This window comes from Ostrinia furnacalis, unplaced genomic scaffold, assembly GCF_004193835.3.
Source record: "Ostrinia furnacalis isolate ACB-3 unplaced genomic scaffold, ASM419383v2 OfSCF3355, whole genome shotgun sequence".
Classification (NCBI taxonomy): Eukaryota; Metazoa; Arthropoda; class Insecta; order Lepidoptera; family Crambidae; genus Ostrinia; species Ostrinia furnacalis.
The window spans coordinates 804-144,982 of record NW_021133594.1 but is presented as its reverse complement, the minus strand read 5'-3'; the positions used below and the strand labels follow the sequence as shown (position 1 = coordinate 144,982).

The following is a 144,179-nucleotide window of genomic DNA, read 5'->3' as shown; positions in this document are numbered from 1 at the left end:
TTTTGACGTTTGTTAAAGTCAAAATAAGATGGTGCAACTCAGCATTAGTGTCTGCTTGTCANATAAATAAAAGCTTGTAATAAAGTCGGGTTTGTTCAAATTTCGAGAACGACTGAACCGACAAAAGCATTAGAAAATTTACGAAAAATAAAATAAAATTTTATCCCGTACAAAATGTTCATGGATTTTGTTATTTTTATTAAATACCTTTACGCCTGAGTTAAATGAAACCGACATCAAGGTTCATCAATTTAAGTTTAAAATAATAGGCAGTAATGTATGACGAAAGAGCTTCTATTCTGTATCTACCTATGCCCGTGTATTTTTGATCGGTGTCAAATCGGAGTTTTTGGTGCGGGGTACGCGGGTGTTGCTCGCGGCGTGAAGGTCAAACGCCCAAGGTCATTGAGGACTCTAATCGCCTTAATCGCGCTGAAATCAGTCATAATTGAAACTAAAACAAATCATTCATCTGCTTATTTTGCAGCGAGTTCACGCCAAACAAATCGTAACGGCATCGATTCTCCAATCAACATAATGACGAATAAAACCCGATTGCTCTCTATGTGATTTCAGTATCAGCTATTTGTTAAACATGGCGCTCTCTAACTAAATGTACCTAAATGAAACTTTAACTGATGATGTTTTAGCTAATTTTAATATTTAAACAAACGAAGCACAATTTCATATTACACGTAGGCTGGGTTGCACCACCTTACTTTAACTTTGACAAACGTCAAAAATCTGTTAAACTCTATACAAAAAGCACCGGTTATCGTTATAGTTACCGTCAAAGTTAGGTAGTGCAACTCAGCCTTAGTTTTTCTCCTATTGATAAAACTGCGGTATAACTCTGGTGGACTTGATGAGTAGGTACATGAACCGTAATTCTTTGCGAGGTTTAGCTTGCAACGTCGTTTTAATCACAGAACTCGAAGTGAATTTTTAATTTATACCTCGACCCAGAACTTCTAGATTAAGGACTAAAAAGTTGAATGGGACTTTTTGAACCCGTTTAGGTACAAGTAAAATTAAATCTATACCTACTTATAATAAATCTGTAGAGGTCAATAATTCTGTACATGAAATATATTTTCAAAGTAACTATCAGGGGGTGATTAGTGATCGATACTGATGCCAAAAATGCAATCAGTAAATTTTTTGTCTGTCTGTCCGTCTGTCTGTCTGTCTGTATGTTCTTTATAGAAACAAAAACTACTTAACGGATTTTAACGAAACTTGGTACAATTATTCTTCATACTCCTGGGCAGGTTATAGTATACTTAGGAATTCCCACGGGAACGGGAATCAGCGGGATAATCCTTTTGTATGAAAAATCTAAACCGCCTAAGTTAGACGCTTGAAATTTGGCATGCAGGTACCTTAGTAAACTTAAAGCTTAATTACAACAGAATATTGAAAAATTCCCACGGGAACGCGTATATCTTACGCATCTATCGATGAAGGGGGTAAAACGGGATCCACGCGTACGAAGTCGCGGACGGCCGTTAGTACATAATAATATCTCTCATTCCATCCAATGTTCTATGATATGTAGGTACGTATTGTTGTTCATTTTACTTACTCCGAGTGACGAAATTCCAACGTCACATTCGTCGGATTTTTAATTTAACCTACTTGGACCTCGCTGGCAGCTATTAACATGCGATGCCCGCTTTAATAGCGCCTACTTCGACTTTTCACTAATGGAAAAATTATTGTGCACGTTATATTGGAAAATTCCAGAAATTTCGTCATTCCAACGGATGGCCCGATGGCTTAAATGTGGGTGATTTTGTCATTAAAAGATTTGACGAAGGGATGAACGATTGGATACCAATGAAACTCGTGACATAAAACATTAGGAAATAAGTCTCACACTCACAACATAAGAATGATACAATCATGGTATGATAAACTTAATAAGTGACTTAACTAAATGCAGTGGTAGAGCCAGTTGTGATGTGCAGTTATACTCGTAGTAAGCAGATTACGCAAGATCATCTTAGGCTGAGTTACACCCACTTACTTTGGCCGTAAGTTTAACAATAACCGGTGCTTTTTGTATGGACTTTGACAGATTTTTGACGTTTGTTAAACTCAGCCTTAGTGTCTGCTTTCAATTACTATTAGGATCGGCTACAACTTAGCCATGATAGCAAAGGGAAGAGGCAAAAGCGCCAAGTTGCTTGTTTCACTACGTTGCTTTATAAATTCGGCCTCGTAAACACCGCTAACGGCCAGATCCCATCTAAAATCTTCAATTACAAGGGAATTATTTATACAATTTTACATATTCAGCTCGAACCGTACCTTAAAAACCGAAACGTAGGCGCAAACATAATTTCCTGCTTAGCGTTATCCACCTCAAACGCCGTCCCATGTAGTCTAAGAGCTAGTGAACGCCAGACCTACGTTATTTTATAAAAACTGAAACTTTGTTTGGCACTTACCGGAAAACACCAGACCCACAAGGTGGACCGACGACCTGATAAAGGTAGCAGGAAGGCGCTGGATGCAGGCCGCTACCAATCGTGCAATGTGGAAGTAATTGGGGGAGGCCTACGTTCAGCAGTGAACGTCCTATGGCTGAAATGATGATGACGATGATAAAACTTTGCCAGCGCATGCTCCCAACATAGGTAAAATATTGGTGCATCATAAAGATTGGGTCACCGTGGCTTTGGCAGCTACCAAAGATTGTCTGTCAAGGAGTTGGAACGGTCAAAACTATCTGGCTTATGAGAAAATAGCTTCATCGCCCAAATATTACATAAAAACCAGCTTTCATGGTATTACTGCCAAAGCCACGATGACCCAAACTTCATGGCTCCCCAATATTCTTAACTAATGTTGGGAACATACGCTGACAAAGTTTTAGCTTTTGTAAAATGACGTAGGTCTGGCGTTCACTAGCTCTTAGTCTAATTGAGTTGGGAGACGGCGGGATATTTTATTCATTTCCTCGGCAGCGCCCGATTGGTTAACGGTATCAATGGTACACGGACAAACCTCGAAAAGCTTTGGATTCCACATCAAAGCAGTGGCAGTGTGAGCACTCCGAAATTGATTCGTATAGGCAATCCGGATATTTTTTCAGTCTGATACAGGAATCAGTTAAATTAGAATCGATTGGGTTTTTGTATGTATTGTTGATGCTAGTGGTTTGATTTCATAAAAAAAACTATTTACTTATCGGTCCTTTATTAAGCATTAAGTAGCTACCTTCGTATGTAGCTTTGACTATGTTGATTTCGGTGTGTTACAAATTTTGTTAACCCATTAATGACTTAAAACATTTTTGCACTGAAACTAAATGGGTCTTACATTGACTAATGTTATTAAATGTTTAAATATAACTTAGGCTACTTAAATACCAAATTAGGTTTGCACAAAAACATGAAATTCTTGGAAAATTCCATGAAAGACATAATTTCACGTTGTTGAAAATGCGAGCTTTTTAAAAGCTCGTATCGATATGTATATGAACAGACGTACTTTTAAACGGTAAACTGAAGGCTCAGACCAATTTTCCTCTCACGAGCCATTATGTCGTATCGGATAGGAAAAGAAGCGGAGTATAAAGGCAATGGATAAACAATGGGTGATGCTGGTAAAATGATCCGTAATAGCAGAGCCGAGCAATCATTAGAGGAAAGACAATACCTTTGTTTTGTTACAACACATAAACGTCTTATCGGGGAGTTGTTACAGAAAAACGTACTGATTGCTTTCGAACGTCCTCGTTATTTTGAAACTTAATTCAATGCATGTTTTTTCTACTTTTTTCTGTCAGAAACAAAATACTTAGGCCTTTATGCTCTTGACAGTGGACAGTAAAAATATTATTGGGTTTTAGGTAATATTAGCTATACAGGGTGGAAACGATAAGTGATCTCACTCGATTATTTCTAAACTATGCAAGATATTACTTATTAAACTATACAACATTGAATTTTCGGACAGTTCTAGTTTATTCTGTAACCTATTATTGGTACCGTTTGAAAGAGCTTGTGAAGTACTTTCAGGATCAGTAACCAGTTTTTCGATATCTTTTATAGTCTAGAAATAATCGAGTGAGATGAATTATCGACCTCTTAAGATGTTTTAATGCACACCATACAAACTATCAAAATCGTAATGACACTATTTACGCGGTTTTATCGCTAGGACGCAATCTCTTCCAACGATTCTGGGAAAGAACACCATGTTTCAACGTATAAGTATCCCAAATCTAAAACCAATTACAGATTTCATTCAATTTTTGAGATTAGATTCATATTCGCAGCTCAAAACTCGATTCACAACTAAGCGTCGATCTCTAGATAATATGTTATCCTTCGTAATAATTCGTGTATCTCTACAGTATAGTATTTATATCTCTTTTTGTAGTGTACAATAAATTATTTATAATTTATTGGAGCTTGCTGCTAGCTAGCAAAATCGGGTCTCATTTTTATTCAGTTTTTTCCCGTCCAAAGTGTCACTTACAGCCTTCCGAGCTTTTAATGTCACCCGATAAAAATGCAGTTAATCCCTAAAACAATTACTACAATGTTGAAAGTCTTAAAAATATTATGGTTGAAGTTACTCCAAGGAGAATGTGGTGGAAGAACGTAAAATTTTTCTGTGTAAACTTTTATGCACTACGTTTATATTTGTGCTGTTTTATTGCTTTCATCTTATTTCATAGTTGATACAAAGATAAGAGTTTGAATATTTAGATGTAACCTCACGTTAATGAAATAATTTTAATTGCCAATGTCGTAAAAGGCGACAAATATCTGAACAACATGCAACCCTGACCGTCTGGAATAATTGTTTTCAAATTGCATAGTTTATAAAGGTAAATTACTTGAATACTATAACAGTAAAATGAAAATTATAACATTAAAATCAATGTGAAAATCAGCAAATGAAATGATAACCATAGAAAACACTGTCTCGTTCCTGAAAAGCATTAATTGATACGAAAAATATTTCCACTTAGAGCGCTCAAGTAATTTCCTGACTCTATAATTTCAATTATTCTAAAGAAATCACATTTTCCTGGTTCCGTTCCGATATCGTAATTTCAAATTTTCTTGCTCTCCGCTAAACTTTACATAATGGTAAAAGCTATGAAATTTTATATTGCCAATATCTGAGCTTTTTCTTTAAGATTGTAACAGGTGGTAGGTTTGTTTGAATTCGTTTGGAAATTTTAGTCAAATATTTGAAAATTACGGGGAACTGTGACGTAAACATAGATATAAGTTACTTTCTTTATATATTATTTGTGATTGTTACTTGTTGTGTATGCCTAATAATAAATAAATAAATAAATAATATCTGTTTCATAAAGGATAGCCTAGTTAAACATGTAAGGTGTGATTAGATTTGCTATAAATTAAACAATTTATAATTTTAGCAAGAACTAGATATAAGTACCTTATCAGTTACAAAAATAAAAAATACAAGCAGTCGAACACAGAACCTCCTCCATTTTTGAAGTCGATTAATTACAACAAATGGGGTTAGGTTTTACCTACTTTAATATAAAGGTAGACTTTTATTACACTACAACAGTGCTTATTTAGTTATTTATAAGTCTATTTTATTTAAAAAAGAAATACTCTTATAACAAAGATTTTTTTGCATTTTGCGAGCTTATAGGAAAAAAATAATCAAACTCACAGTCGAAGAACCACCAAAGTGTAATTGAAAGGAAATGATCACAGAACAAACTTGGTAAGGAATAATTTATATAAATATTAAACTTTGAAAACATAGACAAAACAACAAAGTTCTAAGTCAACAAAAATTTCAGCTCCAAAAATGTTTATGATGAATTAAAGTGGATCCACTGTTGTCTTAAATTTGAGACGACCTCTTGGGGTTCCTTTGGGTTAAAAGGTTTTGCTGACCCTCCTGAGAGGGTAAGATGAAGTGACGTACGGTCAACAAAAAAGTGAAGGAAATCGTTGAAGATAAACAAAGGTCTACAGTGATCGGAAATTAACCTTTCTCATGTTTGACGAGGCGCGACAGCTCATTCAAGTGTCCCATATCTTTATAAGATTTGAGAACAGATACTTGTGTACCATCGTTACCACATTCAGCTACCGAAGAATGAAGTTTAACCGTTATGTTCAGAGTAGTTCCTAAGATATTTATGTAGGTAGACGTGTGTGATTATCCACTAGGTATAGTATATCTTTCGGTGGCTACATAATAACTGTTTATTATCTTGCGTGAAACTAAAATGTAGCTGCTAAATCAAAAGGTATTGCATTCAATGCCCGAGGTAGGCAAATTTTTGTTCATTTGGGCATCGAACAAATCTCTGAAAGCTTTGCTTTAGTTACTTTTGGGTGCAGTAGTTGTTTGCAGTGATTTTTTGTAGTAGACTCTACGTCGTGTGATCATAAAATATCCAACAGCATCAAAATCCTTTTTAATAATTTTACTCCATACATTTATAGATAGATTACTTGTAATCTCATTTAGTAACTAATTATCCCACCAATTCAGCTACTTTAAGAAGGCATCAGAAAGGTATTAACAGCCTTAATTACTACTTGTACCTGACAAGTATCGACTATGAACAGTAAGCTCTTAGCTCGTATTTCTCATTTGGCGAAGCTCGCGTAGTCTCAATTTTGGGGGCTTAAGTCTAAAAGCCCAACAAATTGGTCCCATAAGTAATTGATTAATCACCCTCTGGTCTCTATTTAGTACCGGCTTGTCTTCTCAGAACGCGTCTTAATGGGAATTGTCTTCTATCGACTACACAAGCCCCTAAATAATTCCGACCTTGTCATGACATACTTGTAGTCTTGGAGATCAGCTGTTGCCAAAGTTTGTTATACGTATTTACATAATGTTATTGCTTTTATTCCTTTTGGAAAGATAAGTCAGCTAGAAATAAGAAAAGATGTGTTTCGATACATTTTTGATGGAACTGAAAGGAATATTAAATGTTATGGCACAAGTATGGAATATGTCAAGGACTTATTCAAATTCAAATTCAAATTGTTTATTACATGAAACACGGTACATAGGATGGAACACAAAATTGATGATACAGTTCAACATGTCTCGCCAAATTATGGCGTGTAACAATTAATCCAGTTATAATAATATAAGTCACACATAATAATAAAGTAGGTAAACAAAGTAGGTAATATTACAGTTCAATATAGGTAATTTAAACATTTATTTTGACTTGTATTGATTTGGTAAAGTTATCACAGTTTCATACTAAAAATATAGGTTAATCTTTGTTTCTTTTAATGGTGTAGCTTGACCTCTTTTACATGGCAATTTAGGCGCGAACATCAAGCCTCCCTAATCTGTCTGGGTAGCTTCAGGAGTGAGGATGTGGACCAAACATGCTTCTTATTAATTAGAGTAGGTAGTGCTTCTGCAGTGCGAATTACTTGATAAATGATTATTATCAATATCTCCTTACCTACTTAGCGCACTCTTTCGCATTGATGTAAGAATTAACAAAACTAGGCTGTTTAACTCTTTCACGTTGGGTGCAATAAGTTGCGTCTCATAAATATTATTTTTTATGTTAACCAGTGCACCGCCGTTTGAGCCCATGTTCCAAAACATTCGCAAATATTGTTTACCCACACACGCGCCTTTCATTAACCTCTCATCACTCCTTTTGAATAAAATATCGTCGGGACCCGGTCCCCTGACCCACTGTTGTTACAAGCCTCAGCCGGGACAGAATAGGAACACACGGAATTATGACCCGGGGGAGCACTGTTGGTATAGCATTATGTTCATAATTTTGTTATAAGAGTTTGTTTGACTGTAAACATGGCATGACAATGTCTCGCAAATTAAGAGAACGACGCAGTAGACTTTTTTATTTGAGAGCTGCGTTTTAGCTGGTTTTGTAACGATTTGTTTCTTTATAGGTACATGGCTACCTGTGCATATTATATTAAAAATACTATTTACATAGATGATTGTCAAAAGTACTAAAGTAGTAAAGCCTTCAGATTCCAATCTCCGGTATCCACCCACAGATTCTCTCATCTTTAATAAGTTTAGCATTGGGAAAAACAATTTAAAGCACTAATCACATCGTCTACTTTAAAACCAAGCTATGACTCAAAAAAACCTCATTTATAATTATTAAAAACTGTTGGATTTAACCTTCACAACTGCAGTCCCCAACTTGACGTTAGCGAATGGTGACACTTAATTTGGCGGAGTACACTCGGGCCTAATGAGAGTCCTACATTTTGGGCGAGATAGCGTGCAGCAGTGGACGGGTTAAGCCTGCCTTGTTGCGAGGCTTATACTATAATAACAGGGTGCTATTAGGGTATGAGTCAACAGCAAAATTACCAGGTATTAGCACCTTGACTAACGGTCGTATTCACAAACTATGCTTGCTTAAGTGAAGCAGCAAATGGAACGCAGAGCATAGAATAGAGCTCTGTGATTGGTTCGTGTGTGAACGAGAGTACATTGGGCGAGATAGCGTACAGCAGTGGACAGGTTAAGCCTGCCCTGTTGCGAGGCTAATACTAATAAAGGTTCGGCCAAACCAACGCGATCAACCGGCGTGCAGCGATGGCGATCAATGCATTTAGGTCTGGTCGCCATCGCTGCACGCCGGCTGATCGCGGTGTGATCGCGTTGGTTTGTCCGAACCCTAACAGGGTGCTATGAGCATACGTCCTTCGCTGCCCGCATCCAGGCTGTTCCCGCGACCTTTACCAGATCGTCGGTCCACCTAGTAGGAGGCCTGCCCACGCTACGTCTTCCAGCCCGTGGTCGCCACTCGAGAACTTTCCTGCCCTAACGGCCATCGTCTCTACGAGCTATGTGCCCCGCCCACTGCCACTTGATTTTAACAATTCTGCGAGCTATGTCGGTTACTTTGGTTCCGTTCATTATGGAAAACCTTGGGGGAGGCCTTTGTCCAGCAGTGGACGTCATTTGGCTGAAACGAACGAACGATGAGCCTACGTGGAAAGTCACCAGATTAGCATTTTGACTAAAAAAGTTTGTGGTTATCGTCAGGAGGGCGAGGATTCTTTTAGGAAAGTGTTCTTAAGTTTGTGTCATAATAAACTGTGGTTGTAAGAATTTACCAAAGTAAATATGCCAAATGAAAACAATTTGAAGCTCGTTAGAAGGCTGACGAGTTAACAACGCATGAAGTCTTTGTAATATTCGCATCTTAAAAAGCTTATGGATAGACTTCTGAGTAATTCGCATTTTCAGTAAAAATAAAACTACTATCTTTATTCCAAAAATATCTTAATGCAGAGTTTTGTGTCAGAAACAAACGCGACGTCACGATACGAGACGCTAAAAAACGCTACACGAAGCATCTAATGAACACGTCAGTTCATATAATTTTGCAAAATAAGGCTGAGTTGCACCATCTAATTTGACCGTAATTTTGACGATAACTGGTGTTTTTTGTATGGTGTTTGACAGATTTTTGGCGATTGTTAAAGTTAAAATATGATGGTGCAACCCAGCCTTACACTTAAGCCGTAACAATGCTGATGGTTGTTTAATTACTCGCAGCTTGTGTCCTATGTTACGGTTGTAGAGTATCATTTTTAAAGAAGTTTTTGAACTGCATCTACCATTTCTGACATTAATGCATGGTGACATTTAATTCAGCACAGTAGGTGCGGTCGTGTTTAGCGAGAGCATGTGGCAGTAGAAGGGTTAATCCGTTACGAGCTAATCACAGGTAACAATAAGCCAACTAGATGTGGAGATACCGCATAACAGCTCGACAAGATTATCTATTAATTGCTAATTAATCCGATAATTGTTCCTAGTTAATCTTACGCTTCTCCTAAATAACTATTTGTCGAGTAAACTAAGCTATTTGACACAGCCTTTGTGTGGATGCATCTGTTTAACAATAATATCACCAGAGGGTTTAGTGTGAGTTTACATCAAATGTCCTCACTAGTAAGCGCGTTAAAAAAATAGTATAAGAAAATTTTAGTTCCTGAAAGTTTCGGCTAGAGGCGCTGTACAAGCCGTCATACATTTAATGTCATTTTTTTACGCGCTCACTACTGACGACGTTTCATGTAAACTCACACTAAGCCCTCAGTACAGTCTTGTCACTAACTGAAAGGTAGAATCTAAAGATAAAACTGTCAACGATCTAATATGATTTCTTAAGGAGAATGTACAGACGACAGTACTTCAAGGTAAACCCATTGTGATTCTATACAGTTGTGATAAGGGCGAGTTTGCCACAAAAATAGTCTGATGTGATATCTGTACATGCTTACTTTTATCAATTCTATATTCCATCTATTTGTTTAATGCCACATTCACTTTGCTAAAGGACGGCTTTCAATTTGCCTCCATTCATCGCAATCGCGAATCGCAATTTCCAGACGCTGATAGCCTAAAAACGGAGTACCTATTACATTCCGTACATTGACTCGATTATAATTATATTCGTATCATCGTATCTACGGCATCCCAAAACCGAGCGGCATCCCGCAGGCAGTGTTCCCATAATAGGTGAAGATTCAGTAGGTATTTTTTATAGTTCTTGTTCAATAGATGTAGATTCAGTTAGATTTTTTGATGAGGTCTTTTTCCTTTAGTCGATGGCGCTGTGTATTTGCGGACACAGTAGTGCCCCCGCCAAGCCAAGCAAAAAAGCGGCTCCACGGTACTAATAATTTATCATTTTCTCGACACGATTATCATCATCATCATTTCAGCCATAGGACGTCCACTGCTGAACATAGGCCTCCCCCAATGCTTTCCATGTTGATCGATTGGTAGCGGCCTGCGTCCAGCGCTTCCCTGCTACCTTTATCAGTCCACCTTGTAAGTGGATGTCTCACGCTGCGTTTTCCGGTACGCGGCCTCCATTCCAGAACCTTGCTGCCCCATCTGCCGTCAGTTCTGCGTACTATGTGCCCTGTATTTTTGTTTCAATTTTATGGTAATAGCGAATACAGTGCCAGAGTCCTATTAGAGATGATAAATAAGATTTTTAGTCGTTCCAATTTGTACTCGTAATGGTTGCTGGTGGACGTCCAGCGCTTAGGAAATATGTTGAAACGGTCACGCTAAATCGCCTTTTTGTTTGGCCCTATTTTCTGGAGAAAAAAACCTTCATAACTCATAACCGAAAGATAGAATGTAATGATTTTTCACCCAAGAAAAACAGCTTCAAACTTAGGCATCAATAAGTGTAATTTTTTGGTGTCAGTCTACCGTTTTGAATTTTATTGTATGTATCGTAACTCAATAACTCCAATCACACAACATCTCCGAAATATTGCTTACAAATACGAGTCGAATTACGGTGGCATGAAAATTAGGTGATATCAATTTACCTGCTGATTTTCGTGGTTTTTGTTGCTAGGATCATATTAAGTGTATGATGAGAAATAGAGGGATAAATTAATATAACTACCTACATAACTACATATTCCAAGTTCATAAATCTTTACCACTTTTACGATATGCTCTATTTCTTCATGTCTTTTGTTCGTCTTATTACGTAACTTATTGACATTTCACTAAAACGTAATTTGTCATGATTATAATTACTCATACCTATTATTAAAGTCTACACATAGGTATAAGAATACACTCTGGTAATTAATCTCGGATTATTTAAAGAAACGTCATAGTGTATACAACTTTCTTAAAAAAATAGCACAATTTGTATACAGATTCGTTTACTTGACAGTGTCTGTAAACATGTTAAGTCTCTAAACATTTAATTTTGCTTTGCACACTTACAAGACTGACCACTGAAACATGAAAGCCATTTTGCAAACTGCCTTAAGTGTGGCCTGAAAGACCCAGCGCTTCGGTTATCTGCCGGCCAAGCGCAGAACATGCATCGGACTTCGGATGACAAGACCATTTAATCCAAGGCTTTGCTATTTTTTATCTTCGTCTATAAAGATAGAACTTTATGAATTAGTTGACAGCAAATCAGACTAAACATTTTAATTGCCAAAATTTTTACCTTCAAGTGCTGTGATACACCTTTTATAATAGGTTATACAAGGATGTTTCGGAATGATAGGTAAACTCGTACCTACACAAATTCCACAAATAATTTTGACTAACAACGGCATTCACAAACGATGCTTGCGTAAGTGAAGCAGCAAATCGAACGCACAACGTTGAATAGAGCTTTGTGATTGGTTCGTGTGTGACCCTGTGCGTCTACACGCACTGTGAGACCTCATAGTAATGTTTGTGAATACGGGCGTGAGTCCTTAAAAAGGTATCATAAAAGAAATTATGAAACTTGATACGTCATAGTTATTTTAAACCAGGTAATTATGCTCACGGCGTATTGTACGGAATATTACCTACGTTTGTTCTGTGTTGTATACGCCTCATCTAGACTCCCCAAATAATTCTGTTTAAAATTACATCATTCAATCAGAACCATTTCAACTTAATTATGAAATTATAATTCCATTCTCACATAATTTTTAACCGTAACCACAAAAAGGTTAATTGAATCCCAAGACAACACGGTCCAAACGTTTAAAATAGACTCAATCAACCGAGTTGAGAATTAATTAATTTCCCTTTCATTAATTAAATTTTCTTTATCTCACAGCTACAATCACAATTCGTTATCCCGGGAACGGATCCCGCGATAATCTTTTGCGACAAACGCAATTATTGCTTTATGAATATGAATTGTTTTAAAGAGTTTTTAAGCCTGTGGTAGAGTTTTAAAAAGTTCAAATATCAAAAAAGGAAGATACGGAACTAGCAGCGTAGTGTTTTGTTTTTATTAAAATGTCAAAGGAATTTCTTCTAAAGAGGTTTTAGGCCTGTGGTGGATTTTTCAAAAGTTAAAATTTCAAAAAAGGAAGATTGTAACTCGCCTCGTTAGTGTTTTGTTTTGTGTCATAAGTTTAGATAGTTCTATTACTGAACTCTTTGGAGATTTGTTTTTTTACCTACAACGAAATGTTCATGGCCTGCATCTCATCTGATGGTAAGTGATGATCAGGCCAAATGTGGAAGCGATCTTTACTCGGAATCCATAATAGAGGAACTGACTGACCTAACTTCAACTACTAAATACAACGATGCTGTTAACATGATGTTGCTTTTTTATGAGTTTTATGTTTTTTTCTGAAAGGAATATAGTGTTAATGAAATTTCTTTATCTTCCGTTAAATTCCAAATACCCTAAAGCCTTGTTTCGCCAAACTCTTAGCCACAATAGCGATGCAAATTTACTCGCGGGCGGATGACGTAAGAAGATGCGGCATTTGTGATGGATGGAACTGAAATTTGCAAATGGAGTGTGCTTGACCGAAATACAAAATAAAAATAATTAAATATATTGAATACAAAGTTTCGTTTTGTAAGTAATGCTAATATATCTGTATCCCGGTGCAGTATAGTGACGTAAAAAGTCTCTCTTGCCTTAGATTCTGATGTAGTAAGAGATAATGCAAAGCGAAATTAGGCCTTCTCGATCAGACGAATTAGGAGAGGAGTGTAGACTAAATCCTTCATTTTGTTTCTGGTGAATTAAAGAGACTCTTCCTTTTGCAAAGGAGACAAATGATCTGATAGTTATGAAAGAGAAGCGATGTGTCAATCGAATAAAAAACACGATTTTGAGAGAAAAAAATTTATTTTTGTATTACTATTCTAGTAAAGAAATAAATTAAAGTCAGAGACAAAACTGCAAAGTTTTCCGTGCATATCAAATCTTTCAGGAAACTGAAGAGTTTCGAAAAGAAATTGATACTATTGCAATGATAAAATATCTTGGATGCAACTTATATGTATAAAAAAGTGGCTACGCTAGGCGTTAATACATTGTTGTTATAAAGTTAGGTTTCATATAAATAGGTAAGTATACTAATCTCGAAGACGAAGCACGTGTATAATTGATGATTAAATCTTGGATGCACTTTAATTATTGCTGCATTTGAAATTAATTATGTTTGGGGCCAGATTGTTTCGTACAAGAGAACGAACGAAGCGAAAAATCTTGGACTAAAATTTTCAAGGCACGCCCGTGTTTTTGCAAGATATTTCGAAGAGATATATCGGAGTGTTCTTAACTGTGATTTATGTACTTAGGACGTGTTGAGTTCCTTGCCACTTATTTTAGAAAGTGTTTGGAGGTATATTTGGGTTGGGCCATTGACTTACTTTGTGTCCAAACAATGTAAAGGGACTCAGACTGTTGTACTGTCTAATATGTAAAGCAGTTGAAAAAATATTATGCCATTATAATTAAGTTATACTCGATAAAGATGCCCGTTTATTCATATTTGGTAGTTTTTAAGTGTACAATATAAAATACCCAACACATTCACCCACAAGATGGACAGACGACCGCGTAAAGGTGGCAGAAAGGCGCTCGGTGCAGGCCGTTGCTAACCGGCCAATCTAAAAAATCACTGGTTTGAGGCCTATGGTCATCATCTCATCATGATTATGTAAGGCCCTAAACATAAACATTAAATAAACTTCATCTATTTTAATCTTAGAAACATTAACAGACTTAATCATCTCATGTTTTCTCCTTTTAACAACGTAGAAAATGTTCAACCATAATTGTAACTAAGTGAATACAAAATGCTGCCATTACAATTTCAGCGAGAACTAATTCAAAACACTGAAAGGACAGTCTCCAATAAATTGCCATTTTTGAAGTGTAAGATTTTAATTCTACGGCTCATTGGTATTCATACTGAGCACTGAGTCGGAACTTTTTCTCGCACATGCGAAAGTCGACCTTTTTTCAGGGGTGTAGAGTTCTGAATAGTTCTATGAATAGTTAATAAGATGGGGGGAATTTCATAATCGCTCAACTCTCTCGATTCCGTAGAGGCGCGTATGGTGGCACTTATTGTGGTTGAACGAGTTAATAGGGCCATTAGAAGTATGATGCTCGCATAATTATGCTTAGACGTGAATAGTTTAAGGCAATAAGAATTTTAATCCACTTTATTAAGCCTCTTCAAGATAAGAGTGAATAAGCACTTACAGGGTAGGTTTGTAGCATCCTAGTCAGCATTTCACTTACATCAGGTGTGATTGCGGACAAATACCTGTCTTGATCTGCATTAAAAAATAAATGGAAAGACTATTTAAAAAAAACCTAAGGTTCGAACAACAAACAGTTGAAAATAAATGGAATTTTACTCATTCTTAACTTAGAAAAGATTCGGGTACCTTCGGAAATAAAGAGTTATTTGTAAACTCAAGAGAGTAGAAACAGAGATAAATTACCTTATTTTCTATTTTTTTATGCAGAAAAAGGCAGAAATTTGTCTACAATCGCACCTGATGCAGTCTAGAATATTACATTATCTAACCTGTAAGTGCCTATTCACTGCCATTATCATTATTTGTTTGCTAAAAGACATTAAATTACACATTTATTTATGCAGCTCGCAAACCGAGGCGTCCAACCTGACCAAATCGATTAACAATTTCGTTAATGACGATTAATTATGCCGCATCGATTAACATGTCGGCCGAGATGACTATCGATTTGTTTGACGCGATTGCAACGGCTCATTACCTTTGGCGATATTATGAGAGTCTCGGTCCATTAACTGAGGCATCTAAACTTTGAATATGAAAAAGGTTTTTATCAGATCACAAGATTTAGGTTTTGGAAAATGGAGTTTAATATCTATAAAACAGTAGGTATTTACTTGCCATTATCACATCAAGTATAAGCATGAGTTTCAATTAATTTTGCCTATAATGACTCAAGAAAATGAAAACTTATACTCAGAGATTAAAAAAAATATTCCTTTTGTTTTTTTTAATGTACTATTTGCGCTGTATGAATTTTCTTGCATTCGATCCCTTTAACCTAAGAAAAAAGTCATTATGTGGACGCGAACATTAACGCGCGAAGTGTCAATGTAAAAATGTACCTGTTTTTTTATATTAAAAAAAAGATTTCAGGTAAAACTTGTAATATTGCACTGTAAAGTAGGTACAAGGCACCTTTATAAGCTCAACATTATTTACCAAATTAATAAATTGCGAAACGGGCTTCTAAAGTTAAATTTACCTTTGTGTTACCAGTGCATTCATATAATAATTTATTACAAAAGATAATAATAGTTTGTGCAAACTGGTATTGCTTACTTTTCACAGCTCCAAATGTAGGGTTACAAACCGTTTGAATTTTTCAGGATAGTCTCAGGATACTTATAAGTATCAGAATAAAATATTATTATGCATAGGTAGATACTAAAACTTTATGTTTATTCTTGCTAAACCTGCCCCGTATTACAGCCAAATTTCAATTTTTTTTGCATGTGAAACTGGATTTCAAAGCTGTTCTAACCAGTGTTCAACGCGCGTTGAACTTTTTTTGTAATAACGCCCGTAATGTTTAAAGAGGTGCTTTAGGTCAAGATTTCCTCGCCGTGGAATCTTTAATTATTGTCAATAGATGAAGCAATACCCCAGATAATTTTTAAACATGGCTACCCTACTCCAGAAGGGCGGTGAAATTGTGAAATTAATAGTATTCCGTATTGTTACGGTACTGAATGCGATTCATTAATTTTGCACAAAACAAGCCCAGTTTTTGCTCTGTGGTCAGAATATTAATAAATTGCGGTTAGTGCTCTCGGAATAACGGCAGGTGAACAAATGAGGTGTAATATTCATAGCTAAATTAAAAGTTACTTTGACTTTCATTATAATAAAAGTGTGCCTAAAATAATCTACGACGAAATTGAGATAACTATGGAATACTTAATGCTTACACCATGATCTCTAGCCCTCTTAAATAAAATGAAATTGGTATTCCATTGACAGTTTTGCTGCAAACCTTATTTCATATTAAAATTGGGACATTTCTAGATAGGGCTATACTCGTAGAAATAAAGAAATTTGATTTTGATTTTTGATTTTGATTTGAAAGTTTCTCATGTAAAATCAGTTCATTAGCTCACTTCTTCATAGTATTCATGGGTTACCCTAACGAAAATCGAGTTCAATATAAATTCAGGGAGCGTATTGCGAGTTTAAATGAAACGTATTCGATATCAAGTGCGTAAAAAATGACATTAAAAGTATGACAGATTGTACAGCGTCCCGAGAGGATACTTTCAAGAACTAAAATCTTCATAGATTTTTTGACGCACTCAATATCGGGGTCTAAATATTGAAATTATCTTATCATAATTTAATTTATTAGCACGGATTGTTTTATTACTCTCTCCATTAGCAACAATTTATGTTTTAAATATAATTTAAATACGGCTGAAATACGAGTACCCTCAAAGTACTTCCATTTCAACCGCAACTCTGGAATCCGGACAAGAAACAAAGTACTATAGCCCAACATTTAATTTTAATTTGCGCACTCTTTGTAATCCAAAGTACAACATTTTGTAATCCAATGTGTTATTTAACCTTTACCGACCCCGACCTTTGGACGATGCATGTCCAGCCCAGTGGGCAGGATAATACACTGCCGAGCTGGTAAAGTTTTTTATTTGTTACAACATTATCGTGTTATCAAGTTCTGATGGGGCGAGTTTTTTGAAAGGAGTGTATCGGCGGTCCATTTTCTGCTCAGTTTCTATGCAAAGCCTGTGAAACAAGTTGTCGTTTATCTGTATTGTCTCTATGGTCTAAGGTCTCTACTACAAATAGTTGTCGTTATGTGACGAAACTGGGTCCTACCGTAATGTTGTAAAAGTTTAAAGTTTCTTACCCCCAACGCAAAAAGCGAGGTGTTTTATCCCAACTTCCCAATTAATATTATAAATGCGAAAGTAACTCTGTCTGTCTGTCTGTCTGTTACGCTTTCCCGCTTAAACCTCGCAACCGATTTTGATGAAATTTGGCATAGAGATAGTTTGAGTCCCGGGAAAGAACATAGGATAGTTTTTATCCCGGTTTTTGAAACAGGGACGCGCGCGATAAAGTTTTTCTGTGACAGACAAAATTCCACGCGGGCGAAGCCGCGGGCGGAAAGCTAGTGTATAATAAGCTTGACGTATAATAATCTGTTTTTGGTTATGTACAGGACCTATACAACGTGTCCACCANAGCCCCTATTTTTTTATACTAGTGTGTCAGTACATATTATAATGCAAACATGGGTCCGGAAGGCATCTCATGAAAATATGTGCACCGAACACTATAGCAATTTCGGTTCTAATAGTTTTTAATTCTTTATCGATTTAACGCATGTAGTGCAAGTTTGTACACCTAGCCATCTCTTTGTAAAATGTGTCATCAAAATAATCAATTGAGATACTCAGTTGGAGTACGAATTCAATTTGTTTGAATTTTCTTCCAAATTGACCTGTATTTTGTAGCGGACGTGGCTTTTGTTTCAGCTTTTGCTTGCCACATAGTATTTTTAAAATGTCTGACCAGCCTTGCTGATTCATGTTCAGGGTGTACTTCGTCTCCTGAGCTTTCATATTTGGTATTCTACTCTTCAAAGTCCGTAAAAACCCGAAATTGTGTTTCCTGGTCTTTTTAGTCATGAAAATCTTTAATTTCATATTCAGTTGCGTTTCCAAATAATGCTACGACACATCCTTCATATTTAGGATGCACTAAAATAGAAAAACAACTAAAAATTAAGCCATAATATCAAATAACAAATAAAATAGTTTTCAATCAACTACTGGAGGTTTGACCGACCAGCTACGATCGTGCGACTTAATTTTGTGGTAGTAATAATTATTAATTTATGCAATGAAATACCAATAAAAGTATTCCATTCGGATAATCACTGTTTTCGTAATAAAATAAAACTATAACACTTATCCGAAAACAACAATAACCACATAAAATCAATATTTACACTGGCCGCCTCTCGTTCCAAAAAATGCAGCAAACTTTAAGTCCGAGTAAACGAGCACTGACAGGTCCCAACACTAAATGAGCGGCACTGTGTGCGAGTAAATATCTCTCACGAGCGATCGCTGCCGATTGCGGCCGCAAAAACAAGTTTACATGGGCATGAGATTTTTTCAAAGTTACTCTCACGTACGTGTATCGTCGTGTGTAAAGGGCTATGTTGGGAGCATACGCTGACAAAGTTTCAGCTTTTATAAAATGACGTAGGTCTGGCGTTCACTATCTCTTAGTCTAATTGAGTTGGGAGACGGCGGGATATTTTATTCATTTCCTCGGCAGCGCCCGATTGGTTAACGGTATCAATGGCACACGGACAAACCTCGAAAAGCTTTGGATTCCACATCAAAGCAGTGGCAGTGTGAGCACTCCGAAATTGATTCGTATAAGCAATCCGGATATTTTTTCAGTCTAATACAGGAATCAGTTAAATTAGAATCGATTGGGTTTTTGTATGTATTGTTGATGCTAGTGGTTTGATTTCATCAAAAAAACTATTTACTTATCGGTCCTTTATTAAGCATTAGCTACCTTCGTGTGTAGCTTTGACTATGTTGATTTCGGTGTGTTACAAATTTTGTTAACCCAATAATGACAGAAAATATTTTTTGTACTGAAACTAAATGGGTCTTACATTGACTAATGTTATTAAAAGTTTAAATATAACTTAGGCTACTTAAATACCAAATTAAGTTTGCATAAAAAATCCTGAAATTCTTGGAAAATTCCATGAAAGACATAAATGCACGTAGTTGAAAATGCGAGCTTTTTAAAAGCTCGTATCGATATGTATATGAACAGACGTACTTTCAAACGGTAAACTGAAAGCTCAGACCAATTTTCCTCTCACGAGCCATTATGTCGTATCGGATAGGAAAAGAAGCGGAGTATAAAGGCAATGGATAAACAATGGGTGATGCTGTTAAAATGATCCGTAATAGCAGAGCCGAGCAATCATTAGAGGAAAGACAATAGCTTTGTTTTGTTACAACACATAAACGTCTTATCGGGGAGTTGTTACAGAAAAACGTACTGATTGCTTTCGAACGTCCTTGTTATTTTGAAACTTAATTCAATGCATGTTTTTTCTACTTTTTTCTATCAGAAACAAAATACTTTAGGCCTTTATGCTCTTGACAGTGGACAGAAAAAAATATGATTGGGTTTTAGGTAATATTAGCTATACAGGGTGGAAACGATAAGTGATCTCACTCGATTATTTCTAAACTATACAAGATATTACTTATTAAACTATACAACATTGAATTTTCGGATAGTTCTAGTTTATTCTGTAACCTATTATTGGTACCGTTTGAAAGAGCTTGTGAAGTACTTTCAGGATCATTAACCAGTTTTTCGATATCTTGTATAGTCTAGAAATAATCGAGTGAGATGAATTATCGTTTTCACCCTCTATAGTAAGATGTTTTAATGCACACCATACAAACTGTCAAAATCGTAATGATACCTACTATTTACGCGGTTTTATCGCTAGGACGCAATCTCTTCCAACAATTCTGGGAAAGAACACCATGTTTCAACGTATAAGTATCCCAAATCTAAAACCAATCACAGATTTCTTTAAATTTTTGAGATTAGATTTATATTCGCAGGTTCAAAACTAGATTCATAATTAAGGCTGAGTTGCACCACCTAACTTTGACCGCAACTTTAACGATAGCCGTTGTTTTTTGTATGGAGTTTGACAGACTTTTGACGTTTGTTACAGTTAAAGTAAGATGTTGCAACTCAGCCTTAGATTCATCATAGGCCCAAGACTCGATTTAAAATTATTAAGCATCGATACTCTAGCTAGAATGTGATTAAATAGTTCGTATTTTAGACTTTGTATTTTTATCTAAGTGCCTACATTTCTACATTTTTTGTAGTTTACAATAAAGACAGTGTTTATCTAATTTATTGGAGCTTGCTGCTAGCTTGTAAAAGCGGGTCTCATTTTTATTCAGCTTTTCCCCGTCCAAAGTGTCACTTACAGCCTTCCGAGCTTTTAATGTCACCCGATAAAAATGCAGTTAATCCTTAAAACAATTGCTACAATGTTAAAAGTCTTAAAAATATTATGGTTGGAGTTACTCCAAGGAGAATGTGGTGGAAGAACGTAATATTTTTCTGTGTAAACTTTTAATGCACTACGTTTATATTTGTGCTGTTTTATTGCTTTCATCTTATATCATAGTTGATACAAAGATATGAGTTTAGATATTTAAATGTAACCTCGCGTAAATGAAATAATTTTAATTGCCAATGTCGTAAAAGGCGACAAATATCCGAACAACATGCAACCCTGACCGTCTGGAATAATTGTTTCCAAATTGCATAGTTTATAGAGCTAAATTACTTGAATAATTATAACAGTAAAATGAAAATCAAAATATTAAAATCAATGTGAAAATCAGTAAATGAAAATATCGTAGCCACAAAATAAAAAACACTGTCTTCTTCCTGAAAAGCATTTAGTGATACGAAAAATATTTCCTCTTAGAGTGCTCAAAGAAATTTCCTGACTCTATAATTTCAATTATTCTAAAGAAATCACATTTTCCTGGTCCCGTTCCGATATCGTAATTTCAAATTTTCTTGCTCTCCGCTAAACTTTACATAATGGTAAAAGCTATGAAATTTTATATTGCCAATATCTGAGCTTTTTCTTTAAGATTGTAACAGGTGGTAGGTTTGTTTGAATTCGTTTGGAAATTTTAGTCAAATATTTGAAAATTACGGGAAACTGTGACGTAAACATAGATATAATGTCTTTTTCATAAAGGATGGCCTAGTTAAATATTATGTAAGGTGTGATTAGATTTGCTATAAATTAAACAATTTATATTTTTGGCAAGAACTAGATATAAGTACCTTATCAGTTACAAAAATAAAAAATACAAACAGTCGAACATAGAACCTCCTCCATTTTTTAAGTCGGTTAATTAGAACCAATGGGGTTAGGCTTTGGCTATTTTAATTTAAAGGTAGACTTTTATTACACTACAACAGTACTACGTACGTACGTTATTTATAAGTCTATTTTATTTCAAAAAGAAAATTAAATACTCTGATAACAAAGATTTTTTTGCATTTTGCGAGCTTATAGAAAAAAATGATCAAACTCACAGTCGAAGAACCACCAAAGTGTAATTGAAAGGAAATGATCACAGAACAAACTTCGTAAGGAATAATTTATATAAATATTAAACTTTGAAAACATAGACAAAACAACAAAGTTCTAAGTCAACAAAAATTTCAGCTCCAAAAATTTTTATGATGAATTAAAGTGGTTCCACTGTTGTCTTAAATTTGAGACGACCTCTTGGGGTTCCTTTGGGTTAAAAGGTTTTGCTGACCCTCCTGAGAGGGTAAGATGAAGTGACGTACGGTCAACAAAAAAGTGAAGGAAATCGTTGAAGATAAACAAAGGTCTACAGTGATCGGAAATTAACCTTTTTCATGTTTGACGAGACGCGACAGCTCATTCAAGTGTCCCATATCTTTATAAGATTTGAGAACAGATACTTGTGTACCATCGTTACCACATTCAGCTACCGAACAATGAAGTTTAACCGTTATGTTCAGTAGTAGTTCCTAAGAAATTTAAGTAGGTGGACGTGCGAGATTATCCACTGTAGTATCTCTTTCCGTGGCTACATAATAACTGTTTATTATCTTGCGTGAAACTAAAACGCAGCTGCTAAATCAAAAGGTATTGCATTCAATGCCCGAGGTAGGCAAAAGTTTGTTCATTTGGGCATCGAACAAATCTCTGAAAGCTTTCCTTTAGTTAGTTTTGGGTGCAGTAGTTGTTTGCAGTGATTTTTTGTAGTAGACTCTACGTCGTGTGATCATAAAATATCCAACAGCATCGAAATGCAGCCTATCCTTTTGCTTCATAAATTTATAGATAGATTACTTGTAATCTCATTTAGTAACTAATTATCCCACCAATTCAGTTACTTTAAGAAGGCATCAGAAAGGTATTAACGGCCTTAATTACTACTTGTACCTGACAAGTATCGACAATGAACAGTAAGCTCTTAGCTCGTATTTCTCATTTGGCGAAGCTCGCGTAGTCTCAATTTTGGGGGCTTAAGTCTAAAAGCCCAACAAATTGGTCCCATAAGTAATTGATTAATCACCCTCTGGTATCTATTTAGTACCGGCTTGTCTTCTCAGAACGCGTCTTAATGGGAATTGTCTTCTATCGACTACACAAGCCCCTAAATAATTCCGACCTTGTCATGACATACTTGTAGTCTTGGAGATCAGCTGTTGCCAAAGTTTGTTATACGTATTTACATAATGTTATTGCTTTTATTCCTTTTGGAAAGATAAGTCAGCTAGAAATAAGAAAAGATGTGTTTCGATACATTTTTGATAGAACTGAAAGGAATATTAAGAGAAGGCGCACACCGTTGATTTTTAGTTGGCCGATAGTTGTGCCCGATTTTAATTTGTAAGAAGAATCGGCCAAATCGAATCGGCGTAGTGTGCGCACTCCCATACATGCCCATACTGATCAACAGCCCGACTAAACTATCGGCCGACGAAAAATCAACGGTGTGCGCCTATTCTAAGTGTTATGGCACGAGTATGGAATGTGCCAAGGACTTGTATTGATTTGGTAAAGTTACCACAGTTTCATACCAAAACATGGGTTAATCTTTGTGTCTTTTAATGGTGTAGCTTGACCTCTTTTACATGACAATTTAGGCGCGAACATCAAGCCTCCCTAATCTGTCTGGGTAGCTTCAGGAGTGTGGTTATGGCCCACAAATCCTCAATTTGCTTCTGATTAATTAGAGAAGGTAGTGTTTCTGCAGTGCGAATTATATTATTTATTAATTATTATTTGATAAATTATTATTATCATTATCTCTATACTTAGCGCACTCTTTCGCATTCATGTAAAAATGAACAAAACTTGACTGTTTACCCCTTTACGTTGAGTGCAATAAGTTGCGTCTCATAAATATTATTTTTATGTTAACCAGTGCACCGCCGTTTGAGCCCATGTTCCAAAACATTCGCAAATATTGTTTACCCCCACACGCGCCTTTCATTAACCTCTCATCACTCCTTTTGAATAAAATATCGTCGGGACCCGGTCCCCTGACCCGCTGTTGTTACAAGCCTCAGCCGGGACAGAATAGGAACACACGGAATTATGACCCGGGGGAGCACTGTTGGTATATCATTATGTTCATAATTTTGTTATAAGAGTTTGTTTGACTGTAAACATGACATGACAAAGTCTCGCAAATTAAGAGAACGACGCAGTAGACTTTTTATTTGAGAGCTGCGTTTTAGCTGGTTTTGTAACGATTTGTTTCTTTATAGGTACATGGCTACCTGTGCAAAAATAAAAAATACTATTTACATAGGTGATTGTCAAAAGTATTAAGATGTTTATTTAATACCAGTCTCCGGTATCCACCCACAGATTCTCTCATCTTTGATTAGTATAGCACTAAGCACTAATCACAAAGTCTATTTTAAAACCAAACTACGAGTATGATTCAAAAGGCCTAGTTTATTACTAAAAACTGTTGGATTTAACCTTCACCACTGCAGTTCCCAACTTGACGTTAGCGAATGGTGACACTTAATTTGGCGGAGTACACTCGGGCCTAATGAGAGTCCTACATTTTGGGCGAGATAGCGTGCAGCAGTGGACGGGTTAAGCCTGCCGAGGCTTATACTATAATAACAGGGTGCTATGAGGCTATGAGCCAACAGCAAAATTACCAGGTATTAGCAACTTGACTAATACTCACAAACGATGCTTGCTTAAGTGAAGCAGCAAATGGAACGCAGAGCATAGAATACGGCTCTGTGATTGGTTCGTGTGTGACCCTGTGCGTCCACGTGCACTGTGAGACCTCATAGTAATGTTTGCGAATACGGGCGTTAAAAACTTGTTTGTGGTTTAAACGCAGTCAAAGGATACTATAGGAGGGTATACGAGTGGTAGCAAACAAATGTTCCAAGGCCTAATGAGAGTCCTACATTTTGGGCGAGATAGCGTGCAGCAGTGGACGAGTTAAGCTTGCCTTGTTGCGAGGCTAACACTATAATAACAGGGTGCTATGAGGCTATGAGCCAACAGCAACATTAGCAGGTAACTTGGCACCTTGACTAATACTCACAAACGATGCTTGCTTAAGTGGAACGCAGAGCATAGAATAGAGCTCTGTGATTGGTTCGTGTGTGACTCTGTGCATCCACGCGCACTGTGAAACCTTAAAGTGATGTTTGCGAATACGGGCGTTAAAAGCTTGTTTGTGGTTAAAACGCAGGCAAGGGAGTTTTCTGTAAGGATATAGTCCTACTATTATCATAAATGCGAAAGTTTGGATATCTGGATGTTTGTTACTCTTTCACGCAAAAATTACTGAACGGATTTTGATGAAACTTTACAGTATTATTGTTTATAACCCAGAATAACACATAGGCTATAATTTATGATGATCTGTGATAAACGAAATTTCACGCGGGTGAAGCCGTGGGCAAAAGCTGGTAGCAAATAAATGTTCCAAGACCTAATGAGTGTCCTACATTTTGGGCGAGATAGCGCGAGGCAGTGGATAGGTTAAGCCTGCCCTGTTGCGAGGTTAATACTATCATAACAGGGGCTATGAGCCAACATGAAAAGTCACCAGATATTAGCATTTTTACTAAAAAAGTTTGTGGTTATCGTAAGGAGGGCGAGAATTCTTTTAGGAGAATTCCTAAGTTTGTGTTATAAACTGTGGTTGTAAGAATTTACCAAAATAAATTTTGACGATAACCGGTGTTTTTTGTATGGCGTTTGACAGATTTTTGACGTTTGTTAAAGTAAGATGGTGCAACCCAGCCTTACACTTAAGCCGTAGGTAACAATGCTGATGGTTGTTTAATTACTCGCAGCTCGTGTCCCATGTTACGGTTGTAGAGTAGCATGGTTTTTTAAACAAATAAAGTTTTAAAATCTCATATGCAAGTAAGCGTTTAAAAAGCAGTTTTACACATTCCAGTAATAACCCTACCACTACATCCACTATTTGGACTACATCCACTATTTCTGACATTAATGCATGGTGACATTTAATTCAGCACAGTAGGTGCGGTCGGGTTTAGCGAGAGAGCATGTGGCAGTAGAAGGGTTAATCCGTTACGAGCTAATCACAGGTTATAAGCCAACGAGATGTGGAGATACCGTATAACAGCTCGAGAAGATTATCTATTAATTGCTAATTAATCCGATAATTGTTCCTAGTTAATCTTACGCTTCTCCTAATTAACTATTTGTCGAGTAAACTAAGCTATTTGACACAGCCTTTGTGTGGATGTATCTGTTTGACTACAATTATGTATGTAATTACTTTGTATGTAATATTGTTGGTATACCGTAATAAATAAAATAAAATAAATAATAAAATAAAATACAATATCACCAGAGGGCTTAGTGTGAGTTTACATCAAACGTACTCACTAGTAAGCGCGTTAAAAATATATGAAAATTTTAGTTCTTGAAAGTTTCGGCTAGGGGCGATGTACAGTCGCGGAATGAAAAGGTTCGTCAGTTTTTAAATTGATTCCTTCAACGAATCGCGAGCACATATTACGTTTTGAAACTATGTTACAGAATAATCTCAAGTTAGAGAAAATAATCTTTAACTGTTCGTCAGTAAAGTTCAAAATTATTCAGATCAAAGTTGTTTGACGATTTATCTTGTCAAGATTATTATGATTGATAAACTAAAACCTTCTTGTTGGTTCAACCTGCCATTATTATTTCTATTAAATAAAAAAAAAACTACATTTTGTAACATTGCATAGGATAGAAAATTAAACAATCAAAACCTTATCGTTAGCAAACGTCATATTTATTTAAATGTTAGCAGCACTGTTTCTTGAACTGTTATGTTGGCAGGTTTGACTCTTACAGTACCTAGTGCAAGCAAAAACCGACACTAAGGTGACGAACCTTTTCATACATTTAATGTCATTTTCACTGACGACGTTTCATGTAAACTCACACTAAGCCCTCAGTACAGTCTTGTCACTAACTGAAAGGTAGAATCTAAAGATGAAACTGTCAACGATATAACGATGCCTCCTAAGTAAACTATCGTAGGTATGTCTTAAAACCAAACTTTACAGTAAAGCCATTTAAAGATATTTATGTGTGCAGTTTTCCCATCTTTTGAGCTAGGGGTACGATTTTTTCAAAACATATAGTCGATACAAGGTGTATTCTCATACAATAACATTTATTTGTAAATATATTGTAGTTTTGGAGATATTGTTGTTACGGTGTTTTACGGCGGATAAAATTAGTCATAGAAATCGTAACATAACTATACAATTATTTACTTTGTCTAGCTGTAGGTAAAATATATAGTAAGAGCCACATACTCCATTGTACGGGAACATAATCATTTATACTGTCGAAGGTATGTTACATATTTATTAATTTTTATTCGCTTTAATTTTATAAAAAGTTAGATGAAGCCGAGTACCAGGTACTCCTAAAGTTCTACAGCACGAGCGTGCATGTCGGGACGATGTTTGAATTTTTGGTAATGTAAGTAATGGAAACCTTTCAAATCTTTTAAAGGCCTGAACATCAGATTTACTCTAGAATTAACTCAAGAATGTCTCCGAGACACATAACCACCAAATAGTACAAATCCGCTGTAGAAAATACAGCCACCAGTGAAAATATCGAGAGGATACCAGGATTCTAGTACCAATAGATGAACCAAAATGATCTCTTTTATGAAAATATCTAACCCCATGTGTTATTGAATAATAGCCTCGACATCTGGGATTAAAAAAAAAAAAGTTATTATTAAAAACGAAGGCTCATGTTCAATTTTAAGATGCTACTACCCCCAAAATTCAGGTTTTGACAGAGTTCTAGGTTAGGGCCATGAGCTATTTTTGAATTTTTTTGCAGAAATTAGTATCTAATTACGATATCATGTCTTTATGAAGAATAATAAAACTCGTTATATCTAAAATGTCTTTTTTAATTAGTTTAAATTGTAATTGTAATGAAATAGCTATTCATAGGTTCATGACGGATTGATACGATCGTGCGGGGGGGTTTAGGGGGGTTAAAGTCACCCCCTGATTTTTTTCGCTATTTTTCTCTATTTACTAAGATCCTAAAGACCCCAGAAACCAACGCGATTTTTTAGAAATCGTCAAATGTTTCTCTCGTGCTGAAAGGGATATGCTCTATTTCTTCATGTCTTTTGTTCGTCTTATTAGGTACGTCACTCATTGACATTTCACTAAAACGTAATTTGACATGATTATAATTATTAATTACTCATATTATTAAAGTCTACACATACACTCTGGTAAATAATCTCTGATTATTATTAGAAACGTCACAGTGTATACAACTTTCTTAAAAAAAATAGCACAATTGTATACAGATTCGTTTACAAAAATTGTGTTTTATTAACACGGGCCAAAATTGACAGTTTCTGTAAACGTGTTAAGTCTCTAAACATTTGTTTTGCACACTTACGAGACTGACCACTGACACATGAAAGCCATTTTGCAATCTGCCTTAGGTGTGGCCTGAAAGACCCAGGCACTTCAGTTGGCTGCCGGCCAAGCGCAGAACATACCGGAGTTCAGATGACAAGACCATTTAATCCGAGGCTTTGTCATTTTTTATCTTCGTCTAAAAATATAGAACTTTATGAATTAGTTGACAGCACATCAGACTAAACATTTTAATTGCCAAAATCTTTACTTTCAAGTGCTGTGATACACCTTTTATAATAAGTTATACAAGGATGTTTCGGAATGATAGGTAAACTCGTACCTACACAAATTCCACAAATAATTTTGACTAACAACGGCATTCACAAACGATGCAGCAAATGGAACGCACAGCTTTGAATAGAGCTCTGAGATTAGTTCGTAAGTCAACCTGTGCGTCCACGCGCATACCTCATAGTAATGTTTGTGAATACGGGCGTGAGTCCTTCTAGTTCGTGGTCTCATAAAAGAAATTATGAAACTTGATACGTCATAGTTATTTTAAACCAGGTAATTATGCTCACGGCGTATTGTACGGATTATTACCTACGTTTATTCTGTATTGTATACGCCTCATCTAGACTCCCCAATTAATTCTGTTTAAAATTACATCATTCAATCAGAACCATTTCAACTTAATTATGAAATTATAATTCCATTCTCACATAATTTTTAACCGTAAACCACAAAAAGGTTAATTGAATCCCAAGACAACACGGTCCAAACGTTTAAAATAGACTCAATCAACCGAGTTTAGAATTAATTAATTTCCCTTTCATTAATTAAATTTTCTTTATCTCACAGCTACAATCACAATTCGTTATCCCGGGAACGGATCCCGCGATAATCTTTTGCGACAAACGCAATTATTGCTTTATGAATATGAATTGTTTTAAAGAGTTTTTAAGCCTGTGGTAGAGTTTTAAAAAGTTCAAATTACAAAAAAGGAAGATACGGAACTGGCAGCGTAGTGTTTTATTTTTATTAAAATGTCAAAGGAATTTCTTCTAAAGAGGTTTTAGGCCTGTGGTGGATTTTTCAAAAGTTTAAATTTAAAAAAAGGAAGAATTGGAACTCGCCTCATTAGTGTTTTGTTTTGTGTCATAAGGTTAAATAGTTCTATTACTGAACTCTTTGGATAGGTTTTTTACTCACAACGGGAATGTTCATGGCCTGCATCTCATCTGATGGTAAGTGATGATCAGGCCAAATGTGGAACTGACTGACCTAACTTCAACTACTACAACAATGCTGTTAACATAATGTTGGTTTTTATATGAGTTTTATGAGTTTCTCTGAAAGGAATATAGTATTTACTGGAATTTCTTTATCTTCCGTTAAATTCCAAATACCCTAAAGCCTTGTTTCGCCAAACTCTTAGCCACAATAGCGATGCAAATTCACTCGCGGGCGGATGACGTAAGAAGATGCGGCATTTGTGATGGATGGAACCGAAATTTGCAAATGGAGTGTGCTTGACCGAAATACAAAATAAAAATAACGATAGATATTGATATAAAGTTTCGTTAAGTTTTCGTTTTGTGAGATTCTTTATCTTTATTAGATAATATTATTTACGAACAGTAAAAAAAAATGAAAACAGGTCTGTTTCCGTGGATGTCGTAAGAGTCAAAAGACATAGGTATGCGAAGCGAACATCAGGCCTGCCCAATCACGTATTTGGTGAGGAGTGCAGACCAAATCCTCCTTTTTGACTCTAGTGAATTATGTGGATACGGTTGGCCTCCTGCTATGGAGACAGGCTGGGTTGTACCATCTTACTTACATCAAAAATCTGTCAAACTCCATACAAAAACACCGGTTATCGAGAAAAGCAAATACAGGTAATATTTCAATGTTACCTATCGGCGTATCGCGTTAAAACCTGTTTAAATTAATTCAATTCTGCAACGCGAAAGTTTAAACTTTATTATTGCAAAGTTTTACATGGATAACAATTTTTTGAACACTGTTGTGTTCAAAATTTTGTTATCCATGTAATACTTTGTTTTTACATGTTTCAAACGTACAATCTTTCAGTTGTTACTGAAGAGATACAAAAAGAAATTGATACTGGCTTGTTGCAATAATAACCAGAACGCACGAAAAAAATATTGCTGCATTTTAAATTAATTATGTTTGGGGCCAGATTGTTTCGTACAAGAGAACGAACGAAACGAAAAATCTTCGACTAAAATTTTCAAGGCACGCCCGTATTTTTGCAAGATATTTCGAAGAGATATATCGGAGTGTTCTTAACTGTGATTTATGTACTTAGGACGTGTTGAGTTCCTTGCCACTTATTTTAGAAAGTTTTTGGAGGTATATTTGGGTTGGGTCATTGACTTACTTTGTGTCCAAACAATGTAAAGGGACTCAGACTGGGTTCNCCGAATTACCGAGGGTACCTAATTCTATAAAATAATAAAACAACATTTTTATATCAACGACCTTTTATCAGGAGCGGACTGGTCAATTGAAGCTATAATGCTATAATTTAATGAGAACTTACAGAGCAGATAATAATACATCTGATATGACCATCCACCAGGTTACACTTCAATACTATAATGCGAACAGGTCGCTGCCTGCTGCTCTCTTCTGAACACTATAATCCAGACCTTATAGGCACTTACAGGTAGATATCTACCATCTTATACTGCATCTCACTTTACATCATATGCAACTGCGGTCAAATATGTACCTTTTGCTACCTAGTTCTGCGTTGAGTTTATGAAGTCAAAAAAAAAATCAGCTAGTGCTAAAGTAGTTTCATGAACCTTGATGGAACAGTCCAAGCATTGGGTATTGAACGGAATTTGAGAACATATTTAAATACAATGTGAATATACCATCATCAACAGCCCTTTACAGTCCACTGCTGGACTATGAGCCTCCTCCACTATAGTGGAGGGTTTTGCCATAATCTCCACGCTTGGCAGGCGGGTTGGAGATCGCAGTTGATGTTTTTCAGAGAGCGCTGCTGCCCATTCTCTGTTTAATGTGTAGTCCCTAAGTCGCCTCTTACGACACCCACGGGAAGAGTAGGGGTTGGTGACAAATGTATTCTACTCTGCCGTCACCACACGGCTTATATACCTAATATATACCACAAATATAAGATTATACCACAAATTGCAAAACCAATCATGAAACGTAATATTTTATCTGATACATCTGATCAAACTTTTTGATCCCCTTGGCTGGAGCTTAGCTCCAAGTACAGTCATGGCTAAGATTCTAATGGAAATAGAATAGAAAGTATTTATTTGTTACAAAACAAAAACTTTGGCTGATAAAAAAATAATAAGGATAGAAAGATAAGTAACTCATTAAAAAAAGATTGGATTAAGATACGGCAGGATTTGATTCATATTGACAAAATACAGATATAGATTGGTATAGGTAGAGAGAAAAAATACGTCAGCATCATCATTTCAGCTACAGGACGTCCACTGCTGAACATAGGCCTCCCCCAATGACTTTCACATCGCACGGTTGGAAGCACATAGTACGCAGAACTGACGGCCGATGGGCCAGCAAGGTTATGAAGCGGAGGCCAGGTATCGTAAAACGCAGCGTTGGGANTTATGTAAGAAAATGCGCTACCCTCAGACTGTTATACTGTCTAAAATGTAAAGCAGTTAAAAAAATATTATGCCATTATAATTAAGTTATACTCGATAAAGATGCCCGTTTATTCATATTTGGTAGTTTTTAACACTACAATATAAAATACCCAACACATTCACCCACAAGATGGACAGACGACCCTGTAAAGGTAGCAGGAAAGCGCTCTATGCAGGCCGATGCTAACCGGCCAATCTAGAAATCACTGGGAGAGGCCTATGGTCATCATCTCATCATGATTATGTAAGACCCTAAACATAAACATTAAATAAACTTCATCTATTTTAATCTTAGAAACATTAACAGACTTAATCATCTCATGTTTTCTACTTTTAACAACGTAGAAAATGTTCAACCATAATTGTAACTAAGTGAATACAAAATTGCTACCATTAAATTTTTAGCGAGAAGGCTAATTCAAAACACTGAAAGGACAGTCTCCAATAAATTGCCATTTTTGAAGTGTAAGATTTTAATTCTACGGCTCATTGGTATTCATTCTGAGCACTGAGTCGGAACGTTTTATCGCACACGCGAAAGTCGACCTTTTTTCAGGGATGTAGAGTTCTGAATAGTTCTTTAAATAGTTAATAAGATGGGGGGAATTTCATAATCGCTCAACTCTCTCGATTCCGTAGAGGCGCGTATGGTGGCACTTATTGTGGTTGAACGAGTTAATAGGGCCATTAGAAGTATGATGCTCGCATAATTATGCTTAGACGTGAATAGTTTAAGGCAATAAGAATTTTAATCCACTTTATTAAGCCTCTTCAAGATAAGAGTGAATAAGCACTTACAGGGTAGGTTTGTAGCATCCTAGTCAGCATTTCACTTACATCAGGTGTGATTGCGGACAAATACCTGTCTTGTTCTGCATTAAAAAATAAATGGAAAGACTATTTTAAAAAACCTAAGGTTCGAACAACAAACAGTTGAAAATAAATGGAATTTTACTCATTCTTAACTTAGAAAAGATTCGGATACCTTCGGAAATAAAGAGTTATTTGTAAACTCAAGAGAGTAGAAACAGAGATAAAATTACCTTATTTTCTATTTTTTTATGCAGAAAAAGGCAGATTTTGTCTACAATCGCACCTGATGCAGTCTAGAATATTACATTATCTAAACGACACTAAATTACACATTTATTTATGCAGCTCGCAAACCGAAGCGTCCGACCTGACCGAATCGATTAACAATTTCGTTAATGACGATTAATTATGCCGCATCGATTAACATGTCAGCCGAGATGACTATATCGATTTGTTTGACGCGATTGCAACGGCTCATTACCTTTGGCGATATTCTCGAGTCTCGGTCCATTAACTGAGGCATCTAAACGATGCTTTGAATATGAAAAAGGTTTTTATCAGATCACAAGATATACCTATGTTTTGGAAAATGGAGTTTAATAATTATCTAAAACAGTCTTTACTTGCCATTATAGCATCAACTACAATATTGAGTTTAATTGAAATGAAATCAAATGCCTTACATAGACCTACTTTTAAGTAAATTGATTAACACTAGAGTACACGCGTGGCCTACTAGAGTAGACCAGGGTAACATTTTACGCTATAACTTTTTAAGAACTTGCGCCAGAGAGCTGGCATTCCAGGAAAGCCTCGTTGACTAAATTGTCAATAAGCCAGTAAAGTTTGAGTCGCTAGGCGTCTACGCACTTTTCTAAAATTGTCCGTCAAAACTGCGGGTCTACTCAAAAGCCCGAAATCACTCACGAAAAAAATTATGGAAGACTTGCAAAAAATGGATTTACCCCATGTACCAGGCAGTAGAAAGTCTTGAATACTATGACAGATAAAAAACAAATCATATTTTTTCAGTAATTTTTTTTTTGCTAACATGGATCTCAGAGTGCAATTTTGGTCCAAAAAATTTACAACTTTTTAATCTGTTTATAATGTTTTATCCCAAATAGTTATACAAAGAAACTTTGATTATAAAAGAACTATAATAAACACTTTTATCATTTACATAATAATTTTATTCATAAATTGTTTACAAACTGATATACAGTGATTTTTAATTGGCTTACCAGAGTAGGCCGCGCGTGTATTGGTGTAAAAAAAGGGGCGCGTGTACTGCAGTGTTAAAGATAAAACTTATTTTTATTTTTAAAGTAGCGAGTTTTCTCGACAGCTTAGCCTCATTAAACTTATTCTCTTGCATTCGCTAACTTAACCTAAAAGCCATACACTATATTATTATAATCTGTTGACGTGCACGGCGCGCGAAAATCTTCGTGCGCCATTTTTTAGCGAAGAAAGTGAGATTCAATTGTTTTCAGCTACCTTTTATGCTCCACATTATTTACCAAATAAATAAATTGCAAAACGGGCTTGTAAAGTTAAATCTACCTTTTTGTTTAAAATGTTTGCGAAAGCTTTTATGATAACCAGTGCATTTAAAATAAATGTATTACAAAAGATAATAATAGTTTGTGCAAACTGGTATTGCTTACTTTTCACTGCTCAAAGTGTAGGGTTTCAAAGCGTTTGATATTTTCAGGATAGTCTCAGGATACTTATAAGTATCATAATAAAATATTATTATTCATAGGTAGATACTAAAACCACAGAATAAGTAATAGTACAGGTACAGAAGGATTACTCCGCAAGACGATTTAAATAAATGCGAGTCTTGCTACGACGCGATACAGTGGAATTCAGCTCGCACAGCACTACGTACCTACAATTTTATTCACCTACAAGTTTTGTCTCTTTCTATTGCGTGCCTCTGAACTCTTCTTACGCTGTTAGGGTTGCTGTCTAGTGAAAAAATAATTAATCTACTTATATGTCATGAGGTACGTATGTAGGTTTACGTACGTATTTACGTATGTAGTGTAACGCATTCATTATGGAAAACCTTGGGAGAGGCCTTTGTCCAGCAGTGGACATCATTTGGCTGAAACGAACGAACGCATTCTGAGCAGTAGTCATGGTAGGTTAGGTTCCTATACTATCCTAAGAATTATTGATTACCTACATGGCCAACATACCTGTCAGCATCTTTGGGAATCGAAAAAAAAGATAAATAAAATCCGGTAGATTTCTTTTCGAATTTAAACACCCGAACGCCGCACAATATTTCTTTCTCTTTATGTAAATTTTTAAATAATACTTCGATCGTAGAATTAGGTACTACAACTCACGCCAGCGTCCTGACAGGCGCGCGCGTGACACTCGACTGATATAATACCCGCCGGCGGGGCGCTTCGCTGTAGGTAATTATCGGATGTACCGCGCGGAGTGAGCCAGGCCTACTAAATGTTTATTCTTGCTAAACCTGCCCCGTATTACAGCCAAATGCCTAATCATTTTGCATGTGAAACTGTATTTCAAAGCAGTACCAGTGTTCAACGCGCGTTTAACTTTTTCGTTATAAGGTCCATAATGTTTAAGGTTTTCAAATCTCTCCATAATATTCTTCATTACTTTAGGTCAAGATTTGTATGTCTGCTGTCAATAGATGAAGCAGTGCCCCAAATATTTTTTAAATTATGGCTACCCTACTCCAGAAGGGCGGTGAAATTAATAGTATTCCGTATTGTTACGGTACTGAATGCGATTCATTAATTTTGCACAAAACAAGCCCAGTTTTTGCTCTGTGGTCAGAATATTAATAAATTGCGGTTAGTGCTCTCGGAATAACGGCCGGTGAACAAATGAGGTGTAATATTCATAGCTAAATTAAAAGTTACTTTGACCTTCATTATAATAAAAGTGTGCCTAAAATAATCTACAGCAAAAATGAGGTAACTATGGAATACTTAATGCTTCCACCATGATCTCTAGCCCTTACATAAAATGAAATTGGTATTCCATTTACAGTTTTGCTGCGAACCTTAATATTAAAATTGTGTCATAAGTTCTAGATAGGGCTATACCCGTAGAAAGTTTCTCATGTAAAATCAGCTCATTAGCTCACTTCTTCGTATTCATGGGTTACCCTAACGAAAATCGAGTTCAATATTAATTCAGGGAGCGTAGTGCGAGTTTAAATGAAACGTATTCGATATCAAGTGCGTAAAAAAATGACATTAAATGTATGACGGATTGTACGTACAGCATCTCTAGCGGATACTTTCAAAAACTAAAATCTTCATAGATTTTTTGACGCACTCGATATCGAATACGTTTGATGTAAACTCACACTAATCCCCCAGATCTGTGATTGGTCTAAATATGTAATATTGTCGGCCGTTTGGTGTAGTGGTTCAGAACGGACTACTATGCCGAGAGGTCCCGGGTTCGATTCCCGGCCGGGCAGAAATTGAAATGATGAATTTTAATTTCTGTGACGGGTCTGGGTGTGACTATGTATAATATTTATGTATTTAAAAAAAAAAAAAAANTACTATGCCGAGAGGTCCCGGGTTCGATTCCCGGCCGGGCAGAAATTGAAATGATGAATTTTAATTTCTGTGACGGGTCTGGGTGTGACTATGTATAATATTTATGTATTTAAAAAAAAAAAAAAAGTATATAAGTAGTATATCCGTTAAGCTAGCACCCATAACACAAGCATTAAGTTGCTTACTTTGGGGCTAGCTGGCGCTGTGTGAAATTGTCCAAAGATTTATTATTTATTATATTAGCACGGATTGTTTTATTACTCTCTCCATTAGCAACAATTTATGTTTTAAATGTAATTTAAATACGGCTCAAATACGAATAACCCTCAAAGTACTTCCATTCCAACCGCAACTCTGGAATCCGGACAAGAAACAAAGTACTATAGCCCAACATTTAATTTGCGCACTCTTTGTAATCCAAAGTACAACAGTTTGTAATCCAAAGTGTTATTTAACCTTTACCGACCCCGACCTTTGGACGATGCATGTCCAGCCCAGTGGGCAGGATAATACACTGCCGAGCTGGTAAAGTTTTTTATTTGTTACAACATTATCGTGTTATCAAGTTCTGATGGGGCGAGTTTTTTGAAAGGAGTGTATCGGCGGTCCATTTTCTGCTCTGTTTCTATCCAAAGCCTGTGAAACAAGGTTGTCGTTTATCTGTCATAATACTCTACTATAATAGATGTTGATAAGTGACGAAATTGGGTGAAACCCATTTATTGTTACCATTTTTACCCATTGTTGTAAAGTTAAGTTTCGTTTTTAACCCCCAACGCAAAAAGCAAGGTGTTTTATGTATAATAATCTTGACGTATCTATTAATCTGTTTTTGGTTATTATAGATTGTATGCACGAAAATACTTACATAAGTTTTTCTTTTATTTCAGGTAATGTTTCATATTTTAGCAGCATGAAAATATTACAGGTAAGTTAATTATATTTACTATATTTAGGAATTAATAATAATGCTCTCATTCGTCGCGTTTAAAATAATACATTGGTGCTTATTTATAACACAAATGATCAATAATTAATTTATTCTACAAATAATTCCAAAACTTACGCGTTTTGAAGTACCCTCAGCAAAGAGTCCAATAAATTGGTTCTAAAGGTTGTGACGCACTCAGGGTCTGTTTAGTTAGGCACCACGACGTCTGTGATTTCAAATTAATTAGGAATCTACCCATTTATTGTTATTGCATATACCTACCTACTTATTGTAACGTAGTGCAGACACGTGGAATATCTGCTTTGTCAATGATCCAAAATATCATGAAATTTATTTTCTGCAAATAGGCTTTTAACAAGCATTTTTAGTCTATCATACAATATGGTAACTTTTAAATACTATTATATGAACTATTTTGGTAATTAAACACGTTGCACGCCACGCTTATTTACAAATAATATGTTGGCATTAAAATCTTTGAAATTTTAGAATATCAAAAATAATAATTTTGTTTTTCTCTACATAACAAAAAGGAGAACTTTCAATTAACAATAATGAAAGCGACTTAATAACCAAATTAATACCCCACTAGAGTCAATTCTAACACCATAAATTGTAATAACAGAGAGAGAAAAAAGGCCTAAAACAATAAGAAAGTCGGAAACCATTACGGAATATGGGTCGTTGGATGAAATTTGTTGGATGATGTCTAATATTACGTAAACTGATAGCATCTAATTGCTATGAAATGCAAGGCAACTTGACACAGTTGTGTTTTTCCTAGGATCAATTACCTACTTAGAATACTCGCCTCGCCTCGTACCAGCAAGATCATCGTCTACATAGCGTAAGACGTCCACCCACTAAGTGGACAGATGACCTCATAAATCTACTAACTAAGACTACCAACAGGTAGTGGATGTCTTATGGCTAAAACGATGAGATGGAGAAATAGACGTAGACATCTACCTGCCTTAATATTTTATCACAGATTTATTTGCTGTAAATAATACTTACTTTATAGTATTATTTAATAAGTAGTTATTTCATCCCCCCCTCATCTTTGGTATGTTAAAGAGAGGGTACTCTTACAGTAGAGACTTTTACCTAATGATATACGATAATAATACCATCTTCACATGTCACATGACCAATCTCTATACACCTATGTAATAACTACCCAGTCCTCCCTTTTGTACGATTGTCACGAGCAGACCCGCCATTTCAGGCCGTTCACTGATAATACTCGCACATACCCGCTTAATTTGCGCCTTTGCGTGTGATAAGAACATTCTTTTAAATGTTGCCAGGAACGAAAAATGGAAATATCGTGTCTTATACGCCTGGTACGACAAAATAAGACAAATTCCACCGATGTTCGTGTGGAATTAGAGATATTTTTATCTCTGAATTTTGATATTATGACAGTAAAATTAGAAATCTTCGATAGATACATACTTACTCGTAATAGGCTTTACATTTTTATCAAAATTCGTCCAGAGAAATATTTGGATGAGGGTTGGATGAGCTATTGACTAAAAGTCATAGAAGTCTTAGACTTTAGGTAAGTATCATCATTATCATCATCATTTCAGCCACAGGACTTTAACTGCTGAACAAACCTGCCTCTCCCAATAATTTCCATACTGACCGATTGGTACCAGCAGTTTGAATCCAGCGCCTTCCTGCTAACTTTATGAGGTACGTATAATAATTTTAATTACAGTTTAGACTTTAACCCTAGATAAGTATAAATTGTGCTTATTAAATTAACAATTACCCCGTAACCATACTGACGTGGTCAAATACGCGACCTACCAGCAAAGGCCTTCAATTATTCCATGATCTTAAACAATCATCAAAAGCACTCCGTGATTGGAATCCTAACAAAAGTAAACATTGATGATTCTTAAACAAAATTCAATTACAATCTGATCCCAAAGTCGCTTTGGTCCGTCGTACGCAAACGTTCATAATTTTATTTTGAAACCACGTTATTTGAATGGAACTTAATTGAAATTTTACCTCTGAAGCCAAAGGATTCGCTGTTTATTCAAATGTACAAAGAAACAGACACATGTATTTTCGTTTAAATGTATTAAAATCAAAACGAAATGTAGATACTGGGGTTTATTCTGTAACAGTTTAATTTGCGTCTGTGTGTGATTTTGTGCTTCGAATATATTTTTAATGAACTTTGGCATCTAGCTGTTTGAATTTTGAAAAGATGCTTGCAATTATTTGTGTTTTATTATATTAGTATCGAATATAAGTATGTTATCGCTTAGTTACTCCTGAACCAAAAAATATGTAAGTCATAGAAATAGATAGCTACAAAATTGCATAAACAGCTGAAACTGCAGCAACACGTAAAATTAAAGTTTTCTATTTGTAGGCTTTCTACCGAATAATCTTGAAACCATTTGCAAGTAGTCACGCCATCTAGTGGAAAATTACGGAAACCATCCACTATGTGTTTTTCCCCTTACCCGAGGACTCCGCTTTTCAGCGCATGAAAATGGACAGCGCCATCTATCTGAAACACATAATAATACATCGTTAGACCTTTGAGTTCCACTTTAGAATGGTTCATTCTTTGCAAAAAACTACAGTATAAATAGGTACTTGGTAATATAATTTACATTTACTTTCAGTATAAACAAATCAAGGAAGATCGTATTTTACTGGTCCAATTTGTAGCAAGAGTACTTTGGTAGCTAGTCCGTAAACAAAAAGTACAGTAAGCGGTCGCCAGATGGCGCTGACCACAAAATTTTAGAACCATGACAAAATGTTCGATTACACTGCATTTTCATATTCCTTAAAACAATATAAGATTATAAGCACTATCGTCATGAATTAAAACTCATAAAAAAATACTTATTATTTTTATTTTTGTTTAGACCATATCCGTATACCTACAGATCGCAGTTAAGTAGGGGCACCAACTGCGCATGTGCAAATATTTCTCAGGCTCCACCCCCTAAACACATTCGCCCTCCCGCTCTAATCCTAAGTCACCCTTCCAAACCCTCTCGCGTTTATGCGCTCCTGGTACCAAGTAGACATTTTCCGCTCTAATCGGGATTTCCAGAAATCTATTAGCCGACAGGTGCGAATTAGATTCCGGATTATCCCCTTTTCCCCACTTCCCCACTTCCCGGGAGAATTCCGACTCGTCAAGTTTCCATGGCCGGGAAATGTTTAACGCCTTCACGCTTATGCCGCCCTGGTACTTTTTCCCGTAGCGTTGAAGCCTTCCGCTACGAATCTTGCTACGAAACGGCGCTGTGCGCTACGGACTACGACGACACAGTGCTGCCATCTTATCCGCGATCTAGGAAACTTTTGTATGGCCATTCAGATACTCATAGTAGAAAGTTCATAGGAGTTTTTTATTTATTGCAATTTACTTATTTTAATTGATCAATTGAAAATGTAAATACTTTTATTTATCCGTACATTTTTCAATTAGTAAATTCTGTAAACGTTTTTTATTATGTTCTTGCTCTCTATGAAGGAAAATTGAATGTTATACAATTTCTAAAAGCGTATTTTTAGTTCCAGACTATTGTTAGGCCTTAAGAAGTAGAGAAAACATTGTAATAGCCGTTATGATTAAACTTTTGTTCTGGCTAAATAGCGGTTATTGTTCTTGGCTGGATGCCACGCCCGCATCTTAAAAGTAACTTAAGTTTTTTGTAATAGTTTACAATATTGAGGTTATTATGAGATTTATAATATGTACTCGTATCTTATAACTATGATCAATTTTGGTGTCGCCATTTACTTTAATACCAATACGTCGCAACTTCTTCCAAAATGTAACTACTAAAAAAGGTTTCTTTTTCGGTATTTTTGTGTCCTCGCAAACTTTCGTTTGGAAAATTTGTAGGATTTCAGACACTTCAGATATTTGTATATCTATAAGTTTATTTTAGATATGTTGTGGTAGTATTGGGGTACAGTGATGATCATAAATATTGTGCACTTCTTCTATGTGCTTCGAAAAAATACATAAAACATTTTTTAAACTTAGTTTCACCTTCTTTACCAATATTTGTTATCAATTTTTAAATTAAAAGTTCTAAAATATTGCGCCTTGTTACTTATTGTGTTACTTATTGTAGCAATACATTTGATACAAAAATTAGGTAGTTATTTAATTTTTAGCGTTAAGAGTCGCATCTCAAACTAATTTGAAAATTATAAATAACTTGAAAAAATCGAACTGCCTAAAGCGGCAAGCGGAAGATCGTGATGTCGTTTTTTCAAGTTATTTATTTAAAAAAAATTAGGTACCTACCAAAGAAAACCGTCCCAGATGTTTTTTTCAGTAAAGTCTCAGCCCAGGTTCAACGAAGATATCGTCACGTAAAATTGGTCCGATTGAGAAGGTCCAACACATTTTCACGACAATTTATTGCATCTCTTTTCTTCATTCTTTGAAGCCTTAAAGCATTCTTCTTCTTGTCGTGTCGACAACATACCTACACAGGTGTCAGCCCCTAATCTCTGATACAAGAGTGACGTTGTCAGTTTTAATTAAATCTTCCTGCGTGCAGGTCTTTATTTGTTTTTATTTCTATGACAGACAACTTATTCAATCTATGCTTATGTAGTTGACTGTATCACAAATAGTTCCCCCAGGCGCTGGGAACAAATCGGCGATCCCTGGAAGTTCGTGACTTGACTTCATCAGTCACCAAACTCATGTTTTTGTCATAGACCTTTTTAACCCTTCTGCGCTACCAATGACAACGATGAACCAGATTTGTCACGAAGCTGGTTTTATTTTATTTTCAGACTTTTTGGATTATTACTTAACTCTATGTACATTTTCATCTATGATTGGTTATGAGAGTAGTTGACTCTATCAGTTAATTGAGGTAATTTATAATTTCTCCGTAGGTACATTTGAAACGCATTAGGAACCTACAAATTGTTATGAAAATTTGTTAATCAGTCCATTTGATATTTAATGGATATTCATGCCTAAAATAAGATGTTTTGTCTACCGAATATTGCTAAACTGTTTACAGTTACTGTGTTATCAATTTTGTTTCCAAACTTCATCGCTTAACCAAGCTATCACATGAGAGTTGCGTCAACACAACTTCCTTCATTCATGACGTAAAATCAATAACAAATGTTGGTTTACTGTTGCAGATGGAGTATCTTTTAAATTAAAAACAACACTACAATCCTGATGAAAAAAAAAACTATTGTACGAGATAGCTAAAAATAATGATAATTTTGGCAGTCGCGCTTATTTATTACGATATTCAGTGATTAAAATTAAATGACGTCAAAGCTACCGGAAGTCAAACTGTCAACTGAAGTTGAAATAGATGGCGCCACGGGCTTTGGAGCTAACATAACTAGCCACTCATTTATAGTTTCATCCACAACGAGGAAGTTAATGTCTGCGTATCAGATGCAGAAATGTTATCCAACACCGTTTTAAGATAGATTTTGCAATAGTTGTACTTACTCGTATATTGGGTAAGTAAACTATCTCACACACTGACACTCACGCTGTAATGCAGGTAAGTAGATATGCCATTTGAGTAAGAATAAAGCGTGTATGAATTTCACTCTAGTGCTGTGCTTACTAACTATTCAGAGTATTATTTAGGTATTTCAATATGTGCGATCCACTCGAATTATTTGTAGCCTCAGCGGCATTACAAAAAGTACATCACATTTACATCTATCTACCTACATATTAAACCCCAGTTTTACCTTGCTTTGGCATTTCATCCGTGATAAACACAAACTTCGCCGCCGATCGGGGAGTAATCCGCTATCATCCCTCCAATACATTATGAGACGCGCAACATTTTAAATCTACCCACCCTCGGGAGCTTTCGCAAAGCTGCTAATTCTCAACGTATAAAAACAACATAATATCTTGTTAGGCTGGAGAAAATTTGTTTGTGTAAAGCTGATTTTTCACTATAGTAAAAAAATCTGCTCTAGAGCAATATTATTCAAATGTTTCCAGATTTCGTAAGACATTTCATTATCTATCCTACAGTAAAACATGGCTTTCCAAGATATACCAAGAATTTCCAGTTGAGGTGAAAAATACACTCAAAAATAAAGGATTTAACATAACTGTTAACTGTCAGCTGTTGGTCTAATTGAGCCGTGACCTCAGTTATCATGACTGAATGAGAGAGAAGCTTCATTTGATGTCATATTTTTCATGAAAGTGATCATCAACTAGGTACCTTCGAAACATTCTAAGAACTAAGGGAATCAAACTGTCTATAATAAGCTAAAATAAATAAGCTTTACCGTATTATGAGTCTAGACGAAGCTTCTGAGTTTAAAACCTTTATTAACATTGTCACTATTGAGAAGAGAACCCGTGACCACTTGCTCTATAGTCTATAGAGCACTAGACCATAAACCGGGATCAATCTAAGATGAAATTTGGAATCCGCTGTTTATGTTGGACCCCACATACTCGGCAGCCATTCAATTTCACCGAAGATAGAGTCTTTGTTTGCTGAACAACTGGGAGAACACGCTTTTTCTGTAAACTTAGTTTTAAAAAAATTGATTTGATAAAACATTTTCGATGTTTCAATATTATCTTTCATGAAATACTAAGTACAAAATTTTAGTTTAATATTTAGAAAGTTAAAATAATCATGACGTAATAGACTATCGTATACTCGTATAAAAGACTTGAAGCTTTTGACCAAAATGACGAACATAGTAAAAGTTAACATAGTAAAAAACAACTGAACTAATTGCTTACTACGAGTACGTCTACGTAAAAACATAAACCACAATACTAGAAAAGTTTCGCAATATAAAGTTGCTACATACATACACGTTGGGACATTACACCTGCGGGCACTTAGAGCCAAAGCACACGATGCGTTGCGGTGCCGCAAAGCAAATGTTTCTACGCCGCACTGCTCGTGTCCCGCCATGGATATTTCTATGGGGCTCGTTTTTTTTCTTATTCTTTATCTATTTGCGATCAGCCAGATCATGGGGCTCATACACATAAACACGATAAGTACGACGTCGCATAGTGCTACGACGCGGCATTGTTTCACGATGCGACGTCGTATGGTGGAGGTACGCGCCACGATTTCGTTGTGTGTGTAATCTCGAAAAAATGGACTGCACTAGACGTGTTCTTCTCATGCTAATATTAAAAAGATGAAAAGAAATAGATACACAGAAGAGTAATTTTAAACGTCGACACGACATTGGTGTCGCTTGCTCGTCGTAGATTCCCACGATACGAAGTCGCAACGTGAAACAGTACAGCGTCATGATGCGACCCCGTATTTTTGTGTACGAGCCCCAAGACGACGCAGCAACACCGCTCCAGCGCCGCACCGCCGCGGCGCCGCCGCGACGCATCGTGTGCTTGGGCTCTTATTTGGTGGAAATACGCGGAAATAGGGCGAGTTCAACGATACGGGTACAATACTGTCATTGTTTAAACTTCAATTAAGTTCAGGGTGTTACAATAGGCAAATGCTCGCAATAAGACGACGAAGTGCGGTGAATCGAAGATCATAACTGTTTACCTGNAGAAATTTTGACTTTGACTTTGACTTTGATACGATCTCGTATCGTGGGAATACGTGCCACGAATTCGTCGTGTATACATGTGTAATCTTGAAAAATGGACCGCACTAGACGTGTTCTTCTCATGTTAATAATATTAAAATGCTGAATAAAGAAGAACTCTGTGTACCTAAACTCAGAAAAGCCATTTTAAAAGTCAATGTCGTATCGCTTGCTAGTCGTCACACGATACGTCGCAACGTGAAACGATGCAGCGTCGTAGCACGATGCGACGCCGTATCGTGTTTTTGTGTATGAGCCCTAAGACGACCGCAGCAACACCGCTCCAGCGTCGCACCGCCGCGGCGCCGCCGCAACGCATCGTGTGCTTGGGCTCTTATTTGGTGGAAATACGCGGAAATTGGGCGAGTTCAACGATACGGTTACAATACTGTCATTGTTTAAACTTAAATTAAGTTCAAGGTGTTACAATAGGCACATGCTCGCAATAAGACGACGAAGTGCGGTGAATCGAAATCATAACTAATTGTTTACCTATGAATTTTCGTTTCAAAATATCACTTTTACTTTACTTCTTCTTTTATTGTTGTACCAACATGGGTTGAGGATGTGTGAGAGTATAATCTGTAGGTACTCTTCTTTACTGGAAAGAAAGAAAAAACAAATAATCAACATGCAAACTATCATAAAAATCCAAACCGAGAACGATCTCCAAGTCGTCCTGAATACAAGTTTGTAAATCCGTACTAATCTCATTTCTCAACTCGCAACATCTAGGGCGCTGCAAACTTACTTTAACTTTGAGCTGAAGTTTAATTTGCACTAAATTGTGATCTATTTAAGATCTGCTTTTTTAACGTGAACTACATTTTTTGATTCACTTGGGGTTAAAGTCAATCTAAGACTGAGTTGCATCATCTTACTTTGACTTTAACGAACGTTAAAATCTGTCAAATTCCGTACAAAAAACACTGGTTATTGTTAAAGTTACGGTTACAGTTAGGTAGGTTACAACTCAGCTTAAGATTTATTGGTTGTATTTCCAAAATTGGAGCATAGGCATATGGTAATAGAGAGGTTCTATTTATTTATTTTATTTTTGTTGCACACAAAAAAAAATACAAAAGGTGAAAATATTGCCGCGCCTATGTCGCCCGTTTGTGCTTGCCCACTACTAAAGAATTTGTATTATTATGATTATTCACACAATAAAAGGTATACCTTACAAGAGTTACTCTCGTACGTCCAATGCATTAAAACATCAGAATTTTATTTATTAATTGCCTTCGTGGTCAGTCTACCCACTAAGGTTCAGCTTAGCAACTTCAAAAGCTATTTATAGTAGAAAATTAACACCACATCGCGAAGTTAAATGAATGCTGAGTCTACCAACAATATTTCATAGCTGATGCAGACCCAAGTCACGTCCCTGAGTAATTGCGAATGTCAAGGATGTCATATAAATTGCATATTTATGATGAGAAATAACAAGATTCCATAAGTTCACGCTGAAGATAAAACGGCAGAATGCTTTAATTTTGGTCTTAAACAAAACAAATGAATTGATAGAATATTTTTTGTTAGTTGTTGGCGGTGAATTGTGTGGTGGATATGAATTCCACTGAGGCTAAATGTTGGTGTGATGAGTACCTACTGGATTTCAGACCCACATTACTGGCAGCAAAAAATCTGGTTAAATAAAACGTTCGTACAATTAATGTGGGCGAGGCACATAGCTTGTAGAGACGATGGCCGTTGGGGCAGAAAAGTTCTCTAGTGCCGACCACGGGCTGGAAGCCGTAACGTGGGCAGGCCTCCTACTAGGTGGACCGACGATCTGGTAAAGGTCGTGGGAGACGGGCAGCGCTGGACCGTTCATTGTGGAAAACCTTGGGGGTGGCCTTTGTCCAGGCTTGAACTTCATTTGACTGAAACGAACAAACGAACAATTAATGAAAGAAGTTTATTTTATTATTTTCTGTAGACTTTTATGACCGTCATTTAAATAATATTCCTGTATTATTAAAATTCCACAATCTTGAAAAAAAATACAATAGTCATGCTATTTTTGTTTTCGTAAGAATTATATTGTTTTTATCTTTTTATGTTACATAAATTATGGAAAACATAAAAAAGATAACTTTTACTCCTATCCAGCACATAGCTCGAAGAGACGATGGCCGTTGGGGCAGAAAAGTTCTCGAGTGGCGACCACGGGCTGGAAGACGTAGCGTGGGCAGGCCTCCTACTAGGTGGACCGACGATCTCGTAAAGGTCGCGGGAAGAGCCTGGATGCGGGCAGCGCAGGACCGTGCATTGTGGAAAGCCTTGGAGGAGGCCTTTGTCCAGCAGTGGACGTCATTTGGCTGAAACGAACGAACTCCTATCCAGAAAGCTGGACTTGATTTTTTTAAAATGTTACTTTAAAAAAAAATCAAAAATGACAAAACAGCAAAACTCACTGGAATCAAGTAAACTAGCTGTCTTTGACGATTACCATCCTCCAGAAATGTCAAAGAGAGTTAACCTAAAATCTTCCAAGAGAATTAAGTGAACTTTCAGTTCAAGTTAAAACACGGCATAGTTGCAAAAACATAAGTCCAAATAAACGAAATCTTGCAAATGGAAGCTCGAGTTATCCACACGCTTCGGGTATCGGTAATGAGTTGTGATATGCGTGTCACTGTCACGAGGTTTGTGAAATGCGTGTCACACTCGGCTCGGGTTGGATGTATTGTGACAAACACACGGATATTGCATGATCTAATCAGTACCTAAATAATGTAGATAAATATTGAATTAATATTAATATATTTTGGGTGGGGTCATTTCAATTTACTCGTATATTTTGTCAATACCATAAGTAGTTATATCGTAAATCTTACCTGCAACCGCAGTGGGAAATAAATAGACTTTATTTGGATCGATATTTAATGAGTTTTAATTTTACTGCAACATAATGTGACTATTTATAAACCTCCTTAAAAACACGTCAAAACCCTGTATTTTCCAAAAAACTTACTTTCCAAGAGAATACTTTTCTACTGTAAAGCTCTTCCGACTTTATACCTAGTTGGGCGCTGATTTGCAGTTTTACGACATCTTTGCCCAAACTGGGGCACTAAATTTTTTGCCTGTCTTCCTTACTTTCCTCCCTCTCGCACTTCTTCTTTACTTTTGCCCTTAGTTCTGATGAACGGGAAAAAACATAGAAATGAAAACCCAGCCGACAATATCAAACTTCGTATTTCCGCTAAACCAGAAATCGTTTTCCGTTTTGTAATATAGATAATATATTTTACACATTATGAGAATTTATCATATGCTTAAAATTTTGCGATGGCTTGTTTTTACAGGGATTATTTATGGACAAGCGGCCGACTTCGTACGCGTAGATCCCGTTTTACCCCCTTAGGGGTGGAGTTTCGAAAAATCCTTTCTTAGCAGATGCCTAAGTCATAACATCTACCTGCATGCCAAATTTCAGCACTATCCGTCGAGTGGTTCGGGCTGTGCGTTGATAGATCACTATGTCAGTCAGTCAGTCAGTCACCTTTTTAGACTAGCGACAACTTATCCCTCCACAGCAAGCAATTTCTTGAACATTGGATTGGCATATTATATGAAATATGCCTCTATGTCTTTTTAGTGTGTCAGATTGCCCTTTTCAAACAACCCCTTCAATTGTGTGGATAATTCGATGAATCACTTCTCGGGAAGACGCGAGAATGTAATGTATTAGAAGTGACCGAGAAAATCTTTTTTAACAGATCTATGAGAAAATTCAAGACATAGATTTTCCTAAGCTTTCGTTTTGAATCAGACTTTTTATCTATTGAAGACCCAGATTTTAATAAAACCGCATTAAAATCCGTAGCTTATTAGATCTGCTTACAGATAGGTAGAGCTACTTTGTTTCATACTTTGTAGAGATTTGTAATTATCTTTAGATTAAAGCTGAATTGCACCACCAAACTTTGTAACTATAACGATAACCGGTCATTTTTGTACGGAGTTGGACAGATTTTTGACGGTTGTTACAGTCAAAGCAAGATGGTGCAACCCAGCCTAAGAGTACCAGACTCATCTCTTAAATAGCTTGAGTAATCTTCCTAAAAATCTCATCTACAAAATACATTACCAGATCGTATTCCCCTATTGATATATTATTATGTGGTACAATAAAACAGAGCAGTTAACCTTAACATTGGTTCCCTATCATAAATCTAGCTCGGACTTTGTCGTGGCCAAAATCTCTTGGCTCCAGCACACTGCGGGTATATAAACAAAAGAAAGTAAATTACGCTTCTTCGCCACTGAAAAAGATGTCTGCAGATGTTGAGGTTTTTATCTGTAATAAAGTTTTTATTGGTGCTTAGTTAAGTTCTACGACTACTTTTATTTACTGACGTAAAAGAGATATTTGAATGCAAATTTTGGATAGACTTACTTAACTGGTACCAAAGAATCGATTGGTCTATTTATAAGTAGCCATTTTATGACGTTACATCAAGCTATAATCATACAAGTTTTTGGCTGGGTTGCACCATCTTACTCTAACTTTGACAAACATCAAAAATAATAATATGTCAAACTTCATGCAAAAACACCGATTATCGTTATTATGTAGTTAGGGTCAAATTTAGGTGGTGCAACTCAGCCTGACACTTATTTATTCTATTAGTATCTAGTTTTCTAACCTTAAATGCAAAGTAGAGGATGCTACATAAAGTTATTATTTTTTTAATCATAATTATGTCCACGAAATTTACAAGTTTCTATTGACACAATTTAGCTTCTTAGTAATAAGTGCGATTTTGTTACAAAAAAAAATCTAATTTTCTATCTATTGTACAATCAGATGGCCAGAAATTTCATCCTAACAAGACGTTAAGAAGTTAGTCTACTTTATTTAAGCTTCGAAGTGCATAAGTGTGAGTTGCACCGCCTTACTTCAACCGTAATTATAATCATAGAATGTATTTTTATATGTAGTTTGACAGACTTGACATTGTTAATAGTTGAAGTAAGATGGTGCAACCAAGTCTTATTGTTAGTTATGTAGTAGGTACCCGTATCAGAACCCTTACAAAGTGGTTTCTGTATAGATTGTGGAGTATAACTCAACTGCGGGCCTCTCCTTTGTCTCGGGTGAATTCGGAGCAGCCTACTAGGTATATAGGTTAAGAATATTGCATTCAACCTATTGTGCTAACTAGAACATCAAGTCAAGCTGTAGTGCCTTAAGTAGTTGCTATAGAAGCTATTATAGCATTGTAGTACTCGTATGGTGTTGTAAACTTTAGAATGAACAAACGTATGTATTTGACATTTCATTTTGTTCACAAATTACAATGAGGTCTCACAGTGCTCGTGGACGCACAGGATCACACACAAACCAACCATAGAGCTCTATTCAACTGTGCGTTCGATTTGCTGCTTCACTTAAGCAAGTATCGTTTGTGAATACGGGTGTGAATCTACGAAACGGACACACTTCGTAAACGAAATCGTTAGGGTCCTTTTTCACAGAAATCCAGTTCTGTGGGATCCAGTAATGTAGGATCCCGCAGAACTGGACTATCGTGTGAATACTCAAGACAAATGTGTGTTTGAAATTCGAACGGATCGGTTTTTTACGGGACATTAAAAACGTGATGTTCGTGTGAATGTTAATTAAAATACGTATTCTACTAAACTGGATCCTGCATTAAACGGGATGTCTTGGTGGGAAAGAGCCCGGGTGAACAACTGAACTTTAGAATTTTTTTTCTGATCATAATAACAATACATTAGTCTAGCCCAAAAGCTCATACTTAGCTGCAATATAATTGTTTAATAAAGTAGATAATAGGTATTTATCAATGTTTGGTAGATACTTACCAACAAGATGATTGAATTTTCCTGGTGCAAGACGCGGAAAAGTATGTTGAAAAGAAAATTAATATTCAAAAGCTTTTAAAATGATCCGACCGCACATTTAGAGACTGGATCCTGAACAGTTACATTTTAATTTGTTAATGAATTATTCAATATTCGTTGAATAAATGTTCTTACCAGAATCTTTATTGAACACGTAAATAGAAGAGTTTTTTTTTTGTCACGGAAAGGCGTATAGGAAATTTATTCCAAGCATATTTTCGCTGAAGAGATTCTGTTATTTTTTTCTGTACTACGTTTTACATTCTGCACATTCAGTCGTATGAAATTAGAAATCATAATAAATTAAATCATATTCCCTTATACTATACTATAATAGTCACTCAAACAGACCTTTTTACACTTATTTGACGTAACATTTTCAAAATTAACGTCATTAGGTACTGCTTCAGTAAGAAATGGCTTTGAAACAAGCCATTTCTTGGATCTATTAGCAGTTTACTCGATGATATCTACGATATTCTCTATTAGCAATGAATAATGTTGTAAATTGTACACGAATGAGAATATATTGTTATAATTCTCTCTGTTAATCCCGGTATGTAATTGCATTCGTACGAGGCATACCTACTTAATTATGAGCTTAATAATTAATTGATATTATTGGCCATGATCACAGAAACTAAAGGGAGATGTCACAAGGGGGCGGAGCCGGTGTCGCAGCAATATGCCCAAAAACAGAACACAATGCTCGTGAAAGCAATAATGACAGTAGCGACGTCATAATGTAAACAGTTTATTCGTTATACGAACGTTGAATACTGATACTGCAGTGGATAATGAGCACATATATCTATATATCTTATTTTCTTTGTGTGTGTGAATTTCTAATGCGACACGGAGTTTCGAATTCACTCATAACACAAAAAGAAGAGTTCCCCAAAATATTATGGAACACAGATCCAACGTTTAAACGTCATTTCAATACACAAAGGTACGTAATTCGCTGCTTTTATCACAAAAAACAGTAATAACATTACAAGACTAATGACGTATACGCGCGTATCTCATGAGGGCATAACGTAATACTTTCATTATTGAATCTGCGACACGTGACACGCTGTCATGGGATGATGTATTTTGGAGTACTGGGAATCTTATCTTAATTCCTTAGTCATAAACACCAAATTCGTGTTATGACACAGCTTTTGCTAAATAGCTATCTCATTTTGTTTTTATCACGGTTAAATTACACATTGAAGTTAAGCAGTCACCAGTCAAAACGGCGCACATCTATCTTCCAAGTTTTAATTAATTATAAGGACTGAATATTAATTTGACTAATATTGATTTTAAATGCATTTGAAAAGGATTTTATTTTGATTGCATTCACCACCATCACATCCTTCCTTCCACCTTCATAAAGTATATTAAAATACTTGAATACCTACCCAAATTCTATCTTCCCAGTCCAGCCAAGTTAAAAAGTTCAGTTCTTTGGACGCGATTTTGTCTCAAGTCGCCAACAAACAAAATGCTGCAAAACCATATTCACAATAAGAAAATGAAGTTATGACTTGAGCATTTTAACTATTCGGGTATTTCTCAGTAAACTGCTTAAAACTCCGCAAGCATTTCAGTCTGCAGTCCTAGATGCCCGAACGCAGAATGTGACCTTACTCGAGAAAAATGTTTCGGATCGCTGCTGGACATTTATTTTGCTTGCCAAATATGATATGGTTTGGTTTTTATAGCGTGATAAAGTAAATTGAAAAATTATCCAATATTTTTTGACGCATTATATCGCGCCAAATTTATATCTTTAAAAAAATATGACTTATCATTTCAGCCACTGGACGTCCACTGTTCTGAACATATAGACCTCTCCCAGTGATTTCCATATTGTTGGTAGCGGCCTGCATCCAGCGCCTTTCCTTCTACTTTTATGAGGTCGTCGCGTCCGCGTCTACTTACCTTATGAAAATAAATATGTCTACATCTTATCGAATAAACAAATAAATTACCTATAAAATAACAGTGTAATCACAGAATAATAATAAGTACTTGGTGTAATGCAAAATAATGAAGCTCGGATCAAGATATCTGAGGTTGATATCTGTCATTTCTTATAATCATTATATACTTAGTGCATTCTTGCATTGTATTAAACTTGATTTTATTCATGAATTTTACTTTGTTTAATATCTAAAGTTCTAAACTAAATTCTACCAAACTACAGTCAATTTGTGTCTGTGGTATGAGGCTTGTCCACTCAGTAAGCCAAGTGGAATGAACTAACCTTATCTTGGCAACGCAGAGGCACTAGGTGTTAGGACGCTGTTGTCATAACTGGATGTAGCTTAAATTCTAGACCAAATTAAACCAAACCAAATGAAGAGTCCGGGCAAAACGTTTTTTACGAAATTTGCCTTTGGGTAAAGAAGTTTGGAGCTAAGAATGTAAGTAAATTATGCTTATATTGTGCCATGATGACACTTTCAACGCACCGTGACAGAAAAATAAGTCGTTCGTCGACTTGGAAGTGGTTAATGATTTGTTACTTATTGCACGTAATTGTGCACTTTGCTCGGTAAAGATTATCATAGGTAAATTAACAAAGCGACTCTAAAATGAATCAAACTCTAATAAGTAGAAACAACGAGACTGTAATAATATAGAATTTAATTATAGAAGTCTGTAAAAATTACCCAAAAGCTTAAAAGGCTGAGTTGCACCATCTTATTTTAACTTTGACAAACGCCAAAAATCTGTCAAACAACATACAAAAATCACCGGTTAATCTGATAGTTACGGTTAAACTTGTGGTGAAACTCAGCCTAAGTATTTCATTCCGCCCCATTCGTTCAACGTGCGGTCGCCCATAAAAAACAGCCTGTAAAATTACCAAAATTATAACCCCAAAAGCCTAAATATTACCTAAAAGCTTATGAAAACTAAAAGTAAGCTACTAAGTATTTCATTCCGCCCATTCGCAAGCTATCGCAGCGTTTCGCGTGCGGCCGCCCGTAAAATTACAGTTCATTAAGTGCGCCGCCCGCCCTAACTGCATTTCGCGATTGAAATCAAACGTGCGGATTTATACTGCAAATGAACTCGCTGCGAGCTTTTTGCTTAATTTCCGGTTCCTTGCACTAACTGTTACTGCGTTTTAGTTTTGTGGAAATTATTTTTGGACTTAATTGGTGACTGTCTTCAGTGGAATAAATAGTTGTAACCATAAAAACCTGTTTCTTTCTCCAATGACTGTTTTGAACATCAGTAAACTAAGTACATTTGAGTTCAACATAGGTACACAATGTGGTATTAATAAGTCTAATCTTTCTTCCAGCAAGATTTAAAACAATAAAATCTTTTATTTAAGACCATAGTTTATTTGGAAGTAAAAAACTCTACTCTCTCTAGTTTGGAGAAAATGCGTTATTTCGAAAAGCAGAAATTGACTACTCAATTTTGTCATTTGAGTTTACTTTAAGGGAAAGATAACATTCAATCATTTCGAAGAAATCGTCTATCAAACCACTAACAACATTGGACATATTTTTTTCTCAGAACGCAATTTATCCTACCACCCTTCTATCAAAGGAAAATATTAATAGGAAATGAAACTGTCAGTCGGCCATTTTGTCGTAACAGGATATCTGAAACTCGACCCAATAAAAAGAGAGGTAGCTCAAACTTGGAAAATGAGCCGATGGTGATATTTTCCGTTTACGATGTCTTGACGCCAAACAAGCACTAAATTCTATTCCATTTTTTTTATTTGCAAAAAATATTTTTGAATAAAACAACATTTTTAGAGCCATTTAAATGCCAGGCTTGTTTGAGAAAGTCCTTTCATTTCTTGGAAGATGTTAGTTACTTAATAATTGCTGTTTACAACAAAATAGTAAAATAACAAAACGTAGATAATTCATTAGGATCTCATCTCATTAGCTTTTATTCAGGCACTACAATAACTACTAATTTTATCAAATTATTTTAGCATCTTAGTGGTGCTAACAGAAAGATAAAACTATTTGCATCTTAATTGCTATTTTGTTGTAAAAAGCAGTTTTCAACTAATTTCTTCTAAACAGTATGCAGAATAAGAACTTTCAGAATGTTACACAACCGTTTCCGAGCACTTCAGGCCGTCGACGACCACAAGTAGCGCCACTTAAAGTCAAGTCCAAAGAGTTTTATATTAAACGCGACCCTCTTTCTATGCCATAATTTCGCATCAGACTTTTATTAAATCTAACAAAAGCATACGTAATCTCGTCTCACAATAATAATACCGCGCCGTTCAAAAGGCATTACTTTCCTTATTTAATAAGCAGTGTCCAAAAATTTATTGCTCGGATTTTCATGCGATACGATGACGTGAGTCGATGATTCGTTTTATTGCTTCTAGCCATAAAAAGGTAGTAAAATAAGCTATTAAAGAGCCGGTACACGCCTCTGGGAATGTGGTTGGTGTCGACATTTGAGGCTTTTATAGATTAAAGGGGTAAAAGGTTAGATGGATCGGCAACTTGATACCTCCGATTCGATTCGTAACACCTTGATTTAGTGTATCTTTTTTACAACTGGGTGCTGAATACGAAAACTTGGTGCTGTTTCTAAAATGATATTATGGTCTTAGTAGTTAGCCTCTATTAAAGTTATACAGGGTGTTTCTTGTAAGTTGTCAAGCCGAAAGCAGGTAATAGGTGAGGGCTAGACCTATCGATTTCACCCCCATATATGTTCTACGATTTTTCGTAGTTTAGAAGTTATCGTTAATTTTGTGATTTTTTCAAATTTTATGACCAAGTAGGCTTTAAATTTTTTTATCATTTTTTTGGGTTGACTTTTCTCAGATTTCTTTTTTTTTTACAGTTTCCCTATTAATTGCAGATGTTTGAAAAAAATAATCACCTTCCTATCCTTGATGCAAGATACAAAATTTTTGCTAGAAACATAAAAAATATGCTTTTAGCAAAACATTCTAAAATTTTCAACTTAAAAATTTGAAAAAAAAAAAAGAACTTCCATAGGTCCAAAATAATTTTAAAAACTGCGCAGTTTTCTGAACTTTCATAATAACACAAAAAAACATGTACTTAATAGGCCATTTTTTTCTGTAATCGCTCTACTAAAGTGGTAAGTCGGAAATTCCGTTACATGTTTTTGACTTTCTTAGGACTAACTAATGTTTACAATCCCCTAAGTTTACGTTACGTAGAACACATTTAGAGACAATAACTGAACAGAACATTTTTTTATCCACAACGAGGAAGCTCTTGCCCTTCATCTGACCTGATGGAAACTGATGGATGATCAGCGAGCTTCACNATTAAACTCTGTGATTCGCCCTTCGAAATTACATTATATTTACTTGTAGTAGCACGAGTTGGTGCTGCCATCTACACACGTTCAAAGTAAACTAAAACAAAAAACTGCCTGCGAACCCCGCTCCTGCGCTGGCCTTCATATACACGTTTTGTGTCGCCGCCATCGCACACATATTTTATTCGTTTATTTGAATCTTCGAATAAAAGTGATAAATATGGGTAAAAGACGTCACCACGACAGTGAAGAAGATCATTTGGCTTATAAAATAAGAAAACTTGAAAGGAAAATGGCCAAAGTGCGCCGTAGACGACGTAAATCTTACAGTTCAAGTGAAAATTCCTCACCTCATTCTCGGAATTCATACCAAATTCCTGAGTTGGATGACCATTCAGTGTTGCTGGAGGCTTCAAATATTGGAGGTATTAATTTGGATTTATATTTGGTGCTAAAATGCAGTGTTATGATTATTTTCGCGCTCGGTCACGTACGCACGTCGTCCCCGTGACCTTGACCTACTTTCTCGAGCGCATTTCTCCGGTGTTCTATTTTTAAATAGTGCAATGAATATATTCTGCAAGGATATATCTACCCATAGTATACTTCAGTTCTATCTGTAAGGTAGATCGCTGTATAGAGGGAGCACATACTAATAATGAGTCCAATCCGTGAGATTGTACCTTTATTAATTTTTTGGAATACGTTGGTATATCAGATTGGTCTGTAAGGTCAATCGTTTACCTTTTACCTGCCAATATTGAGGGCGTTTTTTGAACGCAGTTACAACTACCCACCTCCTACATCTTAATTTCCTTTGCAACAAACCTGTTGTTTTTTCAGAAGCCCCGCCTGAAATTATTTCTACGGACGAGTCAAGGGAGCCTGAAGTAGTTGAGTTAGATCCAGAGGCAAGTACATCGGTAGAACTCGCTCCAGAGGTACTATGCTTATTAGGCGATGCGCCTGAACAAGAAGACGTATTTGGCCCCAACATTCACAAGGACATCGCCAGCCGCTGGACTGAAATCCTGATGAATGGACTTAAGGATGAGTCCAAAAAGGAAATCTTGAAGGTACATAAAACACCTGATAACTTAAAACAAGTTCGCGCTCCAAAGCTCAACCCCGAGATTAAGGCAGCAGTTAACGAAAATGTTATCAAGAGGGATTGCATTATATCCGAGAAGCAAGATCTATTATCTTGCACTATTACTCATATCGCCAATATATTGACATCTGTTCTGACGGATTTGAAATCTTCCAGCTACAGTAAGGACTTATTACAGTCTCTTAGTAACACAGGAAAATTACTTTGTCATATACACTATTTAGAAACAATGACACGCAAAAGATTCTTGTTGGCTTGCCTTAACAAGGATGTAAAAGACAACATCAAAGAGGCCAAGCATGATCATATGTTGTTTGGTGATGGCCTGCAAGATACGTTGAAGAGCATTAAGGCCATTTCTAAAGCAGGTGCAGAATTACGACCTGTCACTTCAAAGCCAAAACCGGCTCCTAAATCTAACCAGCGACCAGGTGAACCAGCTACGAGATCTTTAAACTGGAGGGGCCCGCCACCGCCACCACCTCCCCCTCGCCGCGCAGCAGCGAGGCAGAGCTCGACGGCTGGTGGGCGCAGGCAGCAGCAGCAGACAGCACGGCGGCCGAGCGACAAGCGGAATGCTCGCTCCGACAACAAGAATTCGTATCGCGACCGCCGCTAACTGACAACATGCACGCTGCTCCGGAACCTTCACAGGCTGGTAGATTGAAATACTTTTATAATAATTGGTCTCAGATTACTAATGATCCTGTTGTTTTATCGTGGGTTTCTGGCTTGCGCTTACCAATCTCAAATGAGATTACACAGGTAAACAATATACCTCAAAATAAGCCGGAGAACGATGAACATAGGTTAAATATGACATCTGAAATTAATAATTTAATTAAAATAGGCGCCGTTAAGGAATGTACACCATGCGAGGGTCAGTTTCTGTCAAGCATTTTTCTCGTCGCAAAAAGTAATGGCCAAAATAGATTCATACTTAATCTTAAAAATTTGAATCGTTACATACATGCTCCACATTTTAAACTGGAGGACTATAGGACTGCAATGAAGCTCATCAATAAGAATACTTACATGTGTTCTATCGACCTCAAAGACGCGTACTTTTCCATTTCCATCCACGAAGCTTACCGAAAGTACCTACGTTTTCAATGGTTAGGAAAATATTACGAGTTTCAAGTACTTCCATTTGGTCTTAACATCGCACCATATATTTTTACAAAATTGATGCGTCCTGTCATGCAGTACCTACGTAGTATCGAAGGCTTACTATCTGTTATATATCTAGATGACCTTCTTTTACTGCATAATTATTATTCTGGCTGTAAGAAAAACTTTAACACCACAAAATGCCTGTTGGAATGGTTAGGTTTTACTATTAATACTGAAAAAAGCGTAAGCACGCCCAGTAGAATTGCAACTTTCCTGGGTTTTCAATTTAATTCTATTAATCAAACTATCAATATACCGGTTGATAAACGAAAGAAAATAAAAGCAGAACTTAACCATTTCCAAGGCTTGCAGAGATGTAGACTTCGTTCTTTTGCACATCTCATAGGTTTACTAGTATCTGTGTGTCCAGCAGTTCAGTACGGTTGGCTGTACATCAAAAGTTTCGAAAGAACAAAGTTCCTTTGCCTACAAAAGAATGAAGACTACGATCAAGTTGTTCACTTACCTGATTCTTTATCTGAAGACTTCAAATGGTGGTTACGTAATATAGACACATGTACAAGTCCTATTCGGGTTAGTGATTACAAAATAGAAATTTTCTCGGATGCCTCTCGTACCGGTTGGGGAGCTACTTGTTCTGGTCAAAGAGCTAGTGGTCAATGGACTCTCGATGAACTAAATCATCACATTAACTATCTAGAACTCACTGCTGCTTTCTTCGCTTTAAAAGTATTCGCAAAACATCTCAAAAATTGCGAAGTTTTGTTACGTGTTGATAACTCCACAGCCATATCCTATATAAATAGAATGGGAGGTATTCAATACCCTCATCTGAATAACATTAGCAGGAAAATTTGGCAGTGGTGTGAAGAAAGGGGCTTATTTGTGTTTGCGTCTTACATAAGTTCACGTGACAATTATATTGCAGACTACGAATCACGCCGAATTCATGCTGATGTTGAATGGGAGATTGCGGATTCCGCGTATAAGCTCATTTGTAGGACTTTTGGTAGGCCGGATATAGACTTGTTTGCCAGTCGCCTTAATAACAAATGTCAGAGGTTTGTTTCATGGCATCGGGACCCAGAAGCTTACGCGGTAGACGCTTTTACATTATCCTGGTCCCCGTTCTATTTCTACGCATTTCCCCCGTTTTGCTTAGTCGTCAAGGTTTTGCAGAAGATTATCCACGATAAAGCGAAGGGAATTGTGGTGGTTCCACTTTGGCCCACCCAACCTTGGTATCCCTTATTTAAGAGCATGCTGGTGTACGAGCCCAAAGAATTTTCTCCAAATTTACACTTATTATCATCTCCTTACAGTGTGGAACACAAGTTACACCGGAGCCTTACCCTGGTTGCCGGCGTTTTATCAGGGAGGCCATGTTAAGGCAGGGTACACCACCGGAAGCTATTGACGTGATGCTGGCATCACTTACAAACAATACCTTAAAACAGTATAATACTTGTCTTAAACAATGGTACTATTATTGCCAAGATAAACATGTCAATGCATTTTCTGCATCTGTTACTTTTGTTTTGCAATTTTTTGTTGTTTTGTTCGATAAAGGTAGCAAATACGGAACATTAAATTCTACTAAAGCCGCGTTGTCCCTTATTCTAGGCTCGGAAATAATGAATTGTAATCAAATAAAAAGATTTATGAAAGGTACATCAAGGCTGAGGCCATCTCTTCCTAAGTATGATTTCACATGGGATCCGGCTCCAGTATTGGACCATTTAGGCAGTCTTTATCCAAATGAAAATTTGTCTTTTGAATGCTTAACTAAAAAATTATGCACATTACTAGCTTTAATAACTGCTCACCGTGTCCAAACGCTATCGTTGATTAGGCTTTGTAATATTAGAAAATTTGAATCTATCAAATTTGTAATTAACATCCCAGATCAAATCAAAACCTCTGGAATTAATAGGCTTCAACCAACACTCACCATTCCTTATTATAATGAAAGACCTTCTATATGTCCAGCTAGAGTTTTAGATTGTTATTTGTCTGTGACAGCTGATAAAAGACCGTTGAGTTGTGAATTTTTATTTATTAGTTTGAAAAAACCTTACAAAAGCATAAGTTCCCAATCTTTAAGCCGCTGGATTAAGACTACTCTGGGAGAGAGCGGAGTTGATATAAATCAGTTCAGTGCTCATAGCACAAGACATGCGTCAACTTCAGCTGCCAAAAGACTTGGTGTAAATATAGATTTAATTAAGAAAACTGCGGGCTGGACATCTGGTTCCAGTGCATTCGCTAGATTTTATAATAGAGAAATATCGAACGATGGTACAGAAGTATTTGCGCGTTCTCTTTGTGGTATAGCCTCAACAATATCATAAATTTAATGATTTATAATTAATGTAGATTGACNTAGAGAAATATCAAACGGTACAGAAGTATTTGGCATTTGCGCGTTCTCTTTGTGGTATAGCCTCAACAATATCATTTTAATTATTTAATTAATGTGGATTGATACATAACATTGATTTATAAGTCCTGGTCTAGATCATTATAATTCATTGTAATCATACCTAAGAGTGTAATTTATTGTTATTTTTTGCTGAAATTTTTATAATTTGAAAAAACATCAGATTGACAAGAAAATGGATGGTAATATAACCATTCCATTTCCATTTGGATGCTATTTTGTGCACTTTAAACATCTACAAGTAAATATAATGTAATTTCGAAGGGCGAATCACAGAGTTTAATAGAAAATCAAACGAACTTACCTAAGTGACGTTCGATGATTATTAAACGATGTGATTCGCCCGAAGAAATTACATCCCTCCCTATCCCTGACACAATCGTGTCTTGCCCAGGAAGCACAAAATAGATGTGGATGGGCCGACAGGTCTCAACGTGTATGAAGGCCAGCGCAGGAGCGGGGTTCGCAGGCAGTTTTTTGTTTTAGTTTACTTTGAACGTGTGTAGATGGCAGCACCAACTCGTGCTACTACAAGTAAATATAATGTAATTTCTTCGGGCGAATCACATCGTTTAATAATCATCGAACGTCACTTAGGTAAGTTCGTTTGATTTTCTATTAGTGCGCTTGTTTTTATTACATTGAATTTGAAGTAACATTGACCACAAAATAGTAATATTTTGTGCATCGGGTCAGTTGTGTAGGAACTAATAATAACTGTAAATTACAAGAACTTGACTCAGCTCTATCTTCGGTATTGAAAACAGTCGACGAGTTAAATTCAAGTAGTTATCAAACATACATTTGAGCTTACGTTTTAGTTGTAAAATCGCTTGATTTGACGTAGAGTCATCCGAAATTTGGACACCCTAGCCAAAGGGATGGGATGTGGGGATGAATGGAGAAGGGTCCAGGAACCTTGACCCTTTAGTTTCGATTAGGTCATGTTTTGACGGCCATGTTGCATGAACCAACATGTTTGTGTCTTAAAATCTTTGCTTATGCTATTCCAAAATGCTTAATTTTGCATATTAAAAGAAGGGGGAAAATAGATGATAGTGGGTTAGATCTTAAATATCATACATAGTTCAATTTCTAGTAGGTTTTACTTTTTTATTATCCTTCACAAATCTAAATGGCTTCTACAATGTAAGGGTTTTCAGAGTTTTCCAAGTTTTTCACTAGCATGAGCAGGATTTTTTGGTTCAATTGCAACGCCTTCCTCTTAATTTCGAATCGCTGTTTCAAGAATATAAAATCTGACTCACATTGCATTGTCTTTAATTGAGTATTTGTTTGCCGCCTACGTTATAGCACGTTACAAAGCTCCGTCTGCCCTTGTACAGACCATCTCGGACTCCATTTTGTGTCCAACTTGCGTAAATTACAGTAATGAGGAAGATGTAAATCAAAATTTATTCCCCTTTTTCAGCCCTAACAAAAACTTTAAGCTAAAATAAGACTAACTGTGAAAAAATTTTGTTGATATCACGAAAATTGAATATTTTATAAGCAAATCAATATGGGAACGCGCGAAAACTGATAGCACCCCTGGAATACGGGCGGTGACGTCACACCGCTCGTTGGGCAACGACGGACGGGCGGCGCGGGTGCTAGCTGCGCTCTGTAAACTTATTTTCGTTCATTTCGATACATTTTTTATTTTTATTAACCATATCTGATGCCAATCAAATAATCTTCCGAAATTAGATTTACTTATGGTTGCGGGTACTTTCAGAAAACATGCAAAGTACCTATATTATTGCAGAAATCCAAGTGCTAAAACTTGCAAGGTAAGTGAACCTATTATTATGGATGCAATAAATAATTAAGTATTTAGTATTTACGCTTTTTGTAGTATTTGAGGTAGATTATAAAAGATCGATCTAGTTTAAAAGTAAAAGTATTAGTGCTGTCAGTCAGATTGCTGTGGGTTATCGATAAAAAATAATACCCATCAATAATTTAGCAACGTTATGTCTTAATATGTCAACAATCTCGAGAATCAAGCTCCGAAACGAAACTGAGTAGGGCGCAGTTCGACATAAGCTTCATTTTGTTCGTATTCATCCGAATGCCTACCTGTTCCGATATATTCGATTAAGGACTTTGAGCATTGTGCCGAGGTCTTCCAGCAACTCTGCCATGACTTCGATCGAATAGAAGGCCTTCTTCTCATATTCCACGAACGTCAAGCATAGTGGCAAGTTATACTCCTTCCATAGTTTTCTGTATAACCTGCCGCAGCTCTGCCCCAGGCAGAAAGGTTCTGGAGTGGAGACCACGTACCGGAAAACACAGCGTGGGACGTCCACCCACAAGGTGGACCGACGACCTGATAAAGATAGCAGGGAGGCGCTGGATGCAGGCCTCTACCAACTGTGCGATATTATGTGGAAGTTATTGAAGGAGGCTATGTTCAGCAGTGGACGTCCTGTGGCTGAGATGACGATGATGATGACGATAACTCTATTCTAGAGTATTATTATCTCTTTGACTTCTTTAGGTAGGTACTCGCATTAAAATGATCTTTGCAATAATATCGACTGGTTTTTGTAGATAACGCTTTCTCCCTTTTCGTTAACTTACACTATTTATGTATTTATCAGTTTTTCTTAGCTTTAAAAGTAATTTTCTGGGGCACAAACCATTGTATTAGTATAAAAGGGTTACTATACAATATCTGCATGGTATTTTTTACTCCATAATTCTATTAAACTCGAAATGACTGTACGAGTCTATGAGCGCGCGAAGGAGCAATGCCATCCCGGCGGAGGTAACGGGCGGTGTGACGTCACGCGCTAAACGGTCAAGTGCGAGTTGATTTTTAAAACATCCAACTTTGAATGCCCATAGAAAATTCAGTTTTTGAGATATCGAAAAAATTCTTTCACTAATATTTTTTATATTTTATGTTTCATCTTTTTACATTATAAAATAATTACACTCATCTTCCTCATTAAACGATTAACTTGCGTGTTTGTATTTGTCGCATGTTAATAGCAATATTAAGCCAGTTCAAGAGTAGAGTCCTATTTAACACTCTACCGGCTGTAGAGTAGGTGCGAATACGAATACGTATTTGTTTATCAAAGTACATCTATATTCAAACTTCTGCATATTATGTTGGATTTGTGATAAGTTACTTAGAATTTTCTTGGTTTGGACTGCTAATTACCTAAGTAGTGTAGTTACATAAGTAATAATACACGTTTTCTTGAATATTAAACTACCTAGGTACTCGAAGAAATTTAGTTTGATTTGGGATTTCCCAAGTTATGTACAGACGCGGGATATCAAGTTCGAATCTTGACATCTTAACTACCTATACTACTTGTACTCGTATCATGCAAATGGTTGACGAGTTCGGATGAAAAAATGAGCATTTTGTACCAATATTTTTTCATGTGTAAACGTAATTTTACCAAAGAATATAGGTAGGAAATAAATCAGTGCTTCGGCAATGTTTAAGGTTTGACCTAGCGACTAACGCCTAGTATAAATTTAACAGCACGCTCCCAGACTGTGCCGCGCCCGCTCGCTCGCGCGTGTCATAGCTCACGTGGCGGCCAATCCCATGGATATTATATTCCTGCTACAGTTATCTATCCAGAGAGGTGACTTCAGTAGGTAGGACCTAGTATTTATATGATTTGTTGATGGACTATGTCAGGAGGAGATCACAAAAGTCCCTTACACCCTTCGAAGCAAATAGTAAATCTTGTTTTAGCTTTATTGACGTCAAATTCTGAACTTAGCCTTTCCCATTGCCTGCTACCTACTGTTTGCAATATAGTCCTGATTGATTGATCATTAATAGGTACACGATTCGAGACGTGTAGATACGATACGATAAGCTATAATTTACTGCTACATATTCAACTAAAATAAATATTTAGGTAGGTAAGTTAAGTACGTAATGCCAACACTACCTATTTACCTCCTCACACAAACCATCGCCTTATCTATTCGAACTACACATTCAAATAATATGATGAATATTGCTTTTTACATAACAAATGCGTAGTAATTTGTATCCTAGTCTTTAAATGTATTTTATTATCGTGCCTCCACGTCGCGTGATGCGCAGCCTGAAATTATTTTTACATATTCATGTGGAAAACAAATGCTTTTGCCGATAGTTTTCGAGCAGGCGGTATTAACAGTGAAACGTAATTGTCACACACAACTACTATAAATAACTATTATTATGTAATAAAGGACTATGAAATTAAACGAGTTTACCATATTCAATTTCATTTAATGAAAATTTCCTAATGTACGCTCATGTAGCATTCATCCACTTACAAAATATTCATTTGGTATCGAACAACATAAAAAATGGCACATTTAACACCACAAGTTTCATTTATACAATAAAACATTCAATTCATAGACTAAATTTCTGTCTCTAAGTAAGATTCATTTATTTATCTCCACGCAAGCAGCTCTACTTTTAAGAAAAACAATATGATTTAGGTTAGTAGTAGGTAGGTAGTCAAGTTGTGAAATCTAGATGATTTTGTAACACTTACAGATGAATTTTGGTTTAAAAACAATATAAAATTCAGTTTTAATATTAACATTTTCATAATCAATCATAAATTTCTAAATTATAAACTGAATGAGAGAACTAAGTAAATATAAATGCTGTGAATTTAAATGCCTAATATGTTACAATTTTGAGTTAATTATGGTTTTAATTTATTTAGGTATAGATTTTGTAGGTGATTTTTTTCTCAGTTGGCTTGAAAGTGTTTTTCAATATAAGTGGTAATAGCAACCGCTTAAAAATAATTTACACTGGCCATTCAAAGATTTCCTTGTTAGTATTTTATCACACACATCGCAGTTCTTACTTAAATGTTTTGCACTTTCATTGAATAAAGCATCTATTTCAGAATTTCCAAAATATCACTAGATATTCTACTAAATTAATTAAACTTTTCATTCTTCCACAATCCTTTCGTTCTTTTGTTTTATCAAAATAATCTTTACCTGTACACCATTAGGTCTACTTAAGTTTAACAAAATCTTCATTCATTTATTTATGTTACTTTGGTAGTCAATTTAATTGGAACTAACTGCTGCCCAGGGTCATAAGTCGTAGGCTCCTTCTTGCACTCCTGTCTCGAGGTAGGACTGTGAGTTCTTGTGGGTGAAGATGAAGGGTGCTTCTGGAGAAGGACACCTGAATGAATTCATCAGGACCGGGGGAGAGTCATCGGATTTGAAGCCTATTGGCTCTAGGAGGTTGTTCCATAGAAGGTTGGCAGCTGGAAAATAGAAAAAAAAAGTGGTTTAGGGAAAAAAAATCCTGCACTTTGTGACCAATATTTTGTGGAGTCTACGGAAACACTACGTTACATGAATATTGTAATCAAAGATTTCACTTGCTGACTACGATGAAAAGGAGCTATGTTGGGTATGACTTTAGCTAAGTTGATAAGAATAGTTTCCTAGGACCGCTTAAATGGTACCTTTCTCCAGTTCAGCGCATTTGTGAACTGGCGCGCGACCTGGTTCCCTCAACTTTTCCCTAAACGACCAGTCCCTCATGGAGAAGCCGGAGTAACACTTACGATGGACCACTCACCTAACCCGTGGCCCGTCTGCGGGTAGTGAAAAAAGTCGTGCGTGATGTAAGACTGGTGGATGACGGTGGACAGTGGCAGGCGCGTTGAAGACCTGCAACTTACTGTCACATGAAGCCCTGAATCGTACTGGTACCAAAGAGGGAACTCTCACCCAACGCGTGGCCCTTCTGCGAGAAGTGAAAGCAGTCGTGTGTGATGTAGGACTGGTGGATTGTAGACAGAGACGCGTTGAACAGCCGCATGAAGGGCAGCTGAATCTAAAGTCCTGCGGAATCTTGCTAGTACTAAAGATTGTCTGATTGTACTAAGGATTGACCACTTACCCAGCGCATGGCCTTTCTGCGAGAAGTGGAAGCAGTCGTGCGTGATGTAGGACTGGTGGATGACGGTGGACAGCGGCAGGCGGATGGGCAGCGGCGCATTGAATGTTCGCATGAAAGGCTGCACCACTACCGTGAAGTCTTCCCGCGTGTCGTAGCGCCCGCTATCCACCTGTGATAGAAGTAGGTACATAGAAGCTAAATACTGGGGTATAAGATAATATCAAACATGTACAGTCTGATTGATGTGCTTTCGACGGTACAAAGACATTTTGCACTCAGCCTAAGATTCATCTGTGCTCAAGTTTGAATGAATCATATTTTTTGGCAATAATGAACCAAGGTTTGAAAAAGGTCAAAGGTTGACTGGGAGAGAATGCCATACTAAACTATTATGGCCAGTAGGTACACAAGCACTATATGTACAATTACAGTTTTCAAATATTTAAGTATTACCTCTATAATACAAATAAACTGAAGGTTTCACCACAACAGTCAAGAGCCCGCAAGAGTCGGCTTCACCTTGGGAGAACTCCAACTCTCTCACTACTGCTGAACCCTGAAGCCATTGGTACTTGACCGCTATACCCACCAGCATAGCTTCAGCCTTCTGGTACATTCTGGTCATGCGCACGAGGAAGTCCAGTTCGCCGCCGCTGCGGTGGAAGCACGTGCAGAACAGCGGGTGCATCAGCCGGCACATCAGCGGCCGCGAGACACGGATTGACACGGACACGTCTGCAAGAGGAGTTGAACTTTATTAGAGGAGACTGAGAACTAACTTGGCTCCTGTTTTCATAAAATGGGACGGAAGCAACGCAAAAAAGAATGAGACAGCAACAGCAATAACCCTAACAGCTGCACCTTTCTAGTTTAATAAATACATAAAGCAATTTATAAAATTTCATTACGATTTCTTCATGATCATCATTTCAGCCACAGGACCTTTACTGTTCACTACTGTTAATATAGGCCTCCTCCAAATTTCTTTGTCGATACCAAAAAAATAATTAATCCGTGTTGTCTAAAACTTAGTAGTATTTTCAGTGGCCTAGTTGCACTCATATAATCCGTTACATTCACAGACGTTAGTAATTGGGCAAGAGTTCACATTATCACACGGTTTTGTATCTTCGTCTAACGTATACGTGCACCAGATGCTGAGGCTAGCTAGAATGCCTTTCATAACAGACACATCGATGAAAGTACCTAAAGTACCGAAAATCACATCAACTTTTCTAGACCTCTACCAAACATACCTAAAACGGGAACTAAATTGACTATCGTCCTCGGCAGATGCGCCTGGAGGTAGTCCAGGGCCTTGGCCAGTTTCCTGGCATGTGCCGTGGGCGACCAGGCCACGGGCGACAGGCACGAGGCGGAGCACAGGTCGTTGGCGCCCATGAAGATCGTGATCATCTTCCAGTCTCTGGAGATGTCGATGTCTGGAGATGCTCGCATTCGCGCCACCACTATCTGGAATTCAATTCAAATTATTTAATAATGTGCCCTTTTCTGGGCAGAAAGGGCAGGAGGCAGGCCCCCCACTAGGTGGACCGACAATCTGGTGAATGTCACGGGAAGTACCTGGATGCGGGCAGCGCAGGATCGATCGATCGTCATTTGACTGAAACGAAACGAAATTCACGACATTTATTACCATCATCATCATCATTTCAGCCACAGGACGTCCACTGCTGAACATAGCCCTTCCCCAACAATTTAGGTTGGCCGATTGGTAGCAGCCTGCAACCAGCGCGCCTTCCTGCTTCCTCTATGGAGTCGTCGGTCCACCTTGTGGGTGGACGTGCCACGCTGCCTTTTCAGAACCTCTAAGAAACACATTCCAAATAGCGGGCCCTACTAGTAACCACTTCGAGACATTTCACGTGAAAATCGTCTGAGTATTTTTTCCCGTTTTCGCTACATTTTTCATAGATGCTCCGATCCTCTTGGTCGTAGCATTCTATTTTAAAGCTTAAAGCCTTCCTCGATAATAGGTATAATTGGATTATCCAACACTAAATAACTTTTCAAAATGAACCAGTAGTTCCGGTCGTTCGTTCAACCAACCAAACAAACTCTAAGAAGAGTAATGTTTCAGGTAATTCGTGTTTATTATTGGGATTTATTATTGCTTCGCACGAACCGTTTGATTGATAAGTAAGTTCTGATTCATTATTATTTATTTAAAGTAAATAGTTATACATATTACAAGTACCATACAGGCTGAACAATTAAATGGAAAAGTGTACATAAAAGTTACAGCAGTATTTCGAATGAAAATAACACAAATGCAAATTCCAAATCAGCATCAAAAAGTTTAATTCTTTGATGAGAAATAAGATGGTGCAACCCAGCTTTAATGAAGAGCAACACAGAATTAACTTGACAAAAAAATTGTCATCCTTCACAATTTCCTAAACAAGTTCCCACCAATTTCCTATAAAATATGTTTATTCTATTATATTGTAAACTGTTCAAATTCATGAGAAATATTAGTTACACAATGGTTCAGGTTTGAACCACAACAATCCGTTTCGTATGCTCACGCGCATCCACGCTGGGCTCACGGTCACTTTCTTTAGTTTCACAAGCGCAGCCCGGTGCACTATATTTGGTTTAATTGCAGTTTCAACATGATAATTGTGCTGTTATTAGTACTAAGTAGGTACTTTGATCGTAAATTCTGATCGACCAGCATATCAAGCGCCGCAAGTGGAGCTGGATAGGCCACACTCTCCGAAGGGATCCCGATCATATCCCCAAGCAGGCTCTGGATTGGAACCCCTAGGAAAACGCAAATGTAGTCACCCCAAACAAACTTGGCGCGCGGCGCACTGTAGCAGACGAGGCGGAGAAAATCGGCAAGGCTTGGAGCGAGATCAAACGCGAAGTTCAAGACCAAAACAATGGAGGACTGTTGTGGACGCCCTCTGCCTCATCTAGGACATAGGACCTTAAGTCAAGTCAAGTCACTTTGATCGTATTAGCTTCACATTAATTGGCATCGAAGAAGGCAGCTCTTAAATCATTACTAGAATCCTGCCACAATACTAAGTAGTTATTTATAATGACTGAAATCAAGTAAATGCATGCAAAGTTCGTTCGTTCGTTCGTTCGTTTCAGCCAAATGACGTCCACTGCTGGACAAAGGCCTCCTCCAAGGCTTTCCACAATGCACGGTCCTGCGCTGCCCGCATCCAGGCTCTTCCCGCGACCTTTACGAGATCGTCGGTCCACCTAGTAGGAGGCCTGCCCACGCTACGTCTTCCAGCCCGTGGTCGCCACTCGAGAACTTTTCTGCCCCAACGGCCATCGTCTCTACGAGCTATGTGCCCCGCCCACTGCCACTTGGTTTTAGCAATTCTGCGAGCTATGTCGGTCACTTTGGTTCTCCTGCGGATCTCCTCATTTCTGATTCGATCACGCAGGGAAACTCCAAGCATGGCCCGCTCCATCGCCCTTTGGGTGTCCTTGAGCCTTCTTATGAGGCCCATAGTAAGCGTCCACGTTTCGGATCCATAAATCAACACTGGCAGCACACACTGCTCGAAGACTTTTGTCTTGAGACACTGCGGTATTTCGGACGTGAGTATATTGCGTAGCTTCCCGAACGCTGCCCAGCCGAGTTGGATTCGACGATTGACCTCTTTCTCGAAGTTGGCCCTACCTAACTGGACTGTTTGTCCCAGGTATACATAATTGTCAACAACTTCGAGTGTAGAGTCTCCAACCTTCAAAGGAGTGGGTGCGACACGGACATTAGACATGCAAAGTAAAGATATTAAAATAGCGTGATTACTTAAAACAACATTATTAATTTAACTTGTATTTTAATTAGTGTTTTGCGTGTTTAACAACAGCATTAAATAATTACATAGTAGAGTAAAGTATAGTTACTGGACTCATCATTCATATTTCAAAAGCGACCGCTGAGGAAGCCGACATCGTCGATGTGTTGCACATACTCGATGAACCGACGATTAGAATAATAAAGGATAACACAGTAACGAGGCTCGGAAGGAACTTGTGTGGCAAGCAATAATGTCTATGTTACAAAATAAGCCTTTAAGTTTGTGAGGGAATTTTGTGTACAAACGTACAACAGTGATGTGGAAGTCATTGAGGGAGGCGCATTTTCAGCAGTGGACGTCCTGGTGGTTGAAAAGATGATGATGAGAAGCGTACAACACTTGAAGAAATAATAATAAGTATTTGCCCATCGATTATCTGCTGAAAATATTTCAGGAGACACTAGAGTTTCATAAGGAGAAAAAGGACAACATCAATGACGACTTTGACGAAGTTTTAGTATAGGTAGTTTTGTAAAATACACAGATTTGACTTATTGGCCTTGGTGCTGAGCCATCATGTTAAGTCTAGGACTATTACTTATTCTGTGGTCTAGGTCCTGGGCCATCTATCATGGAAGGCACAATAATCGAAGTTCTTCGTCTACACAATACATATTATTATTAAGTAGGGGTTACGAACGTGGGGTTAATGGAACAAATAAATAATAAAAAATGCCGGTACCTTAGCCTGCTTAAAGGCATCCTGGTCAGAGGCGACCGGGAAGGCGACGTTGAACCTCGCGTTCTTGGCCAGCCATTCGCCGGTTCCGGTGGAGTACCCTCGCAGGTTCGGGTTGAACTCCTTCAGGATGTTGGGCAGCGTCAGGTATTCCCGCCAGGTCCCATCGCCGCCTGGAAATGTAGAGCATACGCCATATCAACAAAAAAAAAACAAAGAAAAAATGATATTTGGTAAAAAAACAACATCATTCCTCGTATTTAAGATAAGTGAGAGAGGATCACCTAAAACAACACGGAGTCATCTTGCTAGTTGTATATATTTATTTGCATTAGATACTTGCTACAACGAAAGCGTGGCAGGTCACCAATGCGCTGGACCGACCAAGTGAAAGCAGTAGTGGGAGACGGCGTATGTGACTGCACCAGACAGTCTGCCAATAGAGAGAGATGGAGGGAGATCGTGCGGAGAGTTGTATCCGCCTCTACAACCGATGTGAACAACGCATCAACGTGACCGCTCTGCCAAGAGCGTAACGAATAAGAAGAAGAAGACAACGAAAGCTGGAAATGTAGATCTAATAGGATCGTTTCAAAAAATAGACAAGACTATTCCAAGTTCTTTTTGAGGTTGATTGAGGAATTCGGGTGAAGGTCGCTTTTACCTTCGGGCTTGATCGTCATTTTCCATCAGGTGTAATGCTGGCTAAGAGATTCTTCGTTGTGGACAGACTCCGACTGAATGTAGGTCCATAAAAAACACTCTGTTTTATCATACCTGCGCACCAAGACACGCCTCTGTACTCCACAAACGCGCCAAGCGCGAACTCCTCCATCGCACCATTGCCCGCTACCAAGGAGTCCCCGATCGCAGCAACGACGTCGATGTCGCCGGGCCGCAGCCTGTGCACCGAGGTAGGGGGGCTGCGGCTGCGGCCCGTGCGTGTTGCGTTCGCGCAGGGAAATGGCGTCGATGCCGGGATCGCGCGCTGACGACGCACGTGCGATCTGCGGGACGGGTAGCGAAGAGGGATCTGGAAATTAAGAAAATAACATATACAAATATATTTCGGAAGCTGTTGTGTTTTAAGATTAGGATGCAACATGAACTTTTTTGTTCTCTTCTTCACTGAAAAAAATGTTTGGTAACTGCTTACACAACAAAAGAGACCACCGAACTAAGTGTTAACTATAACCAAACTAATTCTAGCTCACTACAGAATTATTTGTTTTAGGGCTGATTTTTCAATCGTCAGATAATTTTTAACTGAAGAATAAGTTGACACATTGACAGTTTCAGTATGGGAAATATGTCAAAATGACAAGTTTATTCTTCAGATAAAAGATATCTGCCGATTGAAAAAGCAGCCCTAATTTACCCAACATTTTGTTCCTCATAACCAAAGTGTTCGGTGGTCACTTTTGTTGTGTAAGCAAGCAGTAACCAATTATTTTTTTCAGTGTTGTTTTAAAGGCTCTAGTACAATTTTCAAGAATTTTTCGGGTAAGGCAACCCATAACCTGCACCTATATTCAGAATCATTACGCATTTTCTCGACCCTCAGCTTCTTTAACAAGATTTGGCACATCACATTGTTCCACACCTTCTCTACACCTATTTGCCTTTCCATCCACTTCTTTAGTAGAATCGTGATCTTCGCCTAGAACCCTAACATTTGATACGTGCCACTGCGTATGCGACTGCGTGGCATGAACATGACCACATTTGCAAATAAAGCCTGCCTAAGTATCTGCAAGTTCGTGAGCAAGCGTTTAAAGTTTGAACTTTTTGGTGAAATGGTGTTGACATGTTGTGTCAATACCCAGTCAAGGGTAATCGCTCCATTATGCTCATTAGCGACACTCTGCACCTCGCTCGCGATCGCAGGCAAGGTCGCTGTGTGCTCCACTTGTGTGAAGCTAGGGCTACCTACCAGCTGTTCAAGTTGAGTCTTATTTCTTCTTACCTATTACGTCAGTCATTATACACTTATCTTTATCGGTAAAATTCAGTACATTCCTAACGATCTTATCAAAGTATGTCAATGCTTGATCTCAGCATCAGCAAGGCCTTCACAATCTGAGACTCTATCAATTAAATTGCTGACGAAGAAAAAATCTACAAAATGGTAATTTCATTCAGCACTAAGCTGGTTGAGATACAGGTTTTTAGCTAAACTACTCTACTTAACGTAAGCGTAGTACAGCAAATCTTCATTATTTTAGTCTGCATCATTAATAGCAAACTGTTGCTCCTCAAATACGCTGCATTTACTACTCATTCTTCCTCTTTACTACTCGTTTCCTCTATACGTCTCCATAGATAAAACATAAGTGCGACTTAAAAGGTGCCAAGTTATAGCCCTATTGCTATAGCCGCGTCTGCCCTGTCACGACGTGCGCGCGCGCAATTCGTCGCCGCGTGAATATCAATGAAGTTATGTCACGCTTGCAGTAATGCGATAACTATGTGATTTTCTTCTCGAGTGCTTTCATAGCTCCACAGTTGAAAAAAAAATAGTGTTAATATTAGAAATCATCTAGCAATTTTGATTATATCGAATACATCTAACCAATCGAACTGAAAATGGACTGCCTTTTTTGTATTCCTACTAAGTTCCGTTTAAAAACAGCTCTACTACTACTCCAAGGCTGGGTTGCACCATGTTATAAAATCTGTCATACTCCATACAAAAAGCACCGGTTATCGTCATAGTTACCGTTAAAGTTAGGTGGTTCAACTCAACCTTAGTTATCTCGTCTTTTTAATTAAAATATTCTTAACCATGTAATTTTGCATCCTAAAGTAATTCCGGACCTTGACTAAGCAAAATTCAAGAAGGGTTTTAAAAATGAGGCAATTTGACGCCCCCGGCAGATGATGGAAAACTTGTCCAGCATTTATGAAAGTAATGTAAGGTCTTGTACTACATTAATCTTGCCCAACATTCTCAGCAACGAAAACACTCGACTTTTTGTCCCAAAAAATGTTGTAAGTGTTCAAAAACAATACTTATTTCTCAAAATACATTTTGTCGACGTGGGCGCCAGGTGGCAAGCATTTCAACACTCCATTGTCTTGACTTTTTTTTCTAAAATAACTCGAAATTACGTATACATGCAGACTCCTTAACAGAATAGGTCACGTGACTCTGATATAAACGTGAGATGCGTGCGCGCTTGTGTGTGATGTTAGCTCATAGTGGGTAAACACGATTATTTGCTCAACTCTACCACTTAAAATACAAGAAAAAATAACGCGGTGAAGTGGGTGTCAGGTCATGCGTGTATGGTTCCTTATATCTTTAGATATCCCTATTCTTATAATTTTATTTTTAAAATGATTCATCTTTACTGTGCTCGTACGGTGCGATCCTACATTTTATCATCATCATCATCATTTCAGCCATAGGACGTTCACAGCTGAACATAGGCCTCCCCTAATGCTTTCCACGTTGATCGATTGGTAGCGGCCTGCATCCAGCGCTTCCCTGCTACCTTTACGATGTCGTCGGTCCACCTTGTAGGTGGACGTCCCACGCTGCGTTTTCCGGTCCTACATTTAGTAGGTAATGCTTATTTGAGGATATAATATATGATTCAAGTTTAAACAGTCCTGAAAAGTCATGGTACTTACTGGTAGAGATGAGACGTATTTACTAGAACAGATCCACACACTAGGTATTTTACAGTACTAGGCGGCACCTATTCCATTTTTTAAAATACTTGATCCACCTAGTATTTTATAAATTACACGATTTCCGACCCTACCCTGAAAGTAATAGAGGTTATTATTGCGTAATCCGTAGTCGTGTATTACGCGCACCTAGTATTTCTCGCTAAGCTTATGTGCGAACGTAGAGATTCACTCCGTCTCTGTCTGACCAAACAAATTTGAGCGCGACGAAGCAAACGCACACAAACGTAGTCAAACCATATTCATGTAAATAAGAAAAAAGTATGTAAATATTTTTATGAAATTGATATCTTTTAAATACGCCAACTTTTACGTTGACAGTCCAAAGCCTGTTGAAGTATGAAGGGAGGAATTATATTATTATTCAATTTCAAATTTCATTATTCATACTACGGTTGTATCTTTTCAAAGAAAATTGTATTCTAAAGTCATATTACTTGGATTAGTCCGCACTAGTCGCGTCAAGTATGCTAAATTACTACGTACTAGGTGGAACAGGTATTTGGATCGAGTATTAATAAATACTTGGAATAGGTGCACCTAGTATCAAATTTACCTAGTATAACCCATCTCTACTTACTGGGGCATTTTTTTATTAATCTACGGACCCAAATGGTTTTGAACTGACCTGAGCACCTAGTAGTTTTAGAAAACTCTACATACTCAAACTCTTTATAAGAAAAATGAAATAATGGATACCTACTTGATGATCAATTCAATAACCCTTCCTACTACCGCAAGTTTGCAGGTAGAGTCATTTTTTATATTAATAATTAAGTAATATATTTTTCTTGATTTTAAAGTATAAGTTAATTTTAATAACAACCAGCAAGATATATGTTTGATAGAAATATTTCATTATTCATCACGCTTCAATTACTTACAAAGAAATATCAGTGTACACGGATATATAAAACCTGTAAAATTATGAGTTATATTTACAAAGCAACGCGTTGCTGAACATTTGGTTTATTGCCTTTTTTATCACGTACTAATCGATTACTACCAATTTGTTTTGTATGTCGACTCACATCACTGCCTATCTAAATATAGTACTTTAACTGCCTGAAAAATAGTAATTTCTCTCTCCAAATGCCGTAAAATTATTGAGTGCCTATCCTAACTTTTTGCTGTAACTACTATACTAAGTACAGGCCAGTTTTCATCTACGTACGCGTGAAAACCCGTCGCAACATTTTTCATTTTTGCCCTGCACATATTACTCGTAGCGTGATGGTATATAGCCTACTAGCGGCCGCCCGCGACTTTGTACGCGTGTACCCCGTTTTAGGCGATTATCCCACTGCACTGCAATGCGCTCCGCCGCAGTACGCGGGACGACAGATTTAATGTTGACATCCAGACATCCTGACATCCAGACATCCTGACATCCACACATCCATACAAACTTTCGCATTTATAATATTAGTAGGATTAGTAGGATAGCCTTCCTCGATAAATGGGCTATCTAACACTAAAAGATTTTTTCAAATAGACCGGTTAGTTCCTGAGATTAGCGCGTTCAAGTAAACAAACAAACTCTTCAGCTTTATAATATTAGTATAGATATAAATAGATTTCGTAGATTTCTTTTCAAATGTAGGCCAAAAAAGTTACATTTGTTAAGCTAAATAAAAGTTTACAAGGTAACATTACAAATACATTAAAATCTTTGCATCCTAAAACCATAATCATACAAATACACATAGACGTTCTTATTCAAACAACAAACGTAAAGTTTAATTTCGTTATTTGCATGTTAATTGTTGGATATAACAGTTGTAGTTACATAACGCGGCTTTTTGGCGAGTGCGTGCGATTTACGTGCTATGTCCACTCATGCGCAAGCAAAATAGAGCCATAGAGCTTTTTGATGTTGCTAAAATTCGTGAAAATTGTAGGTTTGATAGGTATCAATCGGAACTTTTTGATACGAAACTGAAACTCTGTTTCAGCTTTTCTTGAGGACAAAATCTTATCTGATTGTAACTTAGGATGGAGCACGCTTGCTGAGTAATACCACATACCTAGTACATAATTATTAAGTTATCTGAGCACACACTTTAAACAATCTTTTAACAACTCATAAATTGTATGTGCTTGTTCATACTTGTGTTGTTATCCTTACTAGTAACTCTAACTCTCACCTGAACTATTGAACCAATTTCAGTTGATATTAAGACCAAAACGCTTATAACTTTAAATGGATGATGATCATGATGGATGGATTGACTGTGTCAAATTACACTCAACATCAAATAAATCGCACCTTCCGCGACGCGAACTTTAAAGATTTTCTTCTGACACAATCATGTTGCCCCAACAATATTGGTGTTATTTGAAAGCCCAATAAATAAACTTAAAGAAAAAAAAACACATTTAATTTTTTTATAAACAATTAACAGGTACCTTAAATATGTGACTTGAATAAAGGCCTCACTTGGGGCTCACCTCTGGGATCAAGTAGCCCAATTTTTGTGGTTATAAAACCAAATAATGATCTTACGTGTCCTTTTTAACAGATGGATAGCGTTTAATCCCAATTTAACAGCTTTAAAGCCATAAAAATTGCTTAAGCGTAACTACCTATTTTTTGAAGAAGTGACTCTGGATCCTTCTAAAGACACATTTTTGGGGTAAAACTTTTCCTTTGATGAAATGAAGTTTAGAACTAGGCTTTCAAATGATATCAATGTTGTTGGGAAGTGGGGATGCATACGTTTGATAAGTGCTCGTCGCGGGAGGTGCGATTTTTTTGATGCCGAGTGTAGTTACCGATACGACACTATACTCGTAAAACCCTTCAGCAATACAAATCATCTGATTGCGATTCATTAGCGCATAATGGCGATGGGAAAGCGATGGCGTGCGCACGTGCAAACGCGCTCACGTATCGATGCGCGGTGAATAATTCGTAATTAAGTAACGGTGATCAACATCGACACCGTACGCAAAGTAGACAGAGACTAAATATCTGGGTTGTACCATCTTACTTTAACAAACGTCACAAATCTGTCAAACTTCATACAAAAAGCACCGGTTATCGTTATACATAGGTGGTGCAACTCAGCCTTAGAATTCACAACCAATGCCTGTAGTAAACTAACATTCGTGTTAGATCCAATTTTGTGATCACCTCGCTGTGTCCTTTTTTGTAAATTCGAGAATTTAATGTATTTAAATTCGTACACTTTTATTTCTTTAAGTTAGCTAGTTTAGTTACAAGTTATAGGGGCTTCCTGTTAAGCAACAGATGTTGCTTGTGCTAGGGACCACCGCTCTTCCGTAGCAAGATTAACAGTAGGTAGGCAAACTTTTTGTAATTGACTTTGACTTTTTGAATTGAGAGAAAAAAATAAGTAACACTTTAGTTTTCCATGTAAAAATTTAAACATTATAAACAGAAACTTGAAATCTAATGTTACAGCTTACACTATTCACGTTTACTTCCAACCGCGAATCCAGACGATTAATTAATTGATTCAATAATAAGTTTAGGCATAATATTGAAATCGACTCTAGTCTAGCAACTGCAGTAATTAAATAAAATTATTAGTTAACCCTTTTTATGCAAGTTACATACGATCTAGGTACTTTTTTAGCAGAACAACGGCATGCTCAATGAAAATAGACAGAAATAATAAAAATAATGTAATAATAGTTCTAATTACTAAACTGGTTTACAATAAATTAGAAATTCGAACGAGCAAATTACTGACATCGGTATCCTTTACGTTTTCCATTGTGAACTCTTTGACACACTTATGCAGGTAAGGCTGAAACTACACTATGCTATAAGGATTATTTTAAAGGGCCTTTCTCTAATTAGCGTACAAACTTTAGTCATAACATTTTATGAATAAGATGCAATTGCACCAGTGTAGAAAGGTATTAAGGACATTTTCCTGTGGTTCATATCGAATGAAAAATCTGAAAGCCATGAGATATAAGCCTAAAGTGAACAATAATTAATCTACATTTGCATAATCATCTTTATGAAGCCAATCATAGAATATTTTTTCAATAAAATTTTAGTTATAAGTATTATTATGTTATGTTGCTAAAAAGATTGAAGGACGATAACTTCAGTGCTGTAGCGCTACCATTAATTCAAGTTTCAAATACCCAACCTACCGCACTTACTATCGATTAAGCAACGCTAAATCGCAATATGTCAGGAAACAAATCTGGCTAATATCTAGTTTTATATGCATCGTGACTTCGTGGTTAATGTACATTCTCTTAGGCTGGGTTGCACCATCTTACTCTAACTTTAATAAACGTCAAAAATCTGTCAAACTCCATACAAAAAGCACCGGTTATCGTTATACTCGTAGTTACCGTTAAAGTTAGGTGGTGCAACTCAGCCTTAGGCTCGGACACTCGGCATCAAATAAATCGCACCTCCCGCAACAAGCACTTTTCAAACGTATGCATCCCTACTTCCCACCAACATTGGTACCATTTGAAAGCCTAGTTCTAAGCTTCATTTCATTAAAGAAAAGGTTTTTACCCCAAAAATGTGTCTTTAGAAGGATCCAGAGTCACTTCTTCAAAAGATAGGTAGTTACGCTTGAGCCAATTTTTATGGCCATAAAACTGTTAAATTGGGATTAATCGCTATCCATCTGTTAAAGAGGACACGTGAAATCATTATTTGGTTTTATAACCACAAAAATTGGTCTACTTAGTCCCAGAGGTGAGCCCCAAGTGAAGCCTTTTTTCAAGTCACATTTATGGTACCTGTTAATTGTTTATAAAACAATTAAATGTGTTTTTCTTTAAGTTTATTTATTAGGCTTTCAAATAACACCAATATTGTTGGGGTACCATGATTGTGTCAGAAGAAAATCTTTAAAGTTCACGTCGCGGAAGGTGCGTATTATTTGATGTTGAGTGTATTTATAAACCAGTCTCTACGAAAATAGATCTAATGCGGTCAAGATCAAGCTATTTCTAGTCTAAAGATGCAGTGCAATTTTATTATGAAATCCGTAGAGCATCTGTTGGACCTATGACGGGCACATTTAAGCTGTTCACTGTGGTATCTTATGTTGAGTGCTATTTTGCAATAAAATGTATAGTCTAATGTTCTTGCTATTATTGATCATGATCAGCTACAAATAACGTGTTTAGATTTGCTTTATTTCTTATAATTCACTATACTTGCCTAATTTAATATTTGAATTATGAAAAACAAAACAATTTACAAAGGAAATTCCTGTGAACTTTTCACACAACCTAAGAATCGGTCATTTAATGAATTGAAAATGTTCATGATTTAGGTGCTAAGCCATGAGGAAATTACTCAATAAGGTATGTGACATTTGAGTAATGTAGGTACAGACTATAGCAAATCAGAATACAAATTTTTGTAAGAAACTCAACCCTATCACAACTTACATAAGACTCCATAGTGTTAGCTTGATGTGCTAGCGTCTATACCTACTACTTTAAAGAAGCAGCAAAAAATATTTTCCAACAAAGGATAAAAGATTTTATAATTAGCCCGCGTTGAGTCGAAACAGTCTATTTTGACACGATTTTATGCCGGGTTGGCCCCTGATCTCAAAATGCATAATTGCTTATTAGCATACCTAAGTGATTAGTGAACGGAGGACTCCTTTCAGTTTTCGACACCTTAGGCTTAATTGGTTGTAAACGTGGGTTTATTCCGGCAATTGGTTAAACAATTTATAAACAGGACCTGACAGATTCCAGCATCAAGGAAAGGTTCTATCCCTTAGATGGGAGTATAGGAGCTCTTAATACAAGGCATTTTCAAAAACAATGAACAGCAAATCAAAATTATATGATAAATTAAAATATAAATACAATCAGACCTTGCATTGATCTGGCTGTTATATTGAGGTTTTTCCTGTATCATAGTAACAAATAAGAGTCTCTAGCACAGACTTATGTCAGCTTGCACGATAGAAGAAGATTGATGGCCTCATTTACAGATTAACTTTAATGTTCACCCGCGTACAAGTAACGAGAAAGAAGGCTGGTAACTCTCAGAGTCCTCAAGACTAAAATAATCTTTAAAAAGATAATATTTAAGTACCTACCACTTCGATATGTTGCCAGACGAACAAACCCGTCTTGATTGATTAGTCTCGCTAGCGGTAGTTAGAATATTTATCTTATCTAACGTTTGTACTCTACAAAACGCTATTCGTGCTTTACGCATGTAACCACGACTTCAAATGTGTGAACAGCCGATTGATCGGTTGTCAAATCGACATATTGTCGACAAGTTCAAGTTTTGTTAAGGAGGGTACACACTAGAAGCATTGGTGTGCGAGCATTCGTTGTGGTAGAGATTGGAATGCTAGGATTTTTTTTTGAGAACCGAACGGGTCATAAACGCAGTCAACCAAAACCAAAAGTCAGAAAAAGGCTAATGAGATCTTGATACATTTTCTCGCTGAAATAAAGTTAAATTTGCAGTAAAATGCTCTAACAAACGCTTGCGCTACGAATGCTCGCAGAGCAAAAGCTCCTGATGAGTACCTATCTTAAACACAACTTTAGAAGTCCGATGAAGATGTCACTTACGCCACTCGTTCCTTGAAACAGATCGGTCCCATTCTTCTGCGGAGGCCGTCCATCAATCTCATTACATAAAGGCGTAACGACATCGCTAGACCTCGGACCACAATTAAAGGAATTAAGCGTCTTGTGACCGTTAGTTTAAATATCATCAAATTCGGCTGTCCAATTTTGATGTTACGAGATTAAATCAAACATATTTTTGATTACTAAATTAAATACCTAAAGTAGGCCTCATTTAAGTCTTCATCCACTTTTGATAAGGACTGTCGATAGTAAAAAGCTTTTTCAGTTTCAATGCTCACCATTTTGTGTTGCTCCAAAAGCTGCGAACCGGCTTTGACCTGTGTTTTTCATAAGGACTATTAAGATAGAGAAGTAGGTAACTTTAAAATATTTTTCGCTTTGTAAAATATAGGTAGAGTGTTTGCTTTATTCTCACAGTTTCAATATCATCTAATAAATTCTACTCTATGCATCAATTCTGTGGCTCTAACACCAAGCAATGTTCAGTTGACTACACGTTTAGTGCTGATCTTATAACCTCAACCAATTCCCAGCTTGTATAATACCTAAATAATTTAGCCAGACATAGTATTATTTATTTCTGCATGATTGAATAACTTAAATACAATACTTTCGCTTTATTTGGGGGAACAACACGATCTTACAGCGATAATAAGCTGCCAAATCTAAAAGTTGCTTATACACTTATATGTAATTTGGTTAGCGTTCACTTAAAATTATAGGTTGTTATCTTGTAAAAGTGCAAGGATCATTGAGATGCAGGTTATTGAACCTATTGTGTAAGCAACCTGGAAATTTTCCACCACAATCGAGTCTTTTTCAGGGTCAAAACTTACTTATGGGCTGAATTTCAGGTACCCTACCTATAAAAAGTTATGTGAACGCAAAAAATTCAATCGGCCAACTTATTCGCAGAGCATTTGAATTACCAATGTTTACTATGGATTCTGTATATTTGATTAGAATTCGTTGCTTGCAAAACCGACTCTAGCTCTAAAACACCATAAATATCGCATTATTATGATACTCTACCTGCACATTCATAAAAATAGAAAAGTAGGTCAAACTCAACTTGCAAGATTTCATTACTCCAACCAGTGCCCACGGACTATTATCAGGGCAGGTGCAGTTGAACAAAAACTTGTAGATGGGTGTAACAATATTAATTGATTAAAACAATACAAGATTATGTGACTAATGACCAAAAAAATAATAATATTGCCCTTCACCATTATTGGTTACACCTGTTTTACACTATCACTAATTACCTATATCAACAATAAAAACAAACTTCAATTAACAAATTGTTAAATTGCTGGTTTTGTTTGGTTTAACGATCTTACGAGTAAGTGTAGGTCATCAGTTTGTTTGAAATCAATACAATACTGTATAGTCATCGTAATGAACTTTTCATTATTTTGATAATTTAACATTTACCTACATTATAAACTTGTATACCTTATCTAAAACAAAAATAAAAATAATAGTGTGTATCCTAGTAAAATTCAAACCGTGACAGTGTTCCAATACTTCCAATCCAAAATGCCTCTTCTTTCATACATGCCATAACTACAAAGTTGTCTGGGCAGCAGTTCCAAAATAATCGCGGTAACTTTCCAGAAGTAGTGTGCGTCTCTCCATTAGCCAGCATGGCGGCCATTCGACGATACGGCAAATGTAAAGTCAAAAGAACAAGAATAACAGGCTCTACAATTAATACGAGTGAGTTCTAATAGATATAATGGATGCAATACCACAGGCAATACTGAAATAGCATGTGAGAATAGAGGAACACCACTCTCACCCTTTCTGTGGATGGATGTCGTAAAAGCTATGGGAACATCAGGCCTCTCAAACCCGTCTGGCCAGCAAGGGGTGTGCAGGCCTGATCTTCCACGTAGGCCTGTCTGTAGTGGAGGCTTTGACAGTTCATAACGTACAATTATTCTGTCAAACGCATTGTTTAACTGACTTTATCGTACGTTATGAACTGTCAAATGATTGATGTATTGAAATCTGATGATGATGATGGACGACTGTCCCATTTTATTGTTCATCCTTTAAAGCCTTACTAAGCTATCGTCATTGCTTTTCAGAGGATTAACCCATTAAATGTCATTCATCAAGTTTTCCAAAACATGCCGTTGCTAAACCAGCTAATGGAAACCTACCTCCGCATGACCCTAATTGAACCTCGATCAGGCTTAAGAAAGGGATTCTCTCAATGATCACATACCCGCAAATTACTTCCGATGATACGTTGGGCAATAAAACAGCCGAGGGAAGAGAATCTCTACAAGTTCCACCATAAGATGTAAGAGCCATTGCCAAGGATTGTAATGATTGATTGATTGTTGAATGATCAAACGAACTTACCAAGTGAAGTTCGATCTAAATTATCCTGTTTTCGCCGAAGAGATTTATGTTGGGTCTAATTCTCGTCACTACACTGCACAACTTAAAATAATTACGTTTTTTGTCGGTAAAAACGTCCTGGTGACGTCACTTAAGCATTTTTCTTATACTGCGTGCGGTCGTTGCGCGTGCGCACAAAGGAATGAGACCGCTCGGACACCGAGTCCACAGCGTGGTAGGGGTGGGGTTGCCCGCTCTTTTGTTTTTTAATACTACTACGCTGAATATTGTGTGCGGATTGGGTTGTCGTACAGGGGTACTACATGGTAAAATAAATCTCGGAGGCGAAAGCAGGATAATTACGGACTGGTCTTTACGGAATGTCATCATCATTATTTTATTATAGTACCTGCTCTTTTTGCATATCAGACGCGCTACATGACTGTACATGTACGTGGGCTACTTGTACCCGTTTATAAAAATCGCCAGCTTAAACTCCTTGAACCGCTATTTGGTTCCCATACGAGTACCATAGTCTCATAGTAGTATTATTGTATCATTACGAGGATTATTGTCTATTGGTATTCCGTGCTGCAATCACACTTAGTTTTCTCAATTCCAAGTGATTTATTAATAAGAAACAGCACCTAAACATGCACTTGAATGGTTACCGATTCGATGAATGAAAAAATGTGTCGTAACTTTACTTAACATCCATAAATTTATTTATTAAATATTATGTGTATTTAATAAATTTACTCGGATAATTAAACACAAATATTTGTTACAATAAATTTTATAAATTCAGCGTTAACATTAACCGCCGTCGTGTTCAATATTTATAGCTGTTCGAGTTAACGACCGAAGGAAACTGACGACAGACAACCGCGTAACATATTACAGAGGAATTCATTTGATTTACTACTTAATATAAACATTGAAATAACTTGTAGAGGAAATAATCAGTTAGAGGAAAGAAAGGATATAAAAAGCATGTAGTATGTTTTTATGTCCATAGTTTGGAACATAATAAAAGCTCTAGGACAAGCTTTCAACATAAGCTTCAAGACAAAAGTAAACGCTTTATTGTTATTATTTGAAATGTTAACTCTTTAAGTATCTTTGAGAAGATAGGTTAACTATAAAAAGTTTTTTCATAGTTATTTAAGTATTGCAATATCGATTGCAAATGACCGTTTCAGAAACCCATTCTATGAATTGCTCAGGAAAAAGACAGGCTCGATTCTACACGGAAACACATAAACTGATGAATATGTAATCACTTATTGACGAGTGCGATCAAGGATGAACTGCCAGTTAACTAGAGTCGCCAGTTAACTAAATTAAATAAATCATAAATTCTACGATTAATTACGGGATACAATGTTTTATGCAAATACAATTATTATATATATTTATTTTTATTCTATTCTAATGTCAAATACCTTTCCAACCACCTTATTAATGGTCTCATAAAAAACAAAAAACAACTCCCCAAGATATGCTAAACATATCTTTATGAAATATGTCTAGTTAGTTTAGGTTAGTTAGGAAGTAACTATTAAAATGTTGTTAAAATAAATATTTTTATTTAAGTATTTATTTCCACACATATGAACAAATTGGTAACCCAGGATCCAGATGTACCTAATCGAATAAACTATTTTATTTATTTTACTGTCATAAAGGAACGCGGAGATCTACATATTTCGTACACAGGCAGTTCTTCATACAGACCGGTTGTGACGTAACATGCAAAATGGCCGGTACTTTATAGGACTAATAAAATTTTGCCGTTATGCATTTGGTTTCGCTTCTAAACTTATACTACCGGAATGTTAGACTGTGTGTGTCAATCATAGAGATTTATTTCTGTCTAGCCTTCGGAAACTTTGCCTGCTCGAATTTAATGAATGTTTGTTAATTAATTAATTTAAATGAATAAATATTTTTGTATTATTATAATAAATATTTTTGTCTTCTAGGTTATAATTGAATGATCAAACGAACTTACCAAGTGAAGTTCGATCTAAATTATCCTGTTTTCGCCGAAGAGATTTATTTTACCATGTAGTACCCCTGTACGACAACCCAATCCGCACACAATATTCAGCGTAGTAGTATAAAAAAACAAAAGAGCGGGCAACCCCACCCCTACCACGCTGTGGGCTCGGTGTCCGAGCGGTCTCATTATATTTAGAGAAGAGATGACATTGACGTTTACCTCCAGGGAAGAAGATATAGAAATCTTCGGGTTGGGAGGGACCTTAAATCTCTTCGGCGAAAACAGGATAATTTAGATCGAACTTCACTTGGTAAGTTCGTTTGATCATTCAATTGTTGGGTCTAATTCTCGTCACTACACTGCACAACTTAAAATAATTACGTTTTTTGTCGGTAAAAACGTCCTGGTGACGTCACTTAAGCATTTTTCTTATACTGCGTGCGGTCGTTGCGCGTGCGCACAAAGGAATGAGACCGCTCGGACACCGAGCCCACAGCGTGGTAGGGGTGGGGTTGCCCGCTCTTTTGTTTTTTTATACTACTACGCTGAATATTGTGTGCGGATTGGGTTGTCGTACAGGGGTACTACATGGTAAAATAAATCTCGGAGGCGAAAGCAGGATAATCTAGGTTTGAAGCAGACACAAAAACTTCGTACTCGTTGATAAGATTACAAAACTTAGTCGATCCAATTACAAGAAATACCTATAATACCCATAATAAAATTGGTTTAATCATCGTTTTCGGTCCACATCATGGGAAAGCAATCTGGTTCGAGAAATAAATAATTATTTATGCAAGCATCAATTTCCTTTGCTCAGCTTATAGGCCGCTAATTGCGCCACGCCATAATCCACAATAAAAAAAACAATTAGCAGGATAGATCCCCTAATGTCATATGTTTCTAATCAGTTTTGTCTTACGTCGTTTTTGTTTTTAAGTTTTTGTGACTATTTATAAAATGTTAATTAATTATGTAGTTGTGCAAGTATCATAATATTGATTTAACTACATTTTCGTTTTGGTTCTAATAAAATAAATGCATATAAGACGAAGTTGTCAAATCAGCAGAACATTTTTTCTGCTTGACTCTACTTTATAAAATATTGAAGTGTAAATGAGTCTGAACTAATTCTATTTCATTTTGTGACTCGAACAAAGTGACTCTACTAAACTTATTTTATTGTGTGTCACAAAATATGGTAGACTATCGTAGTTATTTCAGTAAGTTAAGTAAATCCGGTTTTTTAGCAGCACTAATTTAGGAAATCTAAATAAATCATTTAAAACATAGAAAAAACTTGAATGCATTAGTAGATTGATCTAATTGACGCATAGTTTTCTGTTACACTAAAGTAAAGTGAAGCCTAGTAAAATTTGTATAAATCGCCTTGAGGTATTTTTATTGAAATACATAAAAAAGACTAAAACTGTAACACTACGACCAAATATCCTAAAACTTCATCACCAAGCAATAATCGGCAGCTATAAAAGCTCCGCGTAGGCTGCAATATGCGCCGGCTTTCAATGATGCAGTTAGTGACACATGCGGTTACCGCAGTTGGCTGCGGTTAGGTTATACCACACCATAGAGCGATGGATGTGACATCGAAATTACGATTTTTACATGCAGTAAGAATAAAGAACAGGTTGGCATAAAACACTTTCCCGGACAGTAACCCAGACACAAGAGAAGCTTGTTACTATGTAAAATATTATGTATATACCTACTAGCTTTCGCCTGCGGCTTCACCCGCGTGAAATTTAGTTTGTCACAGATCGTCATAAATTATAGCCTTATGTTATTCTGGGTACAAACAATAATACTGTTCAATAGTTTTTGCGTGAAAGAGTAACAAACATCCAGACATCCAAACTTTCGAATTAGTAGGATTTAAAAAAAGTATACAAGTAGTATATCCGTTAAGCAAGCACCCATAACACAAGCATATAAGTTGCTTACTTTGGGGCTAGCTGGCGCTGTGTGAAATTGTCCAAAGATTTTTTTTTATGACTGCTACAGCTTCACTGTCCAGGAAACTGTTAAACAATGACAATGTTTTATGTTTCCCCCAACCCGTCTACAAACCTACGACCGAACAACTAACAGTTGGCTATAAAATGCTACTCCGACAAAAGTTACTTCAACATTACATTACTCCAAATATCCTTTGTCTGAGTAGTGTAGTGTCGAAGTAAAGTCATGTCGATATTCAGTAGTGTCGAAGTAACGTTTGTCGGAGTAGCATTTTATAGCCCTAACAGTTTCCATTGTACAAATTCCACAGTTCCACTTAAAAACCTGATTACGTCTCACAATAAATTGTTTTGCCAGCCTAAAACCAGCAGACGTAAAGCATAATATTTAATAATATTTCGTTCGTTAAAATAAACTGCAGCTTATTCACTAAGACACAATCCTTCATTGATTGTCATATTATTGCCACAAAAACCGTCCTTGGACGGTCTTGTAAAATGAACTCGTCCATTAATATGACTACACCTTCAAAAAATCCAACGTTACTTGACACAGAATTTCTTTCAAAAAGACATTAAAGTTCCAAGGTCTACGTGTCGGCATGTTAAACGTCTCTATGTGACCGTCTTCACTTATTACGTTGAAGTTAACCATAATGGTGACATTTGCAGAACACTTTACAATTAAGTAATTCCTTCTCATAATGCGACCCTGTCACAGTTTTATTTTTGGGAATTTCCCTTCAAAATGAGTAATCTGAGGTTCACACGCATGTAGAGACATCTTAAAGCACTTTAACCTGAACCCTTATCATATTTGGAGGCTGGCAGAGCAGGGCTATGAGACAACTAGTGGGTCTAGAAAAAGTGCACATTATAATCGCAAACAAGTCAAAAAGTGGTCGAAAGAATTGTTTTTACGGATTTATTACTTGTCTAGGAGGGCAGAGCTAAAGATCTAAGTACGACCACAGAATAATAATAAGTACTACGTACGACTATTTTCACCAAGGGAACATAGTAAATATGAGCTCAACAAATCAACTCCCGAACTCTTTCTCGGTGAAAAAGCAATCCTATTTTATGCACATGAAGTTCGTAACATTTTTTGCAATAAAAAAAAACTTTTTAATTTAATTAATGCCTTACCTAATTGATAGCAATATCATGAGTTAGGTGTTAGCTTCAAATCGTGCGTTGATTACAATTTATGGCCACTTCTAGAAGTTGATCTTGCTCAATTAAATCTTGTAGTTTTAAGTCCGTTCAAATGTCAAGGCAAGTTGTTCGCCGAGTTCATCCTGCAAGTGTTCTGAATTAATTATTTTCATTATGCAATCGAATGAATTCATAACAAATGTAATTACATATTATTATAACACAATTCACACTTTTACACTTTTTTGTGTTCTTTGATATATGCGTCTATTCTTTTATGCGTCAAAACTAAATGCCCAGTTTAAACTACGTATTATATAAAACCTTTATTAATTTTTCAAATAATTTAATTAGTTCATGAATTAAGTGCGGTAATAATTTCGTTCGTTCGTTTCAGCCAAATGACGTCCATGGTTGATGGACTGGATGATGCTGGACAAAGACCTCCTCCAATTTAATAAGTGTTAAAATTTGTGATAGCATAAAATTATAGTGTCTTTTTTACCTACTCTGAACTGTTTTGTATACAGTATGATATGTCATTAACCCTGCAAAATATTGCACCAAGTTTGTCTCCTTGGCCAATAAATAAAATAGCCTTGAGTCCCGCGTTCGTAAAAATGTATTTCTGTTTACGTGACATATATGAAAATACCTGCTTCATGTGGGTTTTTCCACAAGGTCTACTGTCCTTTCTTTTGTCAACCTTGTAGAAGCAGGACATTAAATACCCATATTTCAAAACCTGTGATGCGAGCATTCACCTCATTAAAAAATGAATGAGAAATATCTAATGCAAATATTTTTAAGGAAAATAATCATCAAGTCATTTAGTCTCCAATATAGGAGCGACCCTCTCTTGTACCAGAGGCAAATGGAGGTTTTGGCCTACGCTCTCCACGCTGGCCAGACAGGTTGGGAAAGAATTTAAAGAATATTGGAAAGGTTTAAAGAATATGGCGTCCTGCATGTTTAAAAAACGCCCTCTCTTCTGTTTTTCCTGAAAGCTCTAACTCTGTGTGTCACGAAACAGATTTCCACCCAGTTTATAAGACTATTAACTGACTAACCACAGCCTCCTGCATTGCATCAGGCTGTGACAATGTTTTATGGTTCAAACACGGAAAATTGCGTACATCTTAAATGATTCTTATCACATTACAAATATTAGTGTCGAGCAAATGTTTATGGTTAACGGAGGTCAAAGGAAACGAAGATTTAGGGACTGTAGCCATGCCCTTGAACTAAAACAAATAATTGGTAATCAGTGTAGACCTTTATTTAACTCCAATATTGGTAATGCCAAACAAAGGTTAATGAGGTAAACCTATGTCCTTGAATGACTTAAACGAATTTTAATCTCCATCATGACATCATTAACGTAATGTCCATTGAAAAGGCGACAAAACTCTACATGCTTCAATCGTCCCCAGGGTAGAACATTAGTGACCTATCTATCTAGCTTCTAGCCCAAATAGCAAAGCTCTATGCCGCTTGAACAACATATTACATACATACTATACGTATACATAATACAAAAAATAAGATACTTTATTAAATGCTTAAGCTCGTTAAGCCGTTTAATAATACACATACGAGTAAAAGCTCTACGCAATTTTAATTACAACTTAGAAATGTTTATCAATTTGATTTTTTTCATGCGTTTTAATTAAACGTTGTTGTTGATTAACAATTTATCAGACAGGCTTTTGAGTAAATAATTACATAGTGGAACTTACGAGCCGAAATCGTACTGTCGTTTGACGGTTGACATACATCTTGTCCACCGACATGACATAAAAATACGTCAGCTGACGAATTCGCGGACGTAGAGTAGAAACGAAAAGTCACATTAGGAAAAAAACTCGTTATCGTGAGATAACTGGTTTAATTTCATTGAACGACATCGAGTCAAGATGAACTGATTCAACTTAACGGTTTGATAATAAAAACAAACCGTGATGATTGCTGTTCATAATCTCAAAGGCCGTAGTAAGGACAATCTGGTCAGGTGGGGATTCTTGGATGGCTTAAACATGGAGTGCAGGTGCGATTTGTTCCCCAGTCGATGAAGCACCTGATGTCGTGCCCTGAGTGCCCAAGCAACTGCACTCAGGAGGATTTGATGAGTGCTAGTGACAACGCCACTCTTGTGGCGGAGTTTTGGGCTGACACTGTGTAGGTTTGTTGTCGACACGAAAAGAAGAAAATTATCTTAAAAAGGAAGTCTCAGCTTTTGTAGAACTTATCACGAAGCCTGATAATATGCTACCCTTACTTAAAACTTATGAAAGTTAAGATTTCAAAAAAGCTTTTAGATCCATCGCGCTAAATATTGCAAACATAAGACAAACATAATTCTCGAATTCCGACAGTGCTAAGCGCCGTTTTATTTACTTTAAAAGGTAAAATAACCTTCAATTATGGAATTAGGTCCCCAATTACTACTTCACATTTGCCGTCGACTTTACATACCACCGGTTTTGAAACTAACCGCATTTGGCATGCAACTTCCCCCGGGAATGCATGAATAAAAATCTGGTTTTACCGTACAATCGACTTGTGAGTACACTTAACCAGTTTTACCTCTCGGACGTAAATAAACTACGTAGCAATCGTGGTCAAAAGTTTCGATGCTTCATTCTTTTGTTATTTTATTTTAAAGTAAAATTAAATATGTAGCTCATCATACTACTATCGATTATTAATGTTGTATCTTTCACTTCATGATAGTGTTGTAAGTAGGACGAAAAATTGACAGGATCAATAAATTATGATGAGTAGTAGAGAAGTCTAAGTTGATTTTCAGTGGAATTTCTTCCTGAAAAATGTTCAAACGTCTATTTTAATTGATAGATTAATTTATTAAGGGCCGATTTTTCAATCGTCAGATAACTTTTAACTGAAGAATAAACTTGTCATTTTGATATATTTTCCATACTGAAACTGTCAATGTGCCAAACTTATTCTTCAGTTAAAAGTTATCCGACGATTGAAAAATCAGCCCTAAGACAAATTGGGTAAACTACTTACTTCCCAAAATTATTATAAAGGAGAAACGCCACTCACTGTTTAATCACGAAATGTCAGAAACTATAACAAACGGTCACCACGCCCCATACAAAAAAAAACCCAGACCCGACAGAAACGAGACATACCTCAGTTTTTTTGTCATGTCGTAATTAGTTAAATTATATTTTTTTTATATTCGAAATCTATGTATAACACCAAAATATTACCCTTTGTTTTTGTTCAATGCCTATTTATCACCAAAATTGGTAAATGTATGTACCTAAATGTCTATTATAGCTGCTATGGAATGTATCTAGGTGGCCTGGAGATACAGTCGGATTATACAGGTTTGTCCCGGAGGAAAGTTAAACTGTCATTGGACCCGCAACGAAATTAATCAGAAGAACATAGGAGGAGTTTGAAATTAAGGTTACTCCACCCCATAAGGGGGGGAAACGGGGGTATATGTGCTAATAACTAACTCCACGCGTACGACGTTGCGGGCGGCCGCTAGTATACAATACATAGTCGTACAATAATAGTTTGATTGAATTTATGTCGTTTAACTGATAGTACCCAGACAGATGTCTTCAACTCCGGCCAGCAGGTCACGGAATTACATAAATCCGCAAATACTTCCAATCATCGGATATCTGAAAGTGAATTGCGATTTGTTTACTTACTAGTTGCGCGATGGGTCAAGCCAAAATAAAGCGCTAATAAAACTCTACGATGGATTGACGGGCGTGATGCGGATCGACCATCAACTAGGGTTGCCTTCCGTCCGGATCTCCCCGGATTTGTCCTAGTTTAGAGAGGGTCCGGGCTCTCATTTGTTGTCCGTATAAAAAAATTAAGTCTTAGGCAAATGCCGGGCGATGCGACTAAGTTTAATAAAAACCTGTTGACATATCCGGGTTCTAGGCTACTAAATCCAGGGTTTGCATGTTTCTTGTCCTGGTTGCCGAATTTTAGAGATGGCAACCCTACCATCAGTGCCGCACATAACCGTCGTCATGTCATAGAGCACGTGGGTTATGTAATGGTTCAACACAATTAAACAATGATTCTAGGTGCTCAAATGGTTTTATAGCGGTTCTGCAACAGAGATTAATCGCCGTGAACAGTTGCTTAAGTTCAAGATCCCTTTTTGAAGACTTTGTGTTGAATCTACTTTGATTTACCTAATTTTCTTCTTCTACAACCTTGTTCAGACTATAATAATAAAACTCAATAAGCCTGCTTCTGCCTCTAAAGCCTGCAAACTACACAAAGCTAATTTTCCACTCATAATTCATTTTCCTGAAAATCGCTTAAAACCTTCAGACTTATTCTGCCTACCATGAAATAAAATTCCTTTACATTTTTACTACTACATATTAATATAGAGTATTCACGGAAGCGAACGTGAAATACCTACTAGCAAACTTACTAGTTAAATTCAATCCATGCGGATATTTATAATTGCCAATTAACAGTATCAAGCTCGTAAAAGGACAGTTCAAGACCTATCGTTACCCTGAGGCTTAAAAGTAATAATTATTTTAATCATTATTAAGCCAGAGTAGGTACGCGGTTCCTCTTCTGATCATACTTATCTGAAACGAGGAAATAAACTAAAAACCTTCAGCTAACGAAGCGGAGCTTTCAAAAGCTTTCAAAGTTAACCTTCTAGGACAAGCATAAAGGACTTTTTATGATTTTACTTCTGACCAAAATAAAGGAAAAAAATAATAATTTCCATGCTTAAATTCGATAAGTATCGGCGTGGATGCCTCATATTAATTGACGTCAAGACTAGACTGTGGCCGTAACTGAGGCCGGACCGTCTCTACAAGATGAAGAAACTCACTTTAAGCTTTTTAATATCATTATTTTCATTGATTTACAATAGAAATTATGGGAATATAAAAGTACAGACAGGTACTGTTTAATTCTTGAAAAAAATCTTCAGCAATGTCTGTTACAATACAAACCCTTCGCCTTCTTGTACGCATAGGTAGCATGTCACGCATTTGAATTCTTTCTTGTTCATTTGGGTAATATAATATCTCCATGGATTTCCTCGAAAAGTCGATGGATTCTTCAGCAGATCTAAAGAGGTATTATTGGTATTGGTCATGAATTATGGACGCAATGAGCGTGTTATTACGCGTAGCAATAGTTGTAAGTAAGACTCATTACTCTTGCAAAATTCATTGAAAACAAGAACCGGACGGTGCACGCGGATCCCGAACGTTGTTACGAATATTCACGCTCTTAATTATACATTCATAGATAAAGGTCAATCGCCTCGTTAGCTAAAGTAATAACTATTTCGATCTTATTTTGTTTTGGTAGAGTTACAAAAACAAATGCTTTAGTCCAGACTACGGAAGCAATCACATCCACTTTGCTATGATTGCAGGAAGTGCACACTGCCTGCCACACTGCCACAGACATATTTTGTCGCTTAAACCTCTACGTAAGTCAAAATTAGCACCCACACTCACTTCAATAGGCAACCGAGAATGAGGATTATATACCTACTTTATGCACTCATTAATGTTGTTGTTTAACGATTAAATAAATTAATAAATAACTTTATACAACGTTGCATCGGATCATGTTATTTTAACTTAACTTTTCAGTCTCCTTCCGACGTTTTGTTAACTTGTTATTGACAGAAACTTACAAAATATTAACGTGGTGTTAAGCTTAAAGGTTCAGTCAAACCAACGCGATCAGCAACGATGGTGATCAGACTTAAGCATTGATCGCCGTTGCTCTTGCGCATAAGTGCCACTTGTGGTCTAAACTGAATAAATATTTTTGATTTTGATTTTGATTTTGTACGGCTGATCGCGTGTGATCGCTTTGGTATGGCTGAACCTCTTAAGTGATTATACTGCACATCAAGGTTACCGAAGAAAGCATTAACATATTCATGCAACTTTGTAACGTCGGCATCTATACATCCAACCGCAGAGGTCGTCGCAGCGTCTGCGGCCTGCGCGTGCGCCGAGGAAAGAAAGCGCTACCTAAGTATGCGGTCGGCCTCTTTGCATAATGCCGCACTGCAATGCATTTGCATTTTTGGGTGGATTGATGTCTGTTAACGTCCATAAGGTTAAATACAAATCATTTCTACACTGAATATAATATTTAAGTAGTAAATAGATAGTAACTATATAGGTGTATATAATCTCTATTAATTACCTAAGTATAGAGTCGCTCCGTATTTAATCGGTTCGCTTAGATCTCCAAAACTACGAAGCTGTATTATCTCTATAAACGATTTAAGAATCTATCATCAGTATAGTGTCATAATACCTGTAGGTAAATTTACTTTTAGTAGCTAAATATTCCTTGATTTTGGAAAGACTAGTATTGAGTAGTATTGTATTCTTGGACTGGGCACTCATTTTGGAACTCGGACAATACAGAAAAGTGGGAATTATATTCCGAATTAAGTGTGTAATTATTCCTAGGCAAGCGTAATTAATTCATATTTCAAGTGAGAGGATATGCTACTGTAGATACGGCTAATACAAATTCCCTACACTTCTCCGCTGTTGTCAGAAGCCTTCAGATGGTTCCGCCTTCCATCGATCAATCAGTATCGGTATCCGTGATGACACTAATAAGACTAATTCAGTAATTATTATCTGATCAAGGAGATGGACGGTGACAGACAGCTTACACGGTGCCGTAACGTACAAGCACGATTGTTTAGACAGGGTGTTATCTTCGAGTCATCTTAATTTGCCTATTATTCAATAAATTTTAATATGCTACACCAATTTCAAGTACATTATCGTTTTGACAGGATACGCAGGGTACGGCATTGATTAATTAACTCCTTGATATTACTTTTGTATGGTATCTTTTGAAATGTTCTATTTCAGTGCCTGAAATACCAAATCAATGTCTGAAAACGGTGTCGTTTTTAGATATTTTTTTCTCATATGTTTTCATATATCACGACACGATACACATACACATAATCGTTGTAGGTACTCGTTTGTAATATTTTTTCAGGTGAATGTTATTTCTTTAAATTATCAGTGCTGAAATATTCGGGTATCAGTTGATTTTCAATGCCACGCGATAGTTCCCCTTCCTCGTGCCATCAACTTATAAAGCCTCCCCTAATATATTCTCCCTACTTTTTCAGTTTTCCAAACCCATATGAAAAACCGTAAAATTCCCTATGGATTTTCAGTCAATATTGTTACCATAAAATGAGGTTTTTGATTAGAATATAGATAAAAAAGTGTAGCCTTCGTAGGAGTAGAAACCAAGGTGGAGATGGCACGTAGCTTTGCGTGTAAGTTTGACTCGTTATCTAAATATTTATAGAAAGGGGGTCTCCATTTTAATGCATTTAACGTAATAGTGATAACTTTTGTTGTTACCCAACGACAAGTAGTTTTATTGATTTGAAGTTGCGTCTGTAATCGTAACTTAAGTTATTTGCCCTTTTATGGGTGTTTATGTAAATACCTATTAAAGCACAACTGGTTTTACTGTGTGAAATAGGATTCTGTCTAGATAGTATGACAAAATGGTAGCCTGGATCAAATTTATAAAGCTCGTCCTCAATCAAATTCTTCTGGTAATAGGTAATTAATTATTTCAGTTCAAATTATTTTATTATGTAAGCCCTTTTCAGGACACATTACAGGGACGTCCTAAATATAGCTTGCTCTACTACCACTTCGGGACCACTTTGTCAGCCTATTATTTACTATAGGAAATACAATTTACAAGATATGTGATAAGTACGAGCCCAGCAGGTAAAGTCCATGCACTCTTGTCATTTGTTTTAATAGTTAAGACTCACCACTTCAAGCATGCCATCGATGCTGGTGTTGTACGAGGCCTGGGCCTCCGCGATCAGCAACAGGAGCCCGAGAGGCAGCCACATCCTGAGCGCATCACCACTGCACCGAACATTGGCCTAACCACACATCCTTGCTCGCTAATCAAAAATAGCTAACAGGATTTGCACCACAGGTTAAAAGATACTTTTTTATTTTTCTAATAAGTTTTTTATAGAACAAAGTAGGAACTTTTTGTATTTTTTTTGACGCGACTTTGCGCGCGCGGCGTTTGGCGGGAAAATGCTCGCGCCTGCGCACCTCCTGTCAGTGTGCGGCATATTGCTCAATAGAGGTATACTCGTACGCGCGCCGACCTCTGATAGCGCGAACTTCTCCATTCGGCCAGTCTGCAACCTGTCTGGGCGGTTTAATTGGATGTTATTTTGGCGGGTTAATACAATTAAAATCTTTTCCTGGTGCACTTCTTTGTATCATGTCCTTAAAGTGTTTACGTTAGTAAAACTGTGTCTGACATAATTAAAAAAAACTATGATAGAGTAGCAAGCGGCACTACTTACTCGTCGCAACCTAAATCTAACTGAAAAAAAAATTTGGTACTTCATGATATCCCTACTCCTACATCCTGTGTCCACTGAAACGTAAATAAACAATTACGAAAATAAGTAAATGAATGACGTGTTGTGTTCCGCTACGAAAGTGAACTCGTAAATAACCTTCATTAACGAGGAAAGGATAAACAAAAATCAAACTAACGCTTCTGAAATCCACTTTTACTTTCAAACTCGCTGAAGGTTAATTGAGATTTTTCAAGACTGGGTATTTTCCTCAAGCAAAACACCAGGAACAGAATTCAGATTTTGTTGTGAGGAAATCCTACATTAAAATACATGCTTAAAACATGTATGTTGAAACGTAATAGCCGGTGTTAAGAAAAAATTAAATATTAAGTATGTGGAAATGTTTTGTTTTATTGCTAACTTTGAACAAGTTATACGCATTATTGTAAGTGATACTTGCAACCAAATATTTTACATACAATGCTAGGCTTTCGGCACATAGCTTGTAAAATTGCATAATGCTAGTTTGTTTTTCTATTTTTGTACAAAATCACACTCGGTAGTAATCACAACCCAAACGTGACATATCCGGATTCCACTAGGTAACCTAGCTACCTCTTACATTACTATTCTCTCACTTTTCATTGCAACTCCTAAATCCTGATCTACAACCTCACTCTATCTTAGCGTCGATGATAGGTAAATAATTACGTAGGTACTAACCACATTTTCTAAAATTTTGAAGTCTGAAATTAAGAATCTTAAACTTACATTCTTGTGTCAAAGGCTGTAACATATTTTAAGAAATCTACCTACGAGTACATATTAAAGCTTTCACCACCAATTTCCAATAGGTTAAATACACCTGAAACTAACTATTATTTTTACATAATTTTCAATTTATGTAAATTCATACATCAACGGAGTCGTTTTCGCCACTTTTATATTTGAAATCATTAGCATTTAACACTTATTTACCATTGTAAATTAAGTAACTTGCCTACAGTTTATGTCAGAACCTATCGGAATGGTTTGCCCTTAACAAATGAACTGAAACAGTGCAAGTTGATTTGAACTTGAAATGCAGAAAACTACGCAATTGTTGGAAACTACAGCCTTTATGTCATCGTTGTGTAAACATGTCATTATGCTTTCTTTAACTGGTTGTAAGTACTTGTCACGCATTTCGTTTCAAATATTTGGGCATAACTTAACATAAATATGACTTGCTGAAACTACTTTAACTACTTTTACTTTTTTTATATTTTTTTAATATTTTTAAACCGGCAGACAGTGGTGACTGAGTTTGTTGCGGCGCTTCTTCTCAGCACTTGCCAAATGTTTGTCTCGAAGCGCTGGTAGGGCAAAAAAAGTATGAGACATGTATAGGCTCCTTAAGAGCATTTGACGATTTGCAAGAACTAATTTAGTTAGTCTAAACAAATAAAGAAAATTTTGATTTTGATTTTACTACAGATGATGAAACTAAACTAAGTAGGATCGGCCGTTGATTTTGTAAAACCATTTTCAGCACAACCAAATTGCGAATTGCATGACTTTAATTAAAAAGCGCTAAGTCCACAACACTTACTATGTTGCAGTTATCAAGAAAGTAAGTCAAAGCTTAGATAACTGGCGGTAAGGCACTAAACCAGTTGGGTATAGTACTGATAGTGCCCTACTTGCAACACCATTCTGGACTTCATTCCGATAGTAGAGGTATCGATACCATACTACTTTTTGTTAAGTTTCAGGAAATAATTGTGAAACAATGTTATAGGTACGTTAAAGTTCCGATGAGCTGCAGAGAGCTCTACCAAAAAGATTTTTCAAAGAAAAGAAGAAAAGCAACTTACGGTATTTTAGATACTATTTATTGACTCTGATGTGACTTCACATTTTAATGTTCCCGACTATCACATCAATTGCCTAGCTTCAAATATCGTGTTTAACTTACTTTTATTTTAAGCTTTGCTCTGATATATATATGCTCGTGAGATTCGAACCCACAACTGTATCTGACAAACCACTATGATATATGGCAGTGGTAGGGTTAATACTGGGACGTGTAAAAGTGCTTTTTTAAAGCCTACTTACAGAAATAAATGAGTTTTACTGAGTTTTTACTGATATGTGGCTGCTTAGTTCAGTTACATATTTTTATCAACACAATTATTAACTTCATTAAATAGCTATACTTACTTCATTAAATAGTTAAAACTATCAATAAGTTATTCAATAAAGAATTTATTTATTTATTATTATGTATTTACTGGTATCATCTGTTTTTATCAGAGCAGTCCCAGATGCGCAAAAAGTTCACATTTGTTTCATGCGGTTACACATAAAGATGCCTACTCGTAATAATCAATTCATAATTTTTCCTGACCTTTTCCCAGGTCACCTGGGAGTGGCCCAACGAGTTTACTCATCCTCGCAAGTCGACTACCTAGTCATTGTCGAGTCACCTACCTTTCACCAACCTTTTCAGTCAAACCCTCCTTGACACGACCCATCCACCTTTACTTACTTCGCAATAATTTGCTAATTAGGTACCTATTTAGGTCTAATCCTTTTATTTACAACAATTTTATGTTAAAAATGGAAAGCGAGTTTAATGCCATCCATAGAGGACCCTTTTTTTCCGGAAAATAAATAAAATGTGTGTAGTACTGATATCGCTAGTTTCGCAAATACATTATTTAGAATTTAACTAACTTTTAGTAAAAAACGTCCTAAGACCTAATTACAAAAATAGGCGGTACTTAGTTACAACAACTGGTTATAGTTGTTGCACCCTAAACGATCTCGATTCTGAGTATGGACGACCAACATTATCACAAGTAATTAATACAGATGACATAATGATTAGTTTCGCAACGAGTTACGCCACGAGAAAGCAAAGCCTGGTGCACATACTATGTTCCTGTTGGCATGCCTTGAGCGCACGAGTTGACATTCCAAGCACGGATGGGTCCTGCGTGATGTTCGTTCGGAAACCTGACGGATCTGGGGTACAAGATTGATGGATGAGCGCATTGACATTTTAGGGTTCTTGTTTGATAGACACCGACAATAATCTCTTATAATACCAACTTATTATTATTCTGTGATAATACTCATAAATTATTATAAATATGAGTCCGGTTCGATTACCTAGCGGAGCAATTAAAGCAGACACGTTTGATACTCGTAGTATAATATGCTACTAATATACCAATTTTAAACTAACTTAACTTTCTTATAATTGACTTTGAACACTTTATTTGGCACTTTATTTCATTTACTTAGACATGCTTACAATACACCTAATTAAAAGTTTTTTTCAGGTTCGGCCAAACCAACGTGATCACACGCGATCTGCCGGCGTGCAGCGATGGCGATCAATGCATTTTAGGTAGGTTTAATCGTTCATCGATAATACATATAATTTAATCTTATATTGACTTCTATACTACAAGTGCCTTCACTCACAAAATTGCTTGAATCATTGAATTTTAAAACTTTCAAGCGTTGGCTTCCGGGGTGCATTTACATGCAAATATTGCATTATAATCATCATAGTAAATATCTATCAAGAAAATGAACTAACAGGTAATTATTTTTTTTTATTCTACAGAACCTTCTTAGATGTTCAAGTTAGGCAAGTGCTGTTTAGCACCCGCGCGACGCCGGCGCACGGATACGTGTGAGTTTTTAATGAAGCAGATGTAAGACAAATTGCTCATTAGATTCGGCCCATTTACCTATAAAACATTGTAAGTTGTAAGGCACTTACATATTTACCTAAATAGATTACCTAAATAATTAATAATGTCAAATATTACTACTAACATTAGATGTAAGAACATTGTTACTAACATAATTGGATCTTTGAAATCTGAATAAATGAAATGTATTAAGTATTATTATTTATATTTTGTGCTTTTTCCACCTCAGCTTAAAAGCTGGAAAATTAAAGATCAGCTACGGATTATTATTATTCAGGTTAGTTAATCTACAACAGTGTTTTTCAACTTTTTTCATGACGCGACCCTCCCTAGTATGATAAAAAAATTCGCGAACGGTCGGGGCCGCGGCCGTTCGCCTTTTTTTTCATGCATTTTCTAATGTTACAAAGATGTTGTAGGGAGCGAATACTTCAATCCATACAACATTTATGTATTTGCTTAATTAGATTTCGATAAACCTATCTGTATAACGTTATTGTTTTTTTTACTGAAGTAGTTTTTCAACCTCTCGCGACCCCTACAGAGGCTTCGCGACCCCCCAGGGGGTCCAAAATCAAATTAATACATTCCTTCTCATTGTGAAGTAGGTTCTCTGTAAAAAATGGTCATCTGTTGAAACAATAATTCCAATTTGAGATGATTCATTGTGTTTATTTGTATTGTTATTCGTACTGTAATTAAAAAATGTATTTAAACTAAAAAGACTATAGGTAATTTAAAAATTCCTGGAAATTAGAAAAATACATTTTTATTTTTAGTACAGCTAATGCCATCTATTGACAGTTTATTAAACTAATGCCAAAGGCCAAAGCTAATGCCATCTATTGACATTTGACAGTTTAGAAAACAAATGTTTCGAGTATGACAGCTTGCTTCAAGCAAGAAAGGACTTCTGAAATCTGTGATTTCTGAACGTATTTATTTTTGTCACACATGTGTCAATGTCATCACTGTCAAATTATTAGTTGTCATTTTTTGCCTTCTGGATTTGTAGTTTCTCACTCATTTTTCAGTGATTTCAATTATTTTACTACCTAAAAATGGCTTATTTAACTCAACCAGACTATGTAAAATACGTCTGTTCTTGTGGACAACTCAAGCCGATAACAAGCTTATATTTCTGCCGACATTGTTTGAAGATACGTTGCGGATTCTGTATTTGTCATGAGGTGACTCAAAGCTGTTTAAAATTCATTAAAATAATGCCGCTTCTGTTATGAAACACATTGCTTTATATAATTCCAGGAGTTTGGTTTATAGGGCTGCGGAATTGTAATTGAAAATTGGTTTCAAAAGTAGGTTGCCCCTCCCCAGTCCCGCCTCCGCATTTATTCTATTGTATTGCACTGAATTGCCCATAAATTCATTCAATCGGTCAGTTAAAATCAGTCTCGTAACATTTTCTTTGATAAACCAGGGAATAATGTTTGATTTTGAATGAATACTTACCCACTTTAGTATTGTGCAGTCAGTATCACACCAGACTAAAGATTTGGGGCAAAATGGTCCCTATTACATCTATTTATGATGCTGTACTGCTTGTAAGCTTATACATATACAGTTTCTTGTACCACAGAGATCAGAAGGTTTACTCTATAGGACTTTGTCATTGTGTTAACCTATTCTTTTCCATTTTATGTTAATGTTTTTGTCTCAATACCCTTTCTTTATTCAAACCAGGTGGATTCCCACCACTGTGCCAACTGCCTCGAAAACATGCCCTCATCGGAAGCCCGGCTGAAGAAAAACCGGTGTAGCAGCTGCTTTGACTGCCCCAGTTGCTTCCACACACTGTCTACAAGAGCTACAATGGCTCAGCAAAGACAAGCGCAGGATCCTGCAGGAGGGGACGCTAAAGTAGAAAATAAACAACCGAAAAAGATGTACTACCTGTCCTGCTTTAATTGTAGGTGGACTTCCAGAGATGTTGGCATTCCGGACCAGTCTGTTGGTAAGGTTCAACTAATAACTTTTAGACCAAAGACACCTCACACATTCATTTAATAACATAGAAAACTGTAGTTACTTAAATTTTTAAGTAAATTTCTCAATGTAGGTACAATGTACCTACTATAATCTGGGCTCCGAGAACGTAGAATTTTGTCCAATAACCCCAAGCTACCCATCCTTATCGCTCACGCGTAATTAACTTGCTGTCGCGACTGTGCGACGGGCGCCCGAGGTGAGTGTGCGAGCGCGACAGCAACAATTACGCGCGAGCGATAAGCATGGGTAGCTTGGGGTCATTGGACAAAATTCTACGTTCTCGGAGACCGGGCTTTAGTTTGTTGTGGTGTCATTTGATGTGGTTTCTATGAATTTTAATCTTTCAACTCTAGTACTGTTAAGATCTGATAAGTAGTTTATCATTATATTGTTACAGCATCAGGAGGTTGGCCAGAAAGAACAAACCCTTTCCTCTCACGGTACAACCAGTTGTTGGACTATTACAAGGCCATTGCTCAGCAGGAGAAACAGGAGAAGTTAGAAAGAGAAAGGAAGAAGTTTGCTATCAGAGGGAAATACATCACTTTAACTGTAAGTTATTACACAATCTCCACTGTAAGTTATTATCAAGTAAGTAGGTTAAAGTATGTAGGGTAAAGTGACACATTTAGTTGCAAATTCCTTGCATTGGCATTGGCAATGTCTGCTCAAAATGATCGAGTCACAGGCAGTGGCAAATGGAAAGAAATATGCTATTTAAGATTTATCAAGTTTTGCAGACAGTTACTATTTTTCTCACAATTTGTTCCCACAATAAGAGGCCTGTTTTGGCCTATTTTGACCATGCTTGTTTGACACTGAATATACCCAGTAGGCCTAGGATGCGCGCCGCGATAAGCGGTTATCACGCCATTTTTTCGATTTCGCCCATGCATTTTGACGTCGATAAAGTATACTTTACCGGACTAAAATGCGCGCCGAGATTTGTCTTACTTTAACATTTCCATACCAACCCAAGCCTAGATTTGACCCTGATCCTGACCCCCAGGGTAATTCAACTCATTTTGATCACATCATGGCTTTACAATACCTCCAGAATAAAACAGTCATGATTTTGATCGTCTGTTTGTCCCCAGGATAAAACCGGTCTAACAGGGGCGATGGCGCGTAACATCGCCGGTCTGCCGTCGAGCGAGTCGGGCTCTTCGGCCGCCATCGCCAACTTCACGCCCAGCCAGGCCTCCGAGGAGGTAGAGGAGCTGCCTGACGACGTCTACACTAAGGAGGTCAACTTGAAGCAGAGTGAGTAGCATGTTGTTAATGAGGGCTATCGTTTTAGCGCTCACCAGTTGGCGCCACTGTAGAGTAAGGTTCTGTCACTTGCTAGTAGCGAAGACAGTGGCGCCGGCTGGTGAGCGCGAAAGTGGTAGGAGGACTATCGCATTTGCGCTCATCAAGATGGCGCCACTGTAGAGTAAGGTCCTGTCAAACGCCAGGGGTGCCAACTGTTAAGTATAAAAACGATAGCCCTCATTAAATCAACACATGGACATTGTATCGCGTTTTTTACTACAACTATCATTCTGCTTTTTTTATTTTAAATACAAATTACTAAAGCCTGGTCCGTGAGCATTATTATGTTGCTGTCGCGCTCGCACACTCACTGCGGGTGCGCGTCGCACAGTCGCGACAGCAATATAATTACGCGCGAGCGATAAGGATGGGTAGCTTGGGGTCATTGGACGGTATTCTACGTGCTCACGGACCAGGCTTTAACAATCCCGTTAACGTCTTGTGGTAAGCTAAATATGCTTATGTTACGAGTGGGTTCACCACAATAGTCGAGCGGCGGCGGGGATCGATTCGCGTTCCATGGATCACGAGTTGGCCAATCCAACACCTTCACCGTTTGGCTATCGTCACTTCACATTACATGATAGTCATGTAAATGGTGGTAGAGCTCTTTTTTGTAATGTCTTGACTCTTGCAGGACTACGTCACTTGCTTCACAATCCTTAGAACACCCTGATTGATCCTCTCATGTCATGTCTTGCTTTCAACTTGCCTTTACCCTCTGTAAAACGTAGTGGAGACCTTTTTTAACGCCTCGCGCGAGCTCGACTGACGCCCGTATTCACAAACATTACTATGAGGTTTTACAGTGGGCGTGAACGCACAGGGTGACACACGAACCAATGAGGGCTATCGTTTTAGCGCTCACCAGTTAGCGCCACTGTAGAGTAAGGTCCTGTCACTTGCTAGTAGCGAAGACAGTGGCGCCAACTTGTGAGCGCTAAAGTGGTAGGAGGACTATCGCATTTGCACTCATCAAGATGGCGCCACTGTAGAGTAAGGTCCTGTCAATCGCCAGGGGTGCCAACTGTTAAGTATAAAAACGATAGCCCTCATTACAGAACTCTATTCAACGTTATGCGTTCGATTTGCTACTTATGCAAGTATCGTTTGTGAATACGGGCGTGAGTCTTAGAAAACCCTTATTCACCTGCATCTCTTGTTGTATTGCAGTAACGAGCATGCCGCAGCGGCTGGCAGCGCCGGAGTGGCAGCCGGCACTAGTAGCCCGCCTGCACCCGCTGGCCAAGCTGCTGAGCATCAAGCGCAGCCAGCGCTGCCGCGCCTGCGACCACAACCTCACCAAGCCCGAGTACAACCCCGGCTCCATCAAGTTCAAGATCGAGCTGCTGGCCTAGTAAGTAGTCACGAACAAATACGGTTACTTTGTTATTTATGTAAAACTTCTATGCAACTATTTCTGAGTGGGGAGAAATACGCATGCGGCTAGGCGTCTTTCCGTTCTATACATGGCCAGAACGCACCCATAGGAAACTGCTCGTGTATATTTTGGAATGTATCTTTGTAAATCTGTGACCACAAACTATACACGAACTTTTCGCGAAAAAAAAGGCATTTCCAAACTATACTCGATTAGTTTCACACCCTTGCGTTCTGGCTATGTATAGAATGGAAAAACGCTGCGGCTAGTGACTGAAACAACGAATATAGTAGAATCAACCATTTCACATTTCTCTTTTACCACTCGCCATAGCCGTCCTCAAGCGAATAGGCAGCTAAATGACATTTGATCTACTTATCTAAGTAGGTACTATCGGCAATAGTGTTAACTGCTGGTCATTGCCGGTCATGTCGTCGCGTTCTATCGCAAAGAATTACCATTTGATGAGAACGAGAGCAAAAACTGTGGCTGAGCTTTTTTTATCAAAACAAAGGGAAACTATTTTACATTTTCCACATTTTTTGGCTCTAACTCAAAATTAGATTTTGTCATTTAGCCGCCTTTCAGATAAAGGACGGCAGCATAGTACTTTGAGCAAGGTATCTGGTGTCATAATAGGAACAATTTATTCAACATTCCCACCATTCCAGCTACCACGTGCCCGAAGTGAAGATAATCTCCTACGAGACCATCAAACCGGGCGAGAAGTCGGCCCTGCTGCTGAAGCTGACCAACCCGACTGCTCACGAGATGCAGCTGAGGTTATTGCAGCCGGCAGACGTGCCGCCGGTTGAGGAGAAGGAAGAACCGAGAAGCATCGAGAAGTCGCTGGAAAAGTCGCTCAATTTGGAAAAGGTTTGTGGAGAACTCAAGCGGGATAGGACGTCTTCTGTATCACCTTTTGTTGGTGTAATGTTGTGTCTTACGCCCGTATGCTTGCTTAAGCGAAGCAGCAAATCGAACGCACAGTGTTGAATAGAGCTCTGTGATTGGTTCGTGTGTCACCCTGTGCATCCATGCGCACTCTGAGACCTCATAGTAATGTTTGTGAATAGGGGCATTAGGCTTTTTATACACTGCGACTGCAGCGACACAAACGCATGATTGTATCGCGATATCGTTGCTTTTTGTAATGCGTGTTGGTGAAGGTAGACATGTTTCAGTGGTGCATTGAAACTGACAGAAATAAAATAAATAAATATCCTTAGACATTTTACACTGCGCTTCTAGTCCCAAACTAAGCAAAGCTTGTACTATGGGCACTAGACAACGGATATAAACATACTTAAATACTTTTTTTTGTTTTTAAATATGATGTTTCTATCAGAATCAACATTTAAAATTAACAATCACTCCACTTTAATGGCGCAGTCTGCAGTGCATGAACTCCGTAATGCAGCGTTCGCGTTGCTCTAATGTGACTTACGCTTTTATTATTTTAAAGGCGGTTAATACGGCTTCAATGTGATGTAGACATACCTGTATTTTTCTCTAGTCAACATTACTTATTGGTTGATGTATTGTATCTCACTTGTCAGGATACATCGTACCGCAGCATCTATCGGACAGCAGACGTCAGCAGCAGCTGCGTCGTAGTGACGCCGGCGACGGCGCTGACGCTCGCACAACGCGACGACGCCGCCGAGTACGACGACGACTCGCAGCACGACACCAGCGAGTGAGTACTATGGGACACGTCACACCATTGCATCATAGGGGTACAGATGAACTGGTAAAGGCTGAAGGAAGCTGCTAGATGCAGACTTCTTTAAACATGCTAATTTGGAAAAAATCTTGGTGGATGACAGCAATAAACTACTATCACGGATACTGCTATCAGTATGTACAACAGCTGATCCACCATACAGATGGAGTTATTAAAGTGTCAAATAATGTTACGTGTGTGTTGTACAACGAAGTTCAAAACTCGATTCAATTTCAAGCAAACCCACGCTGAACTGTCCCACCAAACTCAATGACAGGGGAGCGCTACCATCGTTCAACTATATGGTTTCCAACATGGCAAACGGTGACGGTGGCGCCCCACTGTCGATGTCATGCATAAGACAGTTCACTATTTTGGAACTATATTGAAGCTTTTATGTTATGGAAATCCTTGGGGGAAGCCTTTGTCCAGCATTTGCCTGAAAGGAACGAATGAATTGAAGCTTTTGATTGGTTGAACTTAAATATTTGGTCTAGTCACAGGGCAGAATATTTCACTAATATTGAATCTACCAGACCTTAATCTTCATACTTCCATTGCAGCATAATCCTCTGGCGCAAGTCCAACAAGCTGGCGCTTCGTCTCGAGGTCCAGACGGACTCCGCTGCCCAATCAGGAGCCCCGGCCAGCGCGGCCCTAGCCTTGGAGTATTCCTACCGCAACACCGTGCCACCAGCCGCGCCCGCGCCTAACCATCACACGTTATACGCTACTCTTGTGCTTGATCTAGGCACTGTAGGGTAGACTTATTTTTAGTACTCAATTTTAGATGCAAGTTAAGGCCAGCTTCCATCGAAGTTTTGTTTCAAAAATTCTTTAGTGCTTGGCCAAGCTGCACATTCAGCCGCAGCGCGTATAAAATCTTATTTGAGTGTCCATAGTGGCACCCGAGGGCGTTTCTTATAGTGGCCAATCACTTATGCTACTACTGTCCCATCTCAAAAATTCAGTGTATTATAAAACAAACAGATAATTTAGGCTTGTTCAATATTAAAAAAAATACATACGGCCGAACATAGAACCCTCCTTTTTTGAAATTGGTTAAAAACGGTGTGGACCTTAGAATTCCTTAAAATCACAATCAACCATTTGGAAAGCTCTTCCCAGCAGGCAAAAAAATAATGCAATAAAGTCATCCCAAACCTACGCAAGCAACAATGTTGTTGCATTTTCAGCAAATACGAAAGCTTTCGTAAATGCAAATAATCATGTTACTTTTATTATTTAGTTAGTTTATACAGAAATAAATAGTCAGCTAGTCTCGAACATATTTATCATATTATATCACTGTTAAAATATATTCTTATTCTACTCAATTTTCAAATATAGCAGCTATATATAGGGTGAACACTTAGATTAATCTAAGGGTGAACAATACAAAATATGTGCCTAATTGGACTTGTTGCATGAAAAAACTTAAAATTCGAGGTTAGTTTAATTTATTTTTTTTATACATTATAGTTTATTTAATTATTAGTGTTAAGTATTAATTTAGGTTAAGTTTGTAATGAAGTCGCCAGTTTCACTGCAGCGCAGTGAACACGTTAACAGATTATAACTTTTGCACATTTATATTGCAATGCAACAAGTATTTATCAGCTGTTGAATATTAGCTAAATATATTTTCAGCTTACTTCACGTGTTTGATTGACCTTTACAGTAAGTCAGGAACTGGCAGTACCTAATTTGTATTTCGCATAAAACTTGGCTGGGATCTTAGACATTATACAGAAGGATTAAACAAAATAAATAATATGTTATTGATGCTGCTGGTTGTCAAAAAAAGAAATAAAACAAAGAAATGTACAATAAAAATGTATTTAAAATATCAGATACTCAACCCTATTGCTTGCAGTCAATCCTAAAAAACAAAAATTTTAAATAAAGGTAAAACACAACCCCGTTTAGTTTTCATCACACCTTACATAAACAAAATTAAAATAAACAAAACCCATGTAACAGTAATAAAAGTTATTTAAAATTACTCATGTATTTACAATTAAAACATGGCAATGACTCCTTTTCACTTGTACAGTCACGGAATGAAAAGGTTCGTCAGTTTTCAAATTGATTCCTTCAACGAATCGCGAACACATATTACCTTTTGAAACTATGTTACAGAATAATCTCGAGTTAGAGAAAATAACTTTTAACTGTTCGTCAGTAAAGTTCAAAATTATTGATCAAAGTTGTTTGACGATTTATCTTGTCAAGAAGAGTATTATGATTGATAAACTAAAACCTTCTTGTTGGTTCAACCTGCCATTATTATTTCTATTAAATTAAAAAAACCATTGTCAATTGGTCAATGTCATCATTGCATTGCACTGATGGGATAGAAAAATAAACAAGCAAAACCTTATTCGTTAGCAAATGTCATATTTATTTAAATGTTAGCAGCACTGTTTCTTGCACTGTTATGTTGGCAGGTTTGACTCTTACAGTACCTAGTGCAAGCGAAAACCGACACTAAGGTGACGAACCTTTTCATTCTGCGACTGTACATAATTATTTCATTTGCAGGTACAATAATACTTTGTAACTTTGATTGGAAGACATGGCACAATAACTTTAATCAAATGCTTCTGTATAATATTAACCATAACCAGATCTGCGATAAAATATATAATCTCTATGTACAATCTTTAATAACTTGTGTCTTAGCTGAATAAATAACATCATTTATACCAACTCCATCATAGCTACAACCAACTACAGAAATAGGAAGATTGTTGTCCTTAATATATTGACGGATCTTGTCCACTCTCTCATAATGTCCAATCACATACTGTGGGATACATTTGTCCAAAATGTTAACATTCTGGGCAGCTGGAACATCAGTGATGTGTAAAATTGACTTTATTTCTTTTAGTGCAATGTCTAGTAGCTCTTTCTCAGTAACATTGTCTCCAAACTTCTCTTTAAACCACTTGCCTCCCAGCATCACAGTCAGAACTGTGCCATTTTGGTCTGGAATACAGCAGGAGTCAAAGACAACTCCCAGAATTGGAGAATTCTCAATGGGAGGGACTAAGAAGCCAAAGGCCGGTTCAATGAGTGATGCTTTTGTGGAAAAATATAGGTTGACAATACCAACAGTGACAAACGGAATGCTGTTTAGGTCTTTGGCCAAAACTGGGTGTTGCTTTTCAACGAGCTTAGCCAGAGAATATGCTGGGATAGAGGAATAGATGTGAGAAGCTATTATTTTACCTCCAGCTTTGTTTATCAGCTTCACTGTGCTGGAGTCAATGAACTCAATTTCATCAATTTTGTTATCCATTCTCACATCAACATTGTTTTCTTTGAGATGCCTGAGCAAAGTATTGGGGAAGGTCTCCAAGCCCCCTCTTACTGTGTACACATTCCACTTCTCTTCCTGTGCCTTTTTTGCTAAATCACTTAGCTCTAATTCTTGGTCTGTGCTGGATTTGAACATAGATTTCATCAGTCCTTTGACAACTCCACCGTGGACTTGCTCCCACTCAAATAGTGTTTTCATAAGAAATTTCACTGATATTTCTTTGGCATCACCAGCACATATTCCGCAAATCATAGGAGATATAGCATAGTCTGCAATTTCCTTGCCAAATCTCCTCTCAACAAAGTTGTAAATGGAATCATCCTCCAACAATTTGTTAGGTTGCTTTATGTCATTGAACAGGGCGTAAATCAAAGGTTTGGAAAAGGGTTGATTTTTCTGGAACACACCTTTGAAACTAGAAGGGAGAGTGTGGAGGTGGTTGTTGACATAGATCATCCTGTTCTTGGCTGCAGGGTGGTTGGGCATGATGGGCACGATGTGCTCGCTCAGCCCCAGGTCCTGCATCATGTTCAAGGTGTTCAGGCCGGTCATACCTCGCGGCCGGATGGTTCTGGGCCCCAGTTCAAATGTGTAGTCTTTGGTTTTAATAGACTTGATCCATCCTCCGCAGTAGCCGGTCGCTTCGAGTAGAAACAATTTGAGGTTGCTGTTGCTTTTCAAGTTGTTTTTGAGCAAATAATATGCCGTGGATAAACCACTAAGGCCGCCGCCGAGTATCGCAGCCATTGGTGAATTTTAAGAGAGAAACTTAGTTAATTTGTTTGACCTCATTGAGGACTTGAAGATAATAGTAATAACAGTGGTATTTAATATTAATTACGACGATTTAGTTCCTGTTTATTTTCTTTCTGTATTTTTGACGAAACAAACTTGGTTTTTTAAACGTCACTGTCACAAAGATTTTGACGTTGACGTAAGTCAGATGTTTTCGTTCCGTTTCAGGCAGTGTTTTTTTTAGATTAGATTATAAGAATCATGAATATTTTTTTATTATTTAATTTTAAAAAAACATAGCTGGTTTTTTCTGCCACATTATGCTGCAGGACAAAAATATTTCTGCTGAACCCCTTGTTAAATGGTTTCACACACACGCCACGCGTCATATACATAGTAATGGTTCACAAATCAGAGCTGCTAGTATCACAAGCTATCAGCATTTCTTCGCATAATGTCATAGGTTGCCTTCCAATGAAAAGCCTATTTTCGAACTTGCAGCCATGCTTACGCATGAGCCACCCGATAACTTGGTAATTGATTGGAGGGATTGGAATAGGGATATAAAGCAAAAGCACCAGAGCGCCCAACTGGGGACACAGTTGCGGTGTCGCGCGCGATAATGAATTTCAATTTCATACTTGGTGCACATTTCTGTAGTAGAGATATTGCTAGAGCTGTTACAACCCCGCGAGTACGAGTATGAGTATTCTTTGGCTAGTACGACTTGGCAATAATCTGAGTACTCTAGTGTTCTGATTATGATTTCTAAAATCTGGTTTATGGGCCGCCAAGGTGACCGACATGCTCTGTGGTGACTGACGTAGCTAAAACCGATAGATAAATAATTTTATTGATGTGGGTAGGTAAGCATTTGAGAATACCTTTTGTATTTACCCACATAAACCTGTTGTTTTGCTTTTAGAATAACTAATTTAATGTGTCAGACTCGGAACTGTTAACAGGCAGTGTTAGTACTTTGTTGTCTTGTAAGTTAAATACTCACCTAAAAATAAATATATAGCTCTGTGATATTTTCATGTAGTAACAGCTCTATGTAATCGACGCGGTATAAAAATCCTCCCACGCCTTAAATGTCCTCCATTGCTCGCTAAGCCAGTGTGACCGCAACATGAGCCAGCCTAAACCTTGCGAGAAGAAGGGCAAGTCCGCCGAGCTCAGGGTTCAGAAGATACTGAACAAAATAGAAAGCCTCAAGCTGAGCAATGCCTATATCTCTCAGCTTCAACTCCCCAAAACGGAGGGTAGAATGAAAAAAGTGTTGAACAGAAACCCGAAGTTGTATTCGTTTATCACGGTTTTAGTTTTGTGTGTGGGGATGATAGTGCAGTGGTTTATGAAGGATCTGTCGACAAAGGTGAGTTGTTTTATGATGTCGTTACCTACCTACTTATTTATCAAACCATCTGCATCCCCCTAGACAAGTGACAAAACGTGACAGTTTATTTCGAAAGTCCTTCGCCCCGGCGTTTTTCATACGGAGTTACTACGCTCCGAGAAAAGATTATATTATAATCGGATCGATTAGAAAATGCCACTTGCCTAGGGTCCTTATAAGCTACGTTGGTTGTTTTATAATGTGATTTGCGTAACTTGAGGGTAGGATAAACCAAGTTCGTTGGAAACCCTCAAATATTTTTTCTTAGAACTGCGTGTTTGAGCTACCATCAGCGTCCAAGACCCTCTTTCGTCCTCCTGAAGACTGCTCCATGTGCATCGGCGTGGAGGGCGCGGTGCGGCTCGCCAACACCTCGGCCCAGGAGTTCGAGCAGTACTACGCGTATAATGCTGCCCCCGTCATCGTTACTGATGCTATGAACCACTGGAAGGCTGTTCAGGTGGGTGGATGAAGAATTTTTGATTCATGGTAGGTAGTCATTACACATCGTAGTCATCGATGCGCTCTGATGTAGGCACTTGTTCCTGAATTATTGTGTGATACCCTACGTGGCGTGGCGCCTACCTACCCTTTCATAATGGTCTTCTTTATTGGTCCCCGCCCGCAGTAAGGCCCATGATCGAAACCGGGACTTAGTGTTCGTAATGTTCTTTTCAAACTATTAGGTCCAGTTTAAGTAGTTGTAGTAACACAGAATAGGCCCGGCCGGATAAATTACTTAATTAACTTACTAGATCTTAAGTAATAATTAAATGTCTTTCACCAGGAATTCAGCTTCGACTTCTTCGCCAACTTTTACCGCGACGGCAAAATGGGGAAGCGGATCAACGACTGTTTCTACTTCGCGTACAAATCTGGGCTGAACTCTTTGCAAGAAGTCTTCTCTATGGACGCAGCGCGAGCTAATTTGTCCGGGGAGCCTTGGTACGTGGGCTGGAGCACTTGCTACAGCGAGGAAACCAGGAAATTGAGGAGTTATTACAACAGACCGTACTTTCTACCGAAGACTGCTGAGAGCGATATGGTGGACTGGATCTTTATGGGCGGACCGGGACAAGGGGCTCATATGCACGTAAGTTCGAAAACATTATTTTTGAATGATAAATTACCTATTGTAGTAGACTGTCTGAAATAGGTTTTGAGAAAAGAAACTACTTTTTTTTTATTGACGACAAACTAAAGTAGCAAGTAACTTTTTTCAGGGAGCATTTAGGTAGGAGATCCTTATCCATAAACGAACTTGTTTCAAAGTATTATATGTTCAAATGACTTATCCCGGATTCTGGGAATAGATCCTAAGACCATCCAGATTCACGTCAGCGGATTTTTCATCTGTGATTGGAGGTTATGGCTTGCCAAAAAGAGAACATCTTCTTCAGCTCGCAATTCAGAACTGCATTAAACTTAGTATCCTTCTGAAATACTTAATGGTCCTATCCTATCTTACCCTTAATAGATAGATTCTACTATAATTACTGTCTTCAATACCACATCGAGTTAACTGTGCCCCTAGCAGTCGTGATGTCACATCGACGCTCTAGTACAGAAGGGGCGAACGCGAGGAGTTGTACGGGTGAGTGCGAGGGAGAGTCTACCACCAGCAAGATGCACAGTTAGCTCGGTCAGATTGTATCCATGAACTCCAATTGGTCTTAATTCCCAGGTGGACTCGGTGAAGCACATGTCGTGGCAAGCTCAGGTGCGCGGTCGCAAGCGCTGGGAGCTGGCGCCGCCGCCCGAGTGTCTCTACGCCTGCCGCTGGCTCACCTTCACGCTGCAGCCGGGCGAGATACGTAAGTGACCTCACCTTGGTTCCTTTCAGCTTAGTGCAGGCGCTCACGCGGCAAGACAGCTCGGTGACAGGCTGCAGCCGACCATTTCATATATTTTGTTCAAAGCTTCGCACACTTGGCGTCAGTCGCGGAGTCACGACAAACTAAGTAATATATGAAATTGCCTAGTCGCCGAGCTGTCGCGTGTCGCCTAGTGTGCGCCTACATAATATAATGACGTCTGCTGCTGGACAAAGGCCTCCCGCAAGTGCCTGTACGCCTGCCGCTGGCTCGCCTTCACGCTGCAGCCCGGCGAGATACGTGTGACCTTCCCTTCGTTTCCTTTCAGCTTAACCTTTAGATTTCCAACAGCACTCGCAGATTTTATTAATGACGTCCACTTGTGCTGGACAAAGACCTCCCCCAATTCCACAAAGACCAGTCCTGCGATGCCCTGTGCCCGCATCCAGATGCTTTCCGCAACCATTATACCAGTACCAGTCAGTTATAGTCTGCGTTGCCAGTGATAACGTACGGGAGGGAAACGTGATCCCTCAGGCCTCGTAAGAAGGATCAAGGTTACCCTAAGGATGATAGTGTGCTTTGCTCAGAGCTTTCCTACATGATAATTTCATGAGGGAATCCGTAGCAGGACAGATCAGCATCGAACATAGAATTGCCAAACTTAAGTGGCAGTGGGCGGGGCACGTAGTTCGTAGATACGACAGCGCAAAACTGATCATTGTGGAAATCCTTGGGGACACCTATGTTCAGCAAGTCCATTGAATCTAGTGGTAAAACTTCTTGTCTCAGACCCATAGTCGGTTCGAATCCCAGTAGAGGCAAAGCTTTTGGTTGATAGTAATACACATATTTTGCAAAAACTTTTTTATTTCACAGTGGTGGTGGACACCAACCGCTGGTACCACAAGACCACGGTGCTGCCCGGAGACATCAGTATCACCATCGGTGCTGAGTACGACTGAACCACGTGACTATTGACATACATAGACGACACTGTTAAATTGTTTTGCACCAAGGAATCATTTGCCCGGTCAACGGACCAAGACGGTATCAATCAATCTAATATATTATGAAAATTAAATAAAACTTAGGTATATTCGTAACTAGACTAGAAAATGTTGTTAGGGGGAAGAATTTATCCTTGTTGTGTATTTACCTATAAAATAAAACACGAATGAATGCTACGGAAAACCTTTATTACCATACATCTACACTACGAAACACGTATGCGGAACTGCTTGATACAGAATAAATATATTATCTTTTGATTACATTATATTTTATACTCTGAAAACTATGATACTACTGGAATGACATTGCTTCTAACATGCTACATTGTTAACACACAGTTACAGAGAGCCACAGGTTTGAATTCCGTACAATTTTAAGTACATAATTGGAACATGGGTGTAAAAAATACAAAAACTAAATCACGCACACCTTTATTTATTCTTACAAAATGATTTAGATAAAAAAAACTTTCAGCAATTTAATTTTCTAATAATAAAATAAACGTCAAATTGGCAATAAATTGTTACAAGCTTTGCATTGACAAGCAAATCGATTGAAACCGAGTTCGCTCATTTAGCGAACATTTAAGTAAGTAGACATTGAACATTTTAAAATGCAATAATATAGATTGACATCTAAATATTTATTTCAATCTAAACATCGATATACATTGAACAATATTAAGACTTTTACACTTATAAGATAAATATTGAAACTACTTGCGAGCGATTGCTTATTATGGGGTCCACCACTGAAAGGGGTCATATTCCGACACCCGCTTGAATATAGACAGATCGAAAGCAATACACAACCGCTCGCTTAGCTCAGCTCAGCCTACCGCTTCGCTCCAAACGTTTGCTGTCGTAGCTAGACTATAACGGGCCACACTACCGCCGCTACACGAATAACTTGGGAAAAAATGAGTGAACTAATGTTACGGGCTACTTATGAGACTGTATAAGAATATACCATAATGACAGTGCTCATAACGCTTGCTGCCGATTGCGAAAATTTGACAATATTGTACCTAAGTTAGGTCAGCAATCATAAACTAAATCTTTCTTGTTACATCTTTATCTTTGAGTTTTTTTAAGGTTTAGGATACATTAGCCCGTTAGTAATTCGTGCACGCTAGTATTGAGCGCGGGTTTACTCGTCGCCTGTGCCGGCCGAGTCCAGGATCACCTCGAAGGAGAACGGCTGGAATAAGTATCCTTCGCCCTTGTAGAACTTGCTCTGGAACTCCACCCTGCGGGTAAATGGTCAAGTTATACAGTTGTTCATAATAAGTTGTCTTCAATCGTTGTATTGAGTAGAGAAAATAGGAAAGAATTGTTTATTACGATGGGATAGGAAAAGTTAAACAATAAAATTAATCATCAAGTCTTGGTCCACCGTAATGCAGGTCACAAGTCTGGGTTTAAGACCGTGGTTTAAGTGTTCCATATTGAGTGAAAATCATAATTTAAATTCACAAATAATAGAAAAAGTGAACCCATAATGAATGCCTTCTTTGCTTCATTTTTCTTCTAAGTAAGGCCTTGTCCAGGAGGGCGAATTCGCCACGAATCCTACGCGTGTAGAATCATACGCGCGTTGGCGAGATACTAACAGCCAAATACATTGCGTCCAGAAGACAAGTCCGCCTTATGTACAATGTGTTATGTGCATTTAAGTTTAAAATAAATAAAATAAGACACGCGCGAGTTACAATTCGCGCGTAAATCTCGTCATACACACGTTCGTGTTCGCGCGAAGACATTCCCAGCGAATTCGCTCTCCTGGACAAGGCTTAAACTCACGCGGGCACATGCACGCGTGTCTGTATCGTAATAAAGTACAAGTAGCGCAGACGGGTACATCTGCAGGCCAGCGTCTGTGTTCCGGACGGAGCACCCCCGTGCGTGCACCCATATTATAAGTTTTATTATTGGTGGTCGAGCTGTAGATCCTGGTCACACAGGAGTTGCAGCAAGTCCTATAAGGTTCAACCATTCATAAAAGCTTACCTCTCTTCATTACTTTGTTTTGTCTTTTGGAACAGCTGTGAACCTTCCCGGTCTATTGTTGTGTTTAATTACAACTTGAACTGGAACTTGATTTGCTAGGCGCAATTTGTAATCGCAAACCAGTCGTAAAATGGTCGGAACGGCGGGGGGGGGGGGCGCCACCGTCGTTCAAGTAAATAGTTTTAACGTGGCGAATAGCGGAACATGCGATTCGGTACTGACGGTGGCGCCCCCCTGTTAGTGTCTCGGGTGTGGCATTTCATATTACATTAGTTTTTAGTTAGTTTAGTTTTTGATTCTGTTTAGTTTTGTGTTAATATTGTTTTTTTTTGTTTTGTTTTTTTTCTCTCTCTTTTTTGTGATCACCGTCCATAACGCCCCCTGTTGCGCGCCTTCTTGGCTGGTAGCCTCAATATGGTCCCGGTCAAGAGGGCGCGCAATCCGCAATCTTCATCGTGTTGGTTCCCGCTGAAAACCAGCTTCTCGACATGGCGCTTGTTATGTCGCGAATATAGCTGAGCGGACGCCTCTTCAGCATAGCTTGTAGTTTAATGTTATATGTACTGTATTTTTATTTTATTTTTCTATGCTGAATAAAGTATTCTTATTCTTGTTCTATAAAAAGTCCACGATACTCACCAGTGGAGCCGCAGCGTGTGCAGGAAGGCGGACAGCCCCTCCATGAGCACCAGGATGGACACGGAGATGGCGGCCCAGCCCGCGAACACCACGTACAGCATGATGCCGCCCGAGTAGCCCGCCGACATCAGACCTGCAGACAACAACAGCATGTTTATTACAATTCAATAGAGCACAGAATCCAATGGTGCTGTTTTTGGTCTGGTAGCAGAACTGCGGGAAACAATAATACATAATTATTTGCACCGTCAAATAACTGTTCATGTAAAAACGCTCCCAGAACCGCTTTTGCGCCGAATAGAATTTTAGTTGCAAAACGAGCACTATTTCAGTCTTTTGTTTTTATAGCGCTAATCTAAAGCCCATTTAGGGTTTGGTAAACGTTTGAAATGTTGGCCAGTACATGATAATGCTAGTGACGTAGTGTCCTAAGTCAGCGAGTTTGCTTACTTAGGCCATTTTCAATTTAGACGTTTCGTGCCGGACGTTCGCCGCACGCTTGTCGTGCATTTGCAAGACCGTACAGGGTAAATTGTATGACAACTGCGTCAGAATGAAATTGACAATTACGGCCGCCGCGTGCGGGGTGTGACTGGCCATTCCGCATCAGCATGTTTTTGGCGTTCTCTGTACTATTTATGTATTTAAAGCTCATTTAGAGTTTTTTACCTTTCAGTGTCACGCGGACCGTCCAGTGCGGATCCGCTCCACATAGCCGATCTGTATAAACTTCTAAAGAGCGTTTTTTAAAAGGTCAACAGAAAGTTCGCTCCGGAAAGGTAAAAAACCCTAAATAGCTTTAAATACATAAAAAACAGCCTTAGGGTTCGATAGTCATTGTGATCGCTAGTGCGGGGCGACCGACCTTTCCTCAGCAGCATGTTCCAGGCGACCTCGGCCAGCTGCGCGTGCGCCAGCGACAGCGCCCACAGCCGCAGGTACGACGCCGTGTGCGAGATGCTGCCCAGCACGTACTCGATCGTGTGGATGGCCTGCGGGGGAGAGAACATTACGATTGCAATGAAGAAATAAATAAATTAACACATCCTACACTGCGCCATCTAGTCCCAAACTATAGTCTGATCTGTGAGCACGTAGAATTTTGTCCAATGACCCCAAGCTGCCCATCCTTGTCGCTCGCACGTAATTATGATGCTGTCGCGCTCGCACACTCACTGCGGGCGCGCGTCGCACAGTCGCGACAGCAATATAATTACGCGCGAGCGATAAGGATGGGTAGCTTGGAGTCATTGGACAAATTCTACGTGCTCACAGACCGGGCTTTAGACAAATCTTTAGTAAATAAATTAAAGAATACGGGGCTATTTTTAACCGTGAGTCACTTCACTCTGTGAAAAGATTTCAAAATAAAAACTGACACGTTTTGTAACTTGTCCAGCGGGCAGGACACTACTGTTTCTATTTCTTATTCACTCGTATGGCAGTGTGTTTACACGCTTGCAACCGTTAATGACAACCCAACTTAAAGACTAAGTTCATCCCAATGGCAAGTAGGGAACAGAAAAAAAAGAGGAATTTAATTTTAACGAAGGACTTATCCAGTGCACAAAAGTCGGAACATCAAAAACAGACATAATAATAAATAAATAGACCTTTTACTGAATTTGCGGAATGTGACATTACATGACAAGCTTCTATACAAACTATTACGAGTGTTAAAGTAAAACAGTAGAACAAATTGTCAAGAATACCAGGATTAATACTGCGCATTCGGTCCTTACCTGGTGGATGAAGACCTCCGAGATTTCTTCATCGTGGTGCTGCGTGGCGGGCACGGTGGCGCCGCCGGCGGCTCCGTTCTCGGCCGCGCCCTCGATCGTCTGGTGGCCCTGGCGCTGTGGGATGCAATATAATGTGTTACGACTTCTTGGCGAATCACTGGCCCATTTATTGTCCTGAAGCAGTGGTAGGGTTAATACTGGGACGGGACTATTCCCACCTCTCGTTCCCACCACTGCAACTCCTGTGTAGCCAGGATCTACAGCTTGACCGCCACAAAAACCCAACCAATGAAGGTCAAGTTTGTCCCGGGGGAAAGTTAAACTGTCATTGGACCCGCAACGAAATTAATCAGAAGAACATAGGAGGAGTTCGAAATTAAGGTTCGACTTCCCTCCATTGCAAAGCGGATGACAGGTGACAAACAAAGGTTTAAAACCTTTAAAAAAAGATTATGCACCACGGACAATAAATTAAATTAAGGGGGCCTATCTTATGAGCAATTAGCAACTACCTGCCAATAATATTTTTCACAAAATCGCTTAAAAGCACGGAAATTTTTCCTTGTCGCGACAAGATCGGTGTAATAAATTGCGGAAACAGATGTATGTTGTATTGAATTAAGCATTATATCACGTTCATGTTTCCAAAGATCACACTCCCACAAGATATGATGGGCAGACTGCTCATGACTGACATCATCAGTGGAACACTCGCAAAAAGGAGACGGGACTAGTTTGAATTCGTGAAGTTTATGTTTAAAGTTGCCATGTCCCGTGAGGAACTGCAACGAGCAATGATCGATTTCTAACCATCGCTTAGTTAGACGTTCGCGTACATTCGGGAAGAATTCATATAAGTGAATACTGGGACGTGTAAAAGTGCTTTTTTTAAGCCTATTTACAGAAATAAATGAGTTTTAATGAGTTTTTTAGTTTTTAATGAGGAATCTGAAGCGTCATGTTAGCGGTTTTGTTTTATTTCCTCAAATTCGTGTTTGGGCGACTATTAATGTGTAATAATGGTGGATTATTAACCATTGAGTGTTCGTGAACGTGCATGAGTGTGGGCGAGTGAAGCAAAACAATGCATCGTGATTCTTCTGGTTCTCTCAAGTTGTCCATAGGAGGTCTCAGTAAAGCACCACAGCTTTACTGAGACTCAAAGGGTGGGAAGGGGTATCATCTATCATCCTTCATTATATCATTACTTGAACTCATCTTTATATACTTGAAAATGGCACAAATCAAGTCGACCTCGACGTGTATTGCCAACATCATCAAAAAAGAAGAAAAAGAATGTATTACTGCAATGTTTTGCCGCTAGAGGGTAGTAATAGCACAAAGAAAAGTTTGAAAAGTGTCGTTCCAAGCGGGAATAAACTTGCAAATAAATATTGAGTTTTAACTAGGTGAAAGAGTAATTTAGCACAACAATTAATTAAGTAACGATACACTAGATGTGTGTTCACAGATTATAATATTATCTATGGCGTATACGAAATGATGATAAAGATGAACTACACTGAAATGTACCGACGACATTGACAGAAGGGCGCCACCATCTTCGTTCAACTACATGGTTTCCACCGTGGCACAAGTCGGAACTAGTCATTCGCTATTCGTCGGTGGCCCACCTGTCAGTGTCAAATAAAGGACAGTTTAGTGTAGTTCTTCTTTATGGCTTTTTTTGCTGTTTGTGAATGAGGGTTTTCGCGTATGAAAAATCCGCCAGATGGCAATACGTAGACGCGAGGTCCAAATGCTGCATGATTGGTTATTTTTGACATGACATTGACAGATATGTCAACATCCACCAATCACGCAGCAGTCAGACCCCACATCCTCGTCCCGCCATCTAGCGGATCTTTCATACGCGAAAACCCTCATTGTGACAGTAGCTAGCGCCCTCTACAAATACCCTTGCGTAATATTCCCCATTGCAGTGGTTGAAATAATCGCAGTAAATCTACGTAATAATCAGTTTCCAAGATGGAAGCTTGATGTTGCTAACGTAACTTGGTTTCTCTACTAAGCGTGATGATGTTTCTTAGTTAACTACTTATATTGCTCTCATAAAATCTCACCAACAACTCATCCATAATTTCAAATTGCCAGGCGTGTAATACAAAACAAGATTATACTTTTGTGCAAAGTCATAGAACTTATAATTCGTCATAATCGTCTAAAATAAAACATAAACATAGAAATCGTAGACTGCATCTCACATAACAGGTGCGACTGCGGTCATAAACCTGCCTTGTTATAAAAAAATTAACAATAATAACTTACGGCACGTTGCTTCTGCTCCTTCATGACGAAGTAGGGTTTACCGAACAACATCACAGGGACGCATAGCAGAGCCACGATCACGAAGAACTGAAACAACATAAACTCTGTACTCACATATCGCACATTAGAGAATGTAAATAAAATAACCCATATCAAAGTTATTCGACCCTTAACAGATGTACTGAAATTAAAAAGGTAAGAAAACGACAAACTATTATGGGACTGTTTGTTGAAGCCGTGAGTACATAATGTAACTCATTAATAAACGTCGCGTTAAGACCTGTGTCTTACTAGTTTAACTGTTTGTTGTTTCAACGTGTAAAGCGACACTCGCGTAGTCTTAAAGCTTTTGAACGAACCCTCAAATTCAAACGTCCTAGACCGTTGGCAAAACTTGAAATTCTAGAATTTTACCTTACTACGCTTCGTAAAGATTCGATTTTCGGAGCGATCTAAAAGTAACACTTGGCTAGGCCCGCTAAATCGGTGTAAATTGCGTTTCGTTGTGTAATACGCCTTTATTCTCGGGTATGGCATCCGGAGGCAAATAGGAATAAAGGAAAAAGTCGCCTTCGACGACTGGGATATTTTTTTGGGTAAAGGGTGTTTATACGGAGCTAAGTGTACTGTGTGGGCAGGGCACATAGTACTAGAGATGAGACGTATTTACTAGAACAGATCCACACACTATGTATTTTACAGTACTAGGCGGCACCTATTCCAATTTTTTAAATACTTGATCCACCAGTATTTTATAAATTACACGATTTCCGACCCTACCGTCAAAGTAATAGAGGTTATTATTGCGTAATCCGTAGTCGTGTATTACGCGCACCTAGTATTTCTCGCTAAGCTTATGTGCGAACGTAGAGATTCACTCCGCCTCTGTCTGACCAAACAAATTTGAGCGCGACGAAGCAAACGCACACAAACGTAGTCAAACCATATTCATGTAAATAAGAAAAAATATGTAAATATTTTTATGAAATTGATATCTTTTAAATACGCCAACTTTTAAGTTGACAGTCCTAAGCCTGTTGAAGTATGAAGGGAGGAATTATTATTCAATTAAAAATTGCACTATTCATACTACGGTTGTATCTTTTAAAAAAAAATGTATTTTAAAGTCATATTACGTGGATTAGTCCGCACTAGTCGCGTCAAGTATGCTAAATTACTACGTACTAGGTGGAATAGGTATTTGGATCAAGTATTAATAAATACTAGGAATAGGTGCACCTAGTATCAAAACCTAGTATAACCCATCTCTACATAGTACGCAGAACTGACGGCCGATGGGGCAGCAAGGTTCTGGAGTGGAGGCTGCGTACCGGAAAACGCAGCGTGGGACATCCACCCACAAGGTGGACCGATGACATCATAAAGGTAGCAGGGAAGCGCTGGACGCAGGCCGCTACCAATCGATCAACATGGAAAGCATTGGGGGAGGCCTATGTTCAGCAGTGGACGTCCTATGGCTGAGATGACGATGATGATGAAGTGTACTGTGTAAGCCTCACCTTCTGCAGGCCGATCTGTCCGGCGTACATGGTGTCATTACAGACAGGCCGCGGGTTCTCGTCCGTCTTGAACAGCATCATGTTGATGAACGTGATCAGAATCGACGGCGCACAGTACGCGCTCGATTTCACGATCTCTGCACACGGGAATAGTATTGATTATAATAAAATAAAAATAAATAAATAAATATCCTTGGACATTTTACACTGCGCTTCTAGTCCCAAACTAAGCAAAGCTTGTACTATGGGTACTAGACAACGGATGAAAACATACTTAAATACTTTTTTTTTGTAAATACATACACATATTATACAATAGAAAACACCCAGTCCAATACAAAGAAATATGTTCATGCACACAAATGTTTGTACTATGCGGGAATCGAACCCGCAACCTCCGGAATAGTAGTCCGTTTCGAAACACTACTACACCAAACGGCCAGCAACGGATTAGTTAGACATTGCCGATGCATGCAATTTAAATAAAAACTTGGAAGACTGAGACAACAAGCGAATATTTCATTTTTTTATACCCACAACGGGGAAGCTCTTGGCCTGTATTTCACCTGATGGTAAGTGATGATCAGGCCGAAGGTGGAAGCGAGCTTCACCCGGAATCCTCAACCACGGAGGAACTGGCTATCTTAACTCTAACTGCCGGAACACAACAATGCTGTTGACATTGTTGTTATGGCGACAGACTTAGGTAAGATGGTGGTAGCTAGCCAGGCGGACTTAGAACAAGCCCTACTAACCAAACCGAACAGAAAAATCTGCCCCCACTGGGAATCGAACCCGAGACCTCTGCGTCTAAAGCAGGTGGTCTTACTACTAGACCACAGAGGCGGTTCTAGTCGTTTATTAAAATCAAAATCTCGACATACATTTTTAATGATTTTATGGAAGCATCTCTAACACTACATTATCGTCGCTGCCTCGAGCTACAAAGGACAGAGCGTGCGAGATGTCACGAGCGGCAACACTGTGTGATAAAAAGAGATACGTGATGCGACTTAACAGAACCGTTTTATGCAACTATTTGACAGTTCGTTAGCACTCATCGGCACGCTAAAAATGTTAGCTCTGAGACTTTCAAATTTTACGTGATTGAAATCTAGGATGTTTATAAGAAATAGTGCTTCAGAACGTGGTGACTGTTTGATTATTGTACAAAACAATGAAATAATCTTGTAAACTGACACACAAATGACAGCCTAAAATCGGTTTCGTTTGACAGCTCGTGGTTGTTGCTCTATTCCGAAGGAAAGTTAACTTTATGGTTCTCCCGGAGAAAGGATAAGCGATTATAAAACCGTAAGTGTACCTGGGTCCTGGCTGCCGAAGTGCGGCGGCGTGGAGCCATATGACACCCACTTGATGAACATAAGCAGCACCATGTAGAAGAACAACAGCGTCAGGAACATGATCTGCGGGATGAACTCCACGTAGATGCTGATGCGTCGCTTGAAGTAGCTGAGGAATAATTCAAATTTAACGACGATGAAAAAGAAAGCATTCATTTGGCACACAATATTTAAACTAAAGCCTGGTCAGTGAGCACGTAGAATTTTGTCCAATGACCCCAAGCTACCCATCCTTATCGCTCGCGCGTAATTATATTGCTGTCGCGACTGTGCGACGGGCGCCCGCAGTGAGTGTGCGAGCGCTTGGTAGCTTGGGGTCATTGGACAAAATTCTACGTGCTCACAGACCAGGCTTTAGCTAACCCTATGAACCATAGGAAAATTAGAGGGTCGTGCTCCAAATAACCGGGTGGTAAGACCAAAGTAGAACTACCAAGATCAATAAAACTAACTATGCCTTTTAGAATTTTTAAACTCCTATACACGTCACAAATATTTTCTTATAATTATGTCAACCAACTAGCGGAGTCAACTGCCCAATGGTGCCGGTATTTGGTCGGGTCCAGAAACGCGTGTTCGATTCCCACTGCACCGCTAGACTATTGTTGTTAAACTCGTAGCTCAAGCATATTTAATTTAACTTACAACATGAGGTTAACGGGACTATTAGTAATCTTTATAAAAAAACGACGACCTGATAAAGGTAGCAAGCAGGAAGGCGCTGGAATCAGGCCGCTACCAACCAGGCAATGTAGAAGTCATTGGGATTGGCCTATGTTCAGCAGTGAACGTCCTGTGGCTGAAATGATGATGATAAAAAATACAAAGTAAGTAAAAGAATACTCACATGTGGTTCCAGAGCGACATGCAGACACCGAACAGCATGTGGAAGACGCCGATGATGATGGAGATTTTCATCTTGTACGCGTTCATGAAGATGATTTTGTTGGCCTCGGCCAGCTGCACAACAAACACATTGGGTTATTTAAATTTTCATTATTTATACAGGTTGACTTTTAAATCGTTGGCATCCTTTTAAACATAGACTCTACTGATGGTACATAGTACATTCCCTGAATATGAGACATGATGTGCTGTTAACTGTGCAATCGTTTTAAACTCTTTTTAAGAGCACACTAATACAAATAAATAGTAAAATTAAGACAAAAAAACTCATTGGATTTGTCTCATATTCAGGGAATGTACTATGTATCATGAGTAGTCTTAGTTTAAAAGGATGCCAACGATTTCAATGTCACCCTGTTGAAACTAGCATTATTTTTCATCGAATCAATTTTAATCTGCCATGATTACAATATGCGAATTATTTATAAGGTCATGTAAATCACAGATTGACTAAATCTATAATGACATCACATGTCACTGCCAATCTATCAAACTCATGTCATCTCAATATAGCTCTACGTCAAATAGTGCATTTTTTATTTGTAACTTTTCGAAGATATTTTTTTTATTGTGGTTTAAGCATGCGATCAGTCATTAAAAACTATAAGCAGATGAGGTGGATTCTGTTCGACGTTTAGAGCACTGCTCCCAGAGGAGACGGGCTTTTCTTTTTCTTAATTTCAGGTTCGTTTTCAGACTAAATGTCGAAGATATCCCGCCGCTTCTTAAGCCGCCGTATGGTTTCTGGGATAATGAGCTACCCTGCCAACTGGTTCGGGTGTTTTGACAGTCTTAGCTTGTTGTTGTTCCATGGGTGTCCATCTCTTGCTTCACTATAGGCACGTTCAATAACTCGTGCAGCTCTGTTGTTCTTATAAACCATGGTTTTTCGAAGATATAAAGAAGATTTAAAATCAATCAATGATCTAATAATATGCCACGGTATTTAATTAGTGCAAATCAATTTGTAAACCTTTAATAGTTGTAACAATTTGATTTTTATTGTCTATATTATGAACTTACCTGCCAAACGGGGTCAATTCCGAACGGATACGGAGTCTGCAAGTAGTCCATCGAGTCAGGGTTGAGTTGCAGCAACTTGTTGGACTGCATCGTCGTGAGGTTGTAGTTGGTGCGCCACGACGAACCGAAGATGTTCAGACTCTTGGAGAATATGTCGTTGTATATCAGGCCGGTGTACATAGAGAAAAGACCCATGAGGAGGATGATGTAGCGACCGCCGAAGAATATGTTCCAGATCTGTAGAGAAAGGACATCATCCACGTTTCATATATTTTTGGTCCAAAATCAAAAGTGCCGGCCAACAAAAAAAAGTGCTGTATTCTGACAGAATACGTCTGCCTTAGCATTTGTTACTATGGCACCAAAGCCGTAGCTCCACTGTGCGTCGAGTATTTGAAATCTAAAAGTCATCGACTATTCATACATTTTTTGTTCAAAATCAAGTGTTGGCCAATAAAAAAAAAGTGCTGTATTCTGACAGAATACGTCCGCCTTAGCATTTGTTACTATGGCACCAAAGCTGTAGCACCACTGTGCGTCGATTATTTGAAATCTAAAATTCATCGACGATTCATTCATTTTTTGTTCAAAATCAAAAATGTCGGCCAATAAAAAAAAAGTGCTGTATTCTGACAGAATACGTCCGCCTTAGCATTTGTTACTATGACACCAAAGCTGTAGCACCACTGTGCGTCGTAGTATTTGAGATCAAAGTCAGTGGTTTCATATATTTTTAGAACTCAAATACTACGATGCACAGTGGTGCTACAGCTTTGGTGCCATAGTAATAAATGCTAAGGCGGACGTATTCTATCTGAATACAGCACTTTTATTTTTTGGCTGGCACTTTTGATTTCGGACCAAAATGGATGATGTCCTTATTTTGATTTCAAACCTTGTTTACTCAATAATTTATTGCATCCATTAAATGTTACAAAAAGTGATATTTAACATTCCACCTTTGCACCATTGTTAATGTTATGTCTTAAAAAAAGGTAGTCACAGGTTTTGCGTATAGTACACATTGACACATTAAAGATAAAATAAAAAATATGACACAGTGGAGTAGGTAGGTTATTTATATAAATTGATTGCAAGGATATAATGATTTAATAACATGTGATGTATACTGTTTATGACATAGAAGGAATAAAAATCTAATAAATTAGTTTATACCTTTAGGTAAAAGTATTTTCCAATAAATATTGCATTTATTGATAAGACAAAAATCTTATATTGTACTTTCCGCCCGCGGCTTCGCCCGCGTGGAATTTTGTCTGTCACAGAAAAACTTTATCGCGCGCGTCCCTGTTTCAAAAACCGGGATAAAAACTATCCTATGTCCTTTCCCGGTACTCAAACTATCTCTATGCCAAATTTCATCAAAATCGCTCAGTGGTTTAGGCGTGAAAGCGTGACAGACAGATAGACAGACAGAGTTACTTTCGCATTTATAATATTATTATAACAGTGGGCGGGGCACATAGCTCGAAGAGGCGGCTGATGGCCGCTGGGGCAGGAAAGTTCTCGAGTGGCGACCACGGGCTGGAAGACGTAGCGTGGGCAGGCCTCCTACTAGGTGGACCGACGATCTGGTAAAGGTCGCGGGAAGAGCCTGGATGCGGGCAGCGCAGGACCGTTCATTGTGGAAAACCTTGGGGGAGGCCTTTGTCCAGCAGTGGACGTCATTTGGCTGAGACGACGACGACGAATATCTACTATACGAGGGCGGCACTGAAAATTTCGGGAATCAAGGAAGTGAAACAACATTACTATTTAAAAATGTATTTATTGCTTTTTAAAGTATTCTCCGCGAAATTTGACACATTTTTCCATACACGAAACCAATCATTGAAGCAACCATTGCATTCGGAAGTTTGGGTCTCCAAAATGGCCGTTTTGTAGGCTTCCACAGCTTCTTCAGGTGATGAAAATCTCTGACCACGCAATTTATTCTTTATTTTAGGGAAAGTATAGAAATCATTAGGGCTTAGGTCAGGGCTGTACGGCGGATGGACTAATAATTCTATGTTTTCTTGCTCTAAAAACTCTTTTGTTCAGTGCGCGGTGTGAGAACTCGCATTGTCGTGATGGAGGATGATGCGGCGGTTGCAGTTCTCTTTACGGAGTTCAGAAACGACCTGTGGCAAACAAATGCTAGCATACTAATCTGCATTAACCGTTCTTTGTCCCCCAAGAGGAATAGTCGCAACATGGCCGGTTTTGGAGACAAACGTGGCCACCATTTTTTTTGCAACACTCCGTGAACGAACAATTTTTGTTGGCTTTAATTCATTTTCGAACACCCAAACTCGTGACTGGTTTTTTGTTTCGGGTTCGTACGCGTATATCCATGATTCGTCACCTGATACGATGTTGTATACAGCATTTGAGGATCCTGCATGTAATCTCCCGAGAGTTCTGACGCACCAAGTAACGCGAGCCGCTTTTTGCTCTTCGCAGAGCGAATGCGGTATCCATCGGGAAAACAACTTTTTTACACCTAGTTGTTCATGCAAGATTATTTGTATTTGGCTCATGCCAATGTCTAAAGTTGCCTGAATTTCGCGGTATATCACATGTCGATCTTCTTCAATCAGCTTACGCACAGCATCAACGTTTTCTTAGGTGACTGCAGTTTTTGGACGACCTTGACGGGGATCATCACTGAGCTTGACACGTCCACGTTGAAATTCAGGAAACCAGCGATAAATTGTGGTTTTGAATGGGGCTTCATTACCAAATGCAGAAATCATCCGGTCAACACACTGTTTTTGTGTTAAACCACTCCGAAAGTCATAATAAATCATCGCTCTTGAATTTTCTCGAGTCAATTCCATTTTCTCAACGACTAAACAAGTTTGACTAGACCTTGTGATACGACCGAGAATCTTTTTTTAAATAAATAAATGGTATACGATTTTTAAAACCCTGGAGTTTGCAATTAAATAGATTTTAATATGACTGGAACAGTGGAAATATTCCATTCCCGATACTTTTAGTGCAGCCCTCGTATAAAAATAAGTCGGGTTTTCCTCCCTGACGCTATAACTCCAGAACGCACGAACCGATTTCCACGGTTTTGCATTCGTTGGAAAGGTCTCGGGCTCCGTGAGGTTTATAGCAAAGAAAATTCGGGAAACGGGGGTAAAACGGTAAAATCCACGCGTACGAAGTCGCGGGCGGCCGCTAGTTAGTTATAGATTCTCTTCTGCCTCACCTCGCTGTCGATCTTCTTGGCCTGCAGCGGCTTCTCCTTGTAGCACATCCAGAAGCCGAAGATGGCCATGAGCGCGCCGTGGCCCAGGTCGCCGAACATCACCGCGAATAGGAACGGGAACGTTATGATCGTGTACGGCGCTGGAAGGAGACAAACACATCACAATGATAGAGTTCTAGCCAAAGTGCATCTATTACAACACACACACAAAGGATGCGCTGTAGGATTACGATTACGATTAAGGGCCTCACTAAAATCGTATCTGTATTGAAAATTTATTTTATCACTGCATGCCTGAGGCGGATATTTAAATGCAATAATAGGCTTGCGCACGCGGCGGGGTTTAGCGGAGGCCCTAACTCATTAAAAAATACTAAATACATTCCCTCTAATATGGTCGAGTGAAGCGATGGCTGGTTCACTCGTCATGTCTGTGAACAGGCGCTGCTTTCGGGGACTGGTCAATCCAAGTTATTGCAACTTATGTATGCGAGTCATTTCTACTAGTATTTAAGTAGGTATGTAATCTGTAAGTCTAGATATTAGCACGTCACTACCTTGTTTAATATACCACGCAATCTTGTATACCCATTCTTATGATACACCATACAAGAATGCATGGTAAATTCAGTGAACTGCTCCTGAATCGAATGTACCTACTACTACTATTTCTATTTATTTATATTAACCGGCAGACAGTGGTGACTGAGTTTGTTGCGGCGCTTCTTCTCAGCACTTGCCAAATGTTGGTCTCGAAGCGCTGGTAGGGTAAAAAGATTATGAGACATGTAGAGGCTCCTTAAGAGCATATGACGATTTGTAAGAACTATTTATTAGTCTAAACAAATAAAGAAATTTTGACTTTTGACTTTTACTATAAATATAAAACAACCGAAAAAATATTGTTTTTCGTAATAACAATATTAAATTTGTTCAACTAGGTGGTCCTATAGAGCGCTTCTAAACGTTCCAGTATTACTATTAACCCTACCACTGCTTCGGAACAATGAATGGACCAGTGTTGAAACGAAACAGCGCAAGAAATTCAGTCGTTCAATCCGTCGTTGTGGTTCTTCGGTTGAAACGAGAACAGTGTGCTCGATAGCGAATACGTCAATAATATCTATGAAGATATTAGTTCTTGAAAGCAGCCGCTAGGGGCGCTGTACATTCTGTCATACATTTAATATCATTTTTTACGTGGTCGCTAGCGAGCACACGTAACGTAAACTCATAAGCACACAGCACATGGTTTTGTTATCATCTGCTCAAACTCACCAGGGTTGACCTCCCGGTAGGTCGCGACTCCGTAGGCGTAGATGAGGTTCTGGAAGGCCGACGTGAACTTGTTGGTGCGGTTGTACGTGGGCGGGTCTTCCGCCGTCTCCATGCGGTTCAGGATCGGCGGGACCGAGCTGCCGCTGCGCTCCTGTGCGAATAAACAAAGAAAAACGTTCATTTAATAACTAAATACCAAATAACATATTAAATAGGTAAACGAAATGTAGTCTAACTAACCGACTTCAACAAAAGGAGGAGATTCTCAATTCGGTTGATATGTTTTTTTTTTGTATGTATGTTACAGGAAATGTATGAAATCCGTCATTGTATACAATTCCTAGGATTTGTGTATAAGTCCTAAAATCACCCGGAAATGTGTGATGTAAATTATATTAGACACATTTCCTAGGAAATTTACACAATTCCTAAACAGCAATCGGAAATGTAATTAAGATTTCTTTTTTTTCTCCGAAACTTAAATGGCGCTACCGCGCCGCGGCCGCTGTGTATGTGTAAGGTCGCATCGCAAGTCTAACCTAACCTAACCGAGACTTTGTTATCCAGCTACAGGAGTACTAAAACCTTCATGCCAATAATAGTTTAATAAAAGATATGTTANTCATTCTCACTAAAATGTCTCTGGGGTGGTGGCGTAGTGAGGCGGGTCGTTACATTCCCTCTAATATGGTCGAGTGAAGCGATGGCTGGTTCACTCGTCATGTCTGTGAACAGGCGCTGCTTTCGGGGACTGGTCAATCCAAGTTATTGCAACTTATGTATGCGAGTCATTTCTACTAGTATTTAAGTAGGTATGTAATCTGTAAGTCTAGATATTAGCACGTCACTACCTTGTTTAATATACCACGCAATCTTGTATACCCATTCTTATGATACACCATACAAGAATGCATGGTAAATTCAGTGAACTGCTCCTGAATCGAATGTACCTACTACTACTATTTCTATTTATTTATATTAACCGGCAGACAGTGGTGACTGAGTTTGTTGCGGCGCTTCTTCTCAGCACTTGCCAAATGTTGGTCTCGAAGCGCTGGTAGGGTAAAAAGATTATGAGACATGTAGAGGCTCCTTAAGAGCATATGACGATTTGTAAGAACTATTTATTAGTCTAAACAAATAAAGAAATTTTGACTTTTGACTTTTACTATAAATATAAAACAACCGAAAAAATATTGTTTTTCGTAATAACAATATTAAATTTGTTCAACTAGGTGGTCCTATAGAGCGCTTCTAAACGTTCCAGTATTACTATTAACCCTACCACTGCTTCGGAACAATGAATGGACCAGTGTTGAAACGAAACAGCGCAAGAAATTCAGTCGTTCAATCCGTCGTTGTGGTTCTTCGGTTGAAACGAGAACAGTGTGCTCGATAGCGAATACGTCAATAATATCTATGAAGATATTAGTTCTTGAAAGCAGCCGCTAGGGGCGCTGTACATTCTGTCATACATTTAATATCATTTTTTACGTGGTCGCTAGCGAGCACACGTAACGTAAACTCATAAGCACACAGCACATGGTTTTGTTATCATCTGCTCAAACTCACCAGGGTTGACCTCCCGGTAGGTCGCGACTCCGTAGGCGTAGATGAGGTTCTGGAAGGCCGACGTGAACTTGTTGGTGCGGTTGTACGTGGGCGGGTCTTCCGCCGTCTCCATGCGGTTCAGGATCGGCGGGACCGAGCTGCCGCTGCGCTCCTGTGCGAATAAACAAAGAAAAACGTTCATTTAATAACTAAATACCAAATAACATATTAAATAGGTAAACGAAATGTAGTCTAACTAACCGACTTCAACAAAAGGAGGAGATTCTCAATTCGGTTGATATGTTTTTTTTTTGTATGTATGTTACAGGAAATGTATGAAATCCGTCATTGTATACAATTCCTAGGATTTGTGTATAAGTCCTAAAATCACCCGGAAATGTGTGATGTAAATTATATTAGACACATTTCCTAGGAAATTTACACAATTCCTAAACAGCAATCGGAAATGTAATTAAGATTTCTTTTTTTTCTCCGAAACTTAAATGGCGCTACCGCGCCGCGGCCGCTGTGTATGTGTAAGGTCGCAAGTCTAACCTAACCTAACCGAGACTTTGTTATCCAGCTACAGGAGTACTAAAACCTTCATGCCAATAATAGTTTAATAAAAGATATGTTAAAATTAGGGTTTTCCAATACTTCAGCGTAATATGCGTGATGCCGAAAGAAAGGTATGCCAATAGGCAAATATTTTTTCAGCCAAAGTATAATAGTGCGAAAACAACTTTCAGGCTAAACAATTATAGTTGTGAGTTAAAAGTACCTATCGGCCAATGTGGTTTGGCTAATGGAAATTTTAGGCGTACTGAGAGGCACCCGATCACACGACCGCGCTCGTGCAGCTTAGTTTTATACATTTCCTAATACAATATTGGAATTCTATAAAATTCCTAGGAAAAGTATACATGTCCTAGGATATGTGCGTATTAAAAAATCTCTGAAGCAATATTTTATACATTTCCTAAATAGCTTCGGAATTGTATACATTTCCTAGGAATAGTATACAATTCCTAGAATTCATACATTTCCTGTAACATGTACACCGATTACGCCGAGAGTTCTGAATGTTCTGATCCGATTTACGAAATTCTTTGATCGATGCAAAATCATTCAATCATTCAAAAGCTGTCTGTCATTTGGTCCCATGAAAATTTTATTTGATCTGATTGAGTTATTTTATTTACTTTTTGGTGGACTTTTTTGGAGGCGGCTAAGGTTTTGAAGTCGGTTTTTAAACGCAGTTTTTTTTATACAATTAGGTCGGCACCAACATTGTGTCCGCGCAGTGTGAAATCGTAAAGCATGGAGAGCGAAATATAACACATTTTGAGATTTTTTCAACTACATAAAATTGCATGATATGCAGCTTGACATACTCGTAAAAATAATAAATAAGAGTGCCCTTTGTAAAATACGTACCTACACAGACTTGTTTAGGTCCAGTCATTAATTGAAATCTTTTAGTTCAATGTTTTACGCAAGATAATAATAGGTAAATGTCTGCATCGTTAACTTAATAATCTAAGAACAGATTATGCAAAATACATAATAAACGGGAACAACTAAGAACGTACAAACATTATGTCATAGAATAATTTTAATGAATACCTGCACTTAAACATATTTCGCTATATTGAATATAGTACCGCGATATTCGATCATAATAGTGGAATATATTACCGGTTTAAATTATTTATAGTAAGCATAAATTATAACATGAAAGACCAAACGAATATACTTTTTATAAATAGGTATATTTTGGCACTAGAATTAAGAGTATTTCTATACAAAAACAAATAAAGAAACTCTTCAAACATTTGGTCTTATTTCAAAAATAGTTTCTCTAGCTCGAACGAAAATTGACCACATATCAATTGATCGATTGGCTTCTCACGTTGGTCTACTTGTGTTTATACTGGAGTGTTGGTTGAGGCGTGAGGAATGAAAACATGACAGTAACAAAGCTAATGTTTGGGTTAATGATTGTCCATCGGACTTCTGGGAATATTAAATGAATAGATATTACTGGAACCTGGTCAGATTAAGAACGTAACTCAACCACAAACACACCGATTCATTTGGCTCATTTAATTTATTTTGAGGCAATGGAAAGAGTAGTATAATAAGAAATGAATAAGTAGTATACGCCAGGCTATCACGTAATGCCAGAGCGAGTCGATTTCGAAATGCCTATAAGCTATCTCTTTTTGTATGTTTGTCTAGGCACTCACCTCTCCTCAAGCAAAACGCTAGTAAGTGTTTAGTGACCCCTACCAGAGTAAATACAAATGAGTAGGTCAAGCGCTCGGGCGTTTTTATGAAGATGACCTACTCATTTGTATTTACTCTGCCCCTACTGAACTATTTCCAACCATTGGTTCTCGAGAATGAGAGAATGGTCCCTACACCGCAACGCTTTACGTAGCTTCGGGACTATCTTGTCACTGTCGCTCATAAGGGCATTCCGCTCAGCGTGAGAGGGATAGAAACATTCAAAACTTCGGACAACTCACCGTTCCTCTTCGCAGAGCCAGCTGAATGGTCTCCAAATCCAGCGCCGGCACCCAGCACTCAGCGATGAGACATTTCTGCGTGACGTCCAGGTTGAACAGATTGAGCGTGTGGTAAATGGCCTTGATCTTGCGCACCTTCACGAACCAGTTTTTGATGTTCTTGGCGGCGGCCACCAGCACGCGGTGCCGGTGGTCTTGGGTCTGGCCTAACACCTGGTGGTGGAAGATTGGTCACATGAAATATTATAATTATTGAACGAACAATAACACAATGTTTTATTATAGCTTACATTTCTACCGAGTGAAGCGATGGCTGGTTCACTCGTCATGTCTGTGAACAGGCGCTGCTTTCGGGGACTGGTCAACGTTATTCAAATTTATGTATGCGAGTCATTTCTACTAGTATTTAAGTATCTTAATCTGTAAGTCTAGATATTATCACGTCACTACCTTGTTTAATATACCACGCAATTTTGTATACCTATTCTTATATGATACACCATACAAGAATGCGTGGTAAATTCAGTGAACTGCTCCTGAATCAAATGTACCTACTACTGCTTTTTCTATTTATTTATATTAACCGGCAGACAGTGGTGACTGAGTTTGTTGCGGCGCTTCTTCTCAGCACTTGCCAAATGTTGGTCTCGAAGCGCTGGTAGGGTAAAAAGATTATGAGACATGTAGAGGCTCCTTAAGAGCAAAATGACGATTTGTAAGAACTATTTATTAGTTTAAACAAATAAAGAAATTTTGACTTTTTTTTACTTTTACCAAGGAAGAAATTGTTACTAGCATTTTAGATGCAATTTCCACTAATTATGAAAAATGAAAACATCAATTGCCTCAGGTGGGAATAAAATCCAAGAAATGTCCGCTTGCTGGGCAACTACTCTGACCGCTGAGTTACAAAGACTTTATTAGGATTTAGATTTCGATGCAAGATAGATGCTAAAATTATCTCGTTCTTTATTAATCTCAGAATCCTATGTTGTATCTATCTTTAGCTCTAGCTTGCCTATGTCGGCAACTAAAATCAGTCGTTGCATACTAAATTCTGGGCAATCTACAATATTCATTAAATTCATACATAAATTGCATTCACTTCTATAAATAATTCATTGGATGCAAATAGGAAGGAGTTCTGCAGAGATCTCGCAGACGATTCATCATCATCATCATCATTTCAGCCATAGGACGTCCACTGCTGAACATAGGCCTCCCCCAATGCTTTCCATGTTGGTTGATCGATTGGTAGCGGCCTGCGTCCAGCGCTTCCCTGCTACCTTTACGATGTCGTCGGTCCACCTTGTAGGTGGACGTCCCACGCTGCGTTTTCCGGTACGCGACGCGCAGACGATTGATGTCACATAATTTTGCGGATGGTTCTCAAGTGATTTTTCATGCCTATTCCGTATAGTAAGGGAACATTTACATGATTGTTATGGCCCATTTATATTACTGGCAACACAGACACCGCTTAGGTGATTAATGCAGCGTTTAGAACGCAATTGTTCACATCACGCGTCTACTTTAGTGTGTCAAAGTCGCACGTAAGTATTCGGCGCCTTTTAACGATATACTTTACAACGAGTTCGACCCTGGGCTCTTTAAATTTTATTAATTATTTAAAGGAGTATAGGTCAACTATATTTTTACATGCCTAACTTATGAACCTATTTACTTTCATCCCTAAGTATTTCATCTCTTTTAGGACTTTTCCTTGCGACAAAATATAGACTTGGTTTATGCTGTAAATCTTTCCCTTAACCTCATTAAAATTAATTCAGTAGTTTAGGCATGAAATTAAATAATAGGCAAAAATAATTAATTTCGCATTTATAATATTAGTACAATTATAAACAAATTGCCCCGCGAACGCGCACGCAATGCGCATAAATCACCATCCGTGAATATTATTATTGTGCAAAAGTAAAGAAAAAAATATAAACTCATTTTATTTTTGCAAGTAAACAAGCTTTTAAAAGCACTTTTACACGTCCCAGTATTAACTCTACCACTGCTTCGGGACAATAAATGGGCCAGTGCTGAGAAGATGCAGCGCAAGAAACTCAGTCATTGACATAAATACTCAGTCAGACCGTCGTTCTGTCTCCTTCCTAAAGTTGCTGTGCCCTAACTGGGTCCACATTGTATAACTGCCTAAATTGTAAGACCTATAAATGTGAATGCTAATGTGGTTATGCAATAAAAGTATTGAGTATTGAGTATTGAGACCCTTCAAAAAGTTTGAAAACTTCTGACTATCCAACAATGGCAAGGTCGCCGAGCCCCAACCGATCGTTTGAGATTAATAGCATGCAAATCATTTAGCGCCAATCTGGAGCAGTTATTTATGGCACACGCCACGGCGACTGTAAATTATTGAGATTTACCAAACCGTAAACCGTGAGCGTATTTTACGATGGTTTGCTCAAGATAATTTAGGCCAAGTATATTCCTTTATATGCCTTTTTACAACAGTTTGAGTGATCCATTAGATGGCCGCTAAATTGGTTAGCTGTACTGGTGAACGAGCTCTCAATCGGGCGATGAACTTATTTATAACCTTGCCAGGATATAATGCGCGCCACCATATCGATGCTAACGACTTATCGTTGATTAAATTCCTAGACAAGATTTTATAGCGGCGCATTTCCTAGGCCTGCTGATGTCTGAATAATGGGTATTAAACTAAATCAAAATGTCATGTTAGGTAAATGAAGCCGTGTCGATGTCTTACGTCGGTACCAAACGTGGTCACAATCGCTGTATCTAGCAAATAGTATTAACACCAACGTTAGGACAAGTTATTTTCTAGATCCACACGGTGGACGAAGTCATAAGGACTTGGTACTAACAATCAGGCTAACTTAAGGTTCGGCTAAACCAGTGTTTTTCAACCTTTTTGGTGACACGACCCCCCTAGTATGAAAAAATATTTTGCGACCCCCCGATTTGCGTTGCGATTGATGCCTCCGACTGCATTTGAGAACACTATAGTTCTGTCAAAGACTCGCTACCGATAAGTATAAATTGTCTTGTTTCTACCTTTTTTGATCATTTTTACACAGTTTTTACTGAGGTACTTTTTATGACCTCTCGCGACTCCCCTACAGAGGCCTGGCGACCCCCCAGGAGGTCGCGACCCACAGGTTGAAAAACGCTGGGCTAAACCAACGCGTGCAGCCTGCATGCGCGATGGCAATCATATGTCGTGTATGAATTTGTTTGAGTTCACATCGACGCGTCCTGTCATTGTTCGCGGCGGTCTATGCAAGCGCAGTGATCGCCGTTACGAGCTTCACGCGTTGGTTTGGCCGAAGCTTAAACCAAAATAAGCTGTAAGCCAAAATAGTCCTTATGCCTACCGTGTTCAAGTCCTCGATCCTGGTCATCACGCCCATGGCCATCTCCCTCCTGTCAGCCGGCGCCTCGGGGCACGGGTATAACGTCGCGCGGAAGCCCTCGCAGATCTTCTTGACGCGAGTCTTGAGCTGGTCTCCTTGGAAGAAGATGATGAACACCGACTTGTACACCTGGTCCGACTGGAAGAAAGATGGGAGAGGTGAGGAAAATAAGTTGGTTAAAGTAAGGAACATTACAAGAAACTTGTCTAAGGCAGTGTCCGTTTTTATGCTGGGACAAGATAACATCTAAATGAGGAAGCCTTTTCATAGGTCTCATAAATCGAACTTCTCCTATGTTCTTATGATTGACTTCATTGCGCGTCCAACAGTGTTACGGTATATTTCCTCTCAAACAAACCTGGCCTTTACATATTGATTTTTATTGGTGGTATACACTGTAGCCTATATACACACACTATTACATGTGTGTTGCCAGTGATGGTATACGGATCTGAGACGTGGTCGCTTACTATGGGCCTCATAAGAAGGCTCAAGGTCACCCAAAGGGCGATGGAGCGGGCTATGCTCGGAGTTTCCCTGCGTGAGCGAATCAGAAATGAGGAGATCCGCAGGAGAACCAAAGTAACCGACATAGCTCGCAGAATTGCTAAAATCAAGTGGCAGTGGGCAGGGCACATAGCTCGTAGAGACGATGGCCGTTGTGATGTGATGGGTGTCGTGGTGGGAACAAGAGGTAAGAATAATTTCGTAGTATATTTAGTTCGCCTTGTTATGAGCTTTAAGATAAAGATAATAAGGATTTAAATGATACTTACAGAAGACGGGTCCTCAAGTGGCGAGTCGATCTCCGCCTGCCTGAGGAAGACGTTGCCGCGGCACGCGCGCCACAGCATCCGCTCGAAGGCGGGGATGCGTTCGCGCAGGATCACGCCCGCGACGAAGCTACGCACGCACACATGTTAACGGCCGCACGGGGTGTGGTAATGAACCTTTGACACTAGCGATTTGACCAGTAGCAGAGTAAATACAAATGAGTAGGTCATCTTCATAGAAACGCACCGAGCGCGGTTTGTATCGCGCGTCAATACGTATGCGGCGCGCACGCACACACTGACAAAATTCGGCGCAACACCCCGCTAATCCACGTTAAATTTTGTCAGTGTGTGCGTGCGCGCCGCATACGTATTGACGCGCTCACATACCTACAAACCGCGCTCGGTGCATTTCTATGAAGATGACCTACTCATTTGTATTTACTCTGCCAGTAGTAAGAGCCAAAGCAGAAGATGCGTTGCGACGATTTCGACGTAACGCGGGACGCGGCGCCACAGATATTTCTATGTAAAATAACGCAGTGACTCCGCTCCGCAATGCATCGTGTGATTTGGCTCTTACACGACGTTGCAAGATCACGTCAACCTTATAGATACAGGATGGCCTATTCGTGAGTGATCAAACAAAAAGGAGTGATTCTACTGCTGAAATGCAATAACTTCCCCACAAGAACAATATCCAAATTCTTAAATTGGAACTTCTTCTACTTTCGAAAAGTTGTTTCATTTGAGCAGTAAGGAGAATCAATCAGTTTGGTTTGATCAGCCACCAATGGGTCTCCTGTATAATAGCACGCCACGGTCTTGCTCTCGCCGGACAAATCACCAGTGTGAAAAGGCTCTTATAGCTGTCGCATGGTGTCAAATCTGCATGTGATGATATATCATAGGTTCTCATCATAGGTATACGGTTCTCTCATGGCGAGAGTTAAAGGAGATTCCATTTGATGCAGATTTGATGTGTACGACAGACAAAAGACGTGTCGACAAAAGGATTTAGATTGGGCACATGCAATATAGAATCTGATCCTTTTATCGCAACGTCAGATTCTACTTCCAAAAATGAAAGGGTTTTCTAAATGTAGCAAAAGGCTCTATTTAGTTATTAGGTGATACAAAAAATACTCTATATCACCATGCTACTACTGAATGAGCAACAGAAAATATTCACTTTACAACAGGAAATTTTGAATGGTGGAAAACTTGAAACTATATCTAAGGTTCTATAAACTAGAAAGAAATATTGCAGCCTGTAAACATTTGGTAATAAACGCAAAACAAATTTGCTTTTTGGCAAAACATTATTCGTTTTGATCTGCTTTTTACGACAGTCCATTCCACCATAAATATGAGTGTTTTATGATATTTACAGACTGCAAAGATCAGAGACGTTGATTTTATGGTTTCGTTTCTAAATCTTAGATGAGATTAGAATACCTGTAACTATCCGCCATTATGATAAACTGTTTTACTATAAATAGACAACCATTATATTTCCATTAAATAGTAATATTACACAAATACACAATAATCTCGGTATTATTTACGTTATTATCTCTAATAAATAAGTTAATCCATAAAATAAATAATAGATCCATAAAAGGAAAATGCACACGGATGTATTTTACGCTAAGAATACCTACATACTCAAGAAAACGTCATGACGCTACATTATGACGTTTTCATAGAAATATGTAGAAACCCATACATATCTAATCTTTATATTTATATTTTAATTTCCACAGAAGTTGTAATATTAAGTATCACTGTCAAGGTGATGATCGTTTAAGATAAGATGCCGGCTGTCATCGTTTCTAGATGTCTGAAAATAAATAAAAAGAGTAAAACACGCGTAATGGGCATCCGTGCTGATAACGTCAGTCTGTGGTGGAAAATCACTCAATCGGCCAAACCACAATGTTTTGTATGGAGTGCAGACAAAACCTTTTTTTTTTCTTGTATAAAACATTTTTTAAGAAATGAATATCCACTAGTATGTGAGTTATTTGTTAATATATCGTCAACACAAAGCTTGGTATTGTTTTTATTTTATAGAAATAGAACCAATACTTTTTGCAGTCGATTTTTTGTAGTCCATAGAAAGTTTATCAGTTCATATATTTTTTAATAAAAATAAATGTTTTTGTCGATAATTTATGACGTAATTTTACCCTCTTCCGGGGTTTCTTTAATACAGTAGTGGGCACTGTGGGCCTTCGTAAACAGCAAAGTTTATACAGGGCCACATTGCTTAGTTGGTTTAAAGTTAAAAGTAGATGTGTCATTAGAGTTGATAGTGCCATTATACATTGTAGAGCCAACAGGTAATACAACTTTATGGCGATATTATTATTCATCTCAACTATGATAATGTTAACCTTCGCATATTATTGTGTATCTTTTATGGAAGTCCAATTATCATATCACAAAGCGTGTAATTCCCGTAAAGGCAGTGTGAAATACCCCAAAAAGTGTAGTTTGGTGGTCAATTAGAACGACCCATTCACGGTCTTTGGACCTGTTACAAGATTCTATGAAATATGACTGAGCTATACGCGGAATCTACTACGTAACGGGGAATCACGACTGAAGGAAAACAAACCTCACACTGTAAATATTTGAGTTCAGATTTCAAACTACTGTATGGTTTCAAATAGCAGTTGCAATTTTGTTTAATATCTTCATTAGTGATAGTGAATGCAACGGGACGGGCCTAACGACTGTGTAATAGACCAGTCGATTGGACTAATGGTGGGTGGTACATAGTACATACAAAGAATTCCCACGGCCCACGGTATTGTAGTCACCAACAGTGCTCAAGGTTTTCTTAATTGTGTACTTTGCAGAACACATCCGTTAGGTTCAACCTCAGATCATAGAAAGGAATAGATGTGAAACGGGGGCGTGGCGCGTGTCTCCGCGATATGCCCAGAAACGAACATCGCCCGCGACGCCAGGTTAGTCGCGATTCATTCGTACTGAGGAAATGTTCTCCGATATTGTTGGATAATGCGTCGTAACGTGCAATAACATAAGTGAAACGAAGAACTACAGGAACAATGAAGTCATTTACCACATGTAAGTATTGCAAATCCATTGGTATTTTGCTTATAAATAAAAAAAACTAAACATTTTTACGAACGAATTCAGTTCCGTGACATTTACTGCGATATCGAAATTAGTGGTGATAAAAATTCAAACACGTTGTACATTGACGATTTAGTTAGCAACCACTTTATGTCATGCGTAACTACTGCGCAATGTATTTTATTTCTTCCGATATCCACTGACGCGTGAAAATACACAGTACGGCCGCATGTGCCGGTCGTAACATAGTGCAGGGCTNCGCCATAATTAAAAAGTTAATGCGCGATAGTAGTTAATAATAATTACAGTGATCCTGTTATTATTATTAAAGTAAATAATAATTATATTACCAATATTGTAAATACTGGTAAAAATCGCAAGTACCTAAAAGTCATGGGTTAAGCCCATGACTTTTCATACAAACTTTGTCAGTCTATAACTTCTATACTCCATCGATAACGACATTGAGCTTTGGTTGGGGTAAATTAATATAAGGTAACTTCATTTAGTCCCAATAATTGATTCTGAGTTTTTCGTCCATACAAAATGGAACTGACTCCTTTATGCAAAAATCGTTAAAGAACATAATAATAACGTATTTAATAAAAAGGTTTTCATACAAGCATTTTTTAAACCAATTTTGAGCCTTGCCCCCAGGATTTAAAGTATCGATATCTTATCGACTCCATTTTATCTTCTTCTCTCTAATTGCTTTTTTCAAAGTGTGCGTCACGTCACGCGGCCATTGATTGGCCATAAGGCACGCCTTCTGGCCAATCACAGCACTTTTAAGCCGGTTGCACATGTTGTCGTAGACTCTCAGTCGCTTTGTTTATACACAGTTGAATGTGTGTGTGGGAGCTGTGGTGGGGGAAATGTGGGGTCACTGGTTCTCTTTGTAGTTACGCGCGACTTCATATCTAT

General features: G+C 37.9%; 6 protein-coding genes and 1 long non-coding RNA gene across 7 annotated transcripts in view; 3 read left to right on the top strand and 4 right to left on the bottom strand.

Annotated features, from left to right (window-relative positions):
• The first annotated feature begins 56,196 nt into the window (after positions 1-56,196).
• LOC114357803 (uncharacterized) lies at positions 56,197-58,621 on the top strand. Its single transcript, XM_028311586.1, has 2 exons — positions 56,197-56,587; positions 57,006-58,621. The coding sequence occupies exons 1-2, from the start codon at positions 56,383-56,385 to the stop codon at positions 57,890-57,892; spliced, it is 1,092 nt and encodes a 363-aa protein (XP_028167387.1). The 5' UTR covers positions 56,197-56,382; the 3' UTR covers positions 57,893-58,621.
• Positions 58,622-65,179: 6,558 nt separating this feature from the next.
• On the bottom strand, positions 65,180-97,216 carry LOC114357804 (phospholipase B1, membrane-associated). Its single transcript, XM_028311587.1, has 7 exons — positions 96,910-97,216; positions 72,078-72,333; positions 71,304-71,473; positions 68,024-68,240; positions 67,357-67,502; positions 66,768-66,936; positions 65,180-66,123 (listed from the first exon to the last, which is right to left on the bottom strand). Exons 1-7 carry the CDS (start codon positions 96,991-96,993, stop codon positions 65,945-65,947), a joined length of 1,221 nt encoding a protein of 406 aa, XP_028167388.1. The 5' UTR covers positions 96,994-97,216; the 3' UTR covers positions 65,180-65,944.
• Positions 97,217-102,165: 4,949 nt separating this feature from the next.
• On the top strand, positions 102,166-109,615 carry DCTN4-p62 (dynactin subunit 4). The gene is made up of 8 exons (XM_028311583.1): positions 102,166-102,367; positions 102,879-103,149; positions 103,582-103,736; positions 104,282-104,447; positions 105,672-105,855; positions 106,551-106,755; positions 107,439-107,578; positions 108,169-109,615. The coding sequence occupies exons 1-8, from the start codon at positions 102,239-102,241 to the stop codon at positions 108,368-108,370; spliced, it is 1,452 nt and encodes a 483-aa protein (XP_028167384.1). The 5' UTR covers positions 102,166-102,238; the 3' UTR covers positions 108,371-109,615.
• Ppox (protoporphyrinogen oxidase) lies at positions 108,865-111,829 on the bottom strand. Its single transcript, XM_028311584.1, has 2 exons — positions 110,126-111,829; positions 108,865-109,654 (listed from the first exon to the last, which is right to left on the bottom strand). The coding sequence occupies exon 1, from the start codon at positions 111,675-111,677 to the stop codon at positions 110,259-110,261; it is 1,419 nt and encodes a 472-aa protein (XP_028167385.1). The 5' UTR covers positions 111,678-111,829; the 3' UTR covers positions 108,865-109,654; positions 110,126-110,258.
• Positions 111,830-112,797: 968 nt separating this feature from the next.
• Positions 112,798-116,285, top strand: LOC114357798 (uncharacterized). Its single transcript, XM_028311581.1, has 5 exons — positions 112,798-113,043; positions 113,333-113,524; positions 113,852-114,157; positions 114,749-114,878; positions 115,758-116,285. The coding sequence occupies exons 1-5, from the start codon at positions 112,798-112,800 to the stop codon at positions 115,841-115,843; spliced, it is 960 nt and encodes a 319-aa protein (XP_028167382.1). The 3' UTR covers positions 115,844-116,285.
• Positions 116,168-140,324, bottom strand: LOC114357797 (V-type proton ATPase 116 kDa subunit a). Its single transcript, XM_028311580.1, has 14 exons — positions 140,151-140,324; positions 139,336-139,512; positions 135,965-136,177; positions 133,455-133,605; positions 130,605-130,744; positions 127,385-127,621; positions 126,303-126,415; positions 125,416-125,564; positions 124,092-124,228; positions 122,572-122,658; positions 120,283-120,396; positions 119,406-119,532; positions 118,541-118,673; positions 116,168-117,141 (listed from the first exon to the last, which is right to left on the bottom strand). The coding sequence occupies exons 1-14, from the start codon at positions 140,226-140,228 to the stop codon at positions 117,042-117,044; spliced, it is 1,956 nt and encodes a 651-aa protein (XP_028167381.1). The 5' UTR covers positions 140,229-140,324; the 3' UTR covers positions 116,168-117,041.
• A 1,538-nt stretch (positions 140,325-141,862) lies between these two features.
• Positions 141,863-144,179, bottom strand: part of LOC114357801 (uncharacterized) — a 2,380-nt gene continuing 63 nt past the window's right edge. Inside the window, exon 2 of the long non-coding RNA XR_003656333.1 lies at positions 141,863-143,035. This is a non-coding gene — a long non-coding RNA (uncharacterized LOC114357801). The remainder of the gene's footprint in view (positions 143,036-144,179) is intronic.

Bases quoted from the DNA above. Each gene is read 5' to 3' on its own strand.
- LOC114357803 (XM_028311586.1), top strand. From the start codon at position 56,383: ATGGGTAAAAGACGTCACCACGACAGTGAAGAAGATCATTTGGCTTAT. The intron at 56,588-57,005 runs GTATTAATTTGG...TTGTTTTTTCAG, and splicing joins GGAGGCTTCAAATATTGGAG to AAGCCCCGCCTGAAATTATT.
- DCTN4-p62 (XM_028311583.1), top strand. From the start codon at position 102,239: ATGGCTTATTTAACTCAACCAGACTATGTAAAATACGTCTGTTCTTGT. The intron at 103,150-103,581 runs GTAAGGTTCAAC...ATATTGTTACAG, and splicing joins CATTCCGGACCAGTCTGTTG to CATCAGGAGGTTGGCCAGAA. The intron at 104,448-105,671 runs GTGAGTAGCATG...GTTGTATTGCAG, and splicing joins GGAGGTCAACTTGAAGCAGA to TAACGAGCATGCCGCAGCGG.
- LOC114357797 (XM_028311580.1), bottom strand. From the start codon at position 140,228: ATGCTGTGGCGCGCGTGCCGCGGCAACGTCTTCCTCAGGCAGGCGGAG. The intron at 124,229-125,415 runs GTACACTTACGG...TCCCGTGTGCAG, and splicing joins CTTCGGCAGCCAGGACCCAG to AGATCGTGAAATCGAGCGCG. The intron at 117,142-118,540 runs GTGAGTATCGTG...ATTTACCCGCAG, and splicing joins CACACGCTGCGGCTCCACTG to GGTGGAGTTCCAGAGCAAGT.
- LOC114357804 (XM_028311587.1), bottom strand. From the start codon at position 96,993: ATGTGGCTGCCTCTCGGGCTCCTGTTGCTGATCGCGGAGGCCCAGGCC. The intron at 72,334-96,909 runs GTGAGTCTTAAC...CTTAATTTCCAG, and splicing joins TCGATGGCATGCTTGAAGTG to ATCCCTCTTCGCTACCCGTC. The intron at 71,474-72,077 runs GTATGATAAAAC...CTACATTTCCAG, and splicing joins AGGCGTGTCTTGGTGCGCAG to GCGGCGATGGGACCTGGCGG.
- LOC114357798 (XM_028311581.1), top strand. From the start codon at position 112,798: ATGAGCCAGCCTAAACCTTGCGAGAAGAAGGGCAAGTCCGCCGAGCTC. The intron at 113,044-113,332 runs GTGAGTTGTTTT...ATTTTTTCTTAG, and splicing joins TGAAGGATCTGTCGACAAAG to AACTGCGTGTTTGAGCTACC. The intron at 114,158-114,748 runs GTAAGTTCGAAA...CTTAATTCCCAG, and splicing joins GACAAGGGGCTCATATGCAC to GTGGACTCGGTGAAGCACAT.
- Ppox (XM_028311584.1), bottom strand. From the start codon at position 111,677: ATGGCTGCGATACTCGGCGGCGGCCTTAGTGGTTTATCCACGGCATAT.